We start from the raw sequence: 122,087 nt of genomic DNA, 5'->3' as shown, positions 1-122,087 counted from the left end.
TGCTTGCTACGCTCTTACTACGGTGATCGGGAATGAGGCATTACGATCTCTGCCGCTGCAGATACGCTTTAAAACGATGTAGCTATGCTGTCAGTGCGATGTTGCCGATGTTATCCGATCGATGCAGGCTGTATCTACGCTCTGAACGATCTATACGATCTTATCACGCTGTCACCCCGTTCAGAGAGCTGAAAAGTGCCCGATATGCCCGGATGTGCCCCGATTTGACTGTCGATCTGCAGTCAGTCAACTTATAAGCATGCAGAACCGAAGAAATATACTGTGGACCTCGAAGAGGCTCCTCAACTCACGGTTCTTTTGCAGCAATGCATTGTTATAAACAAAGACCAGCTGATTTTTCCAAGGCTTTTTCTTGATGTCCTTGCTTTTATAGTCTGTCTTCCTCCAGTTGTAGATAATTTGTGACCGTGCACCTCAAAACGAACATAAAGTCGCACACACTGATTTTGCGTGAGGACTGGAAATAAGTGAAGTGGGTCAACATAGTCGAACTTGACTTTTTCATATTTTCTGAAAGAGCGGGTCTTCTTTTACAGTATGCTAAAATTTGGTATCATAAAACGGGCAGGAAAGTGTTTTTATTTTAGCAGTTTATCTCGAACATTTTTGGTAGAATAGTGTGATTAGGTGTATCTTTAGAATCCCTTTTTCATTTCTGAAAAACCTTGTCCACACTCTTCACTTTCAACTCTAATTACTTTTGAAAGAATAATGCTACTGCTTTGAAAGTTAGCATCAATTAGGGACAGAATGTGTTAAAGAGGTATGCTTAATTTCAATTTAACCTCATAATCCCTTCATTGTTGTCACTCTGGTGGTTTACTTCCTGTTTTTTGTTCCATTCATCGCACAGCCAGCACGGTTTGGTAAAGATTAAGCGCTTGAATAGACACTGCACTTCAGAGCCTCTTTTCTCAGCTCACACTTTTCGTGAGTTTGTGCTTTCTTCCCAATATTTAGATAGGTTAGGAGAGTCCATTTGATTTGAGTTATACATCATTTTAAAGCTTAGAGTCTGCGCTTTCAGAATATGGTCTTAACTGAAAATTCATGTCTGGCGACTTTTTGTTTGTTTTGAGGTGCAGGGTCACATTTCATATTCTTCAAAATTCTACTATGTCCTCTTCCTCTTCTTTAAGCATCATGTGCACTCTCTCTTTCTTCGCCTTTTCGGTAGCTGCTTTGCTGCTTTCTTCTCTTCTTTTTCTTCATCTCTTCTCCTTCTTCAAAAATTTGAGCCCCTTCTTCATGTTCTGCCTTGACAGGTGTAGCGACAATGCCCTCCTCCTCAACAGTACTGCCTCTCGATTTCCTTGATCTTCTTCTGGCAGACATTTTTGTGTAAGTTTTCTTCCCGTTCTTGTGCCGATGTTACTACGCTCAGAAAGACCTTGTTACGCTCATCCCGCTGCGTTTACGTTGTCACTACACTCTCCCCGCTGCGTTTACCCTGTCACTGCGCTCTCCCCGCTTGCCGTACGATTAAAAATAGGTCAATTTTGATCGGGGAAATCGGGAAAAAATTTTGAACAGGTTCAAAATTTCTTCCCGATCTGAAAAAATGCCCGCTCCAACCCCAACCTCCACACGCTGCTGCTACGATGCTTCCGATCCCCGTACGCTTTTGCCGCTCTCTCCCGATCTGCTAGATCGGGACAGATCGGGGTCCAGATCGTGATAGTGGAACGGGGGCTTAAGTGTAGTTTTGCAAAATGTCCTTTGTATTTGTATCGGACAATGCATTGCCATGGTAACCGCATGTTTTTTTTTTAAATCCTGTGGAGTGAACTTCTTCCACAGCTTTCGAGCAATTGAAACCAAATTTGGTAGGCATTATGGCCCTGAGGTATAGATGTGGAACACATAATTTTTGTGTTTGTCACACAAACCGTTACCATGGTAACCACAATTTTACCAAAACCTTGCAGATCAAATTACTTTTCCATCATTCAAGCAATTAAAGTCATATTTAGTATGTATCATGATCTAGAAGTGTAGTTGTGCAAAACACCAATGTGTTAGTTTAAGGAAAATGTGTTGCCATGGTAACCACTCATTTTTTATCAAAATAGACCATTCAAGCTATGAAGGTCAAATTTGGTGTGTATGATGGTCTTAAGTGTAGTTATGCAAAATGTCCCTTGTGTTTGTATCAGACAATGCTTTGCCATGGTAACCACACTTTTTACCCAAACCTTGTGGAACTCAGTGTCAACTCTGTAATTGTACAGTAAACTGAAATTACAGTTGTATTCTGTTTCCAATTCGACAAGTGCACAAACTTGGTATTAACGTCATTGCCCTCATGACATCACATACTATAAAGCAACACTAGGGGCGGGGGTATTTATCACCTTCAGTGATAATTGTAGTTTAAAGTCAGCTCTTGATGTGTAATGTGGCTGATAAATTATGATAAATAAATATGATCTGGCTACTTTGCAGGGGATATGACATTACCTTCGCTCTTGCGACTTGGGCAATACAATTCTAGTTCAGGCATTAAATGTTGCATCTCCCTCAAGATTAGTCCATATCATGTAATCACACAACCGACAGATATGGGTTAATTCCACCTCTTGGCAATATTTTTTGATTTGAGGCATAATGTGAAATGCAGTTGACTACATCTGAATGCAGCTCTATCTAATATTCCTTTATACCTTTGACCTCTCATGCAATTGATTTTCATTCATTCATTTTTTTTTTTTTTTTTTTTTTTTTGGGGGGGGGGAGGTGAAACTTGGCACACATAAATTGTAAATTAGAATGACGTAAAGTATGTAAATGTAGAACATTTTCAGCTGAGTGATCTTCATGAAATATTACATTTTGGTAAAGCATTGTGAATATTCAAGGTAAGGCTATGTTTGATGTGTATGCCACTACATTCGTATGTATTGTGTGTTTTTGTATGTTCTGGAACAACAGATATTCCAAAATGTTTTACCTGTTTTCAAATGAAATTGAATAGTTGACAAACTTATTCTGCAGTGCTTTTATGCGTGAGAAAAGAGGGGGAAAAAAAAAAACCAACAACAACAAAATTCACCTGCACAGATAATCAGCCATATTATGGTGTATGGCAAACTTGTAAATTTCCATTATATGCAGTGTAGCTATGGCTGAATTTGTACAGTCAATAACTTTGCTAAATGATATGCACTTGTGGATTGCTTCTTTGTAATTGATTTCATAATTTGATTACCATTGGAACAAAGTATAGGCCTACTGTACTACGTAATAATAAAATGAAATTTCTGGTCTCAATAGTCTGTTTGTGGTGAATGCTAAAGTACTTTACGCAGGTGCAGTAGTGCTATCTTTTGAAAATTTGCGCTGCACTTTCAGAAATTGTAAAGGAATATTGTATGTCATGGCATTAACGTATTGGTACACTGGCTATTCTTTAGTTTGTGTCTGTAGTTAGTGCAGCCTGTATCAGAATTCTGCTTTGCCCTGTTTGCATATTCCTGGAGTGGGCATAAATAGTATGGTGATTTCTGATGCTACTTTCAAACCACATGTATTTCTAGCTGCATAATGTCTGTATGGATTTTATCAATAACCGAGTATCAGTTGTCACTTGTCTAGACTATTATAAACAGTGGTGTTGGTTTGAACAATGAAGTTCAGATATTTACTCTCATTTAATATCTTACTGTAGTGTACAATGTAAAATGGATTTGACACAAGCTATAGCACAGTACTCTACCTATTCTATGATCTTGTATTGTATATTATGATGTATATTTTTTCATTATCATTATTGTGTCATTCATTTTCATGTGCATGTTTGTGTAAGGATTTTTGTAATTCATAACTTACTTCTACTGCGCCTTGAGCACATTAACTATGTGGAACTGGCGCATTATAAGTACCCTGTATTATTATTATTATTATTATTATTATTATTATTATTATTATTATTATTATTATTTTATCTTATGGTGTGATATTTTGGAAATTTTGGTGAAACTCTAGGATGTTATTAGGAGCTGTCTTTGCCTTTGTAGCATCTATTCATGGTTGTACATGTAGTACTGAAGCCTAGATCAAGTCAAGTTAGTGGTAAGACAGCCTTTCAAGGTGAAGAGCTGCATTTTGTCAATCATGTCTGTGGTTGTGACTAAGCTAGGACTCGGTAGAATTCATGCAATGAACGTAAGAGCAAACGTATTCATGGCTGATTTAACGGTTTGGCTGAATTATGGGGCTGCTATTCGCAATTAGATATTCACCATGGAATACAAAATGAGTGGTCGCTGGCCGCATTAGGCAGGTGGCCACTATATCAAGGGTCTATAATGCAGCAAGTTTGTGTGGGCGATTTTTCAGTGGTCGCTATAGACTGCTAGGACAGGTTTGACTGTATAAAAACACGCAAACCATGGGTACTAGTATATATGTCATTTATTGGATATTCATACGCTGGGGAGCCTTGTCAAATGGGATCCTCTCTCATTAATTTTGTTTGAGTACAGAAGAAAGCATATTAAAGATTGTTTGAACTTTCATGCCTAGTTCAAAACACGTGTATAGAAAGTGATAGTTTGTGATTCGGTTACAGCTCGTCATTTTAAAGGTTCATCATGACCAAAGTTCGTTATTCCGAAGGCTCCTTATTCGGAAGGTTTGCCATTCCCAGGTTTCGTTATTCCGAAGACTCGTTAATCCGAAAATGAAACAATATTTCTTTTTTTCTGAAGCTTAGTTTTTCCGAAGATTTGAAGATTCAAAAGTGAGTTAAAGTTTGTTGTTAATCCAAAGGTTCGTTAATCTGAAGATGAAATAAGGTTCATCATTCCAAAGGTTTGTTAATCCTCCCCCAAAAAGGAGAAAGGTTTGTTATTCTGAAGGTTCGTTAATCTGAAGACGATAAACGGTATGTAATTTTGATGATTTGTCAGTGTACTCCTTTTTTTTCACTTTTCAATTAACGAACTTTCATTAATATAAGAACCTTGTTTCATTGCTGGATTGACGAACCTTCACAAACCTTTGGAATAGAGTCCATGTCTGACATAATAAGAACAAGATGATCTTGCCTTTAAAAGAAGCAAAAAAAAAAAAGCAAAAAAAAAAAGAAGATTGCACACTTAATATGGCACATATCATATAATGTTGCATACTGCGTCTATTCATTCCAAATGTACTGTTTGCTTGTCCTCCAGAAATCATTAACACTTTTTTTTACCTAATTTTAAATATTTTTCTTCAGTTAGATGTGATATTGTCTGACTTATTTCCACTTGAATATTGCTATTTGTAATAATTGTACTATTAAAGTAGGATTTTTGGATTTGAGTAAGAATACAAGGTATAATTATGTATTATAGATATGTATTCGAATGTTTTATTGTCTTTGCAGCTGAAATGGTATGAATTTATAACAAAGCTGTTTTACGCACGTCCCTAGCATTTGTCTCTGTTCATCAGATGTGTTTAGTATTTGCCGTCTGTGGAAAAAAAAAAAAAAAGGAAATTGGCTTAGAGTAGGCATGACAGCAATCATATTTTACGCTGTCCACTCATTTGACACAAAGTAAGTGTAACCTTAGTCAGCTTAGTACGAATGTAAAATCGTAGGAATGGGAAATTGTCATGTCATCTCCCTTTTATGCTTTTATATTGTGCTTGTGTTTTAGAAAGAAGGATAGTGTGGATGAAAACATAACTTGATTATTGTAACAACTGTCATTACTCAAGATAAGCATCTGCACTTAAAACAGCGAATCGTAGATTTACGAGCTAACGATAATTGAGTTGTACAATCTCTTTTTCATAAGATGGGAAAGAAAATCTATTAAGAAAAAAATCAATGAATGTTCCAATTTTGTGTTACTGTAAACGTGAGATTGCTTGTGTGTGTGTGTGTGTTTGTGTGTGTATTCTCTAAATTGACATTGTGCTCATACTAAATGAATACTATGCACGGGAATATCCTTGAATGCAAATTCTTGCCGGCTCTTTTACCAAACAAAATGTTCACTGATTTCTTTGTGAAATATAATTTAGGCGCGTGTCCGTAAACTAGTACTGCATGCAGGTCTATAATGTACAGTAAACATCTGAAATCGTATGTACAAACAGTCTGTAGTATATTATTGTCCGACACACAATCACAATTACTGAAAAATGTACCTGTCATTAGAGATCATTAGAAATCGACTCTTTCTTGAAATGGAATTTGTAAGATCGCAACTGCTGATCTGTAATTTAATAATTTTGCTGATCTGTTCATTAATGCTGATCTGTAATTTAATAAATTTCATTTCCAGAGGGAGACAAACTGAAGGAAATTCACACCTCCACCTTCACCCCTCTGATTAATTTATATTCTCTTGCTCTCATTAATGCCTTGTCCACCTTGGACTACTTGACAAAACAATGTCGAAAGTTCGAAGCGTGGATATTTGTTCCTAGTTCACCGTATCACTGCCGGCAACCAGGTGTAGCCTGGTGCATGTGATGGTAGTGTCGCTGCCCGGAAAGTAGTAGAGGCAGGTTCGAGTCCCGTGTTTCCTTTTTCCCGATTTGTCTGTTGAATTACAGATCAGCAGTTGCGATCTTACAAATTTTATTTGCAGAGGGAGACAAACTGAAGAAAATTCGCACCTTGACTGTTTCATGTCTATGTATATTTTATACATTCAACGTCATCTAACTCACTTTTCGCTAACTATTTTGCTTCTATTGCCATGAACCAGTGCTGCATGTTTATGTGCCAATGAATGATTTCATAGACAAATAATTGAAATCCTAATCATCCTAATATCGTCGGACACACATAAAACGCCACTGAAAACACATCAACAGTCCTGATGAATCATTAAATCAACCGTTTATAGACGAATTCATTTCTCGCCGCGTTTTTGACATAGACCACTTTGCTTTTGTTTCAGTCATTGCGTGAAATCCTATGGCTAATATATTATAAAAGTATAGTTTAAAGCAAAAGATTAATTTTATGCCTTTTGTGTTGTTTGGCATTGTCAATTACGTCGAGATAATATTCTAAGAATTTCACTATTTTCCCGTATCTACGCAACGCCTGTATGAATATATTTTCAAGAAACTTACAGTGCATTGTATGACAAGATAAAGTTTTGGGCTATGGGATCAAAGCTGAAAGGTGAAATGCAAATGCCAGAATGTCACTTTGTTTTTTGTTTTTTCTCTCTCTCTCGACATAATGCATGCTCAAAGTACATTGTTACCATGAAACTAGTAGGAATACATTGTCTGACATCTTGATGATTCTCTTGGAAAGTTTTGTGGTCATGGGGTCAATGGTCAATATTTTATGCTCAAAATTGTATTTTTCCATATTTCGGAAATGGCTCAATGTGTGCACTTTATTAAACTTGGTGTATACACGCATTACCTCACGAATCTGTAGGGGATTATTTGGGTTGTTGCGACACAAATTGCCGCCCCCTGAAACAGGCGACAAATTGTGCATGGAACTGACGGCACAAATTGTCGCCCCGTCACAAATTGTCGTCTGGCGACAATTTGTGCCGAGGGCTGACAGCACAAATTGTCGCCCGCCCTCGAAGCACATTTGGAGGGCTAATATTATTCTTGACATAGTCATTGAAATACCACCACATAACTTACACGGCTGCATCCATGCAAACAAGCCATGTAAAATGTAACGTTTAAGTTTCAAGGAATGGTTAGTGTGTGTGTGCGCGCAAATGATAATTGAGTGTCCGTTCGTGTGTGTGTGTGTATGTGTGTGTGTGTTTGCGTGTTTGTGTGTGTTATTGCATATTATGGAAGAATGTGTGTTGAGGTGGTTTATATGTATTACGAGGATTTGTTTGAGTGTTTGTTGGTGCTTGTTTATAAATATGTATATGTGACCGTGCACCTCAAGACGAACATAAAGTCGCACACACTGATTTTGCGTGAGGATTGAAAATAAGTGAAATGGGTCAACCTAGCCGAACTTGACTTTTTCATATCTTCTGAAAGATCGGGTCTTCTTTTACATTATGCTAAAATTTGGTATCATAAACGGACAGGAAAGTGTGTGTTTTTTTAGCAGTTTATCTCGAACATTTTTGGTAGAATAGTGTGATTAGGAGTGTCTTTAGAATCCCTTTTTCATTACTATTTTCTGAAAAACCTTGTCCACACTCTTCACTTTCAACTCTAATAACTTTTGAAAGGATGGTGCTACTGCTTTGAAAGTTGGCAATAATTATGGACAGAATGTGTTAATGAGGCATGCTTAATTTCAGTTTAATCTGATAATCCCTTCATTGTTGTTACTCTGGTGGTATACTTCCTGTTTTTTTTTTGTCCCATTCATCGCACAGCCAGCACGGTTTGGTAAAGATTAAACGCTTGAATAGACACTGTACTTCAGAGCCTCTTTTCTTAGTTCACACTTTTCCTGAGTTTGTGCTTTCTTTCCAATATTTAGATAGGTTAGGAGAGTCCATTTGATTTGAGTTATACATCATTTTAAAGCTTAAAGTCTGCTCTTTCAGAATATGGTCTTAACTAAAAATTCATGTCTGGCGACTTTTTGTTTGTTTTGAGGTGCAGGGTCACATATATTTGGGGTGTGCATATGGCAGTTCGTTCGTGCCTTCGTATGCCTATTCTCTCGGTCTCTCTCTCCTAGAATAGCCCGCCTCGCCGCTGAAATTGACACACCCATACTATAATTTCTGAAATCAACGCCGCTGTGAACTCTAAACACGTGCTCATACACGTTGAAGGCACTTTCATTGCCGCAGTAGACTTCTGCTCCTGCCTGCTGCTGAAGATTTATGTGGTAAGACTTTCTTTTCAGTTTGATTAATATCAATAGAATGCTCATTTAGGGTCCGCACCTATAAATCATACACTACACATACCATGCAGCCACCCCTCCTCCCCCCCCCCCCCCGGCCCCACACACATATACGCATAACTTATCACTACCAGTCATACCCACCCCACCCAAGCATAACACCGGAGCAGCCATCCCAACCACACAATTCATATATTGCATGGCCGACGACAATTTGTGCAGCTCCGTTTCATTTTGCCTGCACAAATTGTCGCCATCGAGGTAAAAATATGGGAACTGCACAAGCAGCACATAATTTGTCTCTAGGCGACAAATTATGCAGGGGTGACAATTTGTGCCGTAACATTTTGGTTATTTGGGCGAACATCGAGTCAAGTATGCTAAAATTTTACGCGATTTCCTCCACATTTTGAAAAAAAAAAATGTGGCTCAAAGTATTGCCAGGACTATTGGTGTATGGTACTAGATAATGATTACTTTGACAAAGTTGCAAGCCAGCAGGTCGAAGGTCAGGGACTGAATGTCAAAGGCGAAGTGTCAAAGATGAATACTAAAATTGATGCTTTCATTCCCCTATATCTTTAGAATTTATCGAGCATTTGGAGATGCAGCACACGTTTAATTAACTAAGATTCTTCTGCTAGAAACCGTTTCATGGTCATGAGGTCAAATACCACAAAAATTGTACTTCTATTGTTCTTTATCAAGATCAATCATGAAACTTGATAAAGTTCCAAAATATAGTGTAATATCTTCCTGAAACAATTTCACCATCCACATGAACCTTGATCCAAGGAATGCATAATTATTATGATTATAAACACTTTGAGAAAAATACATTGTCAACTTGGGGAAGTTTTGAGAATTTGGTGCTTGCTAGAATAAAAGACAGATTTGAAATACAGCTGAGTTTCGAACACCCGCAAAGCTCAAATTTCTTTTCTTATTTCTTTCGTGGTTTGCTGCATAATATCAATAGGTTGGTTGTTCAGAAATAGATGATTTATGTACATATAAGTGTCCAAAAAATAAATAGCATACAAAACAGTTCCAAAATATGCTTATGGGATGCTATATGGTACCATATACCATGTATATGACCTGACAAAATTGCTACGTACAAACTTTTGTTATTGATTTTTATTTTAGACCGGCATTGAAGTAAATTAAGCATGGTTTCCATCTTGGCAACTGTAAGTAATCATTCTTCTAAGCCTCATTAGCATCAGACAATAGTTATTGTAACTTTTTGAGATTTTATACTAGAAATACACCACCACTTTTCATTTTCATATAGTGCAAGTGAGATTATTAAAGGTAGGGAATATAGTTAGAATAATGAACTAATTTTCATACGCACAAAAGTGAAGTAGATGGCACCATACACCATGTTTTATGGCCTGGAAAAGTTGTTTCTTGTGGTTGTGGTTGTTGTTGACTAATGTCTGAGATGGATACTTGTATTGAAGAATAGATAAGGCTTCGTTGCCACCTTGGCAGCCTTAGGCAATTACAATTTAGTAGTCTGATCAGCATTATCATCGAGTTGGCTTTATGTAGAATACGTTGTTAACAATCAATAAAAGAAAGCTTGAAAACAAGGATAACACATTTCCAAGGATTTACTATGAACAGGAATTCATTTCTGGCACCAGTTTTTATTGGGGGGGGGGATGGGTGGGGATGGGAGTGGGCATCCCCTATAAAGCAAACTAAAGGTCATTCGTTGTTGAATGATTAAAAAAAAAATATCTATCCTGTAGCGAGCAACTTCTCTCGTTGTATGATTAAAAAAAAAAAATCTATCCTGTAGCAGTCAACTTCTTAAGGTCACACGCAGGGTATCTGGACTATAGCAAATATGCAAATTAGCTCAAAAATGTATTCCTCTTCATAGAAAACACTTAAAAACCGTATTTATTTGTTTTCAGGCTTCCTGTATTAAACTTATAAACATACATGTATTAACATACAACATATGACATATTCTACTTATTAGCTGAGACATGCTCATTAGGCTAATAAAATAGTTACTTAGTTTACTTCAAAATCCGTGTACAACAAATGGAACAACAAAAGACCTTGTACCTAACCACTTTTCCTGGTCATAATGCTCTACGGTGTTACAGTATATCATGTACTACGCAAATTACCTCATTATGCTAATTATAAAATTTAAGACACTTGCATCATTTGAAATCGAAAAACATTGTGTTATAAATAGATTCCTCGTTATAGAAAGTATTCAAAAAACTGTGTTTTCCTTGTTTTTAGGCTTCCTGTACTGAAATTAGGCTTCCTCGGTTAAGATTAACATATTATGCTAATTAGCTAATTAAGCTATTTTTTTTTTTATTCATGTTCCATATTCCACATTTCGTACAAGTTTTATATTCCATTTGATTTTGAAAAAGAAAATGTTTCTTTTAATACAATGGACAGTTTGAACCAAAATTGCACAAATGTATAAGGATGTATAATTGACGTGTAATATGTGGAACCCACTAAAAAGCAAAGCTTGTAGGATGTGGGTTCCAAAAATATAATATAGGCTTTTAGTACAGTATATCAATGTCAAAAGTGACATAACATGCAAAAATACAAGATATCGAGGATATTATAAAGCTTACGGAATGTACAAAGTATTGTATGATGTTTATGATTAAACTTATGGTATCAATGCTTAAAAAAAATAGCAAGTTGATCAAACTAATGAAGTCGTCCGAGCGAGGCATCATTTGAGTATGCAGAAATTTTTCAAATGATTACAGCAAAATAATTAAACGTAGGATTTTAGTAACTTGGCTTTGAGATTTTGATTAAAGGAACTTAAAGAACTTGATTGCAACCGAACCGAATCTAACTCATTCCAGAAAGAAGGGCCGGTCGATGTGTTATTGTCTTAAGGGCTAAAACTGTACGAACAGGGGAAAAATGATAGGATTCACTGTGTCTTGTAAGCTAAGTATGGATATCACTGTTTTTAACAAACATCGAGGAAAATATACTAGGAAGATCACCAGTATTCAACTTATACATAAAAATACATATTTAGGCTAATCAAAGGTAATTACCAAAGGTTGAGAAGGTTGCAAGCAAACTTTTAATGCATTGCTAAAATGCATTGCTAAAATGCATTAAAAATCTTAAATACGAATCTACAATAAAGCACAAAACAAAAGACTACTCGCCTCTGGGGACAATCCCCCACTACAGTATCCTTATTTCTCACTCTGTAGAAACAGTAAACCCCATGCTGTCAGTGGCGTATCTAGGGAAAACGGCGCCCGGGGCAAGCACGAAAATTGCGCCCCTAATTTCTGAAAAAGTGTTCAACCCCAATACCATCCCGGTAGGGACTTTAAACAAAGTCCACATGATGCTTTTTCAAGCACTTAAAAGGGATCTTTTGAGGGTGATTTAAATGTAATGAATTTTGATAGATTTTGGCGAGCGAGCGCAGCGAGCGAGCCGAACATTTTTGTATTGCAGCTTACAAAACATGGAATTCTTGTCATTTTTTGCTTACCAAATCTTACAATTCTAATCAAGATATAGTGACGGCCTTATAGATAACGATTTATACCAAAAAAACTGAGGACTTTAAAAAATACTCTAAATTAGTGCGCGCGAGTGAGCTGAAATTTGTATATGTCCTCGTCATCATCACGTATTGTTCATATCTTTTTTTATATAAATTTTGGCGAGCGAGCGCAGCGAGAGAGCCGAAAATTTTTGTATTTCAGCTTACAAAACATGGAATTCTTGTCATTTTTTGCTTATTAAATCTCACAATTATAGTGACGACCTTATAGATAACGATTTATACCAACAAACTGAGGACTTGAAAAAATACTCTGAATTAGTACGAGCGAGTGAGCCGAAATTTGTATATTTCTGCGTCATCATTACGTTTTTTTTTCTTGTCTTTTTTGCGCCCCCCTCCCCCGTATGTTCGAAACCGTTGGCGTCCTCTTTTGCTCCAGTCGACGATCGCTTGAGAACGAATGAAATTGCAGTCGCTGCTCCGTGTAATATTTTTCCTGCTAAATATAAAATGACATGAGTGAACACAATAGACATTATCATTTTGTCCGCGTCATCGTCATGTTTTGTTCTTATCTACTTCTCTTTTTTTATACAAATTTTGGCGAGCGAGCGTAGCGAGCGAGCCGAAAATTTTTGTATTTCAGCTTACAAATCATGAAACTCTTGTCATTTTTTGCTTATTAAATCTTACAATTCTAATCAAGATATAGCGAAGGCCTTATAGATAACGATTTATACCAACAAATTGAGGACTTGAAAAAATACTCTGAATTAGTACGAGAGAGTGAGCCGAAATTTGTATATTTCCGCGTCATCATTACGTTTTGTTGTTATCTTGTTTGATTCAGGGGTTTTTTTTTTGCGCCCACCCCCCCCCCCCCGTATGTTCGAAACCGTTGGCGCCTTCTTTTGATCCAATTGGCGATTGCTTCAGAACGAAAGAAATTGCAGCCGCTGCTCCGTGAAACATTTTGCCTGCTAAATATAAAACTACATGTGTGAACACAATAGACACTGTCATTTTGTCATCATCACGTTTTGTTCTTACCTTTTTTTTATATAAATGTTGGCGAGCGAGCGCAGCAAGCGAGCCGAAAATTTTTGTATTTCACCTCACAGAACATGGAATTTTTGTGTGAACACAATAAACATAGTCATTTTGTCCGCGTCATCATCATGCTTTGTTTTAACTTGTTTGATTTGGTTTTCTGCCCCCTCCCCCCCCCCCACCATTCTCCCTCCCCCTTTCCGGGCGAGTTCTTTTTTCCTGCTTCTTCTTCTTCTTTTCTTTTTTTCTTCTTCTTCGTTTTTTATCCTTTTTTTTCTTCTTCTTCTTCGTTTTTTTTTCCTTTTTTTTTCTTCTTCTTCGTTATTTTTTTGTTTTTTTTTTCGCCCCCAAGGAATGGCGCCCGGGGCACGTGCCCCCCCCTTGCCCCCCTAGATACGCCACTGCATGCTGCTGTTCCCCGTCTCTAACTACAAACACCACCTTCCCGAATATCTACTCCCGAAGGCAATTATCATGTTAATGTGGCGATCTCCCCAAGACGATAATTGTTCGGAAGTAGTTTCCTGCTGGTAGCGGTTCTGACTACAATGTAGGGGGACTACGGATTTTTTTTTTTTTCTGTCTCTGACTCTCTCCTTGAGAAAAAGCATCCAAGTTTACGATTCAGTGAGGCACGAAGAAGCTTAGCCATTTAAATTGTACAGAAGTACATTTACTGGTAATATGCTTTTGGAAACCTGAAAGAGAATAATAGACTCCCGGGTCTTGCGCTCACCCGAGTATCGCAGGTTCTCCATCTAAGCATTTTGCAGACTTCTGCCCGAAAACATAGTAAAGTGTGGGTGTGTATGTGGGGGGGGGGGTTCATTTGAATTTCCTATCTCACACCGAAAAAAATACATGCAACCAGCAAGGTATGGAAAATGGAGCCTTTTTTGACAAACTTCCCCCTAGAGATGCTACCTACCAAGTTTGGTGAAAATCCGTCCTGGAGTTTCCAAGAAGAAGACGAGGCACGACGGGCGCTGAATGATGGCAACTCAGGGGAGCTGGTCACTCAGGCGTGTCGGTGAGAGTATTATCAGTGGAAATAATATATTCTATTTCCAAGTGATAGCAGCGCCTGTCCGGAAAAATAGGGTATAGAAAAACTGCTAATACCCTATCGATGACGGTTTTTAAACCACCAAATCTTTAACAGGTGAAGTTAAAAGTTTACTTCCCCCGGTAAGACAAACTTTACAAACGTGAGTTAGTCAACCAAAATGACATTTTCATTTTGTCCCATAATAGAGAGTCCCAACCTGAGAGCTTTTGTGGCTTTTGAGTTGGGCGGTCATATATGCCGTGACCTTGCATCACAGAACCGACATTAAATAACCGCGGACATGGATTTGAAGTTATGAATAGATTCTGAAAAAGCAGACTCTATAAAGCTTTAAAATGATACATAGTTCAGTTCTAATGGACTTTTTGAAATCTATCTGTATGATTGAAGCAGAGTACACACTCTGGAAAAGAGTTTACTGAGAAAATAGAATCAAAACTTTAGGATCTGTTCAAGTGCTTATTCTAGCGCTACGCAGTGAAAGGAAGAAAAAAAAAAGGAAGTAAAACTTCAAATTAACCACAATGAAGGGATTATCAGATTAAGGTGAAATTGTGTAGCTCCACTCTATAAGCACATTCTGTTCATGACTTAAACGAACTTTCACTGCAGTAGCAACATAATTTCAACAGTTACTAGAGTTGAAATAGAAGGGTGCTTATATAGAAAACGACTTTTCAAGAAACGAGGCCTAGCTGTTAGACTTACCTTATCATGGTAGTTAACTCGGTGTTGGCTTTGAACCACGAGATGTAGACCGGTACCATCGCACACGAAAGATGAAAAACACAACTAACAGTGACAACTGACAGGGAAAACGCAAAACAGCGCCATCGACCAATCATCGTGAAACTTGCTTCGTACAAGAAATGCCGAGACATCCTAGGAAACAGAAGGAAGCTGAAAGGTTCAGGAGTATCCATCGTGGAGGACTTGACCTGGCAAAATCAGATCCTTCTTCAAAAAACACGTGAAACGAAGGAAGTCTTGTCAGCATGGTCTTCAGATGGCAGGATCATTGCTCTTCTACCTGAAAGTGTCAAAAGGGTGATAAGAAGCGACCACGGCCTTGACAACATTTAGGTACAGCACAAGTATGTATTGATACTTTAAATGCAAGAAATTACTACCTGTACTGCCTTACATCATGGTATCTTTATCTGTTTGATTTATAATCCTGGCTACCTCCATGCTACATATGTTGTAATTTTTTTGTTTGTAAGGTCGTCTTCTGTTCGGGGCCAGATCATATACTTCCCCGAGTAGTCAAGGAATGTATCCATTATTTTGCTACACCTTCGTGTGATAATTTTAGTGCATCATTTAGCTGTGGTACTGTTCCAGAAAAATTGAAGATTGCAAAAATTATTCCATTATTAAAAAAGGGTAAGCCTGAGTATATTTCAAATTACAGACCTGTTGCAATTATTTCAGTTTTTGCTAAGCTGTTAGAAAAAGCTATGTATAAGAGGCTTTATGCCTTTCTGATAAAGAACAATTTTTAATTTCTGGACAGTTTGGATTTCGGAAAACTTATTCCACCTCATTGATTATTATTTATTTCACTGATTATATTTTACAGGAATTTGAAAAAGGTAACCTTTGTTGTGGAATTTTTATGGATCTGTCTAAAGCACTCGACACATCGAAGCACATCTTATCAAAAAATTACATTTATATGGTCTAAGAGGAGTGGCATTACAATGGTTTCAAAGTTATTTACAAAACCGGAAGCAGTATACTGTAGCTGCCGGTGTTGAATCTGAATGTCTCAGTGTGAACATTAGTATACCACAAGACTCAGTTCTAGGGCCTTTACTATTCTTGCTATATGTGAATGATATTGTGAACTCTTCAAAGACTTTGAAATTTTCAATACTGTTGTGCTTTTCTCTCACAAAGATATATCCTCATAAATTTCCACAACGAATAATGAACTTGAAATAATAAGTGAATGGTACAGGAGTAATAAACTGTTTTTAAATTTTAGTATAACAAAATATATGTTAGTCCATCCAAGAGGTAAAAAATTCTTGTCTCACACCCAAAATGTTATGATTGGTAATATTTCCATTGCGAGAACTGAGTTGATATCTTTTCTAGGAGTACTCATTCATGAATCCCTTGACTGGAAGTATCATGTTGCAAACATTTGTTCTAAATTGTAATTGTGTTTTATCCAGATTAAAAACTGTATTACCTTCTAATATCTTGGTAAATATATATAATGCAATAATTTTACCTCATCTTAATTATTGCAATGAAGTATGGGGAACTCATATAGTGTACACATTGACAGATTAGACGTATATGCTTAAAAAACGAGCTTTACGTATAATAAGCAATAGTCATTTTGTTTGTCCAAATTCACCACTCTTTGTGCAATTTCGGATGCTTCCAATTTTTTATTTGATCAAACTGAATGTTTTGTTGTTTATGTTTAAATATCATCAAAATATGTTGTCCGATGTATTCAGCAATATGTTCCAGATTAATTTCTCATTCCACTCATATCCCACCCGGGACCGCTACAATTTTCGTAAAACTTTGACTTATTCAATTCTAAGATTGCAATCCATACATTTTACAGGTGTCAAGGAATGGAATTCTATTGATGGTGACCTTAAATATAGCTCTACATTTTCTAAGTTTAAAGTTTTATATAAACAGAGTGTATTTAGACAGATGTTATCCATGACTGACTAGACTTCCTTTCTTCCTCTACCTTTCTTTCTCTCATCTCATATTCTTCTGTACACTTAGGTTGGATGTGTGAGTGTGTGTGTATGACTGTGTCTGCCAACATATTAAGCTAAGGTATATCTTTGATAACAGAAGATCTAAGTACACATGTGTTATTTCAATTTGGATTAATCTTCTGTATGTATTGGTCCATGTCACAAGAAGCGTTGGTTGATTGTATGTATTTTACCTTTTATGTTTGAGGGCTCCAGCCACAAGCACATAATTGCTTCTTAGGAGTCCTGGCATTTATTTGTTTCTTTGTAATGACGTGCAATTTGTATATTGTTTTATATTTTGCAAAAATGAATAAATGAATGTATGATATTCCCATTCATTTTATCATCCCAAACTTACGAATAACGTAGATGAATTACTCTTTTAGAAAATATGAAAAAAAGAAGAAGATAGAATTGACTGGGTTGACCAATTTCATGTATTTTGAGTCCTCACATAAAATCAGAGTGTGTGACTTTATGTTGGATTTTTTTTTTGTGCACGATCACACACACGCACACACACAGACACACACATATATATATATATATATATATATATATATATATATAAATATATATATATATATATATATATATATATATATATGCATATATATTTCACTCATTGGCGCTAAAAGAAATGTAACCCTTGGCTATTTTTTCTTGTATTTTTTTTTTTGCCCTTCAAGTATAGGTTAATTTGACTCAATTTTTGGTGTCCCATGCCTTTGTCTTGAATGAGATTGTTATTACTCTGTATGTTCAATACATAAGCGCACTATTTAGCGGAAGTGTATCCTTATTTCAAAAGGATCGTAGGACGAGGTGAACTATATTGCGAGGGCACTAAAATAGTGACCTCTCAGAACAAAAATTCATGCCTCATTAAAGCAGTGTGCAGTTGTATTGTAAATTTTATCAAATTAAAACAAAATGAAACATGTCACGTAATAATTGTCATCACAAACCCCGTCATATATGAACCATCTCATATTTGTTGATGTTAAAACAATAATGGATACTCAGTATATTGTTTGTCTTATAAGGTATGTTTTGTGCTCTATAATTATGTTTGCATATGTGTATTATGTATAATATGCAAATATGTGTCTTTGGATAGATAATGGTTGCTGGTATAACGATGCGCATCGGATAAATGAATTAACATACACAAGAAACAGAGAGTAAGAGTGAGAGAGAGAGAGAGAGAGAGAGAGACGGAGAGAGGGAGGGAGAGAGAGGTGAATTTTCGTCTCAAGCGCTACCTACGCAGGGATCAGCTTGGAAAATCATTAGAGCTTGTCATGCATATACCCAATGCATCCGTCTAACCGCGATATGAACGCAGCGTGCCTCGGGGGAAAGCAGTTCATAGTACACTGTAAATGGACGGGCGGGTCATTTATCAGTTTACACACGCTTGCAAAAAAACCTCATACAGCGCACAAAGGCGCGGTAGCAGTAAACGCTTTGCTGTGTCCCATCTCCACCCACTCTCCAATTCCGCCCTTCTCTGTCTCTCTCTCTATCTCTCAAAATCACAATTTTTTTTAACCACCATCTGTCTCTTGGACCATCGCTAATCAATTACTTGGACTATTACCCATTTTTAAATTAAAGTCTATACTTAGTCTCTTTTCTTTCATAACGAATCCGTCCAAGCAAGCAAATATCCAGGGCATTCGCGATTCTGCATGGTTTGGTGCGTAGGATGAAGTTGAACTTTGACCTTCTTTATTCAAACAAAGAGATCTGCTTTTAGTATCATCTCAATAGAGCACGTCACTACATAACTAAATTTGTGATTCAGGACATGGCCAGTTGATTTCTGACCCACGTATTCAGATACTTTAATTTTCCAATCAGTTGCCAATACTGTAATTCAGGAAATTGATCCGGTACACCAGATCTCTGTGATCTTCAGGGGAGAGAGAGAGAGAGAGAGAGAGAGAGACATGGCAGTAATAAAAAAACACGTCAGAGTTGATTACTTAAATTTTCCGTTTCATGAAGTCAATGTGTTGATTTTTTTTTTTGTTTTAGATATGCGGTGCTCTCTGCCTGAATGATATAACACGCACAAACGTGCACACATGCATATGATTACATCTCATTGTACAACACGTGCGTTTTTATAATTCCAATATAATGTCCTAGTACACGAGTGTGTATGATACAGCTAAACATCTTATAAGACCAACTAGGCTCCATAAGCGCAGACGCGGCCACAGTCAAAATTTTCAGAACGGGTATTGTCATTAAACTATCTAATTAGGCTCGCTGGCGTTGTTACGTTTGTACTCATGAAGCTCAGAGGTTATCTGCACAATCAACCACTGTTCATTTACATTAACAGAACTCAACAAGCTCGTGCTGTCAATACCAGCAATGTATTTTTACACACAAATTTTCGGACGACTTGCCCTCTATCAGCTGTTCTTGATAAAGGAAATCAAGAACACTTGATAAACGAGTCGCCCGAAAATTAGTGTGTCAAAATAAATTGTTGGTATTGACAGCATGAGCTTGAGTTCTGTTCTATGTTTTATATTATTGCACCAACACGTGGACTACTAACTCAATATATCTATATATATATCTACATATATCTATATGTATATACATAATAATCTTATATATCATAAAACGTATACGCAACATCAGCTGAAGATGCCAAAATATGAATATGCTATCAACGTTTCACACCAATAGTAAATCTTGCCGATTCGTCAACACTGGACAAAGGACGAGGTAGTGCCGATGTTAATATCAATGACGCCTTGTCAGTGGTCTTGAAATTTTTAGTTTTGAGGTTATTTGGGATGATGAATTCTATAACTTAGAAATCCGTCTACTTGTTCTATTCATTTGTGAGACGAATCAAAGGAAAACGAAACTATATCACCAGCTCTGTCACCCGTAAGTGAGTCTTTCTATGAAGGCAAAGTTGTAAGATTGACAAAGTAAACATATAAGTCGTGCAAAATGAAAGATAATTCTTTATTTCAGAGTGAATGCAATATTTACAAAATTATTAACAGCAGATATTTACATCATTGCTGACTAACAGGCAGGTAATGTGGCCCGAAACATTTCCTAAACATATTGGATACAGCAACCTGTCCTTTTATCTATTAGTAGCAATGTCGCCTTGAATGATAAAAGTTTTTTTTATCTCCTTCATAATCATTTCAAGTGTAGTCCGTATGTCGTGTTGCTAGATTTTAGTTGTGTCGTAGCTCATTTACCAGTCTGTTATAGTTCAAGAGAATGTTTGATGCTGTTGTCGCATATTCCACAATCCCCACCAGAGTCATCGGTTGCTGCTTCTGCCGCGGTCGAGCTGGTTGTAGAAATGCACAAGCAGGATTTGAGTTGTTTACCATTTTTCACTTGCCAGTTGCGCTTGTTTCTGTTAATGAGGACGAAAGGCGGAGAAAGAGAGAGCAAAAGAAACAATTTAGGGAGGCTCTGTCTGTAAAAGTGTGCTGATGCTCTGCTCATAGAATTACCTAAAAATAAAGCGTTAGCCACCTGATATTTTGCAGCGATGTTTCAGCCAATACCTGATATTAGATATCTTGACGTTTTACTTTCAAATTGAGCAAAAGTCACAACAATGATTACAGAGAAGTCACGTTTACTCATGTTCATAATTATTACAATAAGCTTCAAAGAACTGGCTATTAAAATGAATTGAAAATAGGCCACAAAAAAAGAACAGTTGAATTGAGATGGTATTAACCTTTATGTTGTGTTACATTCGAATTTCAACTATTTTCTTATCTAAATGTTCTCATAAAGGGCAGTATAAGTATTGGATTGAGAAACAAAACGTAAAATAATAAAAATACTATCGCGTTCAAAATTCAAATACGCTGTAAACATTGAGATCAGGCCAATGTGAAGAAGCAAGAGGAATACGGATTTTTTTTTTCTTATAATTATAAAGTACGCTGTAGGTTGCTATCAAATATTTGGTGATATCTATTGACACCAAGAACAATGTTTGGAATAGTGCAAGTCAGCACTGAACTCTTCGTATTAGTATTGTTCGTGAAACATGTCTCCTTAGTAATAAAGCACGTTCTCTTTTTTTTTTTTTTTTGTTGTTGAAAGCAGGAGTCTAATACTATACTCAATGATGACGACACTTGCTTGGTTTTTAGCTAAGTACCCACAGGAGAGGAAGTGACAGTGCACCTGCCGGTCTAATTATCTCTTGATAGTAATCTGGCCTGATGTCGATTTGCATCAAGACATACGTCAGTATTCTAACCAACACTAAAATGTGAGTGTGCATAATGGTAAAATGTGTCTAGGTGTGATGTGTGATTGAGTGTGTCTGGGTGTGTGTGTTTAATGATACAAGTTGGAATGTGTGTGCGTGTGTCTTGTGATGTATTGTGTACAGAAAATGTAACTCAAGGGGAAAGATAACAATATGATCGTAGTAATTTTGTGCATAACTTAATCAGCATGTACCATTAGGTGCATCGGCCAATCACAGTTATGGCTAGAGAAGTTAAATTGGAATTAAAAGGACACGTTTCTTAAACGTCTTTGCCAGGTTGTTTGTATGTCATTTTATCTGTTTATTGCCGCATATTTGCTTGTCATCCTTTCAGACTATGTATTATGCACAATAAAAAGCAACAAGCTGAGAGGTTACTTTCAGCAGGATAAGGAGAATTACAGTCAACCTCGCATGACACGGCGTCAGATAAATTTAATATATTTATCTCAATGCATAATGAATTTTCCTCTTTCCTTGTGTATTTCCTCTTAAAAACATGCTTTAGTTCAGATAAAGTACTCAAAGCTCAATTGTTCCCAGTCCCATCTTTACTTGTTGTTTCTCCTTAAACGTTACTCGTTGCATAATTCCAAACATAGATAAGCCATACCTCGACAACCAAATACTAGGATAAAGCATAATGTGGGTGCCAAAGATAGCGTCTTAATTATATTTCCTTATAAACTTGACCGGAAGTACTTCGTGATCAAAATGACTTTATGTCCCACACAATACACCAAATGAAGAAAAGATAACCTTACATCAACATAATGTATTCAAAGCACTGGAAGAGGGAGCCTTAATTCCTTCCTCCACTTGATACATTAAAGTACGTGTGACGAGCACTTGTACATGTAGTATACTACAAACGCGTATCGTGTAGGGCCCAAGCACAGACACAGTTAGCACGCATATCCTGCCATTCTTACATTCGTTTCTTCTTATTATTCTTTTGTGATGACAAATCTTTCACCAGAAAAAAAAAAACAAAATACATTGAGGAAGGCTGTCAATTTCTATCCCACTTAATAAGATATATTCTAATTACACATCTACAACAAACAGGCACACATTTGGCATTACACAGCTTTTCACACAATGATTCAAAAGTCCAACGTCAAATAAGTCCAGCGATATCGACATGTACAGAAGGCAAAGATTATTTGTATCAAGCCATTCTCTTACGGTTTAAGATAAGAAAGTGCATTGCTCTAGCATCGAGTAATCACATGCGGGGTGAATCTATCTTGTGTAACTTTTGAAGATACAGTACCACGCAAAGCAATAGATGTATATAAACACGTTGATGTGTGTTCACAGTACAAGATGTATGTGTATTTTAGGTTGCATTTGTACACTTTTGTACACTTGCATACTACATTTGTATATTTTTGTTGCAAATCTATCTTGTCGTGTAATAGATCAAAGAGAAACAGTATTTGACCTTGGGACGGAGACAGTAAAAATGCACTCACCTTTCTTTGGTCTTTTCCTCTTCACTTCGTTGGCGACAGGAGACGTCATGGTCTGCGCAGCCCACAGTTCTGGGTCGCTACCAGGCGGAATTCCCGGCGTCGGCACGGACTGTTGCTGCGTCGTTCTGTCGTCTTCTCCCGTTGCCATGTCGACACTGCATTAATGGTGTTCAACGAGTCTTAATAAATCCAACTGATGTCAAAGGTCACAAACGGCTGCTATATCAAAACTGAAAAGACCCCCAATCTATTCATTAACATATCGGCGGTGTTAACAGGGCTCGTGATAGGCCCCCTGCAAAGTTACTTTGTGTTGAAGAGTCCTTCTTGCAGTACACATGATTTGCCCTGGATTTTGTGTTCAGTCGTTACGTTACATATGAATATCAATGGGATAAATTCTTTCTTTTCGATTTGGTTTTCAGTCACTACCCCATAATAAACGAATTGAATAACACTGGCATGTGAGTTTGTCATATACCAGAGAAACGAACACGCCCTAGCCTAGAAATTAACGAACCACAGAATTATTGAGGGATAATAAAAATGTAGGTATATAGTATTTGTTCAATAATATTCGTGCCGTACCAAAGTGTGGACGTTTCAGCACTTCTTCTTCAACATAAGACGCTACAACAAGGTGCAAAGGGAAACTAAAATTACTCACCCAATGTTCGGATTGCCTTCCGTAAAGTATAGTAGCGTCAACAATGAAGTATTGGCGCAGCACTGGCGTATCGCTGTTCTGTCACTGGAGGCTCGGCGGCTGTATTGGTGTCATTGGAGGGGCGTTGCTGCAGTCGTGCAGTACTGGGCCCGTTTGCTGCCACGTCGCAAAGCTCTAACGGAGAAACAAAGCATATCACGAATCAATGATGTTGTATACCCTCCCTCTCTCTTTTTTTTTGCGTGCCCCTTCTTTGTCTCTCTCTCTTTTTTTTTTCGGTTTACCTATACCAACCATGTAGATTTGTATGCTTGGAAACTAAAGACTGGCGCCTAGTACATGCAGGAATTGTAAATGATATTTCCCAGTTTTCAATGTTTGCCTTGTCACGGTCCCAGACACTTGCGAAAGCGTTGTTATTTTGAACTTTAGTGGGCGGAGAGGTCAAGTGATTGTGGTGTCAATGTATGAAAATTTACACAAAAATATTTATAGTGATTTGATTAAGATGATGAATATTAAGATGAGTGTAACTTGGCTGACATGACCAAATACGGTAAAAGAATGTTTCGTCGTCGTATTACGCTCTCCTTCTAAACGTGATGTAGTCTCTTTTCAGTACAAAAATATAATCGAGCTAAACGAAAATCTCTAGGACGCATCATTTTGTATGTGATAGCATCGGCTTGGTATCACCATGATTCGAAAGAGCGCCATAGCTGAAGCCTAGAGAGTTGTCGTTAAGGGGTATGTTGGAGTACCTGTTACGACATTTTTGCTTCCTCTGTTATGTGGGAATCCCATATCTGTTTACAACATGCTATTGCATTGAGTCATAAGACCCCCCAATTCTGTTTCTCTTTGTGCAATCTGTTTCTTATCATCGATTTCCCCACGAATAGAAGTTAAGATCAATGCACCAACAACAGCATGAGAACATAACAACATGTAGGCCTACACACATAATATACACTCGCAGAAACAGAAGTATACACATAAAAAACTATGCTTTAGAATTTTACCCACGACCCTCTTTGAATATGGTATGAATTCGGAAGCTGGAAATACATTGATTTGCTCAAAGGGGAAAAGTGATAATGAGAAACACATACACAAACTGGACAAGAAATTATGTTTCTCTTCTTTTCAAAAATAGAATAAAAGAAAGGGTTGACATGTCAGTGGATTACAGAGCAGAAATATCAAAATCATGTGAAAATCATATAAAAGTAATTGATTTAAATGATTTAGTTTTCCGAACGAAAATGTAAGACTGCACTCTATCGCTTGATGCTTGACACCAAGGATCAAACATTTGTTATCAAACCATTGTTAATACTAGCTATATGCGTTATCTATATTAAAAAAAAGTAAAAGTACATGCAGAAGACAAGTCTAACATCAAAATCTGCACCAAGGGTGTTTGTAAATACGAAAGTCGTCGTTTGCTAACCGAAATTTCGACTATTGCAGTAAAACCTATTGGAAAAGAAAAATACACTTCATCATATGTTTGTACAGGTTTTTGACTTACAGTGAGCTTTACATCACTTTCTTCATTAAAAGCACTGCAATGATTTGTCTTTCAAAACGAATAACATTTACAACTTCATAAATTTTATATTATTTTTATCAAATTTCTCAGTATGGGATTAGAATTCAAAATTATGATAACGCCTTGGTTGTTTTCCGACGATCTGAAGACGACCCCTGAGTCTAATCGTAGTACGTGTAAATGTTGATATGCGCTAGGAGAAATTAGATCTCATCTCTTTCTTTCTCTCTCTCTCTCTCTCTCTCTCTCTCACTTGTTTCTCTTTCTCCCAAAGCATAAGTCATTCATCCATGGTATGAGTTCATCATTTTGTACAATATTGGTAGAACTATTAAAATAGTAGTCAATGATTAAACAAGAAATCGTCATCTAGAAGACAGGTGAAAAATTTTCGGCATGGATGATCAAACGAAGACACGCACTCATCAGCAGAAGGTCACAGCTTTGGACTTTTTTTGTATAGTTTTTGTATAATTTTTGGTTGCTATGCATAAAGATAACTTTCTTCTAATAGACAAGATATAATAGTCCTGGCTCTTCGAAGGAAAAAGAAAATAAAGTGAAGGTATTAGGCTTTAAAACTGATTGGAAATACCAATAAAAAAAGTAACAGGGACACTTCGAACGCAGGGAGCCTTTTGACAGTGGTTTTGTTGAGCATAATTTGTTGCAATTCTTGTATGATACATTATCTTTTATTTTAGAAGTGGTAATAAGGGAGAAGTAGGGACTCTCTCATTAACAACCATATGGAATTGTTAATAATCATTTCTGATCTGATTGTTGAACGCAGCATGTAAAAAAACCTTTAGCTTGATGCATGACACCAACAGTCAAAGAGCTATCAAACCAGTTTAAAAACGAAACTCTATGTACTGTCTCTTTCAAAACCGGTAAATATACATAAAGAGGCAAATTTAAGATTATATCTGCACCAATTAATGTTTGCTTACAGAGAAATCTGCTTTAGACAACCTGAAATCACAACTCTTGCAGTAAAGCATGTAGGAAGTGCTAATCATTCTTTGCCATTTGTTTCTACAGGTTAATGACTTACAATGAGCTTCACAACCACTTCTTCATTGAAGAAGTGACATTAACCTAGCTTCCAAAGTGGGATACTTGAAGAACTTTATTCCTCATATATTGGTGTTTTACAAACTGTAAGTATGACATCAGCATACAAAATTATGTTAACGCATTGTTTTTTTTTTCCGGAGATTTCAAGGCGGCCCCTGAGAATGTAACCTCGTAGCAGTGGTGACATGTGCTGGGAGAAAATTGACATCTAATTGTTTTTTTTTTTTTCTCTCTATTGCTTTCTCCCAAAGCACAAGTCTAATATCCATGGTGAGACTTCGTCATTTTGTATAATATTGGTAGAGATGTAAGAACGATAGTCAAAAGTAAAGAAAAAAAATCTTCTAGAACACAGGTGAAAATTAATCGGCAAGAATCATCAGAAATAGACATGCATTAATCAACAGTAGGTCGCTGTGTACCAGTGAGTCTTGATATGTGCAAATGTTAACGGTTGTGCATAGATGTTGCTGGTGGTAGGAAGGAAGATAAGTTCCTTGCGAGAGACAAGGTATAACAGTGTAAGTCATAGCTCATCATCGTTTGCTCATCTTGCTTCTGAGAAGGAAAAGGAAAACATCGCGAGTGGATGATGAATATGTCTAATTGATATATGATGAATATATCAACCGAAAAATAAATGTACTGAACATAATTTTTAACAAAAATAAGCATAATGAGATAATGCATCTCTCGTCTTATGATCATACTTATTGCAAGGCAGAACCCCCTCGTTAACTTTCTTTATAAATAAAAGAGAAACAAGGGAAAACGTGGCAAAATTCATGATTAAATACGAGACCCTAATCATAAGATTTTCCTATCTTCTTTCCCTATCCTACCTTTCTGCCGACCGAATTCGTTGATTAATACGTCATGACAAGCTTTAACAGAAACAGTAACCTGCAAACTGGAAGGAGTAAAACATGAAAATAACGAATTGCTTCCGAAATTGATCGGTATAACAGACGTTTGCTCGACAGAAGCGCAATAGTGTTTACTGTAATTATTTCTGGAAATTCAATTATACGTTTAATGACTGCGTCCTATGAACTTTTAAGTTGCCTGGGCTGCTGTATTTTTTGTTGTTATCTGTGTTTAAACTGAAAATACTAGCATTAGTCTTACACGCTGTAACAATGAAACGGACGTTCTAGAAGCGACATTCCGGAGAAACTAATACAGACACAACGGAATGACGGAATTGATCGGATTAACGAGCCTTCAAAATTAAAACGATCCTTCGGATTAACAAACTGTACCATTCATCATTGTGTAATGCATTTTTTTGCTGGGTGACGATCTGAAGGCGACCCCTTAAAGTTTAACCATAATATGTCGTGACATATGCTAGGTGGAAATCGACCTCTATCTCTTGCAATATAAGTTATATGTCGTTCTAAGCATCAGTCTAATATCAATGGTGTGACGTTGCCATTTTGTATAATATTGATAGATATGCGAACGATATCAAAAACAAACAAACAAACAAACAAACATACAAACAAACATACAATCAAACAAATCTATCCTCGAGAACACAGGTGATGCTCATCCACAGAAGACCGCTGTGTACTAATGAGTGTTGATAACCATGAGCAAAGACCACGATTCTGTATGGTCTTTCGCTTGTGTGTAGGAAGGCGGGATAGGTTCCTTTTAAGAGGCAAGGCATAATAGTCTCACCGAAAGCAAAAAAAAAAGGCAGAAAATAAGCGAGTTGTCAAATATTTATGAATTTATCAGTAAGAAAAAAAAAGTAGAAAAGATTATGAATTTTAATCAATTTCATACGAAGACAAAACCTTCATAATTATTGTAAAGAGAGAAGTAAAGAAAAACATAACACAATCAATGGTCAAACACCAGTAAGAAGACATATAATACAAGATATCCCTATTTTCTTTTCCTTAGATTGTTTTTTGTGGTATTCATTGATTGTTACGTCATGACACACCTTATCAAAGTAGGACTGTTAAAAAATTGAAGAAGTTAAACTTGTAAACATAGCAAATTACTTTCGATTGATATTGATGTGTGTAATTGATATATGTAATAACATTGAAACATTATGGCTACATCCTTTAAACCCGATGCTAGTCCTCTTTCATTTTGCCTAAGTCTGAATAAATATGATAAATAGAGGAGGTATTCATTGAGGCACAGTCCTTGTCAATCCCATGAAATTATATTCATTTTTCATTACATTATATTTCTTGTCTCTAAAAAAAGACGTAAGACTAAAGCTAAATTCGACTCATGTCACCAAGCATAGTATACTAGCATAAGACATTGTGAACAAATCAGTATCCCTAAATTACTGTATGTCTTATTTCTAGAAACAGTATGTAAGTATACTTATAGAAAGCATGTCTACAATTAAATCTGCATCAAAGATATTTGCCACGAGTGAACTCATTAATGATAGACTTATTGATCACTGTAATGGCGATAAAACCACAGTAATCTGAATGTATTCTTTGCCATTTGTTTCTACGGGGTTATGATTTAGAATAAACTTTACAGCCATCTCTTCATTTCAGTCTCTACTTCAATTTGCCTTCCAAAATGAATAACTTTACCAACTTTATAGATCACATATTGTTTTTGTCCAAACTCCTAATTTGACATTAGAATTCAAAATTATGTCAACACATTGGTTGTTATTCGACGTACTGGAGACGATCCCTGAGTGTAAGCACATCATGACCCTTGACGACGTGGACATGGTGATACATGTGATAGGCGAAAATCGATCTGTATATATCCTTTTCATGCTCCTTGTCTTTTTGTCATTTGGAATAATGCTTGTTGAAATATCTAAATGGATTTAATTCCCGCTGATTATATTGATAGGGGTATTTTCCGTATAACACAGATGAAAATTATTCGACATGATCCACCAAATTGCGACATTTACGCATCAACAGAAGATTACTATAATATGATGTGAATCTTGACATGCCCAAAGTCACATAAAACAGACTGAGCATTATTTGTATTTACAGTTCTTTTTGTTTATCAGGTCACTTGTCCGTGAGAGACAAACTATAATGATTTGTCTCATATTTCATCATCAGCAAATCAGTAAATGATACTACACAAAAATTCACACAGAGACATGGGGATACCATAGGAGCTGCATTTTGCCATAATTTTATAATATATCTCCAGTGCAGATATAGAAAATGATTCACAGTCCTCAGATTTCTTTGATTTTTAAATACATTGGAAAATTTACAAGGAATGTGTTAATTTGTCACGTTAAGATTTAAAAACTATATTTACATTTGTTGTATGCTCTGGTCGTTATCTGACAAACAGGCGAGACATTAGAGTGTAACAATGTCTAGAAGCTTTGTACTGCAAGCGAGAGGCAGTGAAAATTTGTCGGCATTGACAAACACACACACACACACACACACACACACATGCACAGACAAATGACCATTACCGCTGTACACGAGCTCTGCCCAACAACAACAACAACAACAACAACAACAACAACAACAACAACAACAACAACAACAACAACAACAAAACTACAACAACAGCAATAACAAACACAAACGTATCCCAATTGGATATCCCCGCAGTAGTGAGACGTCATACCCGACTTTAATGTAAAGGGAGATCCTATCAGATCAAACGACACAGTGAGTATTGACAGTGGCCTGGTGGTTCTTATAATTATATCACATTTCAAAGAGAACTATCAAAGTTTCAGCGACAATGAACGCTAGATCACCCCCAACACCAGGAATCATCCCAAACCAGCCAGATCTAAAGAAACCGGTAAGTGTTGATACTGCAGCACAATTGCAATAAAAATGCAGCTACATACTGTATTGCTATCTAAAAAAGAAAACAAAAAGAAAAAAGAGTACATTCATGGTGCAAGGAACATTTGCAGCAAATCACAGTTACCAATCTTCGATTCAGTATTTTTTTCTTTTACTTAATACGCAATCGTGATGATGTACAATTGTAAGTGCCATGTTAAGACCAGTGACATTTTAAATTCATCTTACTTAAGTCCGATTCCTTCTTTACATGTTCTTGTGAAAGAAATTAAATATAATTACTTATCACATTACTAATATGTTAAAAAAAAAAAACAATCATTGCTATAGAAAATGCAGAAACTAGTCACATTAATGTGCACGAGGAAACTAACCCGACTTTCTCATAGATATTACATATACTGCAAATACATTTAATTCTGTTTTGGGTGTAATTATTAGTCACAATCAAAACTAAAGAAACCATCAATTTCAACAGGTTCCCATTCATGTGCAAATGCAAGATCGACCTGAGAAACCACTTCTAGTCCCACTTGGAATGAGCCAAGAAAATTTCGTTCGCTTGGTTGATGACCACTTCGGAGACTCTCAGAGCCAGATGTATGTAAAGTTCAAAGGTATCCCGCTTAGCGGCACAGCCAATTTGCGTGATGCTGGAATCGAGAAGGATGGCACCGTGCAGGCTTGTCTTCAGACAGATCGTGTTTACTAGTGAGAGTGTGTGTGGCGTTGCTCGGACTAACAACAGCTTCCGGACAAAGGGGGGAGGGGAGGGACATGGAGAAAGCACTTACGGGATAGCAACAACTCTTTATAGAAGGAAACAACAGAAGTGTTAGATTGTATGTTTTGCTTTGTTTTGTTTTTCCATTTTTCGTCTGGTGCGGTTGAGTAACTTTTATTTATGATTGCTCTTATTTTCTTTTGCTTCAATTACATAAGTTTGCTTGTTTTGGCTATTTTGTTATGTACATATACGTGCTATGTACAAAATATTGTATTTTTATTTAGTTGTGTGTTGTTGTTGTTGTTTTTTATTCAATAACGCCGACTCACAGATGAACAGCCATCGCCTGAAGTAATGAACCGTGGTGAAATAAACTAAAATATCACTCAAGGTTACCGACTCCCAAAACAAGAAGTTTAATACACCGTGAAACGTCAGTTTTCGTCTAGAAACACCAGCAGTCCTTTGTTTCTAACTGGGTTTTATACTAAATGTTTAGACTGAAATGTATGAACACGAAAAATCTGACTGAAAATTACTTTGAAAGGATTTGATTTGATTTGATTTGATTTCGTGGTTCCTGCATTGTCGTTGTACATCCATGCACGCATTATGCATGATCATATGTACGCATATTGTTGTTGTTTTATATGAATATATATATATATATATATATATATATATATATATATATATATAGTGAACACTTTGAGCAAAGAAAATGGGTTTTCATCAGGACTCGAACCCGAGACCTCCGGATTTTTTCGCTATTTATAATTTGTTTCTGGTCAGTTTTCCATTTCTTTGTTTCAATATGTATACGTAAGTTGTTTACAGAGTAGTTTTGCATCCACTATTATGGCCTTACAATACGTAACATAACGTATCAGCAATAACAAGAGTTAACATCTGTTCCTCTCTGGAAAAAAAAAAAATGACTGGTGAAGCCATTAACGGGAGAGCATAGAGACAGTAGTTTAAATGATTAATCATTCTCCTGTGTATTTCGTAGATTTTTTTTGTGTTTATTTGTGTGTGTGTATGTGTTACAAGGCTATTGTGAGGAAGTCAAGTAAGAATTAGATAGTGGTACCTGTAAAGTAATTGAAGTAAAGGAGAATATTACATTTTTACCTGAAAAGCTATTGATGTCATCTACTATTAGCTTGAATATTATTGGGTCTAAGAAATCTCACACGTTAGCATTGTCTATGTCTCACTGTTATGTCTATGCGGGTTCGGTATACAAGTATGTATATATCACGTATCCATTGAGAATGATTGAAACCTTCCGATTTATTATTTCCTTTTCAAAATTAACTTTCATTATATCACTTAGAGCGCTTGAAGACTGTAAAATGGTTTAAAAACAAAGGAGAGCCAGGAGATAGCAAGCAGGAAGATATCCTCTTTTGGTAGTGAATTGAGGGGGCAAAATGTAACTTGCGTCGAATTTTTTCGTTTATCATAATTAGATTTTATTTTATTTGCACGTCAATTTAGCAGCTGTATGCAGTTACCAGAATGATAATTAAAAACAAGTACCTGTCTGTCTGTTGTTGTTTTTTTTTTGTTAATGGGAATAATAGTGCCTCTCAGATGATTGATTGACAAATTGCAGAAATGTACAGCTGCAATGGGAGACATTTTGAATTTCGAATTAGGATTTATTTTCTTTTCATCCTTCGCTCATATTTTACGAAAAAAACACAACTACAACAAATACGATACACATCATTTGAAAGACAGGTATTGCTATATAAATAAATGGTAATTTGCAATGGTATATAAACAAACAGATAGCATGTTTTTCTCTTTTTTTTTTTAATGACGGAACCAATACTTAGTTCCATAAAGAATAAGAGCTTGAAATAATTTATGACAAAACCAATTTAAAGCAAACTCGACTGTTTCCCCTTTTCTCAGAAAAAGAATAGGAGAATACTCAATCTAAACGTTAGATAGTTGAATGTTTCCATCCATTCATACAATAATCAGCATTTGCAAAGCAGATTTTGCACTTTTATGATAAGATTCCCTTATCTTGGTGGTTCAGTAAAGAATGAAAGAAAAAAATCTAATAAACTTCTAATATCACCAATCAGAACTCAACTTCAGCTACTTTAATAATTCGTTTAGGTCTTGGTCATCTTCATGTGAAAAAAAACCCACATATAAATAAATGAATATATATATATATATATATATATATATATATATATATATATATATATATATATTCAGTGCGAAAAGAAGAGCAATCGTGGACGTAGCTAGGGTCAACGTGCGTGTTTATTGCCGAGCTTTCGGTCCCGTTAGGACCTTCATCTGATTTAGGTCCTAACGGGACCGAAAGCTCGGCAATAAACACGCACGTTGACCCTAGCTACGTCCACGATTGCTCTTCTTTTCGCACTGAACATAAATAATGAAAGAGCTACACTGTTGCTGTAAATGGTCGAGACCCCTTCTCACAGTCTATATATATATATATATATATATAGAGAGAGAGAGAGAGAGAGAGAAAGAGATACATGTATGTATGCGTACGCGAGTGTATGTTTGTGTTTATCTTTATTTTATGATTCCGAGTTGGCTGACTTGTACTACTTGTACGGCAATAATAGCAATGTCAGATCAGTATTTGGGATATTTCCGTCTTCCGTCAATCATCTTGTTTCATCAACCATACACGCACACATACACACACACCCTGACATAAACGAACTACAAACTTCTAAACAATGTACAATCGTATCTTCGTAAACGAAATGAACGCCAATATCGGCGTTATCAATACACTATTCGATAAGACAGACGCATGTCTTCGGCAGGATTTTGATTATTTTTAGTTCACTACGCTCCAGCATTTCTTTACAAGTCTAGTCTTTGATAAACATGAAATACACTACTAGGAAAAAATGATAATAATTAACTGCTCTTTACCAGTTATTCACAAGGCCATTCAAAACGAATGAATAGTTCAGATGATAATGTTAATCAAGAATTAAAACTTTGAAATTGTCTGGCAACACTTAAACTTAAATGTGAGCAGGCTCACTTTTGCATCAATTGTCCGATTTTGTTCGAATTTTCAGTGATGTGTTCTACTTATGTTGCTGCTTTCACTCAATCCACATTGGTTCTTGGGTTTGGATTCCCTTTAAGCTTTAAACTGATGTATAACTCAATTGAAATGGAATCTCCTATTATCCTAATATTGGAAAGAAAGCACACACTCTGAAAAGTGTGAACCGTGGAAAGAGGCTCTGAACTACAAGGTATATTCAAGCGCTTAATCTTTACCAAACCATGCTAGCTGTGCTATGAATGAAAAAAAAAAAAACAACAACAACAACAACGAAAAATAACAAAACAAAACGAGGATGTTAACCACCGGAGCAACAACAATTAAGAGATTATCGGATTAAGCTGAAATTAAACGCGCTTGGTTAACTAATTCTGTAGATGATTACTGCCAACTTTCAAAGCATCATTTTTCCCGAGGTTATTGGCATTGAAAGTGAAGAGTATGAACAGGGTTTTTAAGAAAATAATGAAAAGAGGACTCTGTGAGAAACACCTAATCACACTAGCATTGTTCAAGAAAAACTGCTAAAAACACAATTCCCTGTTCGTTTTCTGATCCCAAACTTTTAGTATAATAAAGAAGAAGACCCGCTTTTTCAGAAAATATGAAAAAAAAAAACTCAAGATAGGCTGGGTTGACCCATTTCACCTATTTTCAGTCATAACACCCAATCAGTGCGTACGGCTTTTTGTTGGTTTTGTGATGCACGGTCACAATTAATCTACACACACACACAGGGGAAATGCAGGAGAGTTCAGCCTTTTTTTTTTCTATTTTGGGAAATATTTCCTGATTGATCCTTGCTTGTAGTAGGAATTTGTTTCCATATTGAAGTACAACTATGAAGCTGTCTTGTACCCATGAAAAACTGTTTTAGATCAATGCCTAATTAGTAAACAAAAACGAACAACAACTTTTCTTTGAAAAAAAAAAAAAGAAATCAAGTGGCTCAACACTCCCGCAGTGTGAGGAAAGTTGAGCCATGTCTTCGGGAGAGCTGAGCCAGCTTAGGAAGACATGTGCCACTTGTTGGATAGTTGAGCCATGATGTAAACAGATGCAGATGAATTTAAAAAATGGGCTTACAAGTAGCCAGAAATGAATCTTAACTAACAGAATTGATTTTATTTTACATTCAAGTATATGAACATCTGGAAATTTAAAGGACAAGTCCACCTTCATTAACATAAGGGTTGAGAGAATGTAGCAATATTAGCAGAACATATCATTGAAAGTTTGAGGAAAATCGAACAATCCGTTCAAAAGTTATGAATTTTTGAAGTTTTTGTGCAGTCACCGCTGGATGAGAAGACTACTGCAGTGTATGATGTCACATGCGTACAACAATAAGGAAAATATAAAGAGAATTTCACAAAATTTCTCTTTTTTTGAAAAAAAGTACACATTCCCTTGACTCGTTACTGACATATGCTATGGGTAATATTATTCCCATTGCCTTTATAAAGAGGCAAGTCAAGTGCTCTTTTATTATGAGAAAAAAGTGAAAATATGTTGAATTTCCTTTACATTTTCTTTATACTGTTGTCCTCATATGACATCACGAGCCTTAGTAGTCTCCTCATCCAGCGGTTCCAACACAAAAGTTTTAAAGATTCATAACATTTGCATCGATTGTCCAATTTTCCTCAAACTTTCTCTGATGTGTTCTACTAATATTGCTGCATTCTCTTAATCCTTATGTTAATGAAGGTGAACTTGTCTTTTAAGGAGTTCAAACAGTCATTATATGCACTTTATGAACACCCCTCATAAAATCACTCGTATTACATTGAAGTTTTGCTCATTGACATTTTGCAATGGGACTTCTTTACTCATCACCTTCCCATGTCTGAGATGGAATAACCCCTTGCATAATGAAGCAAAATAAAAGCAAGCTACTCATCGAAACTGCTTCGTGACTTTTAGAAAGTAACAAGGCATCATTATTTTACAAACATACTAAAGTAATTGATAGAAGTCTCAAAAGTATTAATCTCTGTAATTCTATTTTCATTTTTCTAAATATCCCATAACAAACCTATGGAGTACATCCGTTAAGCTCCCTAGTTACGTTCTTTGTTCATATTTCTTGTTTCATTTTGTTGGCATGGTGCTCTGAAATAAGATATACAATCACAAAAACGTTTACCTCAATACCAAGGGAATTGAGCCATGCAGTCAAAGGAGACTTTGAGCCACAGTCTCTCCTCTGCCTGCATGGCTCAACTATCCTGAAGGTGGCAGGTTTAAAATTTCCCTACCAATATCGAAATTAGCAAATAAAAAAATCCATCAAATTTATCAAATGAAAGACTACGATGGGAACTACATAACAATCACTGACTATACAGTTGCTGCCATGTGAGTAATAGAAAGGTTTAATACGTGACACTAAAGAATTCACTTTTTGCTGTCTTTCGATATTTTTTTGTGACCTGTGTCTTTGTTTTGTTGTACAACCTAGTTTGCTCGCTTGTGCCAGAGTGACAGCGATGTCAAGCACTTCCAACAGAGGATACAAGTGGTTGCACCTGTGAATTTTAATACAAGTTTGAGGCGGTAGCTCAACTCTCCTTATGACTCTACTCGCCTGCATCTTCCCCATTGGTGTTGATTTTAAGAAATAACGTTGAAAGCTTCAGGAAGGACAATTGTAAAAAAAAAAAATGATGTAATCTAATATGGAAATAAATCATAAACATGTTATTTTTTAAACATCTTTCGATGACTGCCACATCAGCCATTTCAATAAAGATAGCATACAAATGTTTACTAACAAGAGCATGGATAATCTTCACGTGATTTTCCAAAACAATCCTGGCAAACAAGAAGCAATATCATTATAATCATCTTATATAGAACCAAGAACCAAGGCAGTCCTAGCATCCAAGTAATGAAATAAGGGGTCGGTAGGAATCGATGCGAGTGGTCCTTCCCCACCGCGTATACGCACATGGCAAGAGGCGGGACGCGTCGTTTTGAACCACGGCAGCGTCAACCAACGTCCGGCTCCATGGGGGAGAAGAGTCTCAGTAACAATACAATGTAAACAACTTCAAAGTAATGAACGTCAAAGTATCCCTCAATTTGCATAGTTATGTGTACTGCGTAGGGTATAAGTTATTCCAAACATATGAAATATTCTTTCAACATGATTCATCTAGTAATTCCATATCACACCGATTTCCTTTGTATGTTTGATATTTAGTGATAACAAATACCTGGTGTCCTAATGATAAACCCTTTGAGTTGCAATCTGACATTTTCCATTTAATTCCCACAAACATTTATATGGGATATCCATGTAAAATGCAGGAGGCGTGCAAAATAAATATCAAACATAAACCCAAATGATGTAAATCAACTTTGGAATAAATGTGAGGGATCGCCGAAGCGATGCAGCTTTTTGTAATATATTTTGAAAGAAGGAAGTTGATTTACATCATTTGGGTTTATGTCAGGTTAATGTGTGTGTGTGTGGCACACATGCACACACTATAGCTTCTGACCACACGAGCAAAGAGAATTAAGGGTTTGGGACGAACACCGATCTAGGGCTTTCAATAGCTCAGTCGGTAGAGCACCGGTCTAGTAATCCGGAGGTCTCGGGTTCGAATCCCGATGAAAACCCATTTTCTTTGCTCAAAGTTTTCGCTATATATATATATATATATATATATATATATATATATATAATAAACATGTTGCGAATTCACGTATTGGCTCCAATATAACGAAGAATCAAGAAGTAAACTAGTAATGCATTATTTCGCCAATAAGAATGAGTTTATTGAACAACTCAAATTTTCGGTGGCCTCCACCTTTTTCAGGAGTCTCGACGGTGAATGTCAATACCAAAACATAAATTGAACATGAAGAGCGCGCACTCATATACACAGAATTGGTTGCTATGAGAGTGCGTACCCTTTACAATGATGTTGCCATGTAGACGCAATGTAGTCAAGGTACCCCGCGCATAAGGAGGAGGAAATTGACATGTTTATTACGTAACAATGGTGTTCAATTACTTTGTATTATCACATGTTATGATATCGACATATATGTACTCATCAACGTACCATAAGCTACAAAATTAGGTTAAAGAGCGCTCCAACAATTGAATTGTTTCATGACTTAAAATACAAAAATCATCGGTAGGAAGAAGTCGGTATAATAATTCCTGTTAAGAAGGTGGAGGCCACCGAAAATTTGAGTTGTTCAATAAACTCATTCTTATTGGCGAAATAATGCATTACTAGTTTATTACTTGATTCTTCGTTATATATATATATATATATATATAAATAAATAGCGAAGAATCAAGAAATAAACTAGTAATGCATTATTTCGCCAATAAGAATGAGTTTATTGAACAACTCAAATTTTCGGTGGCCTCCACCTTCTTCAGGAGTCTCGACGCGGAATGTCAATACCAAAACATAAATTGAACATGAAGAGCGCGCACCCATATACACAGAATTGGTTGCTATGAGAGTGCGTACCCTTTACAATGATGTTGCCATGTAGACGCAATGTAGTCAAGGTACCCCACGCATAAGGAGGAGGACATTGACATGTTTATTACGTAACAATGGTGTTCAATTACTTTGTATTATCACATGTTAAGATATCGACATATGTACTCATCAACGTACCATAAGTTACAAAATTAGGTTAAAGAGCGCTCCAACAATCAAATTGTTTCATGACTTAAAATACAAAAATCATCGGTAGGAAGAAGTTGGTATAATAATTCCTGTTAAGAAACTGATGAAATCGTCAATTACAAAAGCCACAGTTTGGTGGTGTCTCGCTGAAAGCTAAACAGATTTGAACATGCAAGTGTGAAATTGATTGACTCATACAACTGAGTAATAGGATGACAGTGTGAATCCATCTACAGAAAATAATACAAAATAAGAGTAAATTGATTATTAAGATGGAGACATGAAATCATAATATTCGCTATAATTCGTCATAATCTCAGACAGAATAACCAACTAATTTCTCTATCACAACACCAGTGGTAGTGAAACAGTTATCAATTAGAAAGATATTTTGAAAAAAAAAATATCTTATAATCCTCATCATGACTTATTCTTCTCTTTAACGGAAGAATGAGTAACCGTTTAGAATGGATAAATCCCTGTTCAACCCTTCACCTTGAAAGCTCTTACTCTTCACGATTACTCGTAACTCGGCGAGTTTTCTTTCCTCTGCTGATGTGTAGTCTCCCCCGAAAATGCACACTCTGACATCCTTCAATGAGTGGCCGGGGAGGTTGAAGTGTTTGGCAACGGGAAGGTCGTTCCGATTTTTCAGGATGGACGATTTGTGATTATTAAAGCGCATCCGGAATTTGGTGCTGGTCTCACCGATATAGATAGCGTGAGGGCATTGTGCACAATGCCCTCACGCTATCTATATCGGTGAGACCAGCACCAAATTCCGGATGCGCTTTAATAATCACAAATCGTCCATCCTGAAAAATCGGAACGACCTTCCCGTTGCCAAACACTTCAACCTCCCCGGCCACTCATTGAAGGATGTCAGAGTGTGCATTTTCGGGGGAGACTACACATCAGCAGAGGAAAGAAAACTCGCCGAGTTACGAGTAATCGTGAAGAGTAAGAGCTTTCAAGGTGAAGGGTTGAACAGGGATTTATCCATTCTAAACGGTTACTCATTCTTCCGTTAAAGAGAAGAATAAGTCATGATGAGGATTATAAGATATTTTTTTTTTTCAAAATATCTTTCTAATTGATAACTGTTTCACTACCACTGGTGTTGTGATAGAGAAATTAGTTGGTTATTCTGTCTGAGATTATGACGAATTATAGCGAATATTATGATTTCATGTCTCCATCTTAATAATCAATTTACTCTTATTTTGTATTATTTTCTGTAGATGGATTCACACTGTCATCCTATTACTCAGTTGTATGAGTCAATCAATTTCACACTTGCATGTTCAAATCTGTTTAGCTTTCAGCGAGACACCACCAAACTGTGGCTTTTGTAATTGACGATTTCATCAGTTTCTTAACAGGAATTATTATACCAACTTCTTCCTACCGATGATTTTTGTATTTTAAGTCATGAAACAATTTGATTGTTGGAGCGCTCTTTAACCTAATTTTGTAACTTATGGTACGTTGATGAGTACATATGTCGATATCTTAACATGTGATAATACAAAGTAATTGAACACCATTGTTACGTAATAAACATGTCAATGTCCTCCTCCTTATGCGTGGGGTACCTTGACTACATTGCGTCTACATGGCAACATCATTGTAAAGGGTACGCACTCTCATAGCAACCAATTCTGTGTATATGGGTGCGCGCTCTTCATGTTCAATTTATGTTTTGGTATTGACATTCCGCGTCGAGACTCCTGAAGAAGGTGGAGGCCACCGAAAATTTGAGTTGTTCAATAAACTCATTCTTATTGGCGAAATAATGCATTACTAGTTTATTTCTTGATTCTTCGCTATATTGGAGCCAATACGTGAATTCGCAACATATATAAATAAATATATATATATATATATATATATATATATATATATAATATATATATCAGGGAGATATTGTGTATCAGCAATGTCAAGAGTAAAGTATGAGATTGGATCCGAATATACTATAGTACAATTGAAAAGGTTAAGACATAAATTGTCACGAGTCTAGCAAAGGTCGTGTTTCTCAGTCTGTATTAAAGAAAGTAATTAAGTACACCAATAACCTAGAGCGGTATATGGTATTATATGAAATTACTACAAGGAATCGTAATAATCTAGCCTGCATTGTAGGCCTACTTGTTATTCTCCAGCCAACCTTTGTTTTCTTCATCTAAATCAGGAACGTAGACGAAATTACGATAGCTCCTCAATGGCAATGTGAGAGGATGTATTTAAGAGAACATGTTTACGTTAGAACCGTTATATCTATATCAGAAAGAAGAAATGTGAACCTATAACAGAAAAATTGTGGTATATCACTTTTGCTTTGAGCTCCGTGTGGATATTTTTCAACGGTGGCCCAGAACAGACAAAGTTGAAGAAAATCCCCCTTCACCAGCGTTAGGGTTGTGAATGGTGTACCTTCAGTTCATTTGCTTGGTAAAGGATACCCCCTCTTTCCTCCGCTTGCACTTAATACTGTGATACTTTATGTTTATTCTTCCGTAGTCCCACGTAGATAATATGTAACGCAGCAAATTCAAACTGAGTTCGGAACCGTTACTGTATAGTTCATGACACTGATACGGTTGAAAGTATGGCTGTGAGACTGTCCATGCACGTGTAAAAGTTCTGTGTTCTTCCGTACTTTATGACCGTGTGTGGTATTGGCCAGGATACCCCCCCCCCCCACCCGTTTGCGGTTGCACTATGCCTTTATTTGTAAAATTCCACCTAGATCAGGTATCAGGTAACAATCTGACACCAAATTCATCGGTGTTACTATCATTTACTAGACTCCTACCGTTGGGTGACGATTGCTATTGGAATAGTGCTGTAAGTAGTATTACTGCAATGGCAATGCATGACGAGTGAAATGGGATATTCTGCTTGTACAGTGATCCACGGTTCATGCATCCTTTGCAGCATAAAAAAGAAGCCTAACTGATAAGTGTTATATTACTTTATCTTTTGGTATTTTGTCAAGACTCTCCCCCCCCCCCCTCCCCGAAAAGGGGGAAAGGTAATCAATTCTCGGTATCGCCAATGCACAAGAAACTTCTGCGCACGCTGAAGAGCACTATCACAGATGCACTGTGGGATTCCTCGGTGCTATCGTCGCTTCCGGTTGTCTTGCGAGTGTCGCAGTTCCAATACTATGCGCTGGAGTTATTTATGTGCTTTTCCGTTGCTACTCTTTTTTTTTTCTTGGCTACAATTCAGCTTCAAAAGAGTTGAAAGTTTCTAACTTTTACGGTCTCTAGGGTCATGGTTCACTACTACAGATGTACAAGGCTTCACTGTGCTAGTCGCATGATGGAAAGGAAAGAAATCTTCAACAACAACAAAAAACAAAAACAAATAATGCATATCCCTGAGTTGTTATTACTGTGTACAACCACCCACTCTTTATAGTAGCGATGTTCATAAAGAAGTAATGTCGTGCTACGTCACATGTGCTATTGTGCAATTGTTACGAGCTAAGCATTGTAGATAGCAACATGACAAACTCTTCCCTTCTCTGCTATAATTATCATTATTGTTATCTTCATTATTACTACATGTATCATAATTTGGTGGAGTGACAACATGACTTGGAAAATGTGTGTTTATTTGTATTTTACTTACATTAAGTGATTCAGAAAAATTGAAATATATGTACTGGAATAAATGTTGGTGTACAGCATGATAACTTTACAGAGGCATTTTTCTGTTTTCCTGCTATTGATATACATCGGTGGCCCGGTGGCACTGAAAGCATGTCTGCAATCAAATCTGCATCATGTAATGGCGATAAACTCATAGTATAAACAATGCATTCTTTGTCATTTGTTTCTACAGGATTATGACGTAGAATGAGCTTTACAGCCTTCTCTTCATTTCAATCTCTACCTTAATTTGCCTTCCAAAATGAGTAACTTTAGCAACTTTACAAATCAAATACTGTTTTTGTCCAAACTCCTAATTTGACATTACAACTCAAAATTACATCAACGCATTGGTTGCTATTCGACGTACTGAAGACGATCCCTGAGAGTGTAAGCTTTAATAGTATGACCTTTGACGACGCGTACGTGGTGGTAATATGTGCTAGGCGAATATCGATCTCTATCCTTTTCACGCTCTTTGTCTTTTCCAAAGGCACAATTTCAATAACCATGTTGTAACTTTGTCATTTTGGAATGATATTAGTAGAAACAGGGGGGAGATAGAAATTTTCGATGACAGTTTTATAAATAAGATTTTCAAAGTAACGCAGATGAAAATTATTCGGCATTAACCGCCAAACTACAACCTTTAAGCATCAAGAGAAGATAGCTATGTGCGAGTAAATCTAGGCATATGTCACATAAAACAGATTAGACATTAGATAACTTCAGAGTTCTTTACTCATTATCATGGTATGTAGAACGGTGAAATACATCTTTTTGAGAGGCGATGTATGATGATTTGTCCAATATCTCACCATCAGTAGATGAGTAAGTGATAGGAAACGAAATTGCACACAAATATATGAGGATGCCATAGGAGCTGCAAGGTGCGTTTCGCCATACCTTTCTCCAGTGTTTGGATCTAGGAAATATTTCACCAAAGCTTTATCTTGTCTCTCATAAGAGACAAAATAAAGTTTTTGTGTCAATGTTTAAATGCTAGCATAAAGCAGAAAATGTTTTGTGCACCACGTAATAGGACATTCTTTCTTTTGCTGATTATATCATTATCTCATAACATGTGAATTATCAAGATGAAGTAATATACGCGTCTACTTTACATGTACGTTAGAGAATAAACATTTGTTCAGTGGAATACGTAGAATATTACATAGAACCGTTATCAACGCATCAAAACAATTGCCGAAAACAAATGGCAAAATATGGTATCCATCTAATGGTTATAATTCACTATGCCAGTAGGTTGTAGGTGCCTTGTAGAAAGGCTGCTTGTGCATAAATCTATTTCTTCAAAATCATAGATTTGGTAGAGTTTGACGATGTTAAACTTGTCTACAAGTTTTCCAGCCATAAGAAATGTGAAAGCTTACTTGAATACTCTTCAGAAATTCTAATGCTACTTGATGAAATGAGAATTTCTCGTCGGCTTGACGTCATAATCAAAATAACAATGCTGTAATATCCTAACATTTACCATACAAAACAGAACCAATTCAAGAGGATATTATGGTTACATGAACGAGGCAAAAATATATGTGAAGATTCTGTGTAGTTGACCCATGCATTATTCTGAGAGCAATATCCAAGATGAATTCGGTCTCCATTAGACTATTGATTTTATTCAGTACATTTGCAGACATTAAAAAAAGAAATCACATTCTAGAACTGCGTTTGTGTGAGCAGAGGAGTAGTGTTTGTGCACGGTCTGTATGTTTAGTTGGTTGTTGTGACGAGACATCATAGTGGAACACCAACAAATAGGCCTATTTAAATGACATGCTACATTCTACTGAGACTTATAGGGACACATACTGTAGGAAAGACGGGACTACATAGAAATTAAATTTGTCGGTTTTATTAGATCATAATTATATGCAGCGTCCTTGCTTATATGAAAGATTACATATCCATAATGTGCATATATAATTTGCATAATAAGAAATTGATATAAATCATGGCATTTCGTAAATAGGAAATTCTCAAAGCTACAAAATATCCATTTGGATGCTGACTTTCAAACATTTGTCAAGAAACCAAAGTCATATTTAGGTGTCTCCTCCCCCTACTACATGTATTCAATTAGCTATATTTTAGTATACATTATGTTGAGAATATTCGGATGGGTAAAAGCCTACTGCCAACTTCACGTGGAAATCCCCGACCTAGAAAGACGTCATCCCCAAATGCAGTGCTTTGGCGCCTTGATATAAAAGCTGGTATCAAGAGAAAATGTACAATTTATTTGGGACTACTGAGTAGTTGAGACAAGCGTTTAATGTTCTGTATTTAGAACAAACTAAAGACGTTTAAACCACGATGAGCAGTAACAAAAAACATCCACCAGGAGGTAATCGAGGAAACGAACCAGACCGCAAGCGACCGGTAAGCATGAACTCTACCAGTTAACAATTTTTGAAAGGGTCGTTTCCAGTGTAATTTTTGTAGAAAATAGGGATTAACGAGTACAGTGGTTTTTTTTTTTATATGATTTGCTTAACATTTTTTTTTTGGGGGGGGGGGGTTAGGCGGCAAAAAGATATGCAAGGCATCTTTTCTAACCATTGTTACTTGGACAGCAAAGCTAAAATGCTGTCTTATTCTCAATTCTGATTCAGCATATAAGTAACCTCCTTTGGTGTCTCTATCATCAAATGATCACAAATGGTAATTTATAATAAAATTTGAATAAAAAGGGATATCAAATGACTAATGACATGCTGCAATGGCGATTTGAAGCTATTACTAATGTCATTGTCATGGAAATTCATATGTGAGTATTTATATCTTAACAGGTTCCCATCAGAATCAACAATGCCGGTCGAACTACCACAGTGGATGTCGATTTGGGAACATCTCAAGACCAGTTTCTCGACATTGTTTCCGACCATCTTCACATTGCACGGAGCCAAATGTACCTGACATTCGAGAGCAAGCCGCTAAGCGGTATGGCGAGTCTTGCGGACGCTGGAATCAAGGAGGGTGGAACAGTGCATGTGAACATGCGCCTCCGCGGCGGCTAGCTATGTTGAAAGAAAACGAAGGTATTGGATCTACAGCAAAATGGTATACATGGGGAACTAAAAAACAAGTTAAATATACATTAGTTGTGTGTTGCAACTCTTCATGGCAAACACACCTTTCATTTTAATTTCCAAAGACTGCAGCGGTCACTGTGTTTCCGATGAGCTGACGACAATACAGTGAGAGAGCTGATTTTGTGGCGGCACTGTGGCAAAGTGGAAATATCTGCTAGCTTTCTATCGGAGGTCCCGGGTCCCGTCAAGTGCATATACGTTCGGACAGGATGTTTGGAGTTTTGTTTTACACGCATGCTTCTTTTAATCAAAGTGTATGGATGGGTATCTGGCAACGGTATGGCATCAATAGTGAAAGGGCTTTCTCCGAAAGCAGTGGCAACTATACTCTTGAAAAATAAATGACATAATCTGATTGTACTGCAAGTGGAAATCAAACAAAGACAGAATTTTGAATGGCATGTGATAGTTGTCATACTAGTGTTGAAAGGTAACTGACAGATTTTACACATTCACTACGGGAACCTGGTGGCCTGTGTGTTAAGTCTATTGAGAATTCAGAATTCGATATAGAACAGGTTAAGATATACGAATAAGTCAGATTAAACCTATCCCATCTTTAGAGTCATATCTTAGGAATAGGCTTTGCAATTCATCGATTATATGTTTATATAGTCATGCTTAACAAAAAGAGAAATTTAGTCCGCGTTATACTACTAAATGACTGTAAAATTGGAATTGAAATTGTGATTAGATACTAGATATTAAAAGAAATCTTGTCCTATTCAAAACGGCGACTCTAGTAGTACTGCGTATCCTATTTCGGAGAAAAGTCAGATAAAACTTGGGGTATTCATGAAATCTTTACACGACCAAAAGACACGATAAAATGCTCATTTGAAGGAGAGAGAGACAATTAAGATAGTCAAGTTAATGATGTGGTACTAGGTCAAGAATTGATTACTGAAGTTACTAATTTGGAAGGCGTAAAAAAAACTGTCACTGAAACAAAAAACTTGAAAAGTAGGCTTTTTTAACAGAAAGCTTATAACAGAAGTGGGATTTAATTAAGAGAGAACATTATGCCGTACCTTACAATACACTCAAAATGAATGATAGAAATGATTCGGAAATAATGTGCATTTCCAAACAATAGGATTGTTTTAGACGTTTATGTGTTAGACAAAGGAATGAATCTGGTCTCTAATCTGTCGATAGTCTGTCGAATATAAAGAGGGTTTCATTGGTCTAATTCATAGCTTGTTGCCAGTTGCACTAAAATCCTACCTGAAACAAGCAACTGTGACATTCAGCAAGGTTTAATAAACGCCGCGGTGTTCTAAGGTTGGTGACAAAGTATTTGTCCTAAGATTTTCAAAGTGCCAGAGGTCAATGCTAATTGTTTTGTTTTGCTTTTTTTTTCGGGGGGGGGGGGTGAATAAAACCTTATTACAGTTTAATCATAACATAGTATCGAACACACAGGGTATCGGGGATAATTGTAGCAATCAAAACCATAACAAAACACTATGGGGATGTCTAACACAAACACACAGACACACATACACACCACGTCGTCATCCAATGACAGCATTGCAGCATCTCTATTACATCCCATTACATCCTATATCAAACCAAAATACCCGATTATTTATGATTTATTTATTTATGACTCTGTTCATATCAATCAGAGTTTGAAAGACAAAACAAAACCCAAAAAGTAAAGATTGTAAAGATCTTGCTCGGTTTATCAAATGCTCTCTGAAGAGCAATGTGCCATCATTTGTTTCACGTACACTATGATTTGAACAACAGTTTGCGAAGCAACAGATCCGGGGTATTTCCCTCTACTACGATTTTCCCTAGTGCATCTCTCCCTCGTCAGCCAATGAGAATTACACACGTTCGGATCTCCGGAACATTCCATCGTCATCTTTGTCAGGATAGAAACATAAAAAGCTGAACATCTCTCACAACAAGAATTTTAGGGCAGTAACTTGTAAAGTGCATCTAGAAAGTGTCCTCGAGAAAAAAAAAAGAAGCAAGAAAGCATCCTCAAAGCTAAAATGGGTTTAAAACCTTCTTCTGGGAACCGCTACAATGAGACGTCTCGTCATAGGGACTCTGTAAGTATTTTTCAGCATTTTTTCTGCAGGGAGTGTGTCTTACAGGTTTCGTAAAGTCCAGTAAATCTTTCCTCATTATGATATCATATCAATTAACAAGTATCATATGATAACGTATCAATATACGAATGCTATGATATCTAACAGATACACAACCAAATAAATTCATTAATAACTATACCAATACATGTGCCAAATATCAATTCGTGATGCCTCAGCTCATTAACACAAATACAAACAAACAATCGTAGCAAGTGGTTAATTAATGGTTAAGTGAGAATTTCGGTTGTCTTCTTCATAAACAGGGATGTTGCCCCTGTTTTCTGGCCTGCGTCATTGTTGCAGCTTCAATCGGCGCTCTCCTTGTGGTGTTGCTCTGCACTGGCAGCGTCTAACCAGGACATCGCTTGGTCGAATGGTGTGGCACGTCAGCTTTGTAATAGCATCATGTCTGTTTTCGCGGAGTGTCATCCCCAACGTGTGACATGGGACAGGCAATAGCTTCCATATTATTGTTAACATTAAATGGTAGCCAGGGTGAGGATAGCTGATTATAATTGTCCACAACTGTATTCAGAACGATTTATATATGGACCCATGGCTGAACATCTGGAAAGAATAACCAAAGTGTAATTCAAGTAACCTCTAGATATGGTTACACTCAATATGCTGGAACTAGAAAAAAGTTTCTCACAAAAATGACCACATTTTAAATTGTGCACTATGAAAGAACATCCCGGTGAAGGACAAGACCTATGTCATTATTTCAGTTGCCATCCAACAATGTTATGCCATTTACACAAGACCATAGATATCTTTGACAATATCGAACTTGTGTATAATAGTAAATAATTATTGAAAAAAATATTCCAATTTAGTGTTTTTGCTTTCTTGGCATTTGTTCTGAGTTTACTATTCTCAACTAGTGAAGAATACAACTGCTGTCTTTGTACTATCATTCAGTGTGTTTGTGATGTAGTCCAACTCACTCTATGATTTATACTATAACAAATCGATAAGCCAATCATATCTGTATTAACCAGTTTGCATACTAATCGTAAAAAAATAAGACAGTTCAGTCACCTTAAATCTGAAGCAACTGGGCGATTGGTGTAAAGTCCAGTTCTGTTTGATTCACATCAGAATCAATAGAAGTACAGATGTGTATGGATCGATTATGAAAAACGCTGAAACTTACGCGTGGTGTCTGCACGAACACAGTTTGCACAAAAATAATATGCTGAGTCCTATATTTAGACATTCAATGTTATGTAGTAGAGGTTTGTAGAGCTAAGTATGTAGTAGAACTGAGTATGCCTATGCCATTGTCAGCCTTAGCGTACCGTCATGGCCCTAGTACACGGCCCTCTTCTCTCTCTCTCTTTCTCTCTCTCTCTGGGGAATTTAGAATGAAAGACTAGGAAAAGGTTTCGGTACCGTTAATTGTAAAACCCGCAATCGAAGATGATAACACGAGATGTTGACGAAGTTAATCCATAAGAGCAAACCCTCTACTTTTCCATTCTTATACCAAACTGTAATGGTGAAGAAAAAACAAACAAACGGGCACGTTTATTGATTTGATACCATGCGTTCTTCCAAGCAGCTCCTTGCATCCTTATAGTCCAATATTATGAATACAATATCATGCGATAAAAAAGGCTGCTATCCACCCTATTGGGTGCAAAAGTCAACCAGTTTATATACATGATAGGCATTTAGCAAAGTGGATGATTGAGATGAAAAGTTCTTATTCCAGTGTTTAATGTTGTAAAAGAAGTAATAAGATCTCATCACTTAATATCGTTAGCTGTTGCTCATGCAACCACTTTTCACTTTTTCAGATTTTGTATTATGATGTTAGAGCTACAAAGCCTGTTTAAAAATCATGCAGGCCTAGAAAACTACAACTTTTGACAAAGAAACTGTCATATTTGGTAGGTGACGAGGCTAGGTTACTTCAACACACATTGATGTGGCATTTCTAGTGACATTCACATAACGTAACATAACTAAACCCTTTATGTCACAAATAAGCCATTAAGTTAGATTAGTTCGTTGTAAAACAAAATACCAGATAAAACGATGTCAAAACGCTGTTTCACTTAGTTTTCAAGTAATGACGAAGCCTATTTAATGTTCATTTGATAGTGGTTTTCCTATTTAGTGGTAGTTTCAACATTCTTAACTAAATACGAGAGTAGAGTAGCATCATAACATAATTATTTTTGAAATCCCTGGACTAGAAATTCAGACAGAGTAACATAAGATATAAACATCAAAGAAGTGTAACCATGTATTTTAAAATCAAATGCAATCAACTACTAATGATATTCGAGAGTAATCTCTAGAAATAAATCCTGTCTCTCCGAAGCATTAACTATTTTTTCCTTGCCCACAACTTATGAAGAACCTTTGCATTCTTCTTTGGTGTTTGTGTTGTACAGGTTGATTGTTTCTGTTTTTGTACATGATTGCAGTCTGACTCTTTACGCAGTGATTATGTTGGCAGAAAAAGCAAATTTTAAGTATTTAGGCAGAAAACGATAAAAGAAAATGGAATTTCAAGATAAACGGTGGACTTTGCAGATGAACGCCACGCACTAAGTCAGACAAGTTCTGTCTGTCGATGGCAAGTCACGATCAAACTTGAACTCCATAAAAACTGTTGATGATACAATGTATGTCACAATTTTACTGAAAAAAAAAACAATCATGTAAATTGCAGATACATAAAAAACAATCATACATACTGACCGTCATATAAACGCATTACAGCCTGAAATAATGGAAGGGGGTACGCTCATGAAAAATCTCATCAGCATTTAGTAGATTTAGGGAAAAAAAAAACAACTCACACACAAACACACGTAAACACAGACAAATAATCACTACCGCCGCAAAAGAACATGTGTAAAGATTAAGCTTCGGAGGCAAATGATATTGATTATTACAGATCTAACCAACAAGAAAAAAAGACTACAACAACAAACGTATCCCGATTGGATATTGCCGGATTATAGCGAGACGTCATACCCGACTTGGGCGTCGCCTTTTTACTAGAAACGGGGGGGGGGGGGGTAATGGGAGATACTATCAGATCAAATGACACAGTGAGTGATGGTATTGGTTGTTATAATTATATCACATTTCAAAGAGAACTACCAATATTTCAGCGACAATGAACGCTAGACCAACCCCAACATCAGGAGCCATCTCCAACGAGCCAAGTCCAAAGAAATTGGTAAGTGGTGATACTGCTGCACAAGTGCAATAAAAATGCAGCTACATACTTTATTGGTATCTAGAACAGGAAAGGAAATTAATGATAACAGAAATGTTTGAAGCAAATCACAGCTACTAATATGCGATTTAATCTTTTTTTTTTCTTAATAGGAAATCGTAATGACGTAAGCGTCATGTTAAGACCAGTGGATTTTTTTTTTTTTTATTCCTAAGGTTATACCATCGGCACTTATGTTCTAACTTTACTCGGATTCCTTCTGAACATATTTTGTATGCAACATGACATTGTTACTTTTAAAATTATGTTGAATATAACATTAACAAAAGCAGTAGAGTTATTCTTTCAAAAGTTATTACACTTGAAAGTGAAGAGTGTGTAAAAAATTTGAAGAAATGAAAAGGGGACTCTAAGATATACCTGATCGTTCTATTCTCCTCCAAAAAGTTGTAGGAAAACTGCTGAAAACATACGTTCCCACTCATGTTATGGTCCCAAACTAAAGAATAATGCAGTAGAAGTATAGCTTCCCCCCCGAAAAAAAAATAAAAAAATGAAAAACCCAAGATTGACTTGGTCGACCCATTTCCCCCTTTTTTAGTCTTCACGTAAAATCAAGGGGTGCGACGTTTTGTTCGTTTTGTGATGCATGGTCACCATTTATAATGTAAGAAAAAGAAGTACCACACAAACGCTTGACACTAATTCTCCGGTGTCACAAAAGTTGAATGGCGGTTGTGTATGGAGATATCTTAGATTTTTTAAATATATAACAGTGTATGTAGGTATCTTAGATTTTCAGTATATAGCAGTGTACTTATATATTTATGTGCTTGCTATTTGGTGGGATTTTTTTTTTTGTGACATGCGGTATACCATGCTTTCTCTAGACAAAACAAAACTGTAGATGAATAGAATTCATGAAAATCATAAAACTTCATGGGGTCTGTTGCATAAAATTGTTTTGACTGAGAAAAAAAATAAGGTTGATTTTTTTTTTGTCATATACCAAAGTCAAATGTAGTATCAAATACTTTCCTCAGTTTTCAGTCCTTGTCAGTTTTTGTCAGGTTAACCGTTTCATGTAACAGGCCTAGGGTGTATTTAAATTGACACCTAGGGTTATTGTTTCATATTTGCTTAGTATTTAGTTCAAGCATGCTCGTACATTGGAAATAAAAAAATAAAAAAGGAATAAGTCATCGAATTCTATTGTGTTGGTCAGTGTGAGTTGATGTATGTGTGTGCGCGCACAGTCGGAAAATTATTATCTCGGTCTCGTTCTAGAACAGACAAAATGCATACAAGCACAAGTTCAAACGAAGCCAATCATTAAGCATGATATCAAAAGGTTCAAATTGTTGACTAAAAAGATCAAAATCTTTAACAATTGGGTTATTGACAAGGCTGCAACATCATTCGGTAAGAGGTATATCAGAATCGACAGACAATTCAATTCAATTAAGTTCGATTCAATTTTCATTTCATTTTTCGACAAGAATATGATACATTATAAACATCACTTTTTTTTGGTAACAGAAAGTAAGGTATAAACAAGTATGGATCGATTATGATTTTCAGGGGCAATTCTCTTCGTAAAGTCCACATACCAAAAAGGTGCATGTTCATCGGCTGAGTAAATTCATAAATCATGTATACATATATGTTTGTATCAATTAGGTAATGAATTCATTTCATATTTGAGAGAGAGAGAGGGAGAGAGAGAGAGAGAGAGAGAGAGAAATAGAGATAGAGATTTTGTAACGGGGGACTAAAACAGACAAATTTGAAGAACAGCCCCATACCTGCAAAGAGTGCAAATAGTATACCTTCAGTTCATTTGCTTGGAATAAGCTAACCCCTCTTCCTCCTGTACATGCACTTCATACTATGACTTTTTTCTCGCATAATCCCACCTAGGTCATATCTAAATTAATTAAAAACTACATACTATGTTCAATCATGTTACAATACAGTTTTAAACACTCATACACTTGCAAGTATTGCTGTGAACTTCCCACGCACGTTTAAATATTATGTGATTTTTAAATACACATCGATGTTCTCTCTTACTTTATGTGTGGTATTCGCCAGGACACCGAAATCCCCTCCCTTGTTCCTAACTTCTTTCTCTATCTGTTTTTTTTTTTTTTTTTTTTTTTTTTTTTTACCTGCTGAATCTATTGCTGAATACGACATGACAGCCTTTTCAGAACAATCAGCTCCATACTGGAAGGCATTGAACACGACACGAATTGCTTCCGAAATTGATTGGTATAATAGCCGTTTGCTCGACAGATGCAGAATTGTGTTTACTGTAATTATTGGAAATCCAATTATGCTTTACTGACTGCGTCCTAAAAACTTGATAAATCATCTGGTCTGCTGTCTTTGTTGTTTTTATCTGTGCTTGAGCACAAAATGGTAGCATTAGCCTTACAAATGTAGCAATGGAATAGTAATTTCAAAATTGTGTAATGCTGGGCTCGTTTGTCTATGATCTGAAGATAACATCTGATAGTTTAACCATAAAGTGATGACACGACGAGGCGAAAATCGACTTCTATGTCTTTCTCTCTATGTTATGTGTCGTCCAAAGCATTAGTCTAATATCATGGTTTAACTTCGTCAATTTGATTAATATTGGTAGAGATAAGCAGATGATAGTCAAGGTGTAATAGTCTGCCTCATTGCTCACCATAGTTACTTTCGTATCCTGGCCTTACGAAGAAAAAGTACATACATTGGGTAGTCACATATTGATGAATATATCAATCAGACAAAAGTGGCAAATATAAGAACATAATATGTTCTTATATTTGCCACTTGAGAGAAATGAATACCAATTAACTCTCTTCTAAGTAAGAATCGCCGAAATAATAATGGAGAAACAAAGTAAAACATCAACAAATCAAAGGTCAAATACGAGTAAGAAGATATTTCTTTTGTCTTTCCCTATTTTGTTTTCTTGTGTATAGTCATTGATTGTTACGTTATGACTCAAATGTTATTATCTGAGACAAAAAAAGTATCCAAAATGGAAGAAGTTAAACTTGAAAACATGATGAATTACTTCCAAAAATTGATCTTGATAATAACCGTTTACTCGACAGATCACAGAAGTAGAAAAGAAGCAGAGCACGGGCATAACAGGAAAATTGTAACTGGCCGCACTACTCGAGGATTATTAGTCACAATTTCTAAATATCTTATCTGGTTGTACATGTGGTAAAAAGAGGAAGTAGGTCTTGAGGCACTATCTTTGAACGTGCCATAAAATGACACTTATGAAAGTTAAATTCAAATCATGGCACCAGGAATTATTCAGGTGTAAGAAATCGTGAAAAAACAACCAGTTTTCCTAAATTACTGTATGTATTATCTCTACAGACAAAACTTTCATGGAAAGCATGTCTACAATCAAATCTGCATCAAGGAAGTCATTGAGTAATTCATGTAATGGCGATAAACCCGTAATAGAAACAATACATTCTTTGCCATTTGTTTCTACAGAATGAACTTAATAGCCGTCTCTTCATTTTATTCTCTACCTCAATTTGCATTCCAAAATGAGAAACTTCAGGAACTTTATAAATCACACAATGTTTTTGTTCAAACTCGAAATTTGACACTACAATTCTAAATTTTGTCAACGCATTGGTTGTTATTCAACGTACTGAAGACGATCCCTGAGAGTGTATAAACCATAGTAAGACCTTTGACGACGTGTACGTGCGGTGGTAATGTGTGCTAGGCGAATATGAATCTATCCTTTTTACGCTCATTGTCTTTTCCCAAGGCACAGTTTTAGAAACAGTATTTTGAAAAATGAAAATTATTCGGCATTTAAACATCAAGAAAAGATAACTATGTGACAGTAAATCTAGGAATGTGCAAAGTCACACGAAACAGATTAGACATTAATTATCGTCTGAGTTCTTTACTCTTTATCATGGTAAGTAAAGGGATGAGCTGCATCTTTGTGAGATACAAAGTATGATGATTTGTCTGATATCTCACCATCAGTAGATGAGTAAATAATATGAAACGAAATTGCACACAGAGATATGAGGATGCCATAGGAGCTCTTCTCGTTTAACATTTGTTTCTTTCCTACTCTTGTAATTAATATAAAAATATTGCATAATCTACGGTGGTGCATGGAAAAATTCAAGTTGCAAATGCTCGTTGATCGAGTGGCTGATTAATGATGTGCCTTATTATCAAGCGCTAGTCCCTCATACTTGAAAATCTGGAGACAGACAAATCATTCTGGAAAAGCCTTTTTGCAATGAACTGAAAGCTCAATACATCTACAGCTGAAGATAATAACTGAAAAAAAAACACATTCTGGTTGCAGAGTTTGCCATCATTTTATTTGTAGCATTGGATAGCTATTAAAGTAATTTGCAGGCTTTGCTAGACCACATATTCATCAAATATAATGCATTGAACCTTTTATGTAAGATTTATTTATTAATATTGTTTGCCAGACAAGAAATTATAACAAATCATGGCAGCCATTTAGTGAGTAGGGAATGACCAAAAGTGCTAAAACTTAGATTTATTCCTGGCTTTCAAACATTTGTCAAGAATCTAAAGTCATTATTCAGGTGTCTTTCTTTCCACTGTTGTTCATTCAATTATATCATCGTATACATTATGTCGAGAACATTCGGACGGGTGAAAGCCGAGTCCCAACTTCTGGTGGAAAATCCCCGAACTAGAAAGACGTCACCCCAAACTTAGCGCTTCGGCGCCTTCATATATAAAGCTGGTATCAAAATAAGTGCACACATCAGTTGGGGCTGCTTAGTCGTGCAAACATACGGTTCATATTTTTGTTTTAAATTGTGCATTTTGAACAAATTGCAAACACTTAAACCACTATGGACGAGCCAAGTCGCAAGAGACCGGTAAGCATCGACTCTCGCTGTTAACCATTTTGAAAGGGAGGTTGCCACTTCATTTTGAACGAGAAATACAAATTCAGGAGTAAGTTTTTTTTTTTCGATGTTACATCCTGAACGATTTCATTTTTTTTTCTTCAGGCAAAGTAGATTTACAGGCACCTTTTCTGTATCTGTTATTATTAGGATTATTATTCTATGTTGAATGACTATACGATGTAACCTCTTTTTTATGTCTCTATGACACGTTATGGCAACCACAAAGAATAACGCCAAATTACTGAAGTATTAATGTTTGAATATCTAAAAAAAGGAGGGATCGAAGTAATATTGCAATAATATTTTGCAAATTACTGAATTCCATCAGCATGAAAACTCATATCTGAATATTCAAACTTCAACAGGTTGTCATCAGAGTTTACAATACCGGACGAAAGTATAGCCTGAACGTCGACCTTCGAACACCTCAGGAATATTTCATTGATCTTGTCTCCGATCATATCGACATCGCACGGAACCGAATCTCCGTGAAGTTTAAGGGCATCAAGCTTAGCGGTATGGAAACTCTTGATGACGCAGGAATTACGGAGGGTGACACTGTGTCTGTGTACGTGAGCTCATACTGCGACTGCAATGTTTCTTGAAACAAAGTTAATGTATCTACATAATGCAGTAAAATGGTATTTGCGATGAACTAAAGGCAAAGAAAAGTTTTTATACCTTATCGACTGCAGCTCTTCTATACATCTGTATACTTTTTGAAGGACTGCAGCTGTCGCGGAATCTTTGATACAGCGGACGACAAATGAACGAGAAAGACAATAATATCGCGGTACTATGGCATAGTGGATATATGCCAATTGACTGTCCATCTGAGGTCCCAGGTTTGATTCCTTCAACTTGTCAACGTCCACGGGGAAGATAGTGTTATCTACAATAGCATGCCATTTTTACGCGAGTTGATTATTGGGTATCTGGCAACTACGTGGTAATGTTAATGAAAGGGCACTCTGCTAGAGCAGTGTCAACGCTAAGGAGCCTATCCTTAAAAATAAGACAACAGTATAATGTAGAAATAGTATATGTATTGATATTTGATTGAATGATTGATATGATAGGAATATTTTGGGTTGTAGTAATGTAAATGTTAGTATTGTGTTTTTTCTTACCCCATGCATGTACGTGTCTAAACCTGCCATTCATTTTCAATGAAACGGTGGACCTGGTTCTTTTTGTATACATGTTATTCTAATTTGAACTTGAACTTGTATAAAGTCATAATTAAACAACATCTGACAAATTGTAGGAGGCGAGCAAAGTAAAGAGACAGTAAATGATTACAGTAACCATGATGAAAAAGAAATGGTAGTGATAACGATAATAATATTGACTATAACATGTAATTTGTATTGTCTCAAATCCACTCTGTAGAGTGCTCAGTGCACTTACATACTATTATTACACTGGTCACTGGATATTTGCAACTGGCACTGACAGTGCTCCCTCTCCACTCCCTGGGGAGCATTCAACGTACCTGCTGGTCGCCGTTTTATATTATGATATATGCTGATTAGCATTCCCACGTTGAAAACTATATTTGAAAAAAAAATCAGAAATACGAAAAAGGAGAATCAGACCTATCCCGTTCATACCAAAAATCATATCTTTGGTGGCTGGTTGGCGATTAACTGTTAATTGTTTCTAAATAGTCATGCAGAAGAATCAAACAGGAATCCATTCCGCTGTATAATACTGAATGACTGTAAAGTCCTAATAACGTTTGTGATTACATCCTTGATAAAAGTAAGAGAACAACACCTAGTATTATACCTTCGTTTTCACCTGTATTTAGATAATAACTCAATCAAGAATAATGAATTGCAAATGAGTTTACATCGATTAATCCAACCTCACTTGTACGGTATCTGACAATTGTTATCAAATCATGTGCGGAAATGGCATTCTTCTGTGATTGTATTCCTCACTGAAATCGTAGTTATAATGATGTCTTGCTAAGGTGGACTATTATAATTCTCAGAGTCATGCATACAAATGTAAGTAAACTTCCATTTGCTGTTGATTACATAGCTTTCTTCTGCTTAGTGTTTGAAAAAAAAAAACACACCAGAATTAAATACAGATATAAATCAATAAATTAATTAATCATTCATTCCATTTGATTATTCACTCTGGTCGGAGATTCAGCTCATCCTACGTAGCCATGTTATACTTTTAAACGTACACACAATAAAAAAAAAATTAAATACAGCTAAGCATTAACACACGCGAGCGCACACACACACATACACACACACACAAATATATATACATATATGCGTTGTGTGTGTGTTCACTACAGGGGAATTTGCTGATTACATACACGTCAGCATACTGAATATTGACTGTTGGGACATGTAATTCGCCGCAGACTTAATCACCTACACCGTTATCTAAAATATAAGTGAAAGGATTCGCTTATCGTGTAAGCATTCTTCATTGAAGAACGACAAGACTAGACTAAATTCGCATAACAACTGCAAAATATATCGTCTGACATGGCAAATGAAATCTTTACGAAATGAAGTGTTTTTATAAAAGCATAATCTTTATGTCATTTTGTGATGAGTGTAGAAAAGTGGTCTATAACAAATATGTTGAAAGTTCAGTAGTTCTTCAGGTATTAGTATATATATATATATATATATATATATATATATATATATATATATATATATATATATATATATATATATATATATATATATATACATATATATATATATATATATATATATATATAATCATATTTATATACATAATGTGACCGTGCAACTCAAAACGAACATAAAGTCGCACACACTGATTTTGCGTGAGAACTGAAAATAAGTGAAATGGGTCAACCTAGCCGAACTTGACTTTTTCATATTTTCTGAAAGAGCGGGTCTTCTTTTACATTATGCTAAAATATGGTATCATAGAACGGGCAGGAAAGTGTGTTTGTTTTAATAGCAGTTTATCTCGAACATTTTTGGTAGAATAGTGGGATTAGGTGTGACTTTAGAATCCCCTTTTCATTTCTGAAAAACCTTGTCCACACTCTTCACTTTCAACTCTGATAACTTTTGAAAGGATAGTGCTACTGCTTTGAACGTTGGCATTAATTATGGACAGAATGTGTTAATAAGGCCTGCCTAATTTCAGTTTAATCTAAGAATCCGTTCATTGTTGTTACTCTGGTGGTTTACTTCCTGTTTTTTGTCCCATTTATCGCACAGCCAGCACGGTTTGGTAAAGATTAAGCGCTTGAATAGACACTGTACTTCAGAGCCTCTTTTCTCACTTCACACTTTTCCTGAGTTTGTGCTTTCTTCCCAATATTTAGATAGGTTAGGAGAGTCCATTTGATTTGAGTTATACATCATTTTGAAGCTTAAAGTCTGCTCTTTTAGAATAATGGTCTTAACTAAAAATTCATGTCTGGCGACTTTTTGTTTGAGGTGCAGGGTCACATATATGTGTGTGTATATATATGTGTAGACATATATACATGTTATATATATATATATATATATATATATATATAATATATATGTGTGTGTGTGTGTGTGGTTGTGTGTATGTGTGTGTGTGTGTTGTGTGTGTGTGTGTATTTTGTTTCATAATATTCTTTATTTGAGTTTCATTCAATATTCAATCCATATTAACAATGAATTTAATATTACCAACAACAAAATATGTGCTGCTGAATCATTTTTCAAGCATACAGTACAATATACTTGGTTTTTTTCCCAATCATACCATGTTTTTATAAGAAAAATGACATGAAATTCTGCAGTACTCTCAGGAAAAGCTATTCTGATCAGCCTAATCAAGCCAATCTAAATGTGCCTTATAACACATACACCCACAAAGAGAATGTGCTACTAAATCTTTTTTTTCCTTAACATAACTTCCTTTTTGTTTTTTTTTTGTTTTTTTTTTGCAGAGCACAAACTATATACATAAAAATATCAGATTAAGTATAACTCTTAAAATAGAAAACAATGTCTTGATCAACTTGACCAGATTTCTCAATCTCCGCTTCATTACATAAATTCTCTTTCATTCCGTTGAGAGTACAGCATTCCCCAAACATGTCATACAAAAAGCATGCTTAATTTAGCCAAGCAAAACTCATCATTTTAATTTCACCTATCAATCTACTCCCTCCCCCCCCCCCGTACAAAACAAAACAACCATATGTGTATAAACCATATTCCTGCCTAACCTCTTAACCAGTAGTCTACTATAACCTAACTACATCTACCTAGCCCCTACCATCCCCACGTATTTCCCCAGTAACATGTATACACACACACACACACACACGCACATACACACACACACACACACACACACACACCAACATGTCATCCGAACGATCCAATAACAACAATGCCGGCTCCTCCTATACATTTCACTACATACCACTTCAACCACTTTTGTTTTCTTCTTTCTTTTTTTCTTTCTCTTTCCCTTCCCAGTTATTTTGATTCCATGTCAGTTGAGATCAGTTGGTTTCATTTTGTTTTATATTGCTGTCTTGTGTATTTTCTGAGGGTCCCATCGTGCAAGCTTTGCTTCTCATTTCCATCCCCATCCTTAGTTAACTTGTATTATACGCTCTCTCTCTCTCTCTCTCTATATATATATATATATATATATATATATATATATAACGAAGATATAATTTCGTTTTTTCATTTGCTACTCATTATTATATGTACTTTGTCAAATCACATTCAGCAATTATTACAAATATCCTGTACATATGCAATGTACATAATTTCTTTGTTTATTTGATGGAAGTGTATATAAATTCGAATCTTGAATCATGAACCCCAAATACCCGGCTACAGTGACACTGATTCTATTCATACTAATCAGAGTTTAAAACAAAACAAAACAAAACAAAACCACCGAATTAAATGATGATCCAGTATCGGCGTCAACAATACACAATTCGATTAAATGTCTTTAGCAGATATTTTATAATTTAGAGTTGGCGTTTCCCTTTCCTTATTTCTCTACAAGTCTAAGTTTTTTAATGTATTTTTTATGTAAGCATTTATGACACTCATACTACGGTAGGTATGGATATGAGACTCTCTCGCACGTGTAAAAGATCGGCGTTCTTTTGTTCTTATTGGCCAAAATACCGACCCCCACCCCACTAGTTTCTGCCTGCCCTTTGTCGTTTAATTGTATAATTCCACCTAGATCAAGTATGCAGTAACAATCTGACACAAAATTTACCGGTGTATTTTCATTTACTAGACTCCAACAGGTTGGTTGACGACTAGGCACGTGTGCGTTCTTGCTATTTGAATAATGCTGTAAGTAGTATACGGCAATTGTAATGCGTATGGGGTGTAATGAGATACTATTATACGTGTACAGTGACCCGAAACATAGAAATTGAAGCTAAAATTGATAAGACTCATTTTGTTTTATCTTGTTGGCATTTTGTCAAGCCTCCTCCCACCCGAAAAAGGGGAAAAAATTACACATTTCCACTTACTTTCTGGTGATTGACATCGGTAAAAGATAAAATAACAAGTACAAATAACAAGTACAAATACAAGTACTGTTTGCTATGTTAAACTCAGATTGTTTCGCAGACACGATTCCTATCACGGAAGGGAGTCGGAGATTTGAATTTGAATTTGAATATCGGAAAAAACAAATGTTTCATATCCCTAACATGTTATTACAGTGTAGGGCACCCATTCATTAAAGTACCGATGTCCACAAAGAGGCGATGTCGTAGTATACTACATGTGCCCAAAATAATACGAAATTAGAGTCTAGTTACGAACATGACATAACATTCAAATCGTTTTCCATGACACCACAGTCTGTCGTAGTCGTCTTACCCTGCGACTGCAGAACTGAATTTTCATACAATTCATAACTTTAAAACAGGTTACCCAATTACCTCAGACTGTGCTTCTGTGACCAAATTTCTGCCTTCATGCAATTTACAGGTATTGGTAGATTTTTTATGTATGATGTGTCATGTCGGATTACTATGTCAATTAATGTCGTACTTTAATAACAATTATGACACTACTAAAACAACAAACCTCTCAAAAAGCATAGGTACAAAATGTTTATGAATGTATCATTGGAAGGAAATGGTTATGATAAGACTAAGTGGTAGCAGTTGAAGTTCCAATAAAGTTCGTTACCGACTGTTTGCTAAACTATGTATTTCATAACATCTAATGTGAGTTTATTGCGTTGGGGGAGTGTGCGCTGATGTACTTCTGTGTGTGTGCATGCACAAACATTTAATTCCGCAGTTGAAAAATGATCATCTCAGTCTCTTTCATTGAAAAAGATACAAAAATGTATACAGAAAGAAGCTCAAATGGAGCCAGTCATTACACATAATATCAACAGGTTTGACTAAAAAACAGACAAACTTAAACAATTGGGCTATCGATAAGGCTGAAGCTTCATTTCGTGAGAGGCACATGGGCTGAAGCTTCATTTCGTATTTCGCGAAAGAGGCACATCAGAATCGATAGACAAGTATGGATCGATTATGATTTGCAGTGACGAATATTTGCGTACAGTCCACAGTTCGCGCATAAATTATCTGCTGAGTTCTATATTTAGCCGATGAATAGTATCTCGTAGAGCACTCTGACTTCCTCAGCGACAAAGTAATACTCGTGTCAGCCGTAGCGTATCGCTAGTGCACTATTGTGCAATGGTCCTTCCCTCCCTCGCCTCTCTGTCTGTCTGTCTGTCTCTCTGCATGTGTGTGTGTGTGTGTGTGTGTGTGTGTGTGTGTGTGCGTGCTTCAAGGGGAACTAGGGAACTGCTTTGGTAGCATTGATTGAAACTGAAAGACACAGTGCATCGATAAGTCCAAACAGTCAAGTTTGTCGTTCATATGCCCAACTTAAACTATATTAAGGAAAAGCAATATAAATGTATATCTATGTATGTAAAATGATACTTGTAGTCCGCGTGTTGGTACCAGTACAGAAAAGGTAACGAAGTAGGGTAGTAATGCATTTCAGTCCAACAGTGCTAACTATTTAGACCAAATTTTCGACGAATATATACGTCTTCCTCGTCTTGTCAATACGTATGTATTCGTCGAAAATTTGGTCTGAATAAATAGCACTGTTGGACTGAAATACATTAGTACCCCACTTCGTCATCTTATATATATATATATATATATATATATATATATATATATATATATATATATATATATATATGTATATATATATCGTATACCTTGTCTGAGCAGCTCCTCACATTTATCATAATATTAGTGATTGGCGTAGTTTCCGATGATCAAAGCGGATACTATCTCCGCTCCAACATCTTATTTCCTTTGGACCGTACAGTCTCCTAGAGCACTGAAGTTTTGACAGGATATGAGATCCTCTTTTTCAGGACTTAGTCCTGAAAGAGACATCATCAATTTGATTTCATACTTCGGGGTATAACACGCTTTCCAAAGCAAGATAATAACTAAAATAACGTCAAATATGCCGTTCCACTTTAGTTCAAAGTGATAACGAAGATCTTTCTTTAACTTTTTTTTTGTCTGTTAGATCCAATTTTGCAATATCATTCAAAATTGTGAATGATATTACAAAATTAAATGAAAACCCCACGAAAAACCAGAGATAACTTATTAGCTATTATTACGTTACGATACCAACGTCAGCCAAATATGTAGCTTCAACAGGCAGAGGTAAATTTGTGAAAAACATCTCAGTAACATTTAGTTTGGTAAAAAAAAATACAATGCTTACAACTAACAAAGTATACACGTTAAATTGCGATATTGATATCAACGCTGTTTAATTCTAGTATTAGAATTCTTCATTTTCATTGTTGTTCTGATTGTCTTTAATGTCTCGAGAAAATTCGAAAAATCTCGAAGTGGAAATCCCCAAACTGCAGTGAGACGTCATACCCAATTAGGGCGTCGGCTTTTACTATAAAGGGAGCTCCTAGATCAGATAAAACACAGATTAGACACAGATCGACACAGTGAGGGACCGAAGTGATTTTCATATCCTAAATTTTGAAGACAGCTACCAACATTTCAGCAACAATGACTTCTAAACAAGTTCCGCCACCAGGAGGCATCATCAACGAGCCACATCTAAAGAAACCGGTAAGTAATGACACTCGTGCGCGATACTATAATGATGCAGCTGCGTGTTTTCTTGCTATTTCCAGAAGGGACGGTACCTTGGTAATATCAAGATTTGAAGCAAATCACAGTTACCAAGGAAAAAGAGAGAGAGATTTAGAACTGCAATACGTGATTAAACTACATTGGCAATAGTGATGATTTAAGTGCCATGATATGATAGGTGTCTACATTTTCGTTCTTAAGGTTAGATTATTAATACTTTAATTGCTTTTCTCTTTACTCGGGTTCCTTCAACATTATGTTTCTTTTACAACCAGTTAGTATTGTGACTTTTCAATGTGTTAAGTATAACAATTGCTGTCATAAGAATGACATAATTTGCGGCACTCTTGTGCGTGAGGGGAATAGCCACAAAAAATACTGCAAATACATTGGATGGTCGCTTCATTTCCTCTTTTAATAAGCCCTAGTTACAACTTTTTTTTTTTTCAACAGGTCCCCGTTCATGTGCAAAGGCCCGATCGACGAGAGACATTAAAACTAAACGTTCCACTGGGAATGAGTCAAGACAATTTCGTTCGCTTGGTTGCTGACCACCTCCGATTCTCACAGAACCAAATGTATGTAACATTCCAAGGTAGCCAACTTAGCGGCCCAGCCAGTTTGTGGGATGCCGGAATCAGGGAGGGTGACACCGTGCAGACCCATCTACGACTCCGTGGCGGCTAGTAGACTGTTAGAAGCACATGAACAACATCGCCGGAGAAAGATGTACCTTTACGGGACAAAAAAAAAAAAAAAAAAAAAAAAAAAAAAAAAAAAAAACGGCTAGCAGGATTGAAAAAAAAAAATGTTATGGAGCGGCAGCTGGTAGCAACTCTTCATTCTTCTGAGAAGGAGGAAACAGAAGAAGAAGGAAAAAAAAACTGTGAATTCTGATAGAAGCACTATGTGTTCTCAGTGCGATTAAATCAAATGCAAAGCATTTCAAACGTTCACTCTCATGCCACCGGTGACAGAGTATAAAGAGAGGAGCTTTGATAATCGTGCTTTATACCTTGCATTTCGCAGTTGTGTTATGTACCGAGAAGTAATTTACAATTACATGTTGGTAATTGAAAGGCAATGGAAGTAAAGTCTGAATACAGCCGATTCAATCCATTTTAGGTGTTTATTTAATTTGATGTCGAAGAAAGCTCACTTGCTGGACGTCGAGCGTCCTCCAAGCTTGGGTGGTAACCGAGTTTATAATCATTTGGTTTGCATACGAGCAAATTTAGCAGTTACGATGTATTCCCAATGGATGATGATAAGTTGATATTATCGTCTGGTACTGCATTTTGCATTACCATTGATTCGTTCGATCAATAACGGTATTTTAATCCGTTTGTATGCTCATGAAAAATAGGAACCACAATATTGATAAGCAGTAGGGTTTACTCTTTGGGGACTGTGCTTAAATGATAGATCTCGTCAAAGCGCTTCATGTATCATATTTATATTAGAATTGTCTGAAGTAAGTGCAGTGTTTCCTTCTCTTTTTTGAAGTTAATTTTCTTCTATGAAAACACAAAAATTCAAGAAATTGACTAAAGAGCAACATTCCGTATCTACGATTGGCAAATTATAGGATTTAGAGAGAAAATACTACTTCTAGTCTCGTAAATTATATCTTGTTTTCTTAATTCTCTGACAAGAATTTTCAAAATGCCAGTGCAAACATAAGGTGATGAAATTTTTCCAATCATGCTAATACATATTAGTACTATAGATTTTCATTTATAGTTTGTTTTGTTTCTTCCCCTGTAAGAAAGAAGTCAGTGTAACAAAATCAAGCATTTTCTAATTTAAATATAAACGATAATAATAAAAACAAATAAATGATTAGGTGTGTAGTACATATATTTTATAGTGTCTTAAAATATACAGGTGGAGGAGACTGTTAGCGATAAGTAGTTTGCTTGACTTGGATAGCGGCCTCTAAACAATAAGAATTTGTTACAGTTTTCTACCCTAACTAGGCCGGGCTATTTAGGAAAATGATAAAGCCGGTGTGGGGGGGGGGGGGGAATCGGAGGCCCCCCTCCAAATTTCGGCCGTCGGCCGCGCGATCGCGACGGAAATTGGCACATACATTGCCTATGACGTAATCTAAAGTACCATGAAGTTAATTTTTTTTATACAAAATTATCATTTATGCTAAATTATGCTAATTTATACATAATGATGCATGAAATCAGACAATTTGGTATAAATCACTAAATAAAGCTCAAAACAGGCACATTTTTGTGTAAATATTCTTTTTAGTGTCCTTAGCAAATGTAAGAGAAAAAATTGTGCCAACAGAAAAAAATTTCTGAAGTATTGTATTGTTTTTTGAATTTCTTATGTATTTCTTTGTTTTCTCGACTTTATGTTTTTCATTGTTTTTTCGATGAAATTTGTCCGCGACATTGTTCCCAACAAGAAAATATGTTATTGATTGATTTTAATTCCCCCCCCCCCGCCTAGTTAGGGTTAAGAAGCCAATCACAGCGGTACACTCATCAGTAAATGACGTAAAATTCCGAGTATTTTCAAAGTCATTTTGGAATTATTGCATTGATTGATTAGTAAATTTAGAATGTTAGGCGTAGATTGAAAAAAGAAATAAAGAGTACTCATATATCTGAACCATCTTGTCTTTCTATGTTTTGATATAGTGTCAACATTTACAATATATATATATATATTATATGAATACATACATTTATACATATCTGTAGTGCGTGCGTGTGTGTGTGTGTGTGTTTGTGTTGAGATTCTGAGTGGCGAATAGTTAATGGTTTGATATTCTGGACATTGTGTTATTATGTTATTTGTTATTGGAATGTTTTTCAATTAATCGTCGTTTATCAACTGAAAACAAGAAGAAAAAACAAACAAACAAACAAACACCCACACACACATCCACACACACACACGAACCCGAACCGTTGATCGTTTGTTGGATTCCTAGTGACCGGATACCTTTCGCATGGTTTAAGGATACGTCCCTTTATCTGACTATGCTATTTCATATCTGCTTTACAGAAGACTATGAAAATTATTAGAATTAATTTTATTTTTGATAATGCAAAGCCTTACTTGTCGCATGCATGTCAAATCAAAGTTGATCCAACCTGAATTTGTGATTACTAGAGCTCTGCAAAAGAAAATGTTCCCTTGTAATACTTCAGTTCGTTTATCTATTTTTTTTTTTGTTGTTGATAAGGCTGACTTCGTCAGGCAATTGCCATTGCATTAAAGCAAAGAGACATTCTTGGTGTAAATAGAAAAAAAAAAACACTCGCCCTAAAACACATCAACGATAGTGAAGATCTTTGAAATGGCGTCAACCCAATTCGTCTGTATTCATACGTCTGATAAATATGCATCTAAAATCGTATCGTGCACGACGAAAGCTTTGTCGCTTCCTTCATATTGAAACACGACATTGTGGGAAAACCCAGACCTGAGTCGCTCCAACCTATCCTCCAATGGCATTGCCTCACGCTCTTTATGTTCATTATATTCGTCGAATTCTGCCTGACAATCGAAGTGTCATTTTCACTTAAAGTATTTATATGCACTGAAACGATATTCTTTTCTGTTACAATGAAAATAGACATGATAACTTAACTGGGGAATACCATAATCTTAGCTGATGCCCTATCAACATCCAATCAGAACGGTCCAAGCTTTGTTTTTTCAATTCTTCACTTTGATGCTCTGTTATATGACGGCCCTAGGAAAAAAAAAAACATTCTGACGGTAAATGTTTTCTGGTTGACTTCTTGGCAGATAAAAACTATCTCCGAAATAATTTCATCATGGGTGATAGACCTACCTCCGGTCAGAGCCAAAACGAGCCTAGTCGTCATGTGAGTATCTTAAGTATCATAACTCTTTTATTCGCTAATATCTAGAGATGGGAAAATAATGTATCATGAAGAAATTGAATAGATCCAGGTCATAATTTCTCCCCAAGTTGTAGCGGGAGATATATACCTACACAAGAAAGCTGAAGTAATTTTACATTATAATGTACACGTAATTCGCAGTCTTTTACATAATGTTATGCAACCACACCACAAGAATCAAAGGATAAGCAGCAATCTTGTGCAACTTGGATTCATTGCATTTTCAGCCCAGTTGGATCACCCGGGCCTGGCGGGCTACCGGAGGGGCTGTCCAATCTACTGTCAACGGAATTAGACGCTTCTTTGGGAGAGGTGGCAACAACTAATGTATACATCGGTTTACACGGTCGACTAGCATTAATGTCATTGCGCTAATAACTTTTGCCTTCGTTAACAAAAGGGACAAAAATATTCCTGGGGGAAAAAACAAACTGGTCATTGAGGGGCGACAAAAGCAGCTATTACAAACTGAAATTTCCCAAAATGTGGATGTGCAATAATTTGTATTTCCAACTGGAGCGGCCTACCGACATAAAATGATAACACTGGTTTTCGCGGCTTATCGTCTTGGACACACTGGCAACTTATATCTTTTCCAATACCCCCCTTTTTTTTTTCAAAGAAGAGTACCTGTTATACAACGGAACAAGGGAGGCAATATTCTATTCCCGAAAATGGATCGAAGGTGACGATTTTGCCGTATGTAAATCTTGAATAGTCTCAAAACTGGCTCAACCTCGATGCCACCTATAGCGGATTGAATCTGCCAACTGTACACTACAACGTAGATAAACTACAACGCCCAGGGAAATGGATCAGCAAGACGAAAACGAGACATAACCTTGCTATAACACAGTTGATTGTTAGAAACACAACATACGAGAATGTTCTATAATGATGTCAAACGTTTGGACCTGGGATTTCCTGACTTTTCACCTTCCAAACATCTTTTTTTGAGAAAGGTGCGTTATCATCACTTGAATCGAAATGTGACCCACGGACATAAACCAGTAAGAAATCTAAATTGTAATAAAAAAGAGAAGAAAATACTCACCTTCGTCAAATATTGTGTGAATGAATTTCAAGCAATATTCCATTTAATCATCCATGGAAAACAAAACTCCTTAATAGCAACACAAGAAACACAGAAATAAGAACCAGAGAAGCCCAAGAATAGAAGAAATCCAACTAAAGGTAAGCAAACTTCATGCCAGCTACCGAACAATGATTATCTTTAGAGTTTAGTCACATTGGGACGAGTGACACTATCATTAATCATAACAAAGTCAGACCAACGTCAGACAGCGTGGGTGTAAAATACTCATACACGTTGTTGATAAAGTGCTCAACAGGGTCTCATAGTTCAAATTCTTTCTATGAAATTACCTAAAGTCAGAGAAGACAGTGAGTTTCAGTCTTTTGCGATGTTTAGCTATGTTACACTGTACTATTTTTTTCTCTTCAGCCTTATTCCTGTGCAGCTTTCTACAAGTTTTCAATGCTCTACTCTGTTTGCTACACAAAGCAATGTCAATTTTAATTCGTTTTATATGTATTTTGCTTGTATAGATGATTACCCTAATTTCCAGAATGGTTTAAGATTATCTATGGAGTATTGTTGTGACTATGTGTGATAATGTTTAAATCTTTATCATAGCCAGGTCATCTTCATATATTTATCATGAGCCCTAACGTAATGTATTACCCCCATGAATATAACTAACCTAGAAAAAAAAAATCCACCAGTTGTTTGATATGTATGTATGCTACAATTGTATGTATCATGGCAAGACTGCTTTTATTTACTTGTAGATTAATTCTGATTTTAGTCTCATAGTTAGCGACCCTGAATTATCTGAACATATCATTTGTTTTGCGTATATGTAGCCGTTTTAGACGTTATGAATTCCATGCCCTCTGGGGATACTATATGCTTCAATATTTGGTATTCCGACACTAAATTCTGTCCACTGCATAAAAATGCATTTATTGATATGGTATTGTATATCATAACATCACCTACAATTCAGTGTTCCCATATTAATTATTTTTTCAAGAGTTGCATGCGTTGACAAGGTCACACTGTTTCACCATTTACAATAAAGCGCTTTTCATTTCTTCGTACCCACAATGGTATGACAATCAATGCACGAAGTAATGAATATTCATGATGTGAGTGATGACTACCGATGATGCTATTGAATATTCAAGCTGTGATATTGCGATTGCAGATGAGATTGCATGGCTATGTGAGTAGGGAGGTTCCATTACTAGATGGGTAACCCATTATCTCTGCTCAACTGTAATTTAGTGATAATTTGAGCCTCCAAGCAGTCCCACGTCTAGAGTATGATACGGACCTAGATGATAAGCAAAAGTCAGTGACATATATATATATCAAATACGATGCATTATAGAAGCGCTGTTCGATTGTAGTTTTATATATAATAACACATATTTGAATACATACATATAGGCCTATGCATATAAACAGTCTAATGTCTTTCGATGTATATATACATTATATATATATATATATATATATATATATATATATATATGTATATATGTCAGTCATTATTGATAGTTAAGCCAATTTTTCATGAAAATCAATCGATGTATATACTGTAATGTAATCTGAAGATAAGATTATTTTGTAGTGATAACAAAACGCAATACGACTCGGATTGTTTCAGTCTACACGCACGGTACGGACTAAGCAATAAAAAACTTGGAGGCTGCAGAGCCACAGTTGCGGTTGCGTGCTGATCTAGTATGGGGACAAAAAATATGCTATTACTACGGTACCGCAGCTTCCAACACAATCGAAAAATGCCTTCAACCTGACACCAATGTGTGCTTATAAGATCGTGAACATTTCGCTCGAAGAAAAAAAAAATGAAGAAATTCTTTGATCGGCAATATTTTCCTCATCTATTGTCATAGTATACCGTTTACATAATCATGATATTATGTTGTTACCATGGCAACACAGGTCCCAACACATACGACACTTATATTATCCCGATACTAATGTAGAACATAATTTCTGTAGTGTAGCTATTTCGACCCCTCCAAGGTCCAATTTGGCGGGGGCACATTGTGTCCCCCATGTAACTTTATTATTACTTGATGTATTATCCCCATGTGTGGCACATGGGTAGTGCAACTTATACGATACATGACTATATTTTCTCAAGGTCTCCCATGGAGGTCGCTATTTACCAAAATATAAAGAAATACATAGGAAATATGCCCAAACATGATTTTTTCAGGCATTTTTTATCCCCCAGTTTATAGGTCTTATCATAGACCAATTACTTTCATATTTGCCAAAAACGATAAACAAGTGAAATTTTGTTATTTGTTATTGTTGAAATTTCTTATGGTCACCGATGGGGGTACTATTCATAACAACATACGGAAATACACAATGAGACCTGAGGTGAAATGTTTTGGGTATATGATCGTCACTTTTTTCATATTTGCATAATATTGGAATTAGAGTTTGCAGATTGATAATTTGATACAGATGATATAACAGGCATAACTTTGGTGGGGGAATAAAAATGACACAAACTAGAAGGGCAATATTCAAAAAATACTGTTGTTTTCAATTATCTCTCATATCTATTGTTTTTATGCCTATGTCACAGAAAAACAAAGGAAATGATAAGGAAACCATTTCAGGACCATAACTACTTCACATTTTGCTTCTTCAGCAAATTTCAGGCAAGAAATGCCCATTTCATACCCTGTAATATTTTTATCTTGAATTGGAACAGAAACAAAAATGCAAAATCTGACTGACATGGTGGTCAGTTTATGGTTGCCATGGCAACCAGCAATATCAAATATAGCTACATTATACTGTGTATCGAAATGTTTGCAATAAGATCTTAAGAAAAGTCACCAAATTTGGTTGGAATAGAATTAAGGGTGAAGGAGTGGCAAATAAAAATTTGGTATGATTGTGCCCCCTTGAGCTTTGTAGGGTTAACAGCAGAAAAGCAAATATACTGTCATTGAATTTTTATTTAAAAAATGTGGTACATCAATTTTCTTTAAATTCTTGTTTCGACCTTTAATGATGATGCCCTAAAACAGAGAGCTTGGAATAAAATCTCCCAAATAAAAAACAAACAAACATAAGGGGAGCAAGTGGTGTACTTGTAATTCCATTGTTTAATATAAACTAGAACCATACCTCTTAATTCTCCTCGCTTTTGAACTTGTGACTTTCTTCAAATTAATGATATATTTACGTCGATGTAGGGCAATTTGTCAATCAGTTGCAATCAAATTGTGACTTTCTTCTTGTACATTCCCACATAGATCATGTTTAACCAAACATATTTATACCGACTTTTCATTATGCCCATAAAGTTCCAAGTTTCTTTTTTTTATATAAAACTCCTGACGGACTTGAATATTTACCACACATCGATATTCGATCTCGCTTTCTATCACTAATTGTGTGGCATTGACTTGGACGCACCCCCTCCTCCTGTGCGCTTGCTCTTACTATATCTTTTCCTGTACAAATTCCACCTAGATGAGGTATCAGGCAACAGTTTGACACAAACTTAACCAGTGTTAGTATGATTGACAAACCCATACAGTTGGGTGACGACTGCGCACGCGTGCGTTCTTGCCAAATTTTCCACACTATTGTGCGACAGTAGTAATGCATGTACTGTATGTTGTGAAGTTGATATTCTACAGTTCCTCGCGATTTATGCTTCGCAAGGAACATAGAAACTGTAGCTAAAAACTTATACGTATCAAAACAATAACTTTGGATAGTATACTCTTTTATTCATTTATATTTTGCCAATCCCCCCCCCCCCAAAAAAAAAAGAAAAAGAAAAGAAAAAGAGCACATTTCTGAGAGACGACAAAAAAAAAACAAACAAACAAAAAACAGGGATGCCAATTTGCAACCAACCATTTGTATTAACTTTGTAAATGTGCTGTAAGACAGCACTAAAGTCTTCATATCTATTTTCTATTTAATGAAAGTAAAAAGATAGTTAGCAAATGTATTTTAAAAGGATATATCACGCAGAGACGGTGCAAAAGCATGTCACTACGAAATTTTACTAAACGTTCCGTGCGTAACCTTTGGCCCTTAGGATTTCCCGCCTTCATCATATCACATTTGTTTGCAAACACGCTTTTGACTCATTTTCGTCTTCGTTGAACACAAGTGATAACAGCACTATCAGTTTGTCGGGAATCATCGACGAAGACCCGTAGAATACACACATTTTCCCTAGTTAATCAAGTTGGACTCGGCTCCTTCAAAAAAAAAAAAAAAAAGGCAAAACATGCCGAATCAACCTAAGAAAAAGAAGTCGCAATCAGGCAGACCAGTACCTGGCGTTAGAAAGAATGAGACTCGGAGACACAAGAAGAAGGTGAGTTCATTCGTAACAAAAATGAAGACGACTTCTTTACAATTACCACTAGTATTCTAAACAATAGATTATAGCCAACAAATTGATATTTTTATCTTTTGGGGTTTTGAAATGTTGCCATAAGTTTTTATATGAGTACATGCAGCTTTAATATGAGTATGTGCAAAACGAAATAAACTACAGTCAGGTGAGAAGAGTAAATAGGGACTATTACTTACTCTTAGAGCATAACATATCGTCGACGATATAGGGTAACAGAAAAAATAATGTAAATAAAAACATTCCACAATTTAAACGATGAAATAAAAGGTGGGAATAAATGAACAATATTGCCATATTTTCGAAAACCGTAAAGGGAACAAAATTTCAACCTTTAATCCCCCAACTAAGCTGAAACGAATTTCAACATATTTTACACGAATATTTTATCATGTGGTGTTATTATCTAATCATTTATCGTAGAAAACGAAGAAGAGGGCAAAATCACAACTGCTAAAGAAGTCAACAAGGCGAAAGCCAAAATAATGGGAATGGACACGAGCTAACTGTAAAGACAGCTTGGAAATCTGTGGTTCTGTCATGACTGTGCGAAGGAGGATAGTACGGTGTATGCAGCAGCGAGATGTACGAGAGGGTCAGCCATGGCAAGAAATCAAGTCATTCTTTCCTATAATCCGTTCTTTCACTGGGATACTGATGAAATTATGAACATGGACTCACTGTTTACAATTACCACTCTAAGTATGAAACCTTAAATCCGTGATTTTTTGGAGAGCAGATGTATAGGCTCTATAACCAGACGCTGCTTACTGAATTCACTAACTGTTATGCCGTTGTTGCATTTACATGTCAGCACTTATGCCATAAATTTGAAGAAGTTTACTTTGAGTTCATATGACCAGTTCATATGACCCGTACAGCCTGTGGGAGAAATCCTTTTAATCCTATTTGGAAATAGAACATTAAAGTATATGCAAAATTAGAGATTTTTTTTGATAAACTGCTGCAACATCAACAGGAGTGTAAGGAATATTTCAAATCGCATGAATGAACTTCGAATGATGTTCTTATGTCAATTCATTGAGACAAAAAGTCCATTGTATTGTTATCATACTGAGTAGGAACAAAGACCAAGGGGAGGTCAGGACCAAAATAGTTTAATCAGACTCCAGCCAAATTTGGTGCCAGCTGATGTAGCAAGTGCCCTGTTGGTGCGCCCACATCATTATGGTAAAAATACATAGTAATCATCGTCGTCACTAGCATGTTAAGCTCTAGCACCCAAGAAAAAATTCTCTCAAATTGTCTCTATGGAATAACTAAAGCTAAAAAAAAAAGAAGTGGTTAATCATACGTCACTTGTTCAGATTCGCACATACCTGTACTATCCACTATGCTTCGCAAAAGTATAAATTAACGTGGTTTGCTTCCTTTTGACTTTGACCTCTCTCCCGGTTCACGTTTATGCTACTTATAACTTTGTAAATCTTGAATGCCATGTATTGTTAAGTGATTTATTGGGGATATTAACGAAAGCTATCATCTATCCAAAAAAAAAAAAAAACGCAAAAAATATCTATCAACATTCTGATAAGTTAAGGTCTAGGCAGTTGTATACTTTTTACTTTTTACATTGTTACTAGCACTTGTATTTTCAATTTTATGTTAGTATGATCTGCACAATTTCAAGATATCATTTGTAAAGCAAATGATGTGATTATTTTCCTTCCTAAATCGAATTAAGCCTGTTTAAATGTTGGATATATTAATGATCTTTTATGCCCTCTACATATCAAACCAATTGTCACTTTATGTGTTAAGTTACAAGTTCGACTCCGTAGGAAATGAGGTACTCTTAACATCTTGATTAAAATTGGTCTGTACGTTATTCAATGTATGGTTGTCATGATTAACACATTTTGTCAACGGATGTCTAACTTCATTCGAAGTTACGTTAATCAACCCTTTGGGTAAAAAGAAAAATGATAGTAATAAAAAGAATCACGGTTTGCCTTATTCCCATCCACATTAGTGTGATCAGTCTATATACGACGTGTTGAATGTTGATGGTACATTATGTAAGCATCTATGAGTTCAAAGTGTGTTTACGCGGTAAATTGTGACTGGAGATGTGATGGATAAGTGAGTAGGAGATATTCTATTACTGGACAAGAGACACGTATCCGTGTTGTAGTAACTGACAGAAGTAATGCAAGTGGCATGATGGAATATTGCAGAGTGACCAATGGAGTTTTGCTTCCTTTGAAAATTTGAATACATAAAAAAGGAGCTAAAAACTGACAAATATTGGGGGGAAAAAAAAGAAGGTTCTCTGTCTCATATATCCCAGATATCTTGGAAAGCTTTTCATCTTCTCTTTTTTCAAAATATTTTGACAATCAAACCCCCTTCCCCCCCCCCCCCCATACACACACACAGCGTTTCCGGCTCATTCATTCATTTGATTGAACCAGATATTAGGCTTTAAAGTAGCGAAATAAAACCAGAAATGAGGAATACAACACTATTCATCCGATCAGAATGCAAGTTAACAATTTAAATCCAATAGTTTGATATACCCTTCCGAAGGATACTCTGCTATTAAAAACAAACGAACAAACAAACAAACAAAAACAACCAAACAGACATAGTAACATTGTCTTCGAAACAGTGTCAACACGCAAGACGAGATATGCCGTCACGAGAATTTTTCCCAATATTCCGATATCGGAGAAGCATATTTGTCATAAGGAAATGGATAGGATCCAGTATGAACGAAATCAATGGTTTGGTGGATTTATCTTCATAAGAAACTAAAATTCATCATCCACAATTGTTTGAATGTTAGGTGATCGAATGCATTAAGGTTTGCCGTAGTTGGAATTGACCCCAAATATGTCATATCATGTCAGTTTGTGAGCGATATTTATTCTTGAAATCTTTCGTATAACAAAACGATGAATTGCGATTATACGTTCCTTAATCTGATGAGTGTGTATGCATTTTTTAACACATCTAAATGACGTACACAGACGAAATGGTCTTCTGTTGCTCAGCATATTGAATTCTTCCAGCCAAATCTATGACACAGGGAATTCCCCGGTCTTCATATCACAATATATTTACCCGAAGAAAGCTCGATCCCTCATTCGTCCAAAAAGAAGTCAGGTAGCATTGATACACTCTTAGACCTCATAAGAAAGGAGAAAAATAACTGTCGAATATACATAATCCGTTTGAAAAAGCTTACTAGGCATTGAACTCAACTATTCGCTAATAACCATGGGAGACGGAAACGAGACTAAACAGAACAATCCATCCGGGAACCCGCCAACACCAGGTCAATCGAAGAACGAGCCTTCTAGAAAAAGGGTGAGTTGACTTTCATATCAGCAAAATTATCGAATGTGAAGTTAATCAAATTGTTCAGGATTTTATAAGGCCATCGCTGACAAATTATCAACTCTGACTTTTAAGGAAACGAATAAACGAAATGTATTTAGATCAACCTAATTTGTAAAGGGGGAAAGGTCCACTATCTAAGACTTGCGTATTTGCTTGGAAAGTATAACACCTTTGAAAGACGAGAGATTCAAAACCAATAGGTGAAATGCATTCATCCAACTTGGCAATAAAGCGCAAAAATTTGATACATGCGTAGTTTTTGCATTTGTGTTCAATACACGGTCGCAACATTGACTGGATTATATTCAACTATTTACTTACATGCACGTGGACAATTTTCTGGTGATATTCCAATAATAATCCACGAACACAAAGAATCCATTCGTTATTATCATATCACGCAGGGAAACCAATCAAGTTGCGATGAATCTTGGTGCACTCTACTGTAGAAGGACCCTGATGGTGCGCTTGTATTTGGGCGAGCGGCGCTGGAATCGATAAACACACTCAACCAACATTAGACTCCGTGGGAGCAAATGGTCTCATTTATGATATACTTCAACCAATTTTACGACCGTCATGACAATGTGATAAAGGCATACTTCAGAGAGACTCCAGGCTAAAATATTTCCTGTAAAATAACCTAAGGTCCGACAACACCAGGAGATGTATTGTTGCGACTCTAACGTGTACGTGAATCACTAATTTTCCGTTCAAATGTCTAGCCTCACAGCTTTCTGCACTTTTTTTATGACCTTCCTCCTTCCTTCGCAAATGCTTGTCGAGCATGTTTGGTGTCCTTCTTTAAGGTGACTTACTTCTATTCCAAGAATTATTTCAAACCTATCGTTGAGCAATGTTCTTTATGCCATCCTTCCACACAAAAAAAAGAAAAAGAAAAGGAAAACGAATGTGCAACTTAAAGAACCTAAATAATTTCACTGTGATGTTCAATTGTTGATCATGACTACTTTTGACTGTATTTACTTCGATGGAAACCGTGACAACGTATCAATCATAAAGATTTATTATGTCTATTGTTGTTGTCGTTGTTGTTGTTGTGTTTTTTTTTACATAACCACTGATATTACCAATCACCTAGTTGTAAATAAACTTGCCAACCGAAACTCTACCTTTTCTTTGATGCAAGCAGTTTAAGTCATATTTCAATTCCAATCAGGTACCCTGAGCAATGTCAACATGTTATGCAGCTTTTTTTAACGTTGTAAATATCAGCATCATTTGTAATGCTTTCTCCATAATAAGCAATCGGCACTTTGTACAGGCATCAAGTTAAATTACGTAAAGAATTTGGCAATCTGAACTGAACAAGAACTAATGGTGCATCATAATTTTTACTATAATTACAACTAATGCGACTTGGGCACTCATGTTCATCACAGTTTTGCCAACGAATGTATGTCGATGTGCAACGATGAACCGTCCTTACTTTCACCCTTTTTCCCATGTCTTTTCTTCTTACTCACATTGCTATGAAAATAAATGCACGAAGTACTGCATGTTCATGATGGTAATGATAACTATTCATAACGATCATGAATATTTGAGCTGTGAATGGCAATTGCAGACCAGATTGCATTATGGGTATTAAACATGGGAAGGTTCCATTTCAAGACGGGTGACTCATAACATTATAAATGTTTATATTAGAATGACATTTTCTGTAGTGTTTATCTGCAGAATTGCAAAAACAAACAAACAAACAAACATTGAGATCGAACTCGCGGCATATTGAAGACGGAGCCAAAAACACAAAGTTGCTGAGAAAAAAAAAAAAAAAAATCCATCAGCTTAAGTGCAGAATGGCCGCACCTGTATTTCATTGGCTTGGCACTGTTAGCCTTTACCCAATACGCTTGTATCAACTATTACTTTCTCTTATTGTATGATTCCATATGCAACAAAATTGAGGTTCTCACATTTTTTAAAGATTTATTGAACTATAAGACTCCTAACACACATGTAACTTTCCTGTTTTCCTGCTACTGATATATATATCGGCGGTCATGTGGCCCTGGGTGGTCATTAGAAAATGAGGTCGAGCCAACAAATTTTCAAAAAAAAATGTGGCATTTATGATCAAATATGAATTGTAATATCATTTTCTTTTTTTTTTGGGGGGGGGGGGGGCTACTGCATTTATTTTCGGTCTACCAAAAATTCGGAGATAATGCTTTTGAGGTCAAAAATGTAGCAAATCAAAAAAATAAAAATAGGTAGGTCCCTGTAAAATATTATATATATATATATATATATATATATATATATATATATATATATATACACACATATATATATGTGACCGTGCACCTCAAAACGAACATAAAGTCGCACACACTGATTTTGCGTGAGGACTGAAAATAAGTGAAATGGGTCAACCTAGCCGAACTTGACTTTTTCATATTTTCTGAAAGAGCGGGTCTTCTTTTACATTATGCTAAAATTTGGTATCAGTAAACGGGCAGGAAAGTGTGTTTTTTTAGCAGTTTATCTCGAACATTTTTGGTAGAATAGTGTGATTAGGTGTGTCTTTAGAATCCCTTTTTCATTTCTGAAAAACCTTGTCCACACTCTTCACTTTCAACTCTAATAACTTTTGAAAGGATAGTGCTACTGCTTTGAAAGTCGGCATTAGTTATGGACAGAATGTGTTAATGAGGCATGCTTAATTTCAGTTTAATCTGATAATCTCTTCATTGTTGTTACTCTGGTGGTTTACTTCCTGTTTTTTGTCCCATTCATGGCACAGCCAGCACGGTTTCGTAAAGATTAAGCGCTTGAATAGACACTGTACTTCAGAGCCTCTTTTCTCAGTTCACACTTTTCCTGAGTTTGTGCTTTCTTTCCAATATTTAGATAGGTTAGGAGAGTCCATTTGATTTGAGTTATACATCATTTTAAAGCTGAAAGTCTGCTCTTTCAGAATATGGTCTTAACTAAAAATTCATGTCTGGCGACTTTTTGTTTGTTTTGAGGTGCAGGGTCACATATATACTTATCAGAGAGAGGGAGAGGATGAAATTAGTGTACGGTGCACACAAGTTTAAATTATTAACTGATTCTCTGGCTTCTTTTTTGTTGCATAGTATTATACAATTTACCCATCTGAATGTAAAAAGAAAAAAAAATGTATCAGGAAACCGTTTGACACTAAGTCACGTTGTCACAACAGTTTATTACAGTACTACAGCTTAATGGCGGTTGTGCATATGGGCATTTTTTAGTTTTAGTATTCATGTACTAAATAGTATAGTATTGTATACACATGCTATTAGGTGGGATTTTTCGTGACCTATATTATAGTTAATTAGAAATCAGAAATGTTTAAACGGTTCTGTTGCATTCAAAAGTTTACCTGAGAGAAGGAAACTCAGGTTGATTTTTAACAGAGTCTTTTTTTTCCCTGTATTAAAGTAAAAGGTAGATTCATGCTAACCTAATTTTCAGTCCTTACTAGAGTTTTTCTCCATCTATGAGAAAAAAGGATTAAACCACTAAATTTCTCATCACATTATTTTGCTTAGCTCAGACATTAGGCAAATATCACCCTTACACAAATATGCGATTTTCATGAAGCACGAGTATCCAAGTATTTTTCTAATATATATTTATGTGTAATGTCGAATTGTCATGTCAGTTAATGTCATACTTTCGAAGTAATATGACACTTCCAAAGAAAAAGCAAACCTCTCCAAAACCATAGGTACCAAATGTTTATGAAAGTATCGTTGGAACGAAATGGTTATCGTAAGATTAAATGGTAGCAGTCGAAATTCCAATAAAGGTCATGATCAACTGTTTGCTCAGTTTTCTATTTTATAGCATCTAATGTGAGTTTATTTTGTTTGTGAATGTGAGCTGATGTACGTATGTGTGTGCGTGTGTGTGTGCGTGTGTGTTGAGATTCTGTGTGGCATTAGGTTACTAGCTTGCCTATTTGCTAGGTTTATGAATGTTGGAACTACCGTATTTTTGGGACTACCTTTATTCATCGTGTATTAACTGAAAAAGGCATCACATACATGCAAACGAACCCAAATGTGCTATGAAGGATGAGAACATGAGCTGCAGTGATATTATTGAAATGGAGTCAGAGAATATTCACGCGTATGATAACGATTCATCTATTTAGTTCACTAAATCTAACGTAAGTGTAAGTACTGTTATGATAATAAGAAAACATTGCTTATTCCGATATATTTTAGTCCCCTATACCGTAAAAAAAAAAATACTACATTATGGGAAATCCAAGGAAACGAAATTGCAACACCTAGGCCAACGTCGACACAAGTTACCCGTCAACAAGTAATACATAACAGAAAATCAGCTTCCGACACACAGGGAGCCAGTGGGTGATTGTAAAGTCAGCAAATTATTTCAGGTGGACCTTTCCATTGGTATGACGAGATTTTACAAAGCTTATTATGTATCTTTATTTCGTCTACGCAGACGTTACCTGTCATCATCTTTTCTTGACGGACAATGATAGGATCGAATGAACATAGATTTGATTAGATCGATGTGTTATATTCGACAAGTTACTCAGTTACAATGCCAAATGAAAACGAAACTACAAGAGCCAAGCCAACGTCGACAACGAGTGGCAACACGGAGAACCAGCCTCGGAGGCACAAGGATCCGGTGGGTTGACTGTTAAACCAGGGAAAATTCCAACAATCCATTTGGACTTTTCAATACATTAACTATAAAGTGCAGGGCAAAATTTGCCTAATATGGCTAATATTTCCATGATTACATCTCATGTTGTATAATTCGTATCCATTTAAATTCTATGTAAAGATACACACACACACACACACAAACCCCCCAAAACTGGCTTTATTTTCCTGGTTAAATCTGCAAAGATCAGAGGGGTTGAGATATGATGGTTATGCAATTGCATTTCAGTGTTGAAAACCTTAAATAAAAATGTGACCTATGAACACAAGCCACTGAAAAAGGAAGGTTATAAAAAAATACTTACCTTTGTCAACATTTGTGTGAATGAATTTCGAGCAATATTCCAATTATAATCCACGAAAACCAAAAACTCCTAAACAAAACAACAACCAGAGAAGCCAAAGGACCCATGTAGTCAAATTAAAGAGTAGCAAACTTCATGCCTGCTACTGAAGCCATCATCGTTTACATATGGTTTGGTCACACTGGGACGAGCGATACTGGCAGCAATCTGAGTCAAGTCAGCCAACATTAGACAGCGCGGGAGTAGACTACACGTTCACTACCTTGTTGATAGAGTGCTCAACAGAGACTTATCATTCAGATCTTTTCGATTAAAAGTCAGAGAAGATAACGTGATTCCTCTTAGCCGTGCCCAGCTAAACTTGTATTACTGATTGTTGTTGTTGTTGTTGTTTTGTGTGTGTGTGTGTGTGTGTGTGTGTTAAGAATGTTTAACTTTATTCTGTGTGCACAAATTTTGGTATACAAATGTTTGTCAAGCTTAAGATGCGTTTTCGTTTATATAGGTGACTTACACTAATTTCCAGGATGGTTGAAAATCTCCCCTTTAGCAGTGGTGTTTATTTGGGGTTATGTGTTACTCTTTGTTATATCCACGTCGTGTTCATTTATTAATCACAGTTCGTAACAGAATGTATTTCCTCCATGAACATTACCAACCCGGAAAATAAAAATCCTTAAGCGTCTGGGAAGCATGTATATTATGCATCATGGCAAGACAGCTTTCGTTATCTGCAGGTTCATTCTTAGCTACCTTGAGTTATCTTAACATACCAATTGTTACGCGTATGTGTATATCTGTTTTAGACGTTATAAATACCACTTGCCCTCTGGATATCGAAGTTTTTCTTCTTACACTTTTAGAATGATATGGCAGGATGATCTTGTCAACAATTTGTGTATCATAATATCACATGCAATTCAATTTCTACACATCTATGATGTACTTTGTCAACGTATCTCACGCTGTGAAAATGAAAAGTTGTTTCGCCATTCGTAATAAAACGGGTGTCCTTCTTTTTCACCAACAATGGTATGGCAATCCATGCAGGATGTAATGAATATTCATCATGCGAAAGACTCTATTGCATATTCAAGACGAGGCGTGTGATTGGAGACAAGGATTCCACGTATGTGTGGTTAGGAATGTTCTATTGCTAACGGGGAAACAATTGCATACCGCAGGTCTGCTTAACTATTTTTCTCAAGAGATCAGCTCCGCTCAGCTGTAACTTTAGATAATAACATTTGCAGCCTCCATGCAGTCCTACATCCTAAGCAGGACACAGACAAACATTATCATGATGGTTGAAGTTTTAAAGGTTGAGGTCCATAACCGAATAGACACAGTGTTTGATTATACGTATAACCAAAATTGCCTTTACATTTTGTAACATCATAAACATACCTTCCCTTGGATGTATTTAAGCTGTAGATAGAGCACACACACACACGCATGTATATATATATATATATATATATATATATATATATATATATATATATATATATATATATAACAGTGACAGCAGAAAGGACTCAACCACAACATGGCGGGGCGCTGCCAGGACTGTTAATATAATTTATTCAAGCTTAAGTTTGAGCTTTTTAAGCTTAAGTATGATCCAACATTTAGGTTGATTTTGTTTATTCGTTGTTGTCATTGATTGTGTAGATCCTGAAAAGGGCATTTCGCCCGAAAGCTTGAATAAAGGGGTGCAAACTGACATCAGCCACGTCTATGTGCAAGTTTTGCTGCCATATATATATATATATATATATATATATATATATATACATTGTATATAAAAAGCAGATTATGCTATCATACATAGAAAATAAAAAGGCATAGCAATCTAATAGTCTGCTTTATGTATGTTATTCTCCAGCCAGCACCATATTAGCTGGTACTTTTTTTCCTGCTTATTTGGGTCTGAATCAAATATGGAGACGAAATTTGATGCAAAATATAACATCGATGCTCAAGGATGTATCAGCGGAGGGACGAAAGTGCACTTACGTGTTTACGTTCGAACCAATTTTTTCTATGTATGTGCGTGTGTGTGTGTGTGTGTGTGTGTGTGTGCTTGCGTGTGTTTATCAGCAAAATTGCATTATACTGACATTACATTTTCACAGAAAACTGTGGAATATCAAGTTTGCTTCTGGTCTTGTTTGGATATTTTGTAATGATTCCCTAAAACAGATATCCCTAAACATTGGGATGTAAGTGGTGCACCTTTAGTTCCTTTTTTTTTTAAACAACCTAGACCCCCTCCCCGTCTTAGTCCCAGCTAGATAATGTCTCACGCAGCAAGTTGATACAAAATGAACAAATACTTACATGTATGACATTCGCAATTATAATTATAAGTGTTGCTGTACAACTCCCCACGCAAGTGGAAATACACATCGATGATAATTCTCACTTTACCTGCATAGTGTTGACTGGGATATCTCCCCCCCCCCCCGCGCCTTTACTTATGCCTTTTATCGTTTAACTCAGCCTAGATCATGAATAAGGGAACATTTTGAAGCAAAACTCACACGTGTTTCTAAGGGCTGATAAACTCGTACAGTTGGGTGACGATTACGCACATGCGCGTTCTTGCCAAATACATATGTCGTACCTTTGGAGAAATGGGTATCGTTTACTTCATTTTTTTAATAGTGACCCTCGGCACCTGCTTTCTTAGAGCTTTCTTAGAACCACCGCCTCTTATGATAACGATATCTATAAAGAATTAATGCGGTAGTCCATTGCATGTAACACACTTGATAACAAGTATACACTAAAGTGGTAGTTCGCAATATCTACTTTATATCGTTGCATGCGTGACATAACGAACTGTAGACTTCTTATTCACTCATTGCGGTACCAACACTTTAAAAATTCATAACTCTTCAAGGGATCCTTCGATTTTCATGAAACTTCATTGATGTCTTTTATTTATATGTATGCACTTAACTCTTTTTTGCCTCGGTTTTATATCCCTGTATTATTTTTATTGGGTTTTAATGGTAGAGAGACATGACCTGCTTTTTTTCATTCACATCGACGATTTAGTGATCCAGAAGATAAAAATTAATGGTTTCCAACTGGTAATTAACAATCTGCATCTGTAATTACGCAGCTGCCAAATATTGCTCCAGTATTTATTCTTATATTTAAAAAATACATTCATTTTCAACAAATTTAAGACTCAAGAAAAAAAAAAAGGCAAAGAAGCATGCAACTTGAAATTTTACTGAACGCTCAGTATTTCACCTTTGGCCCATGCGATTTCCCGCCTTTACCGCATGACATTAAAATCGTTCGCAAAAGCGCGCTTCCCCCATTTTCGTCTTTGTTGAGGATAGGTGATAACAACATCATCGGTTTGTTGGGAATCATAGACGAAAACCTCTAGAATACATACGGTGTTAGTGACTCGACCTTGAACACTACTCTTCAAAAACATGCCTAAGGCAAACCAAACTAGGAAGTCGAAGACGGCGTCTAGCAGATTTTACGGGAAAACGTATGGCATAATACAAAATGAACCTTCACGACACGTGAATAAGGTGAGTTTAATCAGTAACACATAAGGCAAAAAGACAACTACCTAGCAATTATCAGGAGTACGTTAAAATAAGCTGTAGCCAACAAATTTCGCTCGATATCTTTTGGTGTTTTGAGGTTTCGTTAATTGTTTGAACCAACATTTTATATGAATAGGTGTGAAATGAAATAACTATAGTTAGGTGAGCAAATTTACTTAGTGACAATTAACTTATTTTAGAGCTCAACATATCTGCGACGGTAAGGTGGAAATAAGAAATAGATTAAAGCCTTTCCTAATTCAAATGTTGAAAAAGAAGATGTAGTAAATTTAAGATTTTTATTTCATCCGCAGAAACAGTTGCAACAGTTCTGTGAAAACAAAACAAAAAAACCATTTTGTCACCTTCGTATAAACGAATGTACAATTAAACAACACCCATATTCCATCAGGTGTTACTATCTAATCGTTAAACGTAGAAAAAGAAGAAGAAGAAGAAGGCCAAATCAAAATGGCTGACGAAGTCAAGGCGAAAGTAGTGGGAATGGAAGCGAACTACCGAAAATGGCAGTTTGGAGATCGGTGGTTCTGGCATGGCGGGCGAAGGAGGATATGACGGTGTATGCAACAGCGAGATGCATGAGATCGTCACTCATCGGAAAAAAAAAAATCAAAATTGTGAAACTTTGAACATCTATAAGCCTGAAATCCCTGATGCATTGCAGAATAGATATATAGCTCTTATTATCAAAGGCTGCTTACTGAATACACTGAGCAAAATGTTCTGCCTTTCTTCCATTTACATCCCACCATTGATGAAACATATTTGAATAAAGTTATCTTCGAGTTCACATAAGCCGTACAAACTTTAGGAGATATTAAGTTCATTGATTTAGAAATAAAGCATTAGATAAAGTTTACGCAGAAATTCACCAATTTCTGTCATTAAACCACAACATAAAAAAAAGGTATTATCTAAGTGTTTACTCCTAAGCTCCTTGAGGAAATCTGAGTCTTAAATTAATAAATATTCATGGAAACGGAAATCCATTACATTATCATCACACCACGTAGGAATAAAAAACCTCAGAACCTCCGATGTGTATTATGTAGGGGGCTGCTCTCAAATCAAGCCCCGGTTATGCTGTACGCATACTGTATTATTCATGTTGTATTACTTATTCGTTTTGCTGTACATTGCGCAAAGGCAATGAAGAAAAAAATATTCTGTTAACAATTTATGTTTATGTTTGTACATGATTGTGTATGTACAGTGATGATACAGAAACCAATAAATCAAATTAAATCAGAACCAAAGAAGCCAACCATATCAATGATCCTGATTAATCAACGTTAATGCGATCACATTTTGGCAAGTGGCGCGAGCATCAAGTGCAGCAACGTCAGCCAGCATAAGACTGCATGGAAGCGAAAAGACTGTTAACTATTATCTTCACTAGCCTGTTGGTGTAGCATCCAACAGAGACTTACATCTTAAATGTTTCTACGGAATAACTGAAAAAAAAATTGATTATGAAATTTATCTTCGTAAAACATATATCTCTCGGGCAGCAGTTTCCTACATGTTTGTAATATCCTGCTTTGCTTTTCAAAAATATGCCGACCTCTTGATTTTAAAACTTGACGACTCATATTGTACGTTCTATTGCCATGTAATGTTAAGTGATTTATGAAGGCTATCAACAAAACCTTTTACCTACCTGTAACTGACACACAGCACAAAACATTAATAATTCTTTTGATAAATGTAGGCCTAGCAATGGTATTTCTCATAAAAGTGACTGTTTTTCTCCTTTTCGGCTGAACTATTTCAACATATCATTTACATCGAATTTCATGTGGTTATGTCCCTTCTTCATGCAGATCCAAGCTGTTCCGGTAACGGAGGTATTTTAGTTGTATCGTGTGCTCTAGATTTTAAAGCAAGTATTAATTCATGTATTTAGACGATAAATTCGACTACAAAAAAAAAAAAAAAAAGAGATACTCTAAATCTCTCCAAAATGTGTTTCATGGCTTTACTTATGCTCAATGTACAGTGATTTCGGAAGACTGGCTTTGTTCAAAGTTACATTGATTTACCTTTTTTTTTTGGAATAATAAACGCTTTGCCTTAATCCCATCTGCATTTAATAGTGTAATACTATACGTGTATTGATACTTCACTATTTCTTTCATCGCAGTTACGGTCACAACTGGATGGCTATGTATTATATATATATATATACATATATATATATATATATATATATATATATATATTATAATTATACAAGAGCTTTCAACCAAAAGGCGCTATATCAATTGAGAATGATGGATTAGTGCCGTTTGGAATTTATATATATATATATAGAGAGAGAGAGAGAGATTTAGAGTATATATATATATTATATATATAAATATATATATATATATATATATATATATATATATATAAATGTATGCTTTTGAATATCATATGCTTAGTTATTATGTTATACGAGACAATTTGCTCGTAATCATGATTGTAAAATGTCATACGAAAACAAAGCTGCAAGAGCCAAGACAACGTCGTCAAAAGCTACTTGTGGGCAACTAATATAACTCAAAGATTTTGGGATCCGATGAGATGACTGTCCAGTCAGCAGGTTTTTCTAAGTGGAGTATCAGCCATAATTATTATCTTCGCACATGGCTACATATCATTATCCTTTTTGGACTTGTCCGAACAGAAATCGGACATATATAATCTTCTCCAATAGTTACATTATGTAGGGCAACTTACTGATTTTACCGTGGAAGCCAAAAAAAAAAAAAATAAAAAAGAAAAGAAAAGTGAGAGACAGCCAGAGCAAGCCAACTTCGGCACCAAGTTACTTGTCCCCGTCACTAGAGACAAATCAGCGAACCAGCCTCCGGGAGACAGGGTTAGTGGACTGTGGACTTCATAGATCAACTAGATTGTACAGGGCTAATTGTGATATATTGGGCTAACGTTTCCATAATTAAATATGATGTTATATCATCCAGACGTAGTTAAATCGATTCCATTTTAACATAAGAAAAGATCATTTGTGCTTGGTTCATTTTGCTTATTTAAATGTTTATCATCTGTGCAAAGATCAGAGGTAAGAAAGTATTGGGAAATATGGTGGTTATTCAATTGTATCCTGACGTAGAAAAGCTTGAATAAGAATATCAATGAAACATACAAGCCTTTACAAAATCGAGAAAATCATTCAAGAAAAACTCCGTTTTTGTGTGGGTGAATTTAAAGCAATATTCCAATTAGATTACATCACAACAAAAAACGCTTTCACTTCGATATCATCTCATTCAGAAGCAAGAACTACAAATCGACGGTAGTCCAACCAAACTGTGGCAAGGATCTGTAGCCCTTATAGTTTTGACACAATGGGGTTAATGATACTAGCATCAATAAAATCAAAGTCTGTCAAAAATAGACGACATGGGAGTGAAAATATCCATTCACAATACACTTTAACCAACGTCCTCACTATCATGTTGAAAAAGTGATTAATAGTTTTATACTCATCTCTCTCTTTTTTTTTTCGCGAAACAATAATCAGAAGTCATTGAAGATAATGAAATTTATCTCAGAGATGCTCAGGTTCCTCAGTAGTTTTGATGTTCAAGACGTCTGGCCTTATTTCGGGGGCAGTTTTGTACAAGTTCTTATTGATCGCTTTAGCTACACATTTACATTTTTCATTCTTCAGGCTGCACCTATTTGCAACCCTATTCACATTGACCGGAAGTAGAAATAGAGACGAATGAAGCCTTGTTATCGAATATATCAATAACAATCAGGAAGTAGGAAGATTTTAATAAACCAGGTTATTATTTGAAAATGATAAGATATTTTCTCTTTTGAATGCAAATTTCATTTCATTTTATGTCATTTATTTCATTCTTTCTTTCTTTCTTTTCGGCAAACATAACACGAAATGAATCAGAAGATATAACACAGGCATATATTCGACTTTACATGGTAGATAATAGTTAACAAATACAAACTTATACATGCATACCGACAAAATACAAAGTTATGTCTGGAGAAAAAAAAAGAATTGAGAGGTCCACTGAAAAGCATGCTTGTAAATTGTGGACCATTTAAAGGATTCTTCATGTGAACATATTTGTTTACAAAGACAGGACAGAACAAGACAGGAAAAACACACATTACACTACTTTACAGAAGGGTATACCATTGAAGGTAAGAAATAACAAAAGAATAATGGAAAGAAAGAAAAAATGAAAGGAAAAGCCAACACGCTGAACATCGGGATCGAAAGAAATACAACCTTTTGAAATACAACCTGTTGTACGGATAGAAAGAAATACAACCTTTGTACGGATTTCAACGGTTCCTGCTACTGTTCTGCTGTTATCCAATCAGAACAGTGCAAGTGTCACACTTTGACAATTCGTTTCGTTCTCTTCCTCTAAGATATCCTCTTTCATTAATAAAAACGACCATCACAACTGCAAGGTGTCTCTTTAGGAAAACTTGCTGAGCGTCATTGAAACTGTGTAGACATGGGGGGCTCGTCACCTACCTCCGGCCCAACCTATAACGAGCCGCGTCGAAAAAGGGACGAATCTGTGTTTTTTATCATGCGCATATTGCACGATTATATATATATATATATATATATATATATATATATATATATATATGTATTTGCCTTGAGAGAGTAGTAAGGTTATGAGTTCAAATTCATACCGAAAATCTGCTCATAATTAATTCGTGGAGCCATTATGCGTTGCAATATCATTATCAAATATCTTATGCCATATAACTATATACAATAATTTCACAATACCAAGCAAAACGAAAAAGAACTAAGTTTCCATTCTGTGTATTATATAATACCTTTTCCAGAGCAATATGCTGGTGATTGCTGCCATAACAGGTGCTGCCTTCGCCGTTGCTATCATATTCGGAATAGGCCTCTTCCTTGGCAAAACCGAGAAGTAAAGCATGGATTTATACGGTCAACAGGAATAACTTACTAGCTTGAAATGGCAACACGTTCGCGTTTTCTGCTTATTCCGGAACTTTCTTTCTACTGAACCACTTGAACTTTCGGGATTTCTGGACGTTCCCCTAATCGCAATATATTGACTGGCGAGGGCGCATTGTCTTCATTTTATCCACGCAGACGTCAAGAGTTGGTCATCACCATCCTTTTAGGACTTGTCGAGGAAAAAAAAAAGATAATCGAGTTCATGTAAACTTGGTTAGGTAAATCACATCCACCAACCTACTCCTTAGCATGCCATTAGAAAACTATCCTCCAGGACCCAAGCTTCCGTGACACCAACGAGTGACACAAGGGATAGTACAGGTTTAACCAGATTAAAAAGCTATCTCTGGCAAATAAGGCTATATTCATTAAACTAATGCAAATAAACTGGAGTACTTAGATATCTGTTGGTGATATATCTCTGTTTAAACGTGTATCATTTGTGGAGAAAAAAGGAAATCAGACGAACAGAAAGTATGGTCGTAATCTAATTGTGGCTAATTTACAGTTATTAAATGCAAATGTGGCAAACTGATATATTCCCTACTTCTCTAACACAAGCTATTGCTAAATAAACAAGATTTTATTAAAGATGTTTACTCAGTCAAGTTGTATGAATTTCGTGGAATATTATAATGATAGTCCAACAAGATGAAAATTTCGTTACTTGAATGTTCTCTCACGTAGGAAACAGAAACAGATAAGCCCTGGAATCCAAGAAGTCTAACTAAAAAAGAAAAACGTAATAAAACTGGGAAAACCGGACCAAGAATTCTATTGGTTTGATCGCTTCTGGTGAAGCGAAACTTGCATCAATCTATATGCAGTCAGCTAATATCAGGCTCCATGAGAGCGAAGTGTTTCATTCAGGAAAATACTGTAAACAATTTCACGAGAATGATGATAAGATACTTTATAGAGACTCGCGGTTCACTTCTTGTTTCTATGAAATAACCTTAAGTCAGACAACGCAAGGATAATTATTTGAGAAATGCCTTTGTTTATTACTTGTTTTAACGTTTAAATGTCTAGTGTTATGCCGCATTCAGCTTTCTCTTTTTACGTTCTTCTTTGCTTCATAAAGAAAAGCTAAGTTTATTGCCTGTCTCGCTCTTAGATGGTTTGCCTCCATTCCCAAAATGATTGCAAATTTACCCAAGAGTTATGGGGAATACAGCATCATAGACTATATCTGCAGCTTTGACAATTTTCATGATTTCCACGTTATGGTCACTTGTTGATATGGCTGCATAGGTAACGTTTAACGTAGATCTTAATGAAAAAAAAAGCATGGAAAGCAAAGCAGTATAAGACAGATTCAATATTATTATCAGGTACCCTGACTAATATAAAAATTTCCAGCAGATATATCCAGCATTTTAGACATAAGGAATGTAAATGTTATCCAGGCTTTCTTGACAAAGCAGCAATCGCCACTAAATTAGCCTACTTTACTGAAGAAATCTGAACTTATCAATTATCTGCGTATCACGGTTTTACTTTACTACTAATGTTACAATAAACTTTGTTACTCATCTTTTAATAATCAAATCTCTGTCAACAAATCTGACCTTGTAGAATGGTACGTTGTTTCACCCTTTAATTCATAATAAAACATTTTCCTTTTCTTCTTATTCGCATTGGTACGGTTATTCATGCATGAGCAGTAAATGTTAATGAAGTGGTTGATGACTATTGATGAGGATAATGGATATTTAAGTTGTGAATTGTGATTGCATGCGAGATGGCATGTATGAGTAGGTGGAAGGTTCCATTATCAGATGGGTGACTCCTAGCGGTGCGCCGATCAGTTATCATTATCATAAAAAAAGACGCAAGCAGCATCCCCTTACCACAAACATATGAACAGGAGACAGACCTACATAATTAGCACAATCCACCGTTTTCTTAAAATCAAATGTATCAATGTATCAAATGCGGCGACGTGCCATTTTGATAACGATTTCATATTCGCCTGCCGATCAACCTTGAGTAAAGTAACAAAATTGATGTAATTCCGATGATTTCTCTCATCCGAAAAATGAGCACTATCAAAAAATTACACCCATCCAACCGCCCACCCATACACACACACACACAGAAGTATTGGAACAAGTTCACGCGGTAGACTGCAGGTTCATCCGTATTTATTGCAACTCTGAATTTCATGCAACCTCCGTCAGGTCCGTGAGGTGCAATTATCAGGCAATTGCCTGATGATTGCACCTCATTAAAAAAAAACAAAAAACATTAAGTTGTTGCACACCACCGTGCTAAAGGTTTTGTTGTAAAAGGTGCTCAATCCTCAACAGAGGTAAGTGACATTGTCCGAATTGTCTGGTGAGGTATTCATAATGGGACAGATTAGTATGAAAGATATTAATAAATAAGGTAGGGTGATATCCTGTTTTTTTCGGTAAAACATAAAGCAATCAAAAGTTGATTTACTACATCTGAAAAGATACTATTTATATATGTCTATATACATACATATACATATATATGCATATATTATATATATATTTGGTGGTTAATAGGATACTCCCACCTCTTCTCTCTTGTACTTAATACGACTTTCTTCTTGTCACAAGGTGCCTCTGCTCTGCTGACTAACTCATGAGAGATCTTGTCATTGGGGGAAAGTCAGTGAGAGGAAAACAATAAATCAATTTTCCATAATTGAAAACTATTGATATTAACTGATAACAATTGAACCAATTATTTCATTTTTTACGTCAGTTTGATGTCTGCTTGGGGATCACAGGCAGTGGGTACACATGTTTGTTGTTCACCCCTTTTCATCTGCCCCATTCCAATCCCACGCAGCAGCTGAAATTTGAGTTTCATTATAGTCTTTTACCTTACTTGGCGTGGTCAATTTACAAAAGAAAAAATAACAAAAACAACAACAAACAAATACCTTTTTCACGGATTATAGAATAACTTTTTCATATTACTGACAAGACAATAAAGGGTCACTCCTCTTTACCCTATATATTTCAATTCATAATAAATCACAACAATTTAGAAATCTTAACATTCAAGTCCACAAATATCATATATCAAAAATGTCATAACAATAGCTCCCAGTGGTTGATATGATTGTGAAATACCATATTTTCCAATTTTATTCTCAGTTTTAGGCAAGGTTTCCTTGCGGGCAAGTAAAATAATCAAATTGCATGAAGGCAAATGAAAATCAACACATTGATATATGGATAAATGAATGAAGAAAAATTGTATATGAATAAATGAATAATCAAAAGATAAGTAAAATTCAAAAAAAAAAATTAATAAATAAAATCCATGGATGAATAAATAGATGTAAATATCGAGCCCTGCATAATCCTTAACGCTTAGGCCTTATAGAACCAACATGTTTGCACTGTTCACACATTATACGAGGGGCTTGCAGGAAGATGATGGCGCAGTTGCTTATGGGGAAAATACAGAGTTAAATCAATCTTCAAAATGTTAACAAGTACTGACAATCATCTTCGCTTTATCTCACCTAGAACAAGTGTTTGGTTAAAATTGGTGCCAAATGAAATGACATTACTCAAAGTTTTGGGACTCTAGCAGCAGGGTGACGGTTATACATGAATAAGTTAGAACAAAACGTTCCACTCTGTGTGACGGCAAGAATGAAGCTTTGTTTAGCTGGGATTTCTGTTATGATTAATGGAAAATTTGATTCATGTCTAACTTGATTAGAGAAGGATGGGAGAAAAATGTTAATAACAACAAACAAAACAATTGAATCAATGCATAATATAAAATATGATATATTGATTCAAAAAAGATAATATATATGCATATATATATATACATATATATATAGATAGATATATCAAAGATATTATAATATAATATCTTTTAGTATCTCAAAATAATATGTTATACTATATTATGATTTGTTATTCAGGTTATGTACAAGTTCCGGCTTAGGCTAATAAAAAGGTGAATCAAAATAATATTAGGATAATTACAAAAGCTGAAATAGCACTCGTTGTCATGTCCAAACTGGAAAAAGCAATTTTTTGTATTTTCAGATTACATGTCACTGATAAATGTAGAATCTTCTCAGTAATTCAGAGCAAAGAATTGTAAAGAACTACACTAAGAAATGCGATGTAATGTCGATTTTGTTTTTATAATTTCCTCAATTTAGTAGCAGGTAGATTAATAATTCACTCATGATGAATATATACAGCATATAAACTATCTATTCATTGATCTATATCCTCTCACTTTCGTTCTTTCTTTCTCTCTTTCACCCATTCTCTCTTTCTCTCTCGCTCTCATATCTATGTGACGTTGTCGCACGTAATGTAATTTCACCTGCTGTTTTTTTCGTTTGTTTGTATTCTATGTGAATATAATTACAGTCTTTTTTTTTCATTTATTTCACATTAACTTCCATGTCCATTATTGCCGTGAACTGTGAATGAAGTGTGACATGAAAGAAAGAAAGAAAAAAAAAAAACCAGCCAGACACATCAGTCTTAATTAGGGAAGAGTATTGTACATTCTTAAGCCTGTTTGGGTGTAATGTTTATGTGCATACTTATGTAGCACGTTGATGTCTACGAAAAATATAAACAGACTGCAAGAAACATCGATTGTGTCTGTTCCTAAAGCTCGGCTTGGGATATTGACATTATCATTGTTTGTTTTGCTATTGTGTTCAAGGCAACCCCCCCCCCTTCAATCCTGAGGCTCCTCTTCGCTTGATCTCACGTAGAACAAGTATTTGGCTAAAATTTTTTACCAAATAAATTTACATTTTTACAAGTTTTGGGACTCTAACAGGAGGGTGACGATTGTACTTGAATAAGTTAGAACAAAATTTCCCGTTGTATGTAACGACAGGTATGAAGCTTTGTTGAGCTGGGATTTTCACTGTGATCAATGGACAGTTTGACTCATGTATTAATTGGACAGAGAGGGATGGGAAAAAATGATAATACACACACAAAAAAAGACAATTATTGAATCAACATATTATATATACTTTAGGGTATCAACAAATAAGTTGCTATTATTTTGTTGCATTTGTTATTTATGTAATGTATGATTTCACTCTTCATCATTCACGCTAGGCTAATCAAAAGGTAAATCAGAAGGATATTAGGATAAAAGCTGAAACAGCACTCATCAGGTTCAAACTAGTGAAACCAATTCACATTTTCAGATTACATGTCACTAGCAATCGTAAGTTCTTTTCATTTATTCAAAATAATGATTCGTAAAGAACTACACATAGAAGTGAGATTTTATGTTGTTTCTTATTTCCTCAATTTTCCAGTAGAAAGATAAGTAACACATTCATGATGAATACATACAGCACAAAAACATTCATACTTATTCATTTATATTCTTTCACTCTCTTTCTCTCTCATTCTGTCTGTCTGTCTGTCTCTCTCACTCTGTCTTTCTCCCCCTTTCTCTACATGATTGACACAATTCACCGTTTTATTTAAATAAAATAGGTCAACATACAGACAGAAAAGTCACAAAAAAAGTCACAAAGTGACTAATATCCTAACTAAAAATCATTAAGTTGCCGTACACCAACGTGCTAAAGGTTTTGTCTTAAAAGGAGTTAAATCCTCAACAAAGGTAAGTGATATTTGTCCGAACCGTCTTGCGGGGTATTCATGAATGGACAGATTGTTGTGAAACATATTGGTAAATAAGGCAGGAAAGATCCCGTCTTTAAAGTTAATACAAACCAATCAAAAGTGGATTTAGCACTTTTGGAAAGGACATTATAAACAAACACAAGTACCCAAGCACAGATACCCTGACAAATCTAAACCCTTTCTGTGTTACGGATTTTTGACAGTGTGCACAACACCATGGGTTTCTGTGTGCTTACCGAAACTACAAGCAGATAAAAGTTTTAAAAAAAGGGGAAAAGAGAGAAAAATTCTCAATGTGTCTGAGGTAAACCATTACTACTTTTTTGTTTGGTGCTAACCATGATGCTCCCACCTCACCTCTCTTGCACTCTTCATCACTATGACTTTCTTCTTGTCACCAGGTAGATCAGCTCTGCTAGCCAACTCAACAGATCTTGTGATTGGATAAAGAAAAGTCATTGAGCGGAAAAAATAAAGGAAATACAATAATTGTTACCTGTTGCTATAAACTGATAACACTTGAACTAATTATTCAATGTCTACGTCAGTTTGATGTCTGTTTGGGGATCACAGGCAGTGAGTACACATGTTTGCTGTCTGCCATTTCTCATCTAATCCTTTCCGATCCCACGTAGCACTGGAAATTTGAATTTCATTATAGTCTTTACCCAGCGTGTTCAATTTACAAAAGAAAAGAAAAGAAAACAAACGCCTTCTTCACGGATTTAAAATAATTTTGTCATATTACCGACATGGCAACAAAAGGATCATTCCTCTTCAACCTTTATATTTCAAATCATGATAAATAACAACAATTTAGAAATGTTAACATTCAAGTACACAAGTATCAAACGCCATAACAAAAGCTCTCAGTGATGGAAATGATTGAGAAATAATCATATTTTCTAATCTCATTTTCAGTTGTGGGCAAGTTTTCCTAGCGGCAAAATAAAAAAAAGTAATTTTTCCAAAGGTAAATGAATATAAACACATAGGTAAAAAAAATATTTAATATGGATAGTAAAGAAACAGATAAATAATAGTAAAAAAAGTAGTTTTTCCAAATGTAAATGAATATAAACACATAGGTAAAAAAAAAAAAAATTATTGAATATGGATAGTAAAGAAACAGATAAATAATGAAAACATATGCAAAATAATAAAAAAATAACGACTAATTAAATAATAGATAAATAAGTAAATATCGAGCCCTGCATATACTGCATAACCTAAGTATCAGCACGTTTGCACTGTTAGACACAATATAGAAGGAACCTGCACGACTCTCGGTTCATTTGCTGACGATGGCGCAGTTGCAAATGAGGAAAGGACAAAGTTCAATCAATCTTAAAGGTATGGAATCCCATTTGCATGCCTTAAATGAAGATTTGTATAAATACAGTGGTATGTTGAAGAGAGTATCATTTTAGAAACTCCCATAAAGTATTGAAAGTGGAAGGTAACATTTAGTACATTTTTATTGACCCATAGATTTTGAATTGAATTTTTTTCGGGGCTCACGGTAAATTCCAGTACATTACTAGGCTACCTTTGCAGACCCATACACTGCATTTGTGTCCATCATGTATATTTTGTGAAGAAAGTTCATCAAAACTTACAAACATTTCTATATACATTCTTGCCACACACTCTATATGTTATTACATCAGCTCTTATACTTTTAGATTTGTGTTTATAGAAAAAAAAATACAGAAGACTGCAACAAAAAGGCTTAAGTGTGGCTGACACACAGAACTACTGAGTAGTTGAGTTTTGTGCATTATTCAAATTGTAGATAACTGTTGACTTCCAAATTTCTCAGCAGTGGCCTAAACAAGTCCCCTGAGGTTCATATTTAATGTTTTGCTGCATTTTGGGAGTTCTGTAAAAGGTATCCCCTACCTTTAAAAAAAAGTGTTAAGAACCACTGACACTCATCTTCGCTTTATCTCACCTAGAACAAGTATTTGGCTAAAATATGATACCAAATAAATGTACATTTTTACAAGTTTTGGGACTCTAATAGGAGGGTGACGATTGTACTTGAATAAGTTAGAACAAAATTTCCCGTTGTATGTAACGACAGGTATGAAGCTTTGTTGAGCTGGGATTTTCACTGTGATCAATGGACAGTTTGACTCATGTATTAATTGGACAGAGAGGGATGGGAAAAAATGATAATACACACACAAAAAAAGACAATTATTGAATCAACATATTATATATACTTTAGGGTATCAACAAATAAGTTGCTATTATTTTGTTGCATTTGTTATTCATGTAATGTATGATTTCACTCTTTATCATTCACGCTAGGCTAATCAAAAGGTAAATCAGAAGGATATTAGGATAAAAGCTGAAATAGTACTCATCAGGTTCAAACTAGTGAAACCAATTCACATTTTCAGATTACATGTCACTAGTAATCGTAAGTTCTTTTCATTTATTCACAACAATGATTCGTAAAGAATTACACACTGAAGTGAGATTTCATGTTGTTTCTTATTTCCTCAATTTTCCAGAAGAGAGATAATGATTCATTCATGATGAAGAAATACAGCACAAAAACATTCATATTCATTCATCTATATTCTTTCTCTCTCTTTCTCTCTCATTCTGTCTGTCTGTCTGTCTCTCTCACTCTGTCTTTCTCCCCCTTTCTCTACATGATTAGCACAATTCACCGTTTTATTTAAATAAAATACTTGAACGTACAAACAGATCGTCAAAAAAGTCACAAAGTGACTAATATCCTAGCTAGAAATCATTAAGTTGCCGTATACCACCTTGCTAAAGATTTTGTCTCAAAAGGTGCTAAATCCTCAGCAAAGGTAAGTGATATTTGTCCGAACCGTCTTGCGGGGTATTCATGAATGGACAGATTGTTGTGAAACATATTGGTAAATAAGGCAGGAAAGATCCCGTCTTTAAAGTTAATACAAACCAATCAAAAGTGGATTTAGCACTTTTGGAAAGGACATTATAAACAAACACAAGTACCCAAGCACAGATACCCTGACAAATCTAAACCCTTTCTGTGTTACGGATTTTTGACAGTGTGCACAACACCATGGGTTTCTGTGTGCTAACCGAATCTAAAAGCAGATAAAAGTTTTAAAAAAGGGGGAAAAGAGAGAAAAATTCTCAATGTGTCTGAGGTAAACCATTACTACATATTTGTTTGGTGCTTACCATGATGCTCCCACCTCACCTCTCTTGTACTCTTCATTACTACGACTGTCTTCTTGTCACAAGGTAGATCAGCTCTGCTAGCCAACTCAACAGAGATCTTGTGATTGGATAAAAAGAGTCAGTGAGTGGAAAAAAAAATAAAGGAAATTACCATAATTGTTACCTGTTGACATAAACTGATAACGCTTGAACTAATTATACATTTTCTATGTCGGTTTGATGTCTGTTTGGGGATCACAGGCAGTGAGTACAACTGTTTGCTGTCTACCCCTTCTCATCTAACCCTTTCCGATCTCACGTAGCAGCGGAAATTTGAATTTCATTATAGTATTTACTCAGCGTGTTCAATTTACAAAAGAAAACAACAACAACAACAACAACAACAGAAACAAATGCCATCTTCACGGATTTAGAATATTTTTTCATGTTACCGACATGAGAAGAAAAATGATTATTCCTCTTCAGCCTTTATATTTCAATTCATGATAAATAACAACAATTTAGAAATCTTAACATTCAAGTACACAAATATCAAACGCCATAACAAAAGCTCTTAGTGGTGGAAATATCGGAAAATAATTATATTTTCTAATCTTGTTTTTCAGTTTTAGACAAGTTTTCCTTGCCAAATAAAAAAGTAATTTTCCCAAAGGTAGATGAATACTAACACATTAGTAAATAAATAAATATGGATAATAAAGAAATAGATTAACAATGAAAACATAAGCAAAATAATAAGAAATTAATGATGACTGAATAAAAAAATAAACAAATAAGTCAATATCGAGCCCTGCACATACTGCATAACGTTAGTATCAGCACGTTTGCACTGTTCAACACATTATTCAAGGAACTTGCATGACTCTCGCATCATTGCCGATGATGGCGCAATTGTATATGAGGAAAGGACAGAGTTAAATCAATCTTTTGAAAAAAAAAATTAAGAATCACCGACACTCATCTTCGCTTTATCTCACCTAGAACAAGTATTTGGCTAAAATTTGATGCCAGATAAAGCGGAATTACTACACGTTTTGGGACTCTAACAGGAGGGTGACGATTATAGATGAACAAGTTAGAACAAAATGTGACCCTGCACCACAAAACCAACAAAAAGTCGCCAGACATGGAGTTTCAGTTAAGGGCAGATTCTGAAAGAACAGACTCTAAGCTTTAAAATGATGTATAACTCAATTCAAATGGACTCCCCTAACCTACCTAAATTCTGGAAAGAAAGCACACACTCTGGAAAAAAAAAAGTGAACTGATAAAAGAGGCTCTCAAGTACACGGTCTATTCAAGCGCTTAATCTTTAACGAGCCGTGCCAGTTGCGCCATTAAAGGGACAAAACATAGGATGTAAACCACGGGCGCAACAACAAAGATGGGATTATCAGATTAAGCTGAAATTAAGCATGTTTTATTACCACATTCTGCCCATGATTAATGCAGTAGCGTCATCCTTTCAAAAGTTATTAGACTTGAAAGTGAAGAGTGTGCAAAGGATTTAAAGACATGAAAAGCGGCCTCTACCTGATTATTCTACTCTTCCCCCAAAAAGGGTTGTAGAAAAACTGCTAAAAATACACTTTCACATTCATGTCAAGATACCAAACTCCGGGAATCCAAGATGGCGCTGTGCGGTTAGGACGTGCCTGAGTGGTACGGAGGCATTAGGAGGAAATAAAATTGCAGCTCATTTCGCCTATTACAGTTTGAAAAGTCAAAATGACATCGAGAAAAAGGATCTTAGACCAAGGAGTCGTTACAATCTCCCATTATTTCAAGGAAAAGAAGGATTCTGACCCTAAGATGGATTTTAGCGACGCTACTACGGAGAAGGCTACGCAAGAGCACAGTGACAGTGATAATGCACACGGCCTAACTGACTCTGCAGTGCACACGGTAGTGAATCCACTTCACCGAGATCTGGAGGGAACCAGCCCGGGCGCGTCGGCGGAATCACCTCCACGCTCCTCGCTTGAGAAAAAACGACGAGTAGACGGGGAGAAGTCAACCACAGATGATCTACTCGCGACCCTTATCCACAAGATAGACGAAATGAACTCCAATCTCACATCAAGGTTGGACACAGCTCTTGGTAAGATTGAAACAAATGAGAAAGAAATCAGTAACTTGAAAGAGGAGCAAGAGTCGTGCCGTTTTGATATCAAACAGTTACAGGACCAAGTAAACAAGCAAGAAAAGGAGAATATGAAATTGAGAGAGCGTCTTGTTGACCTCACTGCGAGAGAGATGAGGAATACGGCTGTGTTTTACGGGTTTCCCGAAGGTGCTGAAAACGCTGGGAAGTGTGAGCAATTGATCAAAGAATTTGCCAAGTCAAATATGCAAATGGAAGGTGTAGTGAGCATTGAAAGAGCTCATCGCACAGGCCGCATCAGGCCAAAACCCGGCCCTCCTCGCCCAGTTGTGGTAGCTTTCAGTAGATACACAACCAGACAAACAGTGATCAGCAGTGCCCGCAGATATTTGAAGGAGAGGCCTTTTCAGCACAACGGAAAGGATCACCAGATATTTGTCGATGAGATGCTGCCGGTGGAAGTGCGAGAAAGCCGGAGGAAATTGCTGCCACTGAAACGAAAGCTGAAAGAGGAGGACCCAAAGCGAAAGGTGTACTTCAAATATCCGGCGCGATTGTTTTACAGGGAGACTGAGAGCGGAAAAGAAGTGGAGTACAAGCAGCACACCACAAGATAGAATGGATATTGCCAGTTTGCTTTTGCACAGTAGACAATGGTCTAACAAAATACGGCATACTTTGAAAAGCTCTTGACACGACTGCCATAGCTCAGCAGTCAGCACCCTGTCTTGCCAGCAGTATATTAACAGTTGTTATTTCCGAAGACAAGATACACTATCCATGTGATTAAGTGGTAGGGAAAATTATTTGTTTTTGCCAACCTGAGGAAAAAATAACTGTGAAGATGCCCAGGGGCACTTGGATTCCTTGTGATCATGTTTTACTTGATTTCATGCAAATTGTATGTGTGTTTTTTTCATTGCCAATGTTTTGTTGTCTGTTTTGTCTTGATCATGGTGGGTCATAAGAATTTTCAAGGTTACCTACTTGTGAAATATGTATATGGATCTGAAGTTAATGACCCATAATGTTAATGGGTTAGGGGACTTTAAAGCCAGGAAAAAATACTTTTGTTTTTTATCCAAATTAAAAAAGGATATTATTTTATTACAGGAAACCCATTCGACTGATAAGGATGAAAGTTTATGGAAGAACCAATTAAGAGCCGATATTGTATTCAGTCATGGAACCTCCTCTAGTAGGGGAGTGTGTATCATATTTCGGAAAACCCCACATATAAAATTGACAGAGACAGTGAAAGATTCTAACGGGAGATTTTTGCTGGTTAAAATGGAAGTATATGGAAAAAAATTTATGATATGTAATGTATATGCACCAAATAATGAAAAAGACCACATGCATTTTTTTAAAGCTGTAGACTTGACTATTCAAGAATATTATGATGCGGAACAGACAATATTGATAGGGGGAGATTTTAATTTTATTCAAAATTTGGCACTGGACCGAGAGGGCGGTAATATGAAGTCCACTTGGAAGCACTCTTGTGAAATAATAGAAAATATTAAAAACGTTTATCATGTAATAGATATCTGGAGAGACAAGAACCCGTTATTAAGACGATTTACTTGGAGACGCTCCAATCCTTGTGTTCAGTCAAGACTGGATTTCTGGTTAATCCATGAGTCTGTACAAAATATGGTGACAGATTGTGATATGGTCCCCTGTGTTTTGTCAGATCATGATTTTGTGAATTTACATCTGAGAATTAAAGAGTACACTGTGGGCCCATCTTATTGGAAGTTTAATAACAGCTTACTTAATGATGTCGAGTATGTTGAAAATTTAAAGGGACATTATGAGATGTGGGTAAATGAATGGGAAGATAAAAGTGATAAAGGAAAATTATGGGATTGGTTAAAATTCAAAATACGAGAATTTACAATCACATTTTCTAAAAGGAAGAAAAATATAAAAGAAATTAGAAGAAAAGAATTAGAACAAGAATTGAAAATAATAAATGACATGGACCCGACAGAAATGAATGAGCAAAAATGGGAAAAGAAAGAGAAAATTGAACAGGAACTTAACTGCATGTACAACTATTTAGCAGAGGGGGCCATATTACGTTCAAGATGTACCTGGTACGAGAAAGGAGAGAAGAGTACAAAATATTTTTTATCATTGGAAAAGACACAAGCACAGAGTACAAACATAGATGTATTAGATACAGGTGAGGAACTTCTTGAACATCCCCATCATATACGAAATTTTGTGATGAAATCTTTTGGTAAACAGTTTGAAAATAGGGATACAGTGTCTGACAAAGTGAGTTATGATTATATAAAAAGTTCCTGCTTAAAACACCTCACGGAAGATGAAAAGGCCTCTTGTGAAGGTCTGATAACACATGAAGAGGCAAGGGAAGTCCTCCTTGGGATGTCAAAAAATAAAACACCTGGTAATGATGGCTTATAAGTGGAATTTTATGAGACATTTTGGTCTTTGATTTCTAAAGAACTAATAGGATCATTTAACCATGCTTTTGAAAAAGGAATTATGTCCGTGTCACAGAGGCAAGGAATAATTAAATTGATTCCTAAATCCAATAAAGATAAGAGATTATTGGGTAATTGGCGAACGTATGTCCAGAATCATTGGTAATTTGATAAATCCTCAGCAAACAGCATTTATTAAAGGCAGACATATAGGTGAAGGTATAAGACTGATTTCAGATTTAATGTTTTATGCAGATGCCAACAATGTATCTGGAATTGTGTTAGCATTAGATCTTACCAAAGCATTTGATTCACTCAGTCATAGGTATTTACTACAGTGTTTAGAATGTCTTAATTTTGGTCCGTCAATGATACAATGGGTGAGAACATTGCATGCAGGTATAAATAGCTGTGTATTGATAAATGGCTTTACCACTGGTTATTTTGAAATTGGAAGGGGTGTTCGCCAAGGCGACCCCCTTGCCCCCCTTTTATTCATATTAGGGCTCGAGATATATTTAATGAGATTGTTAAATAATCCAAAAATCATTGGAATGGAGATGATCGGAAAACAGATTAAATATACAGCTTACGCTGATGATATAACATGTTTTTGTAAGGATACAGAATCATTATCAGTATTATTAGAAAGCTTTCAAGAATTTTCTGATATATCAGGCCTTTGCCTCAACCGAAGCAAATCAGAAGGAATGTGGATAGGAAATGATAGACTATCGAAAGAAAAGCCACAGATGATAAAGTGGTCAGACAATGGTCTTAGAATTCTTGGAATTTGGTTTTCATATGACAAAAAAGAAGCAATCCGAAGAAACTTTGAAGATCGATTGGGTGAGATTAAGAGAACATTTTCTATATGGAAAAAGCGTAATTTAACGTTAATTGGTAAAATTCAAATTTTGAAAACATTTATTATGTCTAAGATAATTTATTTGATGTCAAACATTGAAATTCCTCAAGATTTTGTGAAAGAAGTAGAGAAGTTAATGTTTTCCTTTTTATGGAATGGCCCAGATAAGATTTCAAGGTCAACTATGTATGCACAATATGCTGAGGGTGGTCTCAAATTCCCCAATTTACAATGTATGATTGATACGCAGTTAATTAAGTGGGTTAAAAGATATTATGGAAATCGTAACCATCAATGGGTGCTATTGGGAGATTATTTTTTAAAAAGGCTTGGTGGAATTCTTGTGTTCCAAAGTAATTATTCCCTTGAAACTATTGATAAGAGGGGTATCCCTCCATTTTATGAGAATATTCTACGAATATGGTTAAAGACAAACATACATGAGGATTTTATTGGTGATGAAAATAGCCAAGCAGACATCCTACAACAACCAGTATGGAATAACCAGAATATTTTGATTGATAAGCACTCAATATTCTGCAGACCGTTTTTTGAAGCAGGTTTATGTTATATATATCAAATATTTAGTATTGATGGACGGCTCATTGATTTTGAATTTTGGTTAAGGAAAGGAGTGCCAAGCAAATATAATATGATGTATATGGCAATTGTATACTCTGTTAAAAAATACTCGAAATGTTCCTTCAATACACTCCTATTGGAGATGTTTTGGAAAGAAGAAGTGGCTCAAAAACAAAAGGATCTTATTATCTCACAGTTACAAGATGTGAAATCAAAACCAATATATGAGGAATTTTTAAAAGAGATTAAATCAAGACCTGTTTGTGAAACAGTTTTTGCTGGCAAGTATGGAATTCAACCAGAAGATTGGACACAAATATATATGTTGCCATTTACATGTACAATTGAAGTAAAATTGAGAGAATTTCAGTTCAAGTTGTCGCATAATATACTTTACACAAATGAAAGATTGTTTAAGATGAAAATATCAGAATCAGAGTTGTGTACGCTTTGTAAGTCATGTGCTGAGACCCCTGTACATTTGTTTTTTGATTGTAAAGCTGCCAAAGAATTACTTCAAAAATTTGTGGATGAAATTGGTACGATCTTTCATGTCAAATTAGAGGATTGTACAAGAATTAGAGTAATGTTTGGATTCATCAAAGACTGGAAAGGGCCCCACAGGAATTTATTGAATCACTTAATATTGTTATACAAAAGGTACATATATATTCAGAGATGTAAAGATACAGATGTGAAATTTCATGGATTGACAGCATTTATTGTTAACATCCGACATATAGAATCCAACATTGCAAAACGAACAAACAAACTAAATTTTCATTATAAGAAATGGTCCCCTGTAGAACATATTTTTTAGGTCATTGTAGAAGAACATACAGTCGACTCTCGCTATAAAGAATATCCATATGGCAGAACCCCGACGTGATGGGGTAGTTTTTTGGGGGGGCCCAGGGTTTGAAAATTTTCCTATTCAGAGGTATTTGTGCCCTGGATATGGCAGGATTTCAAAAGTGACAAGATCACGATGGTTTCGCTGGGCCCAAGGAGTTTATTGTAACGAAAGCTGACTGTATCTTTAGGATATTGTTCAATTGTTGAAGAGTTTGATACCCATCTTTTGTTGTTGTTGTTGTTGGTAATTTGTTAAACAAAACATGATTTGTAACATGATTTTGTATGTTATGTTGTATAATGAAGAGGAAATAAATAAATTTGTAAAAAAAAAAAAAAAAAAAAGATACCAAACTGAAGAATAATGTGGAAGAAAGATAGCTCTTTCAGAGATTATGAAAAACTCAAAATTGACTTTTTTGAACCATTTCACCTTTTTTGAGTCCTCACTTGAATACAAGGGGTGCGACTTTTTGTTTGTTTTGTGGTGCACAGTCACAAATGTTCCGCAGTGTGTGGAAGCAGGAGCGATACTCAAATCTGGGATTCTTAGTGTGTTCAACGAAAAATTTGATTCATGATTAACGTAGACACAGAGGGATGGGAGAAAATTTTTAATACATTACAATCAAAACGATTTTTTTTCTTATTAATTTCATGTATGATTTCACGATTAATTACTCATGTTATGCTTATCAAAACGTGGATCAAAAGGAGTTTAAGATAAAAAGAAAAGCTGAAAAGCTCTCGTTGCTAGATTTATATTAGAAAAAATCACAATTTCAGATTACTTATCAATAATTGTAAACTCTTCTTCTCATTAATTCAGAAGAAGTAATTCAGAACTGTGATCTATGGAAAATTGGATTCATGTAGGGATTGGAGAAGAAAAATGTAGTAACGCAAAAGCAAACTAGAAATGTCGCTACAGCGACTGGTTATACCCCCGCCAAACAACATTTCATAAGCTTTGGTCAAAAAACTGAGGAAGTAGTTAAATCCGCAAGATCTTTCCTTGATCTTCTGCCATTAATATGCCGTTACCATGGCAACGTACTTTCGGGTACTGTCGAAAAATGCGTCTTGCACATCTACAACCAAAGGCACACATCTGTACCAAGTTTCATGGAAATTGGGCAAAAACTGAGGAAGTAGTTTGCAACACAAAATTTTCCATCATTTTGGCTCATAGTATGTTAGCTGTTACCATGGCAACATACTTTTTGTCACTGTCAAGAAATGTGTCATGCTGACCTATATCCTAAGACAAACATTCAATATGAATTCCATGAGAATTGGAAGAACACTGATGAAGCAGTTTTGCCATGAAGCATTTTGCCCTATATTTTACCAATAGCATGCCGTTACCATGGCAACGCACGTTTTGCCACTGCGGAAATATGTGTCTTTCACATTAACATATTCAGATGAACATCTGTACCTAATTTCATAAAAATTGATCAAAAACTGTGGGAGGAGTTCGCGACGCAAGATTTGTACCCATTTTTGCCCATAATATGCCGTTACCATGGCAACGTACTTTTGGGTACTGTCAAAAAATACGTCTTGCACATCTACAACCCAAGGCACACATCTGTGCCAAGTTTTATGGGAATCAGTTGAAAACTGAGGAAGTAGTTCGCGACGCAAGATTTGCAACGGACCGACCGCCCGACCGCCCGACCGACCGCCCGACCGACCGCTGATTCCTATATACCCCCTTCAAACTTCGTTTGGCGGGGGTATAAAAAAAAAAAGTTCAATCAATTCAATTATGATGACTTTTCTTTCTAGTGTATGAAAACAATATGTCATATTATAGTATATTCCTTTGTTATTCATGTAATGTATGATTTCACGGTTTATCTTTACGTTCGGATAATCAAACAGTGAATCAAAAGGGTATTAGGATAATTACAAAAAGTGAAACAGCACTCGTCAGGTTAAAACTAGAAAATCGAATTTCACATGTTCATATTACATGTCACTGATAACCGTAAACTCTTCTCCTCGTTAATTTAGAGAAAACTGAGATTCGTGGAGAACTATACTGAAACGTGAGATTTAATGTTGATTTTTTTAATTTCCTTAATTTTGTAGCAGGCAGACAGATAATTCACTCATGATGAATGTAATCACACTTCTCATAAATCTTTATCTTTATTAATCTATATCATCTCACTCCTTTTCTCTCCCATTCATTCTCCCTTACTTTCTCTTTCTCTCCCAATCAATGAGACAGCGCAGGACGTAATGTGATTTTATCTGCTGTTTTCTTTCGTTTATTTGCAGTCTATGACATGAGGATCATTATAATCTTTTTTCCATGTGCTTGACATTAATTCATATTTCCAATAGATGTCCATGTCTTATTGCCGTAAACTGTGTATATGATGTGTCATGAAAGAAAGAAAAACAAAACAGAAACATCAGTCTCAAATAAGTGAGTGTATTGTGCAGTTGCAAGTCTGTTTGGGTGTAATTTTTGTGTGAGCATGCTCAATTTATCAAGCTGATGTGTGCAAAAAACATAAAGAGAATACCAGAAACGTCGACAGTGTCTGTTCGTAGAACTCAGCGTGGAGTGTTGGCGTTATGATGGTTTGTTTGCTCTTGTATTCTAGGCAGCCCCCCACTCCCCCCCCCCCCCCGCCCATCGCCAACCCATCCTGACACTGAGGCTCATCATCGCTTGATCTCACCTAGAACATGTATTTGGCTAAGATTTGATACCAAATAAAGTGGCATTATTACAAGTTATGAGACTCTAACAATAGGGTGACGATTGTACAAAAATATGTTAGAACAAAATTTTTCCACTGTATGTGGCGGCAGGTATGAAGCTTTGTTGAGCTGGGATTTTCCCTGTGATCAATGGAAAATTAGATTCATGTATATAATTTGACACGAAAAGCTGGGAAAAATATCTTAATACACAGCAAACAAAACATTTGAATCAACATAATATTTTAGGGTTTCAAAATAATATGATATAATTATTATGCTATGATACTTTCTTATTCATGTAATGTATATTTCATGCTGTATAATTCACGCTAGGCTAATCGAAAGGTACATCTAAAGGAGATTATAATTATTACAAAAGTTGAAACAGCAGAAAAACTGCAAACTAGAAAAAGCAATTGCCACATTTTCAGATTACATGTCACTGAAAAACGTAACTCTTCTTCATGCTAATTTAGAGCAAGGATACGTGAAGTGAGATTTAATGTTGATTTTTTTTTATTTCCTCTGTTTTTGCAGCAGGTGGACAAATAATCTATTCATGAAGAATATACAGCAAACAGATCTTTATATTCAATATATATATATATATATATATATATATATATATATATACATATATATCCTCTCTCTCTCTCTCGGCACTCCATCACACTCTCTTTTTCTCCCTATCTCTGTGACGGTGTCGCACGCAATGTGATTGCACATGTTTTTTCTTTCGTTTATTTGCATTCAATGCTTTTGTGCACATGCAAACCTGTTAGGGTATACTGTGTGTGCATGCACATTTTAGCACGGTGATATGTACAGAAAACATAAACTGACTGCCAGAAACATGAATTGTATTTGTTAGTGAAACTCAACATGGAATGTTGACGTTATGATGGTTTATTTGCTATTATATTCCAGGCAGACCCACCTCCCCCTACCCCGTCACTGAGACTCAAGTTCGCTCTTTCTCACCTAGCACAAGAATTCGGCTAAGATTTGATACCAAATAAAGCGGCATTACTACAAGGTTTAGGACTCTACCAGCAGGGTGACAATTGTACTTGAAGTAAGAACTAAATGTTCCGCAGTATGTGGCAGCAGGAGTGAAGCTCTGTTAATCTGGGATTACCACTGTGTTCGATGAAACATTTGATTTATGTAAAACTTTTTTTTTATTCATGTTATGTTTGACTTCACGCTTTACCATTCACTCTAGGCTAATAAAAAGGTGAGTCAAAGGACACTAGGATAATTACAAAAGCTGAAACAGCACGCGTTGTCAGGTTCAAACTAGAAAAAAAAAAATAAATTTTCACATATGTCACTCATAATCGTAAACTTTTCTCATTAATTCAGAGGAAGTATACGTGAAGAACTACAATGAGAAGTGAGATTTAATGTTGATTTTTTTCACCCTAATTTTACAGCAAGCAGACGAATAATCCATTTATGATTAATATATACACCTCAAAAATGTTTATATATATCAATCTATATCCTCTCACTCTCTTTTTCTCATTCTGTCTCTCTCACTCTCTCTTTTTCTCCCTCGCTCTGTGACGGTGTCGCATGTTATGTGATTTTATCTGCTCTTTTCATTCATTTATTTACATTCTAGGACATGAATATTATCAGTCATTTTCATGCGTTTCACATTTATTTCAATTTCCAATATATGTGTTTGGCTGCCACATACTGCATTGCCGTAAACCGTACATGTAATGTCAACTGAAAAAAGAAGAAAAATGAACAAACGGCTATCTCAATTGGGGGAGAGTACACACACTTGAAGATAACATTGGCCAGAGCTTTGTACTACTAACGCTGTACACGTTCGCATTTAAGCATTTAACATATTATTATGAGTGCCCACTCCCACGCTTTGTGCATTTGCAAGCCTGTTTGGATGTAATTTTGGGTTTGTAAGCACAATGTAGCACGTTAATGTGTACAGAAAACATAAACAGACTGCAAGAAACATCGATTGCGTCTGTTTGTAAAACTCGGCATGGGACGTTGTCAGATTCAAACTAGAAAAAACAATTTTCACATTTTCAGATTACATGTCACTAATAAACGTAGACTCTTCTCATTAATTCAGAGCAAAGATTCGTGAAGAACTACACTGTGAAATGAGATTTAATGTTGACTGTTTTTTATTTCCTTAATTTTCCAGCAGACAGATAAATAATTCATACATGATGAATATATACAGCACAAATATCTTTATATTTATTTGATCCCAGAGCATTGTAGCATTCCAGATGAGGCAAACATTACTTGATTGTTGGCTGCAGCATTTCATTATTTTCTTGTAAATTCTTTAGTGAGATGAAGGAAACAGAAGGAGAACAAACCATCCAAGAAAAATAAACAAAGTGACTAATAACCTTAAATAATGTGTACAGAAAACATAAACAGACTGCAAGAAACATCGATTGTCTGTTCGTGAAACTCAACAAGGAATGTTGGCATTATGATGGTTTGTTTGCTGTTATATATTCTAGGCAGACCTCTACCCCGTCCTGCCACTGAGACTAATCTTTGCTTTCTCACCTAGAACAAGTAATTGGCTAAAATTTGATGCCAAATAGATTGGCATTACTATGGTTTTCGGACTCTAGCTGCAGGGTGACAATTGTACATGAATAAGTTAGAACAATAGCTTCCGCAGTATGTGACTGCAGAAATGAAGCTTTGTTGAGCGGGGATTTTCACTGTGATCAATGGAAAATTTGATTCATGTATAACTTGGACACAGAGGGATGGGAGAAAAAATGTGAATGCACTACAAACAAAACAACTGAATGAATTTATCTATCTATATATATATATATATATATATATATATATATATATATATATATATATATATACATATATAAACAAACAGAAGTACCCTATCACAGATACTCTGACAAACCTAAAACTTTTACGTGCCACGGATTTTTGACAGAGTGCACAGCACTATGGCGTCCTATGTGCTAACCGAAACGAAAAGCACACAAAAGTTAAAAGAACAAAAGTAGATCGCTAACAATTTTTTTAAAGAAAAAAATCTCAGTGTGTCTGAGGTCATCTATTATTACTTTTTTGTTTGGTGCTTAAAGGACAAGTTCACCTTCATTAACATAAGGATTGAGAGAATGTAGCAATATTAGTAGAACACATCACTGAAAGTTTGAGGAAAATCGGACAATCCGTTCAAAAGTGTTAAATTTTTGAAGTTTTTGTGCAGTCACCGCTGGAGGAGAAGACTACTGCAGTGCATGATGTCACATGGTTACGACAATATAAGGAAATAAGGAAATAAGAGAATTTCACAAAATTTCATCTTTTGAAAAATGTACACATTCACTTTACTCGTTACTGACATATGTTATGGGTAATATTATTTCCATTGCTTTTAGAAAGAGGCAAGTCAAGTCCTCTTTTAATATGCGGAAAAAGTGAAAATATGTTGAATTTTCTTTACATTTTCTTTATACTGTTGTACTCATATGACATCACGAGCCTTAGTAGTCTCCTCATCCAGTGGTTCCAACACAAAAATTTTAATAATTCATAACTTTTGCATCGATTGTCCAATTTTTCTCAAACTTTCACTGTTGTGTCCTGCTTATATTGCTGCATTCTCTCAATCCTTATGTTTATGAAGGTGAACTTGTCCTTTAACTGGATGCTCCCACCTACCCTCTCCTGCATTAATTACTACGACTTTCTTCTTGTCACAATGTGCCTCTGCTCTCCTGGCCAACTCAAGAGAGATCTTGTGATCGAAAAAAAAAGTCACTAAGGCGAAAAAAGAAAGGAAAAAGAAATGACCATGATTGTTAACATTTGTTAACATTTGAACCAAATTATTCACATTTTGACGTCGGTTTGATGCCTGTTTGGGGATCACAGGCAGTAAGTACACATATTTGTTCTCTACCCCTTCCCATCTGCCCCTTTTCGCCTGCCCCTTTCCGCTCCCACGTAGCACCGAAATTGAAGTTTATTATAGTCTCTTGAATTACCCGGTGTGATCAATTTACACAAAACAACAACAACAACAACAACAACAACAACAACAACAACACACAAACACCTTGTACACGGATTATAGAATAATTTCATTATATTATTACCGACACAACAAAGGATCAATCCTCCTCAGCTTATGCATCTGGATTCATAATAAATCACAACAATAATAGAAATCTAACATTTAAGCTCATAAACGTCAAACGCCATAACAAAAGCTCTCTGTGGTAGATATGATTGAGAAATAATCATATATTTTCAAATTCTATTTTAAATCTCAGGCAAGATTTCCTTTCGGATAAGTAAAAAATTAATTTTGACCAAAAGTAAACACTTAGATGAATAAATACATAAATGAATAAGTTTTTGACCAAAAGTAAACACTTAGATGAATAAATACATAAATGAATAAGTAAATACACTAAGGAATGAATGAACAATGAAATGAATAAGCAAACTGATAAATAAATAAATGGATAAATAAAAAAAACAAATAGATAAATGTAAATATAAACCCCTGCATATGAGAAATGCATAATACATGGAGCTTGCAGGACTCTCGCATAATTGCCGATGATGGCGCAGTTGCATAATGAGGAAAAGACAAAGTTGAATCAGTCTTAACAATGTTAAGAAACAAATATGTAAGTATTCATGCCAGCTGTCCACGAATAGACTTTATTTTTTTTTTCATCCCGATGGAAGGGTTTAACACGAAGCAATGGAATTGAAGCAACTTTTTTTTTTTATTTTGTCCAACCACACCGTCATGAGCACGGACACTATTATTCCATACTGATTTGTGTTTTTTTTTTTTATTTCCTCAAGTTTGCAGCAGTCATATGAATAATGAATATATACATATATAAATCTTTACATTTATTAATTCTTATATATTCTCCTTCCACTCTCTTTCCCTTTCTCTCATTTTGTCTCTCTCTCACTCTCTCTTTCTCTCCCTATCTCTTTGACGATGTCTCACGAAATGTGATTTTGCCTGCTGTTTTCATTCGTTTATTTGCATTCTTTGACATGAATATAAGAGTCTTTTCTTATGTGTGTCGTATTAATTTCCATTTTGAATAGATGTGTGTTTATGTACTGTGCATGTAATATGGCAGTCATAAAGAACAAACAAACAAACAAACAAACAAACAGAAACATCAGTCTCAAATAGGGGGAGATTTATACACACTTCAAGAAAAAAAAATGTATGTATGATCCAAACGTTACGAATATTAGCTCTGTAAATGACTACTGTTGATTTGTTGATTTGTATTGATTTTGAAATGCAGAAATAAAAACTGAACTGAACTGAACTGAACTGAAGATAAAACATTGGTCAAAGCTTTCTACTCTGCACGCGTCAACATTTGACAATTGTGAGAGCTTACATCAACGCTTTTGTGCAGTTGCAAGCCTATTTGGGGTGTAATTTTTGCATGCATACACAATTTAGCACGTTGATGTGTACAGAAACACAGACTGCCAGAAACATCGATTGTGTCTGTTCGTAAAACTTAACATGGGATATTGGCTGAATAATGCTTTGTTTACTATTATATTTCAGGCAGACCCCAACCCCCATCAAGACACTGAGAATCATATGTGCTTGATCTCACCTAGAACAAGTATTTGGCTTACACTTGATGTCAAATAAAGCGACACCATTACAAGTTATGGGGCTTTAACAGCAGGGTGACGATTGTACTTTAATAGGTTAGAAGAGTAGCTTCCGCAGTGTGTGAGGGCAGGAATGAAGATTCGTTGAGCTGGGATTTTCATTGTGGTCAATGGAAAATATTGATTAATGTATGAGTTGGACACAGGGGGTGGGATGAAAAATGTTAATGCACTACAAACAAAACAATATTTTTTATTATACAATATATGTTTGGTGCATCAAAATGATATGTTATATTGTAGAATAAAATTATGTTCTTCTTTTACAATCGCGTAAAATTATTTTGTACCTTAGTGATTACTTTCGCCTCTTACTGGTGGCTTCTTCAGACTGCGTCGTAGATGGCGGTATGACGCTGGACGTGAGGGAATGGGATCATACACATGTGAGGAAATGGGATCATACACATGTGAGAGAATATGAAGAGCTTACTTTCAAACGGGGCTAAATCCATTGAAAAATGATGGATTTAGTGCCTTTTGGAAGCAAGCTCTTCATATATTGGCCCAAGTTTCTGTTCATTGTGTTAGTTGTTTTCCTAATGTGAATTGCCTTCCTTATCCATCTTGACGGACGATGATCTTCTCTGGCAAGAATACTGCTCTTGTTCCAGCGGATGAAATCACCAATCAGATGAACCTCATCCAGAATGTGTTATATTCTGTTATATTTGTTATTAATGTTATGTATGATTTCACGATTTATCACTCACGGTAGGCTAATCAAAAGGTGAATCCAAAGGATATTAGGATAATTACAAAAGCTGAAATAGTACTCGTTGTCAGGTTCAAACTCGAAAAAATCATTTTTCACATTTTCAGATTACATGTCACTGATTATCGTAAACTCTTCGTCTCATTAATTGAGAGCTAGGATTCGTGAAGAACTACACTGAGAAGTCCCATTCAATGTTTTTTTTTTTTTTTCCTCATCAAGACACTGAGACTCATCTTCGCTTGATCTCACCTAGAACAAATATTCGGCTAAAATTTGCTCCAATGTCCTGTTATCAAAACAAAGTTTTATGGTGAGCGAACTTTTACTCATGCAGATCCCACACTGTGGAACATTGTTCCATGTTATATAAAGGGAGCTTTCACAGTGTTAAAGTTCAAAACTGTTCTCAAGACAAATCTGTTTAAAAAGTAGTATGAATGAGTTTTGGTTTGCATCTACGGTACATACATTGTACAGTACATTTTTTTTTCTCCATTTTCATCCCTCTCCCTTAAAGCGCATCGAGACAGTACGGTGGTGATATGCTCTATATAAGCACTGTATTATTATCATTATCTTTTATTATTTGCTGCCAAATAAAGCGGCATTAGTTATGGGACTTTGATAGCAGGGTGACGATTGTACTTGAATAAATTAGAAGAATAGCTCCGCAGTGTGTGACGGCAGGAATGAAGCCTTGTTGCGCTGAGATTTTCATTGTAATCAATGGAAAATATGATTCATGTATGAATTGGACACAGAGGGGCGGGAAGAAAAAAAAAAATTAGATAAGCAAAACAATAGAATCAATAAAAATACCATCAGTATGTAATATATTTTTAGTGAAACAAGATGATATGTTATATTAATTTGTTATTCATCTTATGTACGATTTTATGCTTTATCAATCACTCTAGGCTAATCAAGAGGTGAACCAAAAGGAGATTAGGATAACTACAACAGCTGAAATAGCACTCGCTGTCTGGTTCAAACTAGAAGAAGCAATTTTCACATTTTCAGATTAAAATCGTAAACTTTCTTCTCATTAATTCAGAGCAAGGAATCGTGAAGAAATACACTGAGAAGTCCCATTAAATGTTGCTGTTTTTGCCTCTATTTTACAGCTGACAGATAAATAATTCGTTCGTGATGAATTTATACAGCACAAATATCTTTATATTTATTTGACCCCAGAGCAAGTCCAGGATGACTGTTTGTTTGGTTGTTTTGTTTTTTTTTGTCCTTGGTAGCTTTCCAGATGAGGCAAACATTACTTGATTGCTCGCTGCAACATTCCATTATTTTCTTGTAAATTCTTTAGCGATATGGAGGAAACAGAAGGAGAACAAATCATCCAAGAAAAATAAACAAAGTGACTAACAACCTTAATTAATGTGTACAGAAAACATAAACAGACTGCAAGAAACATCGATTGTCTGTTCGTGAAACTCAACAAGGAATGTTGGCATTATGATGGTTTGTTTGCTGTTATATATTCCAGGCAGACCTCTACCCCGTCCTGCCGCTGACTCTCATCTTTGCTTTCTCACCTAGAACAAGTAATTTGCTAAAATTTGATGCCAAATAGAGCGGCATTACTACAAGTTTTGGGACTCTCACAGCAGGGTGACGATTGTACATGAATAAGTTAGAACCATAGATTCCGCAGTATGTTACGGCAGAAATGAAGCTTTGTTGAGCGGGGATTTTTATTGTGATCAATGGAAAATTTGATTCATGTATAACTTGGACACAGAGGGATGGGAGAAAAATGTGAACGCACTACAAACAAAATAACTGAATTAAAATATTAAAATAACATGTCATATTGTGTTATATTTTTTATTCATGTTATGTATGATTTTATCACCCACGCTAGGCTAATCAAAAGGTGAATCACAAGGAGATTAGGATAATTATAAAAGCTGAAAAAGCAATGTTCACATTTTCAGATTACATGTCACTGATAATCGTAGACTCTTCTTCTCATTAATTCAGAACGAGGATTCGTGAAGAACTACACTGAGAAGTGAGATCTAATGTTGATTACCCCCCCCCCCCCACAAATTTCTCAATCTGGCAGGAGGGATAAAATAATTAATTCATGGTGAATATATACCGCACATAAATCGTTATATTATTGATTTATATCCTCTCACTCTCTTTCTCTCTCATTTTGTCTCTCTTTATCTCTCTTGTTCTCTATCTGTGTGACGTTGTCGCACGTAATGTGACTGTACCTGCTGTGTGTTTTTTTTTGTTTATTTGCATTCTATGTTTTTTTAGCATGCGTTTCACATTAATTTTTATTTTGAATAGATGTGTAAGACCGTCACTTACCGTACCGCCGCAACTGTGGATGTAATGTGACATCCATGCATTAGTGCATTTGCAAGCCTGTTTGGGTGTAATTTTGTGTGTGCATGCACAATTCAGCACATTAATGTGTACAGAAACATATGTGACCGTGCACCTCAAAACGAACATAAAGTCGCACACACTGATTTTGCGTGAGGACTGGAAATAAGTGAAATGGGTCAACCTAGTCGAACTTGACTTTTTCATATTTTCTGAAAGAGCGGGTCTTCTTTTACATTAGGCTAAAATTTGGTATCATAAAACGGGCAGGAAAGTGTGTTTTTTAACAGTTTATCTCGAACATTTTTGGTAGAATAGTGTGATTAGGTGTGTCTTTAGAATCCCTTTTTCATTTCTGGAAAACCTTGTCCACACTCTTCACTTTCAACTCTAATAACTTTTGAAAGGATAGTGCTACTGCTTTGAAAGTTGGCATTAATTATGGACAGAATGTGTTAATGAGGCATGCTTAATTTCAGTTTAATCTGATAATCCCTTCATTGTTGTTACTCTGGTGGTTTACTTCCTGTTTTTTGTCCCATTCATCGCACAGCCAGCACGGTTTGGTAAAGATTAAGCGCTTGAATAGACACTGTACTTCAGCGCCTCTTTTCTCAGTTCACACTTTTTCTGAGTTTGTGCTTTCTTTCCAATATTTAGATAGGTTAGGAGAGTCCATTTGATTTGAGTTATACACCATTTTAAAGCTTAAAGTCTGCTCTTTCAGAACATGGTCTTAACTAAAAATTCATGTCTGGCGACTTTTTGTTTGTTTTGAGGTGCAGGGTCACATATACAGACTGCCAGAAACATCGATTGCGTCTGTTCCTAAAGCTCGGCATGGGATGATAACATTATGATGGTTTGTTTGCTATTGTATTGCTGGCAGACCCCCCCCCCCCCATCCTGAGGCTCCTTTTCGCTTGATCACACCTACAACAAGTATGTGGCTAAAATTTGATACCAAGTAAAGTGGCATTATTACAACTTACGGGACTCTAACAGGAGGGTGACGATTGTATACGAATATGTTAGAAAACAAAATTTTCCGCTGTATGTAACGGCAGGAATGAAGCTTTGCCGAGAAGGGATTTTCACTGTGATCAATGGAAAGTTGATCATATGGGATGTTGGCGTTATGATGGTTTGTTTGCTATTATATTCCAGGCAGACCCCCCCCCCCATCCCGCCCATCGCCATCCCAACCCCGACACTGAGGCCCATCTGACGATTGTACGTGACGACTGTACATGAATATGTTAGAACAAAATGTTCCGTTTTATGTGACGGCAGAAATTTTGAGATTTTGGGATTTTCACTGTCATCAATGGAGAATTTGATTCATGTTAAAAATTGCTAAAACCCAACAAACAAAGCAATTGAACCAATATGTCATATATATGATATGTTTTTAGTGTACCAAAGTAATCTATTACTTTCTTATTCATGCCTGATTTCATGTTTTATCACTCAAGCAAGGCTAAACAAAATTTGAATAAAAAGAGATTGGAATAATTACAAAAATTGAAACAGCACTCGTCAGGTTCATACCAGAAAAAGCAATTTTCACATTTTCAGATTACATGTCACTGACAAACGTAGACTCTTCTTCTCATTATTTCAGAGCAGGGATTTGTGAAGAACTACACTGAGAAGTCTCATTTAATGTTGAAGTGAGAGGGGTAAGTTTTATCAACTCACCACAACCAACAAACCACATTTTGAAGAGCTAATTCAAACTTGTGCAATGATAGAACAAATGAGAACGAATGGGAGACTGCGTTGTTAACTACGCTTTATGAATTATCATACAACATAAACTCCTGGTACAAATGTTTTTCTTCCGACTTTAATTGCTATGCTAGGTTCAGGAAATGAAAGCATAGTGACCTTTCTTCCTAATCAATATTCTTTGTTAGCAAGATTACAATAAATGTTTAGTTTTCTAAACAAAGCTGAATCGACAGAAAAGTTAATACTCTGGATCATGATTTATCGGGAGGCTTTGATAACGGGCCAGAAAGTGGTGAGATGCGAGTCTTAAGTCTTTGCTGAAGCTTCATTTCTAAATATTTCAATGTACATCCTGGCTACAATGATCAGTCATACTTTGGTTAAGGCGATACACGCTCAACATCCACAACATAGGATTGCAATTTAGGTGATATACATGCATTAGACAACGGCGCATAAAAAACAAGTCAAAGTTCTATCCAATTCTGAAAAAAAAGGAAAACAAAGAATGGTATCCAGATTTCTGGTATTTGCTCAGATTAAGCCAAATTACTAGATAAAGCCTACTAGTTATCTTAATTGTCAGTACACTACGACCACGTATACACACAATATTATAACCACACTGTATATTATTACAACGGTTGAATAAACGTATGAAAAAGTGAGATCTGAAAGGCTGAAGGTATTGGGTAAAAGAGTCATCTTGCTTTTTTCGTCTCCATCTTTAGCTATGGTGTCCTCTCAACGCATTTAATCGTGTGCTTGTCTAAAATTAAAGCAAAATCCCCGTCTGATGGAGCGATTAAGCAACAACTTCTTTGCGCTTATGTAAAAAAAAAAATGTAGGGATGTTCAATTGCTAGCACGCCTGAAGGTATAATACCCCGTCTTAAAAAGACATTAGTCGGACGTTCTCCCATCGTTCTCCAGAGACAAAACTCAGGGTAACATTCCACAGATAATTGTCAAAGAACGGGGTGAACGATCCGTGCACCGTCTTAACAGATGTTGCTGGAGGACCTTCTCCTGATAAGTTGCTATACAATAGTAGTGAAATCTGCCGTGGCCGGTCATTCCTTTCTTATACGCGGAAAAAGACCGTATTGCGTATCATCAATGGATATTACATCATCATCATATCAACCTCGTAAACATATTCTATTTATCTTTCTTCAGGATATCATTAAAAGACAATAAATCGAAAAATCAGCAACATTATTTTTGATAAAAACGCGACAGTAGATACCAATCAACTCGTTACATACAGTGCGAACTCTGGTTGCAAGAATATCTAGCTGACGCCATCTGCACTTCTCTGAGTAAGACAGGACTTGAGAACGCCTTAACAGGCAGCTTACCCGCATGTCATTCAGAGACTACAACGGGCCTACCCCGCAGGTCTAGGGTAAAGGATTTACCCCCAAGGTTCTCTGAGGCTACTCTGAGACTGCCCGCTGTATTGCGTCTTAATAACAAACGCGAGTTAACAACGTTCTCTTGGTTTCCTCTAGAGGCCACACAGAGTTCTATAATCTGTTAAGACTCGTATACGCTTGGAAGCTTAATTTCTAAAAAAGTTCCTTCTTTATGTGCCTGTATTCATACCAACACAATGGTTGGTTAATTTTGAATAAAAGTTTTGATAATATTGCTGTCATTTTGTGTCTTGGGCAATGCAAAACCATAGAGCCCTAAAATTTATGTTCAGCAACTGCTTTCATCTCTCTCTCTCTCTCTATGATAGGTGATGCATCTAGGGAACCTTGTAGATAAATCACGTACAATTCATGGCAGGTCATAAACTGCAGACTCATACACACTCACAGGCAAACACACGCACTAGGTACAGATTAGCCCATCTACCATGTTTACATTTTACTGTACAACATAATTGTGCTTATTACCACGACGCATTTATATACAATCGTAAATACGATCACTAGCCAGGGAAACAGCCTATATTAAAGGATAATTCTTAAGAAATGTGTTTTTTTTTTCAAAGATAAAAATCAGCCGTTTGAGTTCTTTTCTGCTTCAAAGTTTTTAAAGTTTAGAAATGTTTTCAAAAGATGGTGTTTTTTTAATAGAAACATTTTACAACAGCATTTTATATACATGTCATTATTCTAGTGTGCAAACACTTGCGTAATAGCCGATTTCCCCCGAATTCGTGTTTATCCAGTGGCCGTTCAGTGGTAGTTCTTCTTCAAAAAGAGGAGATGGATATGGGCATCCCTGGAGAGCTTACTGGATGTCTGGAGAACCAACATTGACGACGACAAAGTCATGAGGTATTTGTATCATGTCTGAAAGTTAAACACAAACGACATTTCATTAAATTCAAATAATACGAAAATATAAACTGTTAAGTATGGATTATGTTAAAGTATAAATACTAATAGAAGGCACCAGTGAAGTTTGTAAATGTGAAAATATTCTTCAAAAAGTTAAATTTCGGTACTACTGTCAGTTGATAAGAACACTAGGATTAAATTTCGATGTCATAATGGGACACAAAAACAACACAAAATAAAACAAGACATTTCCACACTATAAAACAGGCACATTCCTTCCGCAGGTGACTGACATAATATGTTTACTGTAATATCATACGTCCTTCTTCCTAAAACCTATACGCTAAGTGTTTTTTCATTATGATATAATAGTGAAACATGTTTATTTTCAATATCTTAGTGAGAAAACCAGTGGGACAGTTTTAAGCAGAATAATGCGAGCATGGCTTCGACTAGTTTGTGTGATGTGTGATGCTGTGTCTAATGGTACAAATTCGGTAATTCATGTAGTACTTTAATATTACACAACTTACTTCTCTTTCTTATAAGCCTGATTTTGTTGAAATTCCGGTAATTTCTTTTCTGAGCATATGTGGGGAAATTGAGTGCATACAAAGGGAATCTAGAGTTATCTGAAATGTAAAATGAAACTAATACATTCATCCTAAATTGCAAGCTAAGTACATTATAT

The 122,087-nt window shown here is 35.8% G+C and overlaps 3 protein-coding genes and 3 long non-coding RNA genes across 8 annotated transcripts in view; 4 read left to right on the top strand and 2 right to left on the bottom strand.

Annotated features, from left to right (window-relative positions):
• Positions 1 to 20,218: 20,218 nt before the first annotated feature.
• LOC140244516 (uncharacterized) lies at positions 20,219 to 81,625 on the bottom strand. 3 transcript variants are annotated; one of them, XR_011902280.1, is made up of 4 exons: positions 81,551 to 81,625; positions 23,680 to 23,853; positions 23,013 to 23,167; positions 20,219 to 20,652 (listed from the first exon to the last, which is right to left on the bottom strand). It is a non-coding gene; the product is annotated as an uncharacterized lncRNA (long non-coding RNA). The 3 variants fall into 3 exon arrangements; XR_011902281.1 differs by lacking the exon at positions 81,551 to 81,625 and adding an exon at positions 23,964 to 24,063; XR_011902279.1 differs by lacking the exon at positions 81,551 to 81,625 and having other exon boundaries at positions 23,680 to 24,017.
• Positions 44,605 to 45,721, top strand: LOC140244188 (ubiquitin-like protein ISG15). The gene is made up of 2 exons (XM_072323819.1): positions 44,605 to 44,670; positions 45,081 to 45,721. Exons 1-2 carry the CDS (start codon positions 44,605 to 44,607, stop codon positions 45,306 to 45,308), a joined length of 294 nt encoding a protein of 97 aa, XP_072179920.1. The 3' UTR covers positions 45,309 to 45,721.
• On the top strand, positions 63,735 to 64,508 carry LOC140244572 (uncharacterized). Its single transcript, XM_072324197.1, has 2 exons — positions 63,735 to 63,797; positions 64,275 to 64,508. Exons 1-2 carry the CDS (start codon positions 63,735 to 63,737, stop codon positions 64,506 to 64,508), a joined length of 297 nt encoding a protein of 98 aa, XP_072180298.1.
• A 3,279-nt stretch (positions 81,626 to 84,904) lies between the features above and the next one.
• Positions 84,905 to 87,229, top strand: LOC140244662 (uncharacterized). Its single transcript, XR_011902297.1, has 2 exons — positions 84,905 to 85,113; positions 85,571 to 87,229. It is a non-coding gene; the product is annotated as an uncharacterized lncRNA (long non-coding RNA).
• A 13,478-nt stretch (positions 87,230 to 100,707) lies between these two features.
• On the top strand, positions 100,708 to 101,700 carry LOC140244768 (uncharacterized). The gene has a single exon (XM_072324386.1). It carries the CDS (start codon positions 100,708 to 100,710, stop codon positions 101,698 to 101,700), a length of 993 nt encoding a protein of 330 aa, XP_072180487.1.
• A 19,681-nt stretch (positions 101,701 to 121,381) lies between these two features.
• LOC140244520 (uncharacterized) overlaps positions 121,382 to 122,087 on the bottom strand; it is a 7,557-nt gene continuing 6,851 nt past the window's right edge. The window contains exon 4 of the long non-coding RNA XR_011902283.1: positions 121,382 to 121,408. This is a non-coding gene — a long non-coding RNA (uncharacterized lncRNA). The remainder of the gene's footprint in view (positions 121,409 to 122,087) is intronic.

Source organism: Diadema setosum, chromosome 21 (genome assembly GCF_964275005.1).
Source record: "Diadema setosum chromosome 21, eeDiaSeto1, whole genome shotgun sequence".
NCBI classification, from domain to species: domain Eukaryota; kingdom Metazoa; phylum Echinodermata; class Echinoidea; order Diadematoida; family Diadematidae; genus Diadema; species Diadema setosum.
This window is presented reverse-complemented; position numbering and strand designations above follow the sequence as displayed.

Excerpts from the sequence above, each read along its gene's own strand:
- LOC140244188 (XM_072323819.1), top strand. The coding sequence starts at position 44,605 with ATGAGCAGTAACAAAAAACATCCACCAGGAGGTAATCGAGGAAACGAA. Across the intron at positions 44,671-45,080 it reads AACCAGACCGCAAGCGACCG|GTTCCCATCAGAATCAACAA; the intron begins GTAAGCATGAAC and ends ATATCTTAACAG.
- LOC140244572 (XM_072324197.1), top strand. The coding sequence starts at position 63,735 with ATGACTTCTAAACAAGTTCCGCCACCAGGAGGCATCATCAACGAGCCA. Across the intron at positions 63,798-64,274 it reads AGCCACATCTAAAGAAACCG|GTCCCCGTTCATGTGCAAAG; the intron begins GTAAGTAATGAC and ends TTTTTTCAACAG.
- LOC140244768 (XM_072324386.1), top strand. The coding sequence starts at position 100,708 with ATGACATCGAGAAAAAGGATCTTAGACCAAGGAGTCGTTACAATCTCC.